Below are 141,972 nucleotides of genomic sequence, written 5' to 3'. Positions count from 1 at the left end.
AGTCAACGCTGAGCGTTGACCGGGTCAACATTGACATCAGCCGACACGTGGCACCCTCCCGTGCTGCCACATGGTGCGACCAGAAGCTGACACATGTCACCCTAATTAATGAATTTCTGAAATTAATTAAATAATTAAATACATCTTTTAATCTTTAAAAATTTATAACAAATTCATTTGAACTTATAAAAATATGAAACAAGTTGCATTACATTGTAAAATCGAGCCCATGCTGTTGGTAGCTAGTTTGATGTTATTTGGATCTTCTAAATTTGGCTTTCTTGGAGTTTTTGGTCTAGATGTAATGCCGATTAATTTATATTGCGCCATATCTCGTTCTGTTTAGGCCCGAGCTACGACCCAGAAGACTCTCAAGACCCCGACTACGCCGAGGAGGATCCCAACATCTATGCACAATGTGTCATATCACTCCCAATCATATAGATCCTATGCATGCTTAGTTGCTAGTGCTTTATTTATGGTGGTTGGATGATGATTGATTGTATAGCCTATGTTTCTAGCCATGCCTTCATAATTATTTATCCTGTTTTCCTTGTTCCCTATTTGTGGACTAGCTACAGAACCCTAGCTAGTTCACCTTACCTATATCCATATATATGCTTTTGAGTTATGGATACGCATATGCTATGGTTTTGGTGATGGGATTCATTGTACACTCTCGCATGTGTTTTGGGTGAGTGTGATTCCTTGACGTGTTTTGGCAGGAGCAAGCCACGGTTGGTACTGAGGAGTGCCTTGCTAGGGGAGAGCATTCTGGACTCTCTCCACATCCTGTACCTGTGGCGGGTACCTTGTTTGACACTGAGGAGTAGGTGGTGTACTTCTACTTTGTAGGTGCTTCGGCACATACTTGTGGACTTGAGTGCGGTCCTCAACTGGTGACACACATGCATCACATACACAAGGGGCCATACCGATCACAAAATCATAGCATCCTGCAAAACAGAGTTAGGCGTTCTAATGTTCCAAACTTCAGAGGCCCGAAACTCCCTCTTCCAAGCCAAATTTGTGAAATCTAATTTCACCAAAACCGACGAATTTCATGTGTAACTTTTTCTTTTTATCAATTTTCACATAAAATTCTCCTCGATCCGAGATTGTACCGAAAAGTTACGGCTGTTTTACTGAAACATACACATACGGCAAAAATTCCGACCCGATAGTAGATCTAATCTACTATTGCACATCACATGCGCCTGGCGTATGAACTTGGGTTTCGATTCGATCAATCACATTAATCTTCGCTCGCTGCAACTGGCATTACGTTTATCACTTAACTTTGATGGCGAAAATCCGACCAGTAGGAGTATGTCGTTACACGACCATTGCAGGAAGAACATGAAACCAGGTCATAGATCAATCTGAAAACTCGCATATCTCCATAAGCACACATCCCGAATCCATAACAAAAGTTCTACGACTCTGATACTACTGTTGGGATACGAGGAAGGCTACGCTAGCGCAAAACAAAAATTTTCTACTGCGTAAACTAGGAAAACTGCTGTATATGGATCACGGGATTACCACTCGACGCACAGGTGTGGAAGTTGTAGAATCGCGTCAGGGCAGTGAAGTCGATCAATGTAGTCGAACACGTCGACGTCGAGCAGCTCCTCAGCAGCTCGTCCATGTACAGCAAGGTTCTCCTCGTGCCGCGGCTCGTCGTCGGCTCATCGTGGCTCGTCCAAGTGTTGTAGGTGCAACAGCTCCAAGGTATCCACACGTGCAGGGAGGAAGCATCGCAAGTCGGACTGCTAGGTCCGTGAGTTGCAACAGGGCGAGAGCGTGGGAGGTGCGGCGGCTATGCTTCGGCAAAAAGGTGTCAACCCTAGAGCGCCCCCACCCCTCTATTTATAGAGGTTCCTGACGGGCCTCTGGGTCCGAGGTCCATTAGTACTCCTAAACCTGATCCAATTCGGATCACATCTGAATTGGGCTTCCAACCCCTTAAGTGTGTGACCCTATAGGTTCGGATACGTATAGACATGACATGAGTCCTCCTACTCAGCCCAATAGTCGGTAGCGGCCTCTAGCAAGACGTGCCAACTCCTATACGCACACGAAGATCATATCAGACGAACCGTCATCACGTACATGCTATTCCCTTTGCCTCACGATATTTGGTCTAGCTCCAAGCCGATCGCTCTTTCTCGATCCTGTGATTCGGAATCCCTTTGTAAGTTAACTCTTAACCTTACGTAGCATGGCCATGCATTTTCGGATCCGATCACTCGAGGGGCCCAGAGATATCTCTCTCAATTAGAGAGGGGCAAATCACATCTTGATTGACCATGCCTCACAGCATGCTTCTTGACAAATCCGAAAGCTACCTTTTTAACTACCTTGTTACGGTGTAGCGTTTGATAGCCCCTAAGTAAGTCGATCCACATCTTGAGTACATGCGACAATCTCAGGTCTAAGGACAAAGCGTACATGTTGTGTAAAGAGAGAACTACTTCTCGTGTTGGGTCAGTCCTAGCACATGTCTCTACATGTGCCCACATTATTAGTTTGACATCTCCATGTCCATGCTTGTGAAACATAGTCATCGACTAATATATGTGCTAGTCTAATATTCATGTGTGTCCTCACATGAACTCCGACTAGGGACAACTTTAGAATAATCATACAAGTAAAGAGTTCCACATACAATTCACATAATTGCAAATCAATTGAAGTAGACTTTAATGGATATTCAATGAACACAATATACAAATCATGGATACAATCAGATATCATCATCTCTATGATTGCCACTAGGGCATATCTCCAACACCATCCGTGCGGGTACAGTTGTACAACCTCTGGAGAATGTATAAACCTGTTGGCGCTGAAAAATCGACCGATGATCTTCAGCGTCGGACACACGACCTGGGAGAATCTGCTTAACTCCTGTTTGGGTTATTGTCCTGGTGCGGTTCGCGCGGCGTGCCAGTCAATCTGACCTGTTGATTGATAAGGAAACAAAAGTATTAAATTCCAAGGGCTTCGATCCGCTAAAGTTCCGATCTGTCTTAAAAAGTGTATCGGCGAGTCGGCCGATTCACTGTAGAGGTGACCAGCTATAAAACAGTCGATACCGTGTAGCGATTGTAAAGAAAACTACTAGAGCAAGCTAAACAACGCTAGAGAAGCAACACTTGGGATAGATCTAATCGGCTATGTGATAACAAAGAATAAAAGTGATAAAAGCCGACAGTTCGTATCTCAAGCTGGATAACTGGTGATAGAAACTAAAATAACAGGTAGAACCTACGATTCTAATTGATATCGATAGCTGGTGAATAAATCTAAATGAAACAACAGCGATGCGCCCGAAGTTAAAGCTTAGATATTACTCGGTAAGCGGAACTTACAGAATCGACTGGAGATCGTGTCGATGCAGCCCTGCCAACCCGTACGAACTCGTGAAAGAAAAAGTATTTTGGCGAAGTCGCCAACTTGAAAGTAAAGTACGAGGAAAATTTAGATTTGTTGTATTGATTGATGTGTTATTTTACAAACCTCTAGAGGTGGCTATTTATGGCCTGTTTACAACTGATTTCCTAACCGACTAGGATCTATCTTTAATTTTAAATGAGAACAAATATTTATAAACACAACTCGTATCAGAGTTGGTTATTATCTCCCCACGGGCCAATCTCCTTCTTCAACTGATCTTTTTCCTAGCCTACCTTAGGCCCATACTGGCAAAGCCGCTCCAGCTCCCAATTGGCCAACCTTCACCGATCCCTTTTGCCAGTCGGTCAAAACACTGTAGCTTCAATCGGCCGATTCCTAACTGTAGCTTTTAGCCCGCCGCATCGGCCCGCCTTTCTGCTTCTTTGACGTCAATTCAAAACACGTGTCAAAATCCAACGTCAACAAAACCTATAGCTATAGTCTGTGTCCACTAGTTATGGATAGTACTGTTGACTACCGCTACTTCTAACTAGATTTATATTATACTTCTACCTTCCCTTTTTGAGATAGGCTGGCGTTTGCCGTTGAGATGTGAGGGAAGGGAGCTCTCACATCGCCTAGTGTGTTTGGGTGTTAGATTCTTGGGTGAAGGATCTAATGATTTCTTATGACTTCCTTGATGGGAGATGTTGACCTCAAAGATGGTATTGCTTTGATGCATCCTTGATTGCTGCTGCAGCTCTGCGTATGCCTCTACAGCCATATATAGGTTGGTCCATGCATATAGTACTATTCCCCCGTTATATAGTACTATTCCCCCGTTTCCTTGGCTTGCTGCTTTTGGGAGTTGACATGGCCTACCCGCTTCTCGGGTAGATGGTGGATTTTCAGGGTCGGAGCCCGACTACGACTTCGACAGCGATGGATGGGAAGACTAGGGATGATCCCTCGCTCAAGTCGCCTCTAGAGATGTTGTTCACCACTCTACATGTTTCCGCTATGTAGATGTTTTACCTTTAATAATTTAGTCATGATAGACTTGTATCGGCATGAGCCGAAGTGTTGTACTTGATATTTATGATATTATTACTCTGTTGCTACTCTATTTTTCTATGTTGGTATGGATTTGTACTATCTGAGATAGGGATTCGCACGTGATTGCCTTCGTGGGGCTATCATGGAGGTGCGTAGGCTTGAATTCTCAGAAATGGGGATTCGGTCCGTTTCACCCATCACCCAGGTTCGGGCCTCCAACTCAGTATAGGTTTTTGTATTTTTATTTAGCTAGTTATCTCTTCAGTGGTACGCAATATAGCCATCGACAGTAGAATGCCTATGATGACTTTGTTAATCTAAATATATGCTGCCCAGCCTCTCAAACGTGATCATAAGGATAAGGATAGAGTATGTGCATAGTATTCGTAGAGGTTATTACTGCGCATACGTGTATGTGAGCATATGGTTTTGCAATGTTAAAGAAACTAGATACATTTGTGCGTACTTCGCTTTAAGTACATGCAATTTTCTATTTTACCTTGTAAATAACATAATTTTTCTATATTTTGTATGAAACATTTTTGAACCATATTATTTGTGCTATAAACTCAGCCATGCAATTTGGCTGTTATTGACTATATTTGAGTCAAGAAAAAGGCCTTAACCATGGTCTTTATCTTTTCATGGCAATTTTATTTTAATATCTTTATCGCTTTGAAAAAAATACAAACACAACAGAAATTATAGGTGTTTGTTTAAATAATGGACTGGATGCCAATTTTTAACATTCATTACAAATTTGAGTTAAGCGACCTCATAAGAATTGGTTAAGGAGTCCACTATGTACAAATATGTTTGAGGTTCTTCCTTATTCCACTTGGTACAGCCACGTTTCACCATTGACTCTGGCGCATAAGAGATAAGGCAGTAGTTCCTTTCGTACAGATCTACAAAAATGACCTGTGTTTCCACAAGTAAATTGTGCATGGTTGGACCTAATCCTATGGTCACTCTCACTTGTTTTTTTACCTCTGCAAGTATCTTTGATTGAAGGTCTAATCTTGAGTTGAAGATATAAACAGGAAGATAACATACAACTATGAATTGACGCATAAAGAAATTCATTTTTTCCCGTTCATATACACAGTTTTTTTCCAGTAAGAGGCTGTATTATGATTGCATAAAGAGAAGTTGTATTTCAGTCACATAGGTTTATATTTGTCTTAGAAAATAACCAAATGCAAAGAAGTCAACAAATCATGACGAAATGTTATTTAGGTGTATGCAACTCTTTTGTTGGCCGGCCACTCACCACCAGCCCAAGTGGGAAAAGACAGGCCAAACACAAACTCATGCATGAACTGGACTGTCGGGACAGTCAGGGCACAGCAAAAGCCCAATAACAAAACCACAACAGGAACAAGAAATTAGTTTCTCTGTACTCTTTGAATTTCACTATTTGTGCCGAATTTTGACGACGTCATAAGTTTGCATGGTACAAAATAGAAGAGAACTACTCACAAATATATACACACACAATGTATTCAAAAAAAATAGATATGCGACATTAAAATAATATGCACATTTCTAGAGCACACGAATGCTAGCCACACGTCAGCCAAATTTGTCCATGTGCAGCATCATAGCATCCTGTTGACTCTTGATCTACACGTTACATTATCGTACAATTATCTTACAGATCAACCCTGCATGCAGAAGTATACCCAGATCCTAGCTTTGCTTCTTTCAGTTCCCAACGTTTTGACAGTTTGGCATACGAATAAACCATCAAATTTCGTATGAGATTCCAACTTTCAGTAGCTTGCCATGGGGAATTGATAGCATCTTCTCTCCTTGCATGAAGTTCTTCCTTAGGAAGGAGTATATGTAGTTGACAACAATCTTCTTAAGGAGCGAGGACTGAGGCCTTGCCACCACCTCAGTCTCTCCAAGTATGTACACCACACCTCTCTCTGTTTCTCTTTGGATGAACTTCTGTTCCTCCTCGATCTTCGCTAACTCCGCAATATTCATCTTTGATACCTGTTAATTAATTAAACACCATCAATTTTACAAAACTATACTAAAACACACAAAAAAACTCAGCTAATTTAACTATTATGTTACCTGAAACTGTGGTAGACGATTGCTCACACCATTTGACAGTGTTGTGAGCTCAGAAAAGGATTGGATTGGTGTGATCATCTCCTCAGCATAGATGGCATGCCGTCCAGAAGGCTTCTCCCGAGATAAGCTCTGATCGCGAGAAATCGGATAGCTAATATTCTGAATCTCATCTGCAGAGTAGAGATTGACATCTCTTATGTAATACTGGAGAGACTCAACAAGCGCGAGGACGAAGCCTTCAGCCTCCTGATCAAGGGAGTCCCGGTACCCATACCGTGCCACACATCGAAATACCTTGAACTCCTTCGGCTCCACTTGCCGGAAGAGGAAGCGCTCAGAAGCATCGACATGGGGAACATGCAAATGCTTGATGGAGACAAAGATAAGGACCGAGTGAATGGTCGGGATCTTCTCGATGAGGTGAGGGAATATGGGTGGGATGCCTTGCACTAGCTCAGTGTAGAATAGCCCAACTCCGGGGACCCTCTTCAGATCATGGTGCTCAAGCAGTTCTCTAGCCTTGTTAGGGGACAAGGTGTGCTTCAGCTCATACTTGTACCTTTTGGCATGTACATAGTGCCAAACGATCATCACCACCATCAAGACTGCCGACATAGCAACTGGCACATATGGTCCATGGGTAAACTTGTATAACACCGATGATAGGTAAACAGACTCTATTGGAATGAATATGACGAAGAAGAGTGCAATCCACCAAATACTGATTTTCCAGACCAAGAGCATCACGATTGTCATCAGCAGTGTTGTGATGATCATCACGAGGATCACACAGATTTCTGCATGCATTTATCATGGCATGGTTAGAGAGATGTTTTTACAGTTTAATTTTTTTTTCTCAGTGCGCTGCTTTATTTGTTCATATTTGTGATTGTTCCATATGAATGCATAAATGTGCGTAAATTGTTAAACACTGTTCTTACCATGGGCTTTTCCGATAATGGTGGTTGTCTTGAAACTGACAGTCACGAGACAAGCAGCTACGCACAGCAGTAAGTTGACTACAGGAACATACAGTTGTCCGTAAAATCGCTTTGATGTGTGCAGTATCCTAACCCTCGGAAAGCAACTGAGTGTTTGTAAATGTGAAACAGTTGCAAAAGCACATGAGATCATTGCTTGGCTTCCGATGATGGACGCCGCGATCGCCAAGATAAACGTAGGCCAAAACAGAGTGCCTGAATTTATTACAATAACGAAGTGCACGTTCATTAATTTTGAGAATACTTCTTCATAATGAAACGAAAAATGTATTGTTCAAATATATGCTTACTTGGAACTGATCTATAGAAAGTATCAGCAAAGTGTTCTGGATGCTTCCTTAAGTATGCTGCTTGCCCGATGTAAGTGAGCAATATAGATGGCAGTAACCCAAAGCTAAAGCTTAACTGAAAAGTTCCAAAAACAATATTGTTTAGTACGAAGATAATGTGCCTACTACACATAACGAGGACATCTTGCTTATGCATCAAAGTTTGAAACGTTCTTGTGTTGGTATTTGCACACATCATACCTGAATGGATCTAATGCTGAAGTAACCCAAATTAGCAAAAAGAGCTTCCGTTCCTGCGGAGAGTAAATGGTACCATATATGTTAGTGATTCATATATTTGGAGCATATGTTTATCTGAGTGACTTAATCTTCCCTAGATAATAGCTAACCAGATTTGCAAAATATTTTTGCGTAAGCTGGCTTGCTTGGTTAATTATGTCAAAGCTATTTGTGCCAACCTGTGAAAACAAGGAGGATGTCACCAAGCGAGACCCATCCTTCCTTCTTGTTTCTCCTGAAATAGTCAATGATGTATTTTGGGTTGAACGACCTCAAGACGCCAACATCATATTTGATCAGGTTATGGAGCCCGACTCCTCCGATCAGAAGCAACCACAGCAGTATGATTGGTGCGAACGAGTAGCCAACTTTGTCGGTTCCAAAGCGCTGGATAGCGAACAGAACTATCAAAATTGCGACGGTGATCCATACAATTTGATCTGTGTGAAATTATAAACAAGTTTTGCATTAGCTGATGTTGTAACTCATTGACCCAGTCAGTCTTTTCTTAACTGATTAGCTACAGTTAACGTCTTCTAAGCTTAAGTCATGATCTTCAGGCATATACATGCACCATATTTTTTTTTTGAAAAAGGCCATTTTACTCCCCTCATCTATCCACTCACTTTACTCAAATTATTTCATTTGGTCCAATCGATCCCCTAATTAAATTTCTCTTTTTTTCCCGTGTACGAGTTGAATTTTGAGTTCAAATTTTGTAAGCAGATACAAAACATGATGCCTTATGTTAAAAAATTATACTAAGAATTTTTCATAGTTATTTTCATAGGTCAGGAATACTTAATACGAAATTGATCTTAGATATACAAAACTGTAAAAAAGTTATCATGAAAAAATAATAATGTATTTTTATATCGTAGAGCATCATGTTATAAGTCAACTGGTAAAATTTGAACTCAAAACTCAACTTGTACGCAAAAAAACAAAAAGAGAAATTTAATTAGGGGGTAGATTGGACCAAATGAAATAGTTCGAGGGAGTAAAGTGAGCCTAAATTTTGCTTAGAGGGTTAAGTGGACAAAGTAAATAAGTGAGGGGAGTACAATGAACTTTGAGTACAATAGACTTTTTCCTTTTTTTTCTTCTTACCTGTTGTCAAATCAGGCACCTTTTCCTTCAACCCACTTACAGCTGACAGTACTGAAATATTTTGTGAGCACAAACAAGAATCAGTTCAGACTGTTCAAACCTCCACAGATGTTGATAGTGATCTCAGAAAAAAAAACGTATTTTCGGTGTAGTACGTACCCGAAATAGGAGGAGTTAGAACAGCGTCGCTGATGACCATCGCGATCGCAAGGATGGTAAGGAGGAAGAGCGAAATCTTGGCTGACTTGCTTGTCTCAAGCAAATGCCTCAGCCAGTTAGCTCTCCTCAGCGTCGCCGACGGCTTCCCGTGTCTGCTGTAACTCGAGACCAGCTCATCTTCGACCTGATGGTTAGGGATCAGGCTGACCTTGGCGTGCCTCGAAATCAAAGAGTAGAGTGCAAATGTTCCTCCTGTGGATCGGAATAACCAATCTTGTTATATTTGCTATATATCCTCTTTTGTTATCAAACTTATATGTAGTTGCCTGTGCAAGAATGGGTGTGGAAATAAACTAGCACTATAATGATTAATGAACTAACCATCCCCGTCATCGTTGGCGTGGAGGGCGACGAAGACGATCTTGATGACGGTGAAGAGCATGAAGCTGTAGATGATGAGGGAGAGCACCCCCAGGATGTCGTCGGGGTGCCCGACGCCGTGGTCGAAGGCGGTCGAGTACACGTACAGCGGCGACGTCCCGACGTCGCCGTACAGGATGCCGACGCACTGGAACGCCAGCCGCAGCGTCCTCCACCAGCTATCCTGCATATTCAGGCAGGGTACAGTCGATGGGTAACAGAAAACAAGGTGCGAAGCTGCCTCTCTATAGTCTCTACCATTGCATCCAAGAGACGAACCTGTTCAGAGTGACCTTCACCAGCACGGTGGTGATGACCCCTCACCGCCTCCCGGAACAGCGAGTCCTGCCGGTCGACGATGGAGAACGCTCCATCGAGGCCGCTCTCGATGTCGATGACCTCAAACTGGCCATCTCTCTCGGCAGCTAGAACCATTGCAATCTCCTTCTTCCTTAATTCTGCACCACTCTTGCTTGTTGTTGTCTACATGTAGTAGGCTGTGTAGTCCTGTGTTCAAGCTCACCATGCTACCCGATGCCGCCTTTTATAAGCTCAGTGTGGCGGCTGCTCCATCGATCGGTGCCGCCTCCACGTGATTTCCGAGTTTAAAATTAAACTGCAGCTTGCGCGATTACTTAACGCCAAGTTACGAAGAACTCGATCGATTAGTCTACATCATAGGGAGTTTCTTGGAGAGTCAAATCATATCAGGTTTGACCAAAATTATATAATAAACTACGAATATTTATGATATCAACTAAGCACCATTAGATTTTTCATTAAATATATTTTCATAGTGTATCTATTCGGTGCTATAAATCTTCGTAATTTTCTTTATAATTTCGATCAAACATAAACTGGTTTGACCAAACCCTCAAAAAAGTTTGAATGATCTGAGACGGAGAGAGTATTTGATTTGGCAGCGAATGAGTTGCTTGCGCTGCGATCGTTTACTTGGGCGAGCCGGCGCAACTGGTTGCGATGGAGATTTGACTATGGCATAACAATGCGCTCACGCGACGCCAAACGAAGAGCCAAGGAATTTTTAAGGACGCATCGCCCTATATAGCGCAGTCTCGGCAGCGCTACGTACGTCGGGCTTGGCAGCGACAGGCTGTAATAGGATATGGGCCGACAAGGTCAGAACTACTGAACGTCTAATGATCATGGGTTACGTATCAATGCAAGATATATGATTATAGCCTGACACTCGGCACATTCAGTTTTATATACTGCCATTCCTAGCTAACAGTAGCTCCCAATTCCTCCTCTTCTTCTCTCCTCGAGAGACGTCCTTAATTAGCTCGAGAAGATTCCCTCTCTTCTGACTTTAGGATGAGTAGTCACATCTTGGGGATCGAGCTAGTACCTTCGTTTTAGCAGCTACGCGCTTTGCTCCCACGTTGCTACGCCTAGGGAATAGGGGCATCAAATTTTAATTCACTATTTTCACATTAAATTTAAATTAAATCATGCTATTAAGATGTGCATTCTATATAGTTGATCTAGTGTGGAACCCTCGTCTCAAAATAAGTTTTGCAAACCTAGAGCAAATCCTAGCAAAATACTACATAAAAAAAAGTAAAGGCACACAAGTTACAAGTATGAAATGCGGAAACATAAAGGAGGGGATGAGGGGAAGCAAACTCTTGACACGATGATTTATCCCGTGGTATCGGTAGTCACTAAGCCGCCACTAGTCCACATTGTTGAAGCACTCACACAAGAGTATTGCTTCTCGGTCACCAAGTCTCTTCCGGGACACTCCTTGACTTGCCACAAAAGCTTGGTCACTAAGGCTCACACCAAGTTCCCCGGTCACCTTGATGTCATCTTCACTAACGAGTTTCTCCACGAAGGAAGGGGGTCTCCACATCCCCCGCACATGGTCATCAACGCCGCTCCACACCAAGCCGGAGGATCGAAGACTTGCCGGCGAGCCACCAAGGCTCCAGGAGCCGGCACACCTTGTACAACAGTAGCTCACTCCTAGAACCGATCACAAGGTAGGCACACATTGCACTCTCTCTTCTCTAGACCTATCCTAACACTAATCACTCTTCTAAGCTTGTGCTAAGTCTTTGATAAATCACTTAGGTACTTTTGGTGGCTTGAATGTGTTCTTGATGAGTCTTAGATCTCCAATGGAGGGAGTATAAATAGCCCAAGGCACCAAAGAGTTGTTGTTTCAACGACTAGTTAAATTATACCATCGAATGTTCCGATGGTCTGTTTTGGCATGCATCGGAACATCCGGTGCAACTAGCCGTTGGCCTCCCCACGCCCAAGTTCTTCACTGACACATCCAAAATTCATCCGACGCTTCATCCAATGGTACCATCGGATCATCCGATACTGAAGAGATTCTGACCAAAACCTCTTTGGAACTTCGCAAAGTAAATATGCTTTGTCTGATGCTCCCCTTGGCCTACCATCGGATCATCCGGTGCTATAGGGTTTTCCTGATCTTCCAAGCCTTCTCCTTAGAATTCATCCGACGCTACTAGAAAATAGGGCATCGGAATATCCGGTGGTCTTGACTGAAACAGCCGTCTGTAGTTGTACCAATTCGTCCGATGATTGCTCCGACGCTTCTCAGGTGGACCATCGGAACATCCGATGGTTCCTTTTTCTCTTCAACTCGTCCAATGCAAGCACCGAGATACCGTCATTTGGATGCTTGAATATCATAAAATAATCCTATACAACGGCTTGGTCACTTGAATACCATGATTTGGACCTTCCCATGGTTTGGTTTGCATACTTAGGACCTAGAAAACCTACAAGGCACATGCTTGATAAACCATTAGTCCCAATGACTATGTTGTCACTTAATCACCAAAATCACAAACTATGACTTAATGGGGCCATGTTCGCTACAGGTAGGTCTCGTCAGTTGATTTTGCCTCCACATACATTGCGTACGAAAGAAGACACTTCTTTTCCCCAAGTGTGCAACATTATATTCCCTCATGTGTGTGTATTATCGGGGAAAAAGGAAAACACAATAAAGATTCCATCCGCAGCCTCATCTACCAAAAGGGTTGTTGTTTTGCAGGAACCAAGTTATAGATGCCAACACTTTGGAGAATACTCTCGAAGTTCAGACTTCAGAATTCAGAAGCTAAACGACGAATGAAGAATCGCTATCGCCACCAAGGCAAACTTATGGGAAGATCCGACTTTCCAATGTACTACACGTAATAACCTGCAGATGACTCCAAAGCATGATACGTATTGTCACTAGCCACCTGCTCCCAGCAGGAGAAAGAAAAACATGCATGATGATGACAGGAAAAATCAGCAAGATTATGAAACAAAATAAATAAAATTGACTACCCCAGCCACACCACAGAACGAAACAAAGTCATAGATCCTGGCAAGAAAACTAGAAAAGTAAAGGAAAGACGATAGTACATCGACGGCTCCAGATTGGTCCGTGGTATGATGCACCTGGACATCTGACCAACATCTCTCGGGGATGTATGGGTAGTTAGTACGGTCAGTACGGACGTGGTTGTAGGATAAAATAACATGGAGGCACGCTGTTGTCCGTACGCATTCTGCTCGAGACGGAATATGCGATCACACTACTTACGTATATATCTTTCATAACAGATGAGGATGCATGCTTGCAGTTCAAAATCCAAAAGATTACATCGATCATAGGTCACACCATCTGCCATTCATGTACCTTCATGGTTCTCAAAATGTCACTTCCATGAGTTAGGTAAAATTAAAGCACCGTTCAAAATGAAAATCTTTCTTTCGTACCTACGTAAGGGTGTAGTTTTAACAAAAGATAATCTAACTAAGTCCAACTGGCACAGTAGTAAAGTAGTGTTGCTCATACATGCTGGTCGCTTCAGTTATGCAAAAATAAGCTAGTCTTTGAAAAGAAAACTATTTGTTCATCCTTTTTGCAGGCTATATACTTAGTTATCCAGTGGCTTCGTAAATGGGTTATCCTACAAAAGCCTACTTTTTAGGATTTGATTGTAATGGCATCTCAATGTTTAGTGTATATGGCGGAGTTTCTTACCGGAACATGGGTAACACTCTAGTCAACGCATTGAGTATCATAATTAGTATGTCATTCTATCAGTGTTTATTTTGTAAGGCTGTGTATTCTGATTATGTAGAGGTTAGGAGTATTTCAAGTTCTTTATGTTAACTTAATGTAAGAATTTTGAAATTAATAAAAAATCCTTTATCGAAAAATATGTTAGGTAAAAAAACCTCGTGCTGGAAGTCTTCTTCCCAAGTTACTATTCCCATTTCAATTTTTTTAGAGAAAGAATTATTTTAGTTTGACATAACTAAAAGTGAACTGCATCATCACCCAGTGAAATTTTAATTATTGGTGTTTGGTCATTCTTTGTCATATAGTGATTTAAGAGTTCAGAAACCTTATGTATAATATAATATATCCTCACCAAAAAATGTATGATATAATATATATAAAAAAAAATATTTGAAGATATATAATTTTCTTCCATTACCTATATTTGCCACCTTTCTCTCTACAGCATCAGCAGTTCCCAATCCCCATAGCTCTTGATTGTGCCTCTAAAGAATCTTTAGTTTCTTTTGCACAATCTGAAACCGAATATGGGACCAGCAGAGTTTCCAAACGACATGTAGCTGTACTTGTTTCCTTTTTTTAATCTTGCATTGCCGGCTGATAATATGTCAGCACAATAGCCCATCTGTCCTATCAGTGTCGTGATCGCGGATGTTATCTATCCTTGAGATAAGGCCATAGTTGTTCATAAGGGGAAAAAGAAAAAGAAATCAGGACATGGACCTGTCCGTACATGCGAGATACCAAAGTCAAATACATGAGCAGGAAGATGGATGCAATTGCTGCACTTTTAACAATTCAACACTAATAGAGTATTTAAAAATCAACATGTATTGCGCTTTGACAATGGAAGGAAGAAAAAGCAAGATATGGACTCACATGGACGCCAGCTCATCCGCCTAGATCTCAAGTCCAACTCTCTCATCAGCCAGAAATTTTAAAAGAAGGGATGTGCCATGCCATGCCCACATGTGAGTGTAGAAATGAAGTCAAAACACGAAACTATGCAAGACAGCTAGCTCGGTTGCCCTTGACTATTCGAATTTTTTCTGCGAAAGCTTGAGGTCGTCGGTTCGAAACCACGCACCGCGCGCATGCATATTTCGCATGAAAAATCGTGTGAATTGTGATTTTAGTCCTGAATGATTAGTTCCGATTGGGAAAACCGAGATCTATGAGGTTTCCTAACCCGGACTACTACTCGTTTCTCTACCAGTGACAGTTTCTACCGAGCTGGCTTTTAAAATTGTTGATGAAGATCATTCCAGAACAAGCATGTGATTATTTTGTAATCCAATAATAATACATATGTTATCTTTTGTGCAAGATTGTCAACTTTTCTTGCTACTCTATTATGTAATAACCATGGTTGCTGAACCAAACTCGAACCGGAATGTACTGGAAATAAGTTGGGAACATAATGGAGATTGGTGGTTCGGTCCTTGACAATGAAGATCTTCAGCAGTTTTGCAAAACAGGCACAGCTTTGGTCCTCAAGATACCATGAAAGGAACAAAATCGTCTAAGGCCCTGTTTGTACCCACCCAACTGATCCTGTTTGTATCCACCCAACTAAAATTTAGCTAGCTAAACTTTTAAAAAAAATTAGCTACCTAAACTTTAGCTAGGGGTGTTTGGACCACTTGCTAAATGATAGTTGAAGAGATATTTGTCTATTCTACCCCTCCCTCCCACTTTAGATGGAGGGAAATTTTGATCTTTAGCAGTTTAGCTGAGTTTAGCTGGCTAAAGGAATCTTTACCTAGCTAAAGTAATTTTTACCAACTAAATTTTAGTGGGGTTCTGTTTGGATCCATATTAGCCAGTTGGACCTATACATGTCATGAGAGAGAGGGAGAGAGGGGAATATGTGAAGATTTGCTTGACAATTGCACCTATGTTGACATGTGCGTTCACTTGACACCTTAGCTTGAGCTATGGCAGCTGCACATCTGTGACTCCATAATTTCATATTTTGGCTTCTCGTTGATCCTACCTGCTGTGATTCGTAAGGAAGTTTATTTCTTCTTTCGTAACTATTGCTTAAAGGCCATATATTTTCTAATGTCCTATAGTTTCTACGAATCTTCCAACATTGACTCAAATTCTTATCCCACAACTATACGGATATCAATTGCCTAAAAGCAACCATAATTTTCGAAATAACCCTGAAAATAGATCAAATGTCTATTGTTTGTCATAAACATTGATTGGGTCTACAAAATCAGTAGTCGGATGTTTTCTTTTGGTATTTTTATGATTTCTTTCTTTTTCTATCATGAAGGTTTAAAATGGAGCATCCAATAATTAACAATAGTACAATTGAATTATATAGACCCCTTTTTGTATAAAGGTCTTTAGAGTACTCTATGGCGTCACATTTGACATTTTTCAATCCACATCTGCCAAGAAAAATCCAGGCATCTCCATAGAAATCCATAGTTAACTAAAATGGCGTGATTTTAAACTTGTTGATTGATTTTCTTCTAATAAATTTTCACGACAAAGCTCTTGCACTACCGGAAACAGAAAGTTGGGGCACTCGGCGACGGCCCAAAAACACTCGGCGAAACGTTTGCCGAGTGTAACACTCGGCAAACGACACACGGCAAACTTTGAGTCAGCAAAGTTAACTTTGCCGACTATTTTTTGTCGGGCACTCGGCGAAGCTTTCGCCGAGTGACAAAAAAACACTCGGCAAACATATTTTTCGAAAAAAATAAAAAAAAAACAAAAAACGCCGGCCGCCACCACCACCGGCACCACTGCCGGCCACCACCACCAGCCTCCACCGCCGCCACCTCGCCACAGCCGCCGCCCACCACATCGCCTCGCCACGGTCGCCGCCCACCGGCCTCCACCACCGCCACAACTGCCACCCGCCACCACGTCGCCTCGCCACGGCGGCCGCCCACCACGCCGCCTCTTCACGGCCGCCGCCCACCACGCCGCCACATCCGCCAGGGAGAAGGGGAGGGGCGGGCCGCGCGTCGCCGGGGAGAAGGGGAGGGGACGCTCGGCCACCCACCGCCACCCGCCAAGGAGAAGGGGAGGGGGCCACCCGCTGCCACGCCACCTGCCACCGAGTTGAAGGGGAGGGGGCAACCGGCCGCCGCCGGATCCGGCCGCAAGGGGAGGGGATCCAGCCGGGAGGGGAGGAGCCGCCGAGGGGAGAGGTGCCAGGGGAGAGGCGCCGGAGAGAAGGGGAGGGAGTGGCCGCCGGGGGAGGGAGCGGCCGCCGGGGGAGGGAGGGCCACCGCCGGATCCGGCCGCGAGGGGAGGGGATCCGGTCGGGAGGGGAGGAGCCACCGCCGGATCTAGAGGGGAGAAGTGCCGGGGGAGAGGCGCCGGAGAGAAGGGGAGGGAGTGGCCGCCGGGGGAGGGAGCGGCCGCCGAGGGAGGGAGGGCCGCCGGGGGAGGGAGCGGCCGCCGAGGGAGGGAGGGCCGCCGGGGGACGGAGCTAGGGGAGGAGGAGGGGGGCGGCGTGAGGGGAGGCCAGGGGGAGGAGGGGGCGGCGTGAGGGAGGCACGGGGGGTTGTTGTGGGCCGGGCCCCGAGGGTGTCTTGAGGGGGGCGGTGAGAGGAGGCGGGCCCCGGCCGGTACGGGAAAAAAAAGTCACCGAGTGTCCTAGGTGGACACTCGGTAAAGGGTTTCTTTGCCGAGTGTCTACCTAGGACAGTCGGCAAAGTTTTTTTAAAAAAAATTAAAAAATATCCAACAGTTTCAAAAAAATACAAAATTTTCACACAAAACAAGATATGTTCTCTACTGACTATACAAAAAGTTTTGTAGTCAAACCGAACTCGACCGTCACTTCGACTCTAAATTTTATCGAATCCTTCTCAAAGTTACTATTCTTCTTCTGAGATGCTTCGGTTTGTAATCATCGTACATGATGAAATGTGCAAAACCTTCTCAAATTTTTTCCACAGCCTCCACGTATTATATCATCACATCATTACAAATCTCATGATTTTCAGACTTTGCTTGTTTTTTTTACAATTTAAAAATACTACTGCCACACGTTCATGGTCGTGTTTCCTGAACAAGATGTTCGAAATTTCTTTTTTATTTCATGGGTCAGGTCTCAAATTGGGCCAAATAACATGAATATCATTTTTCTACTCATTTTGTTCCATAATTTGAATCACTTGCAGTTCAAATTTGACTTATACCAAAAATTTCCTTAAAATGCAATTAATTAAATAAATATAGCAAATAAATCCAAAAATATACCAAATTTTAACATGGAGTACCACATGTTGTATGTGGGGAGTAGAAAAAATTTCAAGATGAAAAGAGGGGGAAAATTATTTTTTTGCCGAGTGTCAAAAAAAACACTCGGCAAAGAGGAGGCTTTGCCGAGTGTCAAACACTCGGCAAAGAGGAGGCTTTGCCGAGTGTCAAAAAAGACACTCGGCAAAGATGAGGTTTGCCGAGTGTATTTTTTGTGACACTCGGCAAAGCCTCCATTTGCCGAGTGTTTTTTCTTTACCGAGTGTTTTTAGCTTGGCACTCGGCAAAGAGCCTGTTTGCCGAGTGTTTGAAAGAAAACACTCGGCAAAGAAAAAACACTCGGCAATTTTTATCTTTCCCGTGTAGTGACGGGAGAAAAACTTCAACAGCTACGGCGTAGACACATATGTTCTTGTGCGCTACTGGCTCACGGAAACAGCCGGTCTCGATCGGATTGGACAAACACGCGTACATGCGTCCGTCATCGACTATACACCCCTATGAGAATGTGGACACACACTAGAGTCAAATATTACCCGTCTCCCGGCTGCTTTGCACATCTGGGCCGATCGCCGCGACACGTCACGCACGACTTTGGTGATCTATCGGTGTGGCTCGTGCTCTTAGTTTAACATATCTTGACCCTCCTAATGCGAGCGTACACACGTATGCATGGCACCTATGACAAGTCTGCTTACATGCATGCACACATAGTACAGCGATCAATCTCCGACTTGGTCCGCCACCCGGCCGGGCAAGGGCAACTGTGCATGCACCATGCACACATATAGTACATGCAAGACGATGAAGCCGTATGTCAGGCTACTTGAACTAGTTGGCTAGCATCTTACCATTACTAGTTTTGAAACCTCCAGGTGAAGCCACCTACGATTCTAGGTGGACACTCTAGAAAAAAAAGGAGAAATCCTAGAAATTTAAAAAAAAGCAAATTCTGGTCATTAATCGGTGACTTAAATTATCATAGCCATTAGATCTATTATGTTTTCTAAAAAATTACCCACCTATGTCATTATGAAAATAGCCTAAAGTAACCCTCTAAATCTATATCTAAATTACCCACCTCTTATAAAATAAAATCTATATCTAAATTACCCACCTCTTATAAAATAAACTAAAGTGACCCCTAATCTTCATCAAAATTACCCACTTATGCCATTATAAACAATATTTAAAATAACCTCCTATATTTGCAACTAAATTACCCACAGCTAAATAATTAAAAATAACTTAAAGTAACCCCTTAATTTTGCATCTATATTACACACATAAGCCATTATTAAAAATAACATGAGGTCACCTTATATTTAAATCCAAAACAACCTTAATTAAAAATATACACCAATACTTAATTATAAATCGTCTATTGCTTACACTATTCATATATGATAATTAAGGTATATATGCATGATGTGTGCCTCCATTTATAAAGATATAGATGAAGTAATGAGAATATAGATTTCTATGTTAAAATTATAGCTCAAACTCAAGGTCCATTAAACAGATTCAAGCACATACCTGCGATGCAAAGTGAAAAGTTAAAGATTATAAATGTGGATAAAAATATTATAGAGTAATTACTAACTAAAATCTATCACAATCGGACGAAGATAATAACTATATATTTTTATAAGTATTGTGTTCGTTTTACAAATGAGAGGTAGCTTAAGGTAATACTTTTGTAGCAATATGGTCTCTTTTTTCATTGGAGACTTTGCATTAGTTCTCATGAGACATGCTAGAAAAAAAAAGACAAATCCTAAAAATTCTCACAAAATTAGAAACATTAAACATCAATCATATAAAATCTATAAAAAGTTACCCACCACTATCATTATGAAAATATTCTAAAATAAACCCTAAACCTATATCTAAATTACCGATCTCAGTCATTATAGAAAGGTAGTCTAAAATAAGCCCATAATCTTCATTCAGTTTACTCATGCATATCATTATTAAACATAACTTAAAATATCATTCTAAATTTGTATCTAAATTACCCATGTTGTTATTAAAAATAACTTAAAGTAAACACCTAGATCTTAATCTAATTATCTTCATATGCATCATACAGAAATGTTCAAAAATAAACTAATATATGGTTCTAAATTACCTATTTATGTTATTGTTAAAATAGAAATACTAAGTTAAGGTATATACGCATGATGAGTGTCACCATGTATGTGATGAAGTGATGAAAAATATTGATTTTAATGCCAAACCTAATGTATATAGGTGCGATACAAAATGAAAAAAAAGTGAACGTGGATTGAAAAGTGTATGGAGTAATTACTAATTAAAAAAGCAATCACAGCTGAATATAGATAAGTACAGATCTATATGAGTATTATGTTGAAGTATTAAAAAATAAGAGAGTAGTAGGTAAAAAATTTTGATTATTAGCTAGGAATTTAATTTTTAAATGATTTTCAAATACAGTAGTTTTTATAATCCCACACGAGCTGATGGACTAGTTACAATATACTCAAGCAAGCTACTCTCTCCGTTCCAAATCGTAAGTTATTTTGGTATTTCTAAGTTTATAGTTTTGCTATGCACCTAAATATACACTTATATCTAGATCCATCCACTGCTGGGAATCGGCCTTTAGTACTGGTCCCAAACCCCCATTAGTACCGGTTGTTCAACCAGTACCGCTATGTCGATACTAAAGGGGGTCCCCGCACACGCACCGCCACAAGTCACAAGTCACGCGATTTTCATGTGTAATATGCGCGTGCACGGTTAGTGGGATTCGAACCCACGACCTCAAGCCTCGCGCGAACCTTTCTTACCATCCCACCTACACAGCACATGTGATGGAGGTAGGTATGCTTTCCTTTTGAAGTAACCCATGGAGAGACCTTTATTACCGGGTCATAACACCACCCGGTACTAAAAGGTCACCTTTCGTACCGAGTGGTGTTATGATCTAGTACTAAAAGTTCTAGGCCTATTAGTACCGGGTGGTGTTTGTTGACGGCAGTTAGCATGCCAATTTGTGAAGCGTAAGAGCACGGATCAGTTGTAGCTTTTCCCTTAGAGTATTCCCCCAAGGTTTATCAATCCATGGAACAAGTGGATTGCTGGCTCTCACTTTATACTAATCTTACTAATGAAATTAGGCAATATGGGTTGTGTAGAGAGACAAACCAATCTAAACTAAATAAGGGACAAGAAGCAAAGGGTGATACAAGATAGATAACAGAGATAAATATGTGTTCCCTTCCCAAGAGCTAGGTTCACATGAATATGCATCTACTACACACATAGGTGCTGCCTTCACTAGCTATCGTGGAGATTATGTGCTCGCTCGGCTCTTTCCCTCCTGCATACTGTCACTACACAGGAATACTCAACAACTCCACTCACACATATATATCAAAGTATCCGCAGAGTTAAGCTAATCACCACGATTACCACAAACTCTACTAAGGACATATCAAGCGCTCACATATGTAAATAAAGCATTGCTATGACTATTGGTGTAGAGCTCTTCACCAAACACTCAAAGAAAGTACACATAAATAGGAAACAAAACTCTTTTAGGGCTTGTATTTCTCCAAAAATGTGAATCCTTGTATAGTAGGGATGCCTCCCCTGTTATAGGAAGGCCAACCGACTTTTACATACCGAATTTACCCTTACTCAACCACTACAGTCTAGGAATATGTTGTACATTTTAGTAAAGAAAGAGTCCTAATCCAACTTGTACAACCCAATTCACTCTATTCACACTACCAGGGTCACGTTCGCAACGTGACCCCAATCCTCCACACCTTCACTTGAGCAACTTGGGTTGGCCGCTGGATTCTTCATTGAGGAAGTTCATGGGAACTTCGCGCTTCCCAACTTGGTCTTCCATAGCGGAGGTGCCTGGGACCTCCGCGCCTATCTGCAAAAGTGCCCTGGACCTTCGCGCCTTCTTCCTTGATCTTACGAAGTGAAGGTGTCCCAGACCTTCACACCTTCCTTTGCTCCGTCCAAACATCATTTCCTGCAAACATGCAAGTAAATGCTGCTTACCTTCGCTGGCGGTTTAGTGAGGGTGACATTTGATATCCCCAATCCAGATCCCCAATAGTAGCCCCTCATGGGCGAGGTCCTACTCTAGCGGGCCGAACCCTCGAACAATCATTTGATCTTGATCAAGGATAAAAAAAACATCTCCCTCGCGCGCGGGAGCAGAGATCACCATGAAGGTTGTTGAATTGACGCTTTTGCCCCTGCTTTTTTACCGTTGAGCGCGGTTATCGAAACAGCTCCTTTTCATGCTTATAAATAGAGAGTGGGGTTGCGGCAACTTTTTCATATTCTCATTTGTTTGGAGACCTTTGCTGCTTACATTTGCAGGGCTTTGAGATTCGTGTTTTCCATGCCACTGCTTGTTCAGTTGTTGCGAAGGTGCCTGTGCTGCTTCTTTTTTTTTCTCCCGTAAATTTCGTTGAGTCTCTTTTTATTAAGATTTTTCCTCTCTTTTCTTCGTTCTAGGAATTCATCATGGCTCGCATGAAACAAACCGCTACTCATGAGCTCCAAGGAGTTAGCCGCTGTTGAGCTGGGAGATGTTGTGCATGATGTGAATATGTCTGATGACGATTTGGGTGGTTCTCGATAAATTCGCGAGGGTGATGATGCGACTAGCATAGAATCCTTTAAGAGCAAATATGGAAATACCGGTGATGAAGAAGAAGACGTGGAGGGGGAAGAGGAGGATCTTGAGAATGTTGAAGCTAATGTTGATGAGCTTGTCCCCGAAAGTCCCAAGATCTGTTTCATTGGTCGCTCGTTAGTGACCCAACAAGATATTGACTTTTATGTGGAGAAATGTTATTTTGCTGATGGTGATTGCAGACCTCCAAACAGAGAAGAAATTCTTGTCCCAAAAAACAATGAGATCGTGCTATTTCGTGACTTATTTGTTGCTGGACTAAGATTTCCTCTTGAAAAGGTCGTTGTTGATAATCTCAATGCCTTCAAGGTTCAGCTGCACCAACTAACACCTAATTCCATTCCTCATCTTCTGAAGTATATTTGGAGCTTTCGTTCGTTTGGGGGTGAAGTCGAGGCTGACTCTTTTTGCCGCCATTTTGAATTGCATCATTAGAAGAAGCGCATTTTGGTTGGTGAGGAGGAAATAGAAACTCAACATGGATGTTGTACTTTTCAAACTCGTCGAATTAGTGCTAGTTTGATTCATGTTGCCTTAAATCCTGCTCAGAAAAACAGATGGGATGACAAGTGGGATTCGTATTGGTTCTATGCGACAATTCCCGTTGTCACCGGTCACCGGCCATGATGATGAAGGCAAACCGGTTGTAGAGCACCCACTTGCGAGCAAGATTGAGGACATGGATGCAAATTATTGTTCCCCATTCTCGAAAAAGAGTAGCAATTCGAAAAAGAGTCGCAATTTTTCCAGTAGCAATTCCGCCAGCACAAAGATCAAAATATTTTCATGAACAAAGAGCGGGCGGTGAAAAAGGTGGCGCGCTCAAGCAGTCGTGCCTCTCCTTTATCTCCTCCTCCTCTCTCTCTCTCTCTCTCTCTCTCTCTCTCTCTGTCTCTCCCTTATCTCTTTTACTACTACCTCCCATCTCACTTATGCTCTCCCATCTCACTTCTCTCTCCCTTATCTCTCCAGGTGAGAGCGGCGCGTGCGGGATGACGGACGGTGGGAGCAGCAGTCGGCGCGGAGATAGCGGTGCCCGGCAGGCGGGGGCAGGCAAAGGCAGCGGTGGAAGCTCGGAGCCGATGCGGGTGGCGTGGAGGGCTGACCAGGGCATGGCCCGTCAGGGCAACCACGAGCGGCACTGGCGGCGTGACCGGCCAGCGGGCTGCGGGGCAGCCACGTGCGGTGCAGACGCCGCTTCGAGGATGGCGTCCATGCTACCGCGGGGCTCGACGGCATCATCTTCATCCGTATCTTCGTCTTCAGGTCAGCCCGCCCCCCAAAATGCCCCTACTCCTCCCCTTTCGATGCTCTTTTTCTCCAATTGGATTTGTTTGCTCAATGGAGTGTGTGCTCAGGATTGAGGTTCTGCTTCCGGAGGGGTAGCTAGTGGCGGCTGGCGCTGGTGGGGGCAGGGCCCTGCAGGGCGGCCGTCTTTAAAGAACATGTAAAATAATAGTAATATTGTAATATATACCTTCTTTTATTTTGCATGCTAGCACGTCCTATGAGAATCACCATGTGGAGCATTTAGAGTAATTAGTAATAGTACGATTGAACAGTTCGTTTTCTTTAAACTAAAAGGTGAACCTATGTCTTGGACTAAACATTTCTTTTCTTGTCCTTTCCTACAAAGTTTTGCTTCGCACGAAATCATAAACCTAATGTCGCGTCGACAACCAGATCGAAAGGTTCCAAACGGCATGTAGGCCGTAGGCGTGTGCATTATTTGTTTGGATTGTTTATCTTGTTGTGCCTGCTGATCAATGTGTCAGCACAATAATCCATGTGTCTTATCAGCGTTGCAAACGCGGTTGTTATGTCCATCCATGCGATAAGACCGTAGGACTGAATAACAAAAACAAATTAAGATATCCATGCGTATACATAGTACCTGTGAAGTGCCAAAGTCAAATGCATGATGCAGTTGCTACAATGGGAGTAAGAGTAGATTGTCGGCATATGGAGTCACATGGATCCAGCTCATCCGACTAGATTTGAAGTCAAACTCTCTGATCAGCAGCCAGAGTTTAAAAGGTGGACTGTGACATACCACATGTGGGCTGCACAGAAATGAAGTCAAACATGAAGTTAAGCAAGCAAGGTTAGCCAAGTCTGAAATATTTCTAAAATTTCCTGCCAAAGCTAGGTCTCTAATCAAACGATTTAATTTAGTTTTAATAAATCTGGCTTATTAGTCCAGCAAAGGCTCTGGCAATAGTTGACTTAACAACTTGATGACCGTGTCAACCGAGATGAAATTTCAAACAGTATCCAGGATCCTTCCAAGAAGAGGTGTCTGACTATCTTTGTGCAAAATCGGTATGTAGCTGAACCCACCGAACTGGAATATGTACGGCTTTGTCCGTGACTGAATGAAGGGTCAAGAGGTTCAAGAGTGTCACAGATCGAGGACGGTTAATTAGGATCCTTGTCACGGATCCTACCCCGGCCCTTCTTTTCTGTTTCACATTACACTTTTTTCCGCGTCAACCAAAAACTTGTGCATTCATATCTCCTCCAACTACATATATCCAACTTTGAACGGCATCATCATCATGTAGATAAATGAAAACCAAGAAATTTCAACAGCGTCCCGACATACACAACCATGTTTGTTTGGAACAACGAGGGAGCAAGTCGATATCCGATTCGTACACATACACCAACACAAAAATCTTCTATGAGTCAACATATATATCGCGCATGCTGAGAATGCAGACATTTTACATGTTCTTTAAAGAGTCAAAGATTACACGTACGTGATGATCGATATATGCACTTGTACGGTTCGACGACCACCCCGGCTGCTTGCACGGATTATGTGTGCATTTCATTGCACATTTATACATGCATGGGCCGATCAGCGTCACGCCCATGACTTCCGTACGGTGTGGTGCGGTTGTCGTCGGCTGTCAGGTGGTGTTTAGATACCAGAGGTGGTGTTTAGATACCAGGTGCTAAACTTTAGCAGTGTCATATCGGATATTCGGATGCTAATTAGAAGGATTAAACATGAGCTAATTATAAAACTAATTGTAGAACTCCTGGGCTAATTCACGAGACAAATCTATTAAACCTAATTAATCCATCATTAGCAAATGGTTACTGTAGCACCACATTATCAAATCATGAACTAATTAGCTTTAATAGATTCGTCTCGCGAATTAGACTCCATCTGTGCAATTAGTTTTGTAATTAGCCTATATTTAATACTCTTAGTATCAAACATCCAGATACTAAATTTTAGCGGGTAGTATCCAAACACCCACTTTAGCCTATCCCGACCGTACGCATCATCTCTCATCTACCTAGACTGACGTATCGAGCGAAAGTAGAGGCGTATCTACTTGCATGAGTAGCGACGTCGACGTGCGGCGGCGCTGCGGGGAGCGGAACGCAACGCCGGTGGCCGGCGGCGGTGACCGATCCCTCCTCCGTGGGTAATTTAGAAGCATACGTCATGTACACGTACAGGTACTTTGTGATAATTTTTTATAAGGGCAGATATGGCCTTAATGCTGATTTAGATGTGTTACTTACTTTAATTAATGGTGGAAGAAGTGCTAATTTAGTTATATATTTATAGGGTAACATTATATTATTTTTTTCAAATGGAATAGGTATAAAGATCAAGAAGGTTAGTTAGACTATTTTGTAATGATAAACTGATAAAAGAAAAACACCACCAACGAGGCAACGAGGCTACGAAGCTTTCAACTTCCTGGGCTGTAAATGAACCCAGGTAGGAGATAGAGAAGCCACTTTCCTGGGCCAAAACTCATCATATGGTCCATGAAACAAACAGCATAGGCCCATGCATGAAGAAGAAGAGGAAAAGAAATCGAGTGAAGGCCCAAAACGAGTATCCTATTGAAAACGAGCAGAGAGCCCAATTCGACCATGAACAACGAAACGGATTTATAGGCCCAGTTGACATAGTTGCATATGGTATGATGGCGTCGAATATGCATAGTGCTTTGCTTGTCTTTGTTTCTTCATCGCTGCAAGCCCAAAGTTGCAACTTCAACAGCGTCAAATATGCTACCTAATGCCATCATGTATGGCTACCCTAAAAAAAATGCCGGTTCTTTTGAAAATCATGTGCTAGAGTTCTATAAAAGTTATCTTAAAATCAAAATCGTGGTATTTGAGGAATAGACTTGCCTACCTCACAACGAAAATACCAAATTAACTGATAATCCAATTTGCACCAAAAAAATTAGGAGTGCATTATAGTTTTTTTATATATAGTATAGATGTTCACAAATTACAAACACACACGCACATCTTACATGTCTGAACAGCTCTGAAAAACCAAACTCGTAGATCTTGAGATTGATAAAATCACTATAAGTGTTTCGCTACGACTAAAACATAATTGGACGAAAATACAAACACCTGTGGTAAGTTGGAGAACTCGAAACCAAGTGAATAGATTGCACCACAAGGACCCAACCAATCCATGAGAACACATATGTGATGGATGAGTTATAACTTACTGAAGTAAAAGAAAACACTAAAGTAAATTGGAGAAGAAGTTTTATTACGTTATTTGAAAGAAAACAGTAACAGCGATGAGGATCTTTCCAAGAATGGTGGGGGGAGAAGCCATGTCTCCCTCTCCTTTCACTCTCTTCCCCATCCTCCTCTCCTCTCCTCTCCTACCTTCTCTTTATGAGTAAACCCGGGATCTTTTCGAGCACCAAAACAGAAAAGTTCCCTTACAATAATCCAATTCCTAAGCCAAAACACCCAAAAAAGGAAAATAAAAGAAATACCCCTCCTGCCCACCATAATGGATGCACACTTGAGTGTACATTCTTCTCTGAATCTCAAGCTCTCTTCATACTGGCTGTCAACATGCAAAACAGAGATCCCTTGGTCACCATCTTCGGTGTCACACTCTGTTCAGCCATGGGTTTCTATATGTCTGTATATGTGCATTCCTTGTAAAAACAGTGTAGTTTCTTTGGACGATCTTGGGTTTAGAACTTTGCATTCCATATCGCATTCTCACTCTCACCGCAGCGCTGATGGACTTCCTTGATCCGGTCGGCAGATTTGCAGATGCCGCTGCAGCTCCAGTCGAATGACGCAACGCATACGTTGCCTGCCTGCGCCTTCCACTCGCAATCTGCACAAGTTTACCGAGCACAATCAGCTCAAATATACCCCATATTTGATATCAAATTACCCTGATTCCTCAGATACTAGATGCAGAGAAATTCTCTGCTCTTAATTATTCTACAGTTCAACAATGGCATCTTTTCCTCCACCAAAATATTTTCTGATAGCCATCTAACACCTAACGAATCCATCATACAGAAATTCATATTCCCATAGTACTCGAGGGTACTACATGAATATGCATGATGTATCATAATGTTCGCTGCAGTACCCTGATGGAACTGCATCTAAGGTAAAATGTTTCTTCATTTCGATGGGCAATTGCCACCTTCAATCATAGCTTAAGTGTGACCTTCATAAGGAAAGGTCAGATGTCTCATGTCATGACAGACTAATAAGATGGCTAACACAAACAATGTTGACAAGCACATGCCTCCGACAGCTAAGGCACACCTACTCGCTGAAGTTGACCATCAACTACTCCAAGCAACCTGTTCCCCCAAATAACCCCATACAGATCCGAGATCACGTATGCTGTATGCAAAAGACCAACTACCGACACAGTTGGGAGTCTGACTGACATCACATGTTGACACCAACCGATTCTGGTAGAGGAAAAGAGTATGCTAAACAGAGGGGAAAGCATCAGCCGTACCCGGTGGCGTGCCGCAGCAAAGACGGCGATCGTCGACGTGTTCAACGTCGAGGCCGATGAACCAGGCTCCCAGCGATACGTCCTCATTGGCATATTTGTGCAGAACGTGCCTGAAATGTCACCATCCATTCATATGGTCAATGACTGGTCCATCTTATGCATAAAAGAATAACTCAAAGGAAGAACAGGGGAAATAACATTTGAGTATAATTGCTTACTGGTTGAGAGCTATGTAGGAGGCCAGATCCTTGGAGATGGCGTAGAGCTGACCGGTCGCGTGTCGGAAGTACTTGTTTCCCCATTCGCCAAATTTCCAGTATTCAGGCTCATGGTATCTAACACCCCTGAAACAAGAACATAGCACATTTTTAGTTTGCTGTTACAGGAACATGCTCAGAGTTGATGACAGCATTGAAACTTACTTCTGAGCCAGCACTGGGCCAGATTTCATGCAGCCGACGTAGACTCTAGGCTTCGAACGATGCCTTGACAACGTGTTTCCAAGAGTTGCTGCAGTAAAGCAAAATCTTTGTTAGTTCACTATTGTCATAAAAAACTGAACATGGAACCACACTGCTGTTCTTTTTAGGTTCAGAAGACCCGTCTCTTCAGACGGTAAACCGTGAGATCAGAGGGTAATAATTTGCACACCTATATTTACATGTACGTCGTCGTCGACCTTGATGTAGTACTCTGCATCCCACATGGATACGGCTGCGACGAAGTACGCTTTGGTCTTCGCTGCAAGCTCCAGGTACCCTTCGACATGATCCTAAATGATTGGAAACCATTCCCAGGATACTTCAGTTCAGCACATGCGAATAGACAGAGAGCAAATACCGTACTGCATCCAACTGAAATTTACCAGCCTCATGAAGTCCCCATGTTTCCTGTCCTCGGCGTCAATTGCTCGATCAAGTATACCGCCAGAAGTTGCACTACAACATGGCAAAGCAGAAATTTCTGATTTAGTAACTGTAACTCTGCAAGTTACTGTCTGTCCTGACAATGCATAATGTCAGCTCTTGCAGTGACTACCAAGTAGGAGTACATTTCAAGAAAAGGTCATATTGCTCTTATTGGCATGAAGAAATGTAAAGTACATTTTTGTCCCCCACGAACTAACCTATGACCGATGACAAACCGAATGATGATGCCCTTCTCTTCCTCCATCTTTCTTCTTTTCTCACCTGTTGGAAAAAAGAGGTCAGAAGAATTTTACTAGAAAGCAAGGGGACTCTTGGAAGCACAAGATCATGAGCTGCGAACCTTGAGGCATCCATGTAGCACGGACTGAATCTCTTCGTTTCCGACTGCTGAACGCGGTGTTTATGCCAATGACCATGAAGTATTTCCGTTTCCCTGTCGACTCGGGTGTTGGGGCGACATTGAGCATGGATTCCTGCGTCGCCTTTGCAGATGCCAGCTCCATTTCTAGGTTTGATATTGTTTTGTCCAGTGTCCTGCAGATCACAGAGAGTTTCTTTCCTAAGTCTCAAGAGAAACATGTGTAGCTTGGTGTCAAGAATGAACCGGCTGAAGCACCATGGCTACTCACTGTATAACATCTTGGGTTCTTGGAACCTCTCCAGGAACATGTTTTGCATCGCCGATCTGTATCACGAGCAGAAAGCTTTTACAGACTTGTTCATGATTCAGAGCAGGAGGAGTAAAACTGCGGTCTACTTACACTATTCGGAGCACAGTCACCGGCGACAAGATTCATCTTCTCCACTTCGAGTGTCGACCTCCTGATGATCTCTTTCGGCTCCGGCATTGTCCACATCCTGCATCAATCAGTTCTTTTAGCACTTGTGTGCTTAAAACTCAGCACCGTTTCACTTTCAGGAACCTGAACATCTACTACTCATAGCAGATTTTTTATGGATAAAATGCAGTCAGTCAAATCACATCGTAATCCTTGTTTCCCATTAATACATTACAAATTTCTGGGAACAGTTAATGCGTACGGCATAGATTTCAGTGCCAATCGCAGTGTATTGTTTGAAGGGGCTCCTCTGACAGAGCCGCGATGCGTAAAAACCAATTGTAGGATCGACTGAAAGACCGCGTCAGCAAAAAGCAAAAAACGCTCAACAACATTGACTCTCCTTTGGATCCGAGACGCCAATTCTTTTCACTCCCATGAACCAGAAACAAAAGCAGGTGAAAAAAGAAAAGATTTTACCGCCCGCTGGTCGTGGGCCCGTGTCAGGAGCAACCTAGGTGAAAGTGAAACTGTGAAAGAACAGGGCTCCTGCCTGCCACTATGTTGTCGGCGACGGGTAGCGCTCTTCTTTCAGAGAGGCGGGCACGGGCCGCACGAGATAAATGATCCTCCTCCCGCTTTTACCTGCCGGCGATGCAACCGCGCTGCCGAATCTTCTTCTTCCCCAGGAAAGTAAAGGCGAGCCAGCCACGGCCCGTCAGCGTTTCGGCCAAGTACAGTCGCCCGAATTTCCACATCCATCACGAGGACGATCGGGATTTTCCTGCTTCTTCAGGGTACGATACGGCAACAGAAAGTACAGGCAGCGGCAATAGCTGCTGGGAGGTACTCCATTGACCAGTGAGGCAAAGAAGGGTGGGCACTGGGCAAGGGAAGGAGAAGGCGAGCTCGGAGATTCTGGGGCGAAGCTAGAATGGAGTGGTCGGCGGTCGCAAGGAATTTGGAACCATGGGAGAGCCAGGCAGGATCGGAGTCGGTGGCGAGAAACTTGTGCTGTCTTTCTTTCTTTCTTTCTTTCTTTTCAGAAATACTCGACTGCTAAATGGATGTGTAGACCAAGAACCACGAATTTGTGGTCGAGTTTGTCAGGAAAGGAAGGACGTGAAGAATTTGCAGGTGATCAGATTGTAAGAATTATCGAAACGAATTTACTGAACACCAAACCACCAAGAGTCACAGGCACGAGGGTTGAGAGGAGTAGACAGAGAGAGATCAAGAAGAAGCGTGGCGCGCACCTGTTGGTGAAGAGGAGGCCGATGCAGAAGCTGCCGAGGCAGAGGAGGAAGGTCCACTTCTTGGAGATGGAGCCTCTCAGCACCAGCTCGTCTCCTCCGCCGCCGCCGTTCCCACCTCCCCTGCTCTTGTTGAAGCTCATCTTCCCTCTCCCTGTCTCTCCCCTTCCCAATCACTCTCTGATTCTCTCCCTACGACCGAGGGCTATCTCTCTCTACCTCTCACCTCAGCCGGCTCAGGGCCCTACTGCTCCTCCCTCTCTGGAACCTCATGATCGCTGCCCAAGAACTCCAAGCGCCAACAAATGGTCCCTCCTCCTCCTGCAAGCAGTTGCTCTCACTTTTGTCAAGAGCAAGGCTCCACCTTTCTTCTCCCTCTCCAGTCCAGATTCCCTGGCTCCTGACGCCCAGCTCCTCCTCCTCCTGACACTGGTTGGTGTCTTTGGGGTGAAGGGGAAGCCAGAGCTAGGTGGAGGAAGGAGGACGCAGGAGGAGTGGAGTCCGGGGGAGGGAAGGGATCTCTCGCTCTCGCGCGCGTGCTCGATCCTTCCGTGTGGAGCGCGCCAGCTACTGCGGCCTCGGCTCGGAGATTTATTCGGGCACAGTGCGTGGCCCGGCCACTTGATCCGGCCTGGTCGTTTCCGGCCGGCCGGCTGGGTGGTTAAGGGCAGCTTAAACTCTGTTCCTGCTGGGGCATTTTGTGTACTGTATTCCTCAAGTGGCTACCATTAATGGGGGTGTGGTGTAGTCTTCTAGTAGGAGTAGTGCAGTTAGAGGAGTTTGAACTGCCAGGGGGGGATGACGGTCCTGCCCCTCTTACTATCTCTGTGGTCAAGTCAATGGCGCCTTCCTCTCTCTCTCTCTCTCTCTCTTTTTCTGCACCTGTTTGCAAGGAAGCCCTTCCATCCCATGTGTCCCCAGGGGTTGGGCACTGTGCAAGTGATTAGTGTGATGGCAATGAGGATTCCTTGGTTAGGATATGTCTGCAAGTCAATTCTGTTGCAGTTTGAAAGTGCCCCATAGATGAGGAAACATTTCTAGAAGAGCTTTAAGGTTTTTCACTCAGATTTCCCGGGTTTTCTTTTCCTCATATCTCTGGGAAATTGGGAATATATGCCTTACAAGAGCTATGCATGTAATGATATGAAATTTAAAGGAACTAATCCCGAGTGCGAAAAGTCTGCTCCTTGCCTCTTACCATCCTTTGTGGAGAGGCAAAGGATCTAGTTCCCTTCTCCACTACTACTGATGATAGTGCCCTTTACTTTACCCCTTTCCAGGAGAACAAAATCGGAAGCAGCTAGATCAAGCTTGCTGATCTCCCCCACCCCCAAAGCAAGAAACAAAACATGACCAATCGCCCAAATTTCCCACAAAAAAAAAAAGCTGCAAATCCACCTCCACACACATACATGGTCCATGTCTCCATCTGCAACCACACACAATGTCATCATGATCATGTTCTTGAACCCAGAACATGTGGGATCTCATGCCCTACTACATGGATACAGTACGTCCTGCCAGATGCTATACCGTGCAGGAAAGGGAGTACTGCAGTAGCACAGTGTACATATAAACTGTATTCATCTACAAGATCACCGGACCGGCCGGACGGAGCTAGCGATGCTCCGCTGGGGGGCGGCAGGGGGATTGCGGCCATGCGTGGCGCATGTGAGCAAAGAGCGGGTACAGGGTGGGCTGAGCCCAAAATCCTCGGCACGCCTCATGCAGCTCATGTGCGCTCTGCGTTCAATCATTGTGTGGATCATTGTCTAGCCGTCTCTAGATCCAGTTTTACTACCAGCTAGCAGTAGCAGGACCTCCTCCTTGCCTTTCTGTAGCTGCAGATCCATATGATGTGTGCTCGATTGCAGAAAAAGGTAAGGGCGTATCTGCATAAAGACGGTGCATGCCTGACAAGAAGCTTCGGATTGGAGGGCGGGTAATAATGCTTTCCATCTCCATTGCTCAGTTGCTGGAGTACATATTTTTTTCTTAGGTAATGAAAGTAATTCACCTTTTGCATTACAACCTCAGTTCATTATATTTAAACAATCTTATTATAGAAGAAATATGATTATGAATACACACCTCCAATTATATTTTGAAACCAACTTGGGCATCCCTCCATTTTTTCCCACGTTTAGAATAAGATAGTCATTTTAAAACTCAACTAATTAGCTTTTTTTCTTCAACATCATATATATTTGAAAACGGAGCGTATTAAATATTGGAAAAGGATTCAGCTGACTTTGCTTAAAGGCAAAATACCTACATAAATATTAATAGAGAAATGAAAAAGAAACAATAAAGTGGCCTCAAGTGGCATAACCATACATACATGAGCATGTGCACAACACAATTTGTCATTGTGCAAAATGCCCGGACGATGATGTTGAGGAGGGAAAAAGGAGAGCTTGGATCTAAGCAGAATTTGGTAGATACAGCCTGCATCTTGACATGTCTCCTTTTCTTCACTAGTACGTATGTCCGTACTTGTTTTTTTTTTTGGTGAGGAAGAATCGCGTACTTTGTATTTATTCCGATCGTTGAGAATTCGCAGTGTACTTATCGAACCAGTAAACTGACAAGTTGACATTCCTGAAACTTTCAAAATACGAAGGTATTAAAGGTACAGGTCTATCAAGACTAGAGCTAGCTGCAACAAAAGTTAAAAATAAAGTCCAAGAAGATATATATTGTAAAAAAAAATTCATATGCCTATCACGCTATATACACTTTTTTTTGCGAAATGCAGTATAAATATACATGCCCACTTACATCCACGCAAGCTCAGTATATCTATATTTTTATTCTTACTTAATTCAGTTGTTTTGAAATGGAGTTTTATCATTTTCTACATCTTACATATTTTTTACGTATTAGTATTTTTTTTATTTGCAAGTGCTCTTAATTCAGCTATTTGGAGGGGCGGATTCCAGACTCGGCTGCAGCTCGAATCCAGCCCAGGCATCCTTACACAACCATGTTGGTCACGAAAGTAGCTGATGAGAGTTCGTGTGATCTCTACTCAAGAAAAAATGATATCATGTCAGTTTGCAAACCATCTGTCTACTAGCTTGTTGTCTTTGTGACATAACCCTTTTTCATGGACACTAACCGGAGCATATACTGGCTCAGGCCGAGCCCAAGCCAATTTCTGGATCGGCCCCTGACTATTTGTAGTTATTATGTATCACTATGAATCTTGCTCGTGTTTGTTGTTCATGCATACTCATCCATTTGAAGATAGTCGATTGCTGGTATCAGGATAATTGAGCCAGTCCACCAAACACAATGCTAAATGTCTTTATCTTGTGTTATTGTGTTTGTTTTGCCAATTTCTCTTTAAAAAAAATGAAATGCTGAAGAGAGAAAGGGGCTTGGGGCTATATACCTGCCGCCGCCACGTGCAGGCTCACATGCGTGGAGATCAGCTGATGAGCTGAAGCTCCAGCCCCGACGTGCACTGAACCGTACGTAAGCAGTGGGCACAATTCCTTTTTCGTACCATGCCGGCATCAACAACCTCCTGGGCTGAGCTCAGAAGATGGTATGGAACTTTGCGCTGTTCTTGAAGAACTGTACAACGGATAAGATATCGGCAGACGCTTCTAGTTTACCAAAATTAATGTGCATTGGAGCCGGTGAAAAACAAAAGTTAAATCATCTCGAAACAAGGTGGATCTAATTTGGTGGTTATATCCAAAATTGAACTTTGACTGTCCATGATCTTTCAAAAAAAACTTTGACTGTCCATTACATACACACGATATTCTCAGTAAGTCGAAATAATTGATGTGTGCAAACATTTTTCAAATGTAGATATCATGGCACTATACTTTTATGTCAACATTGCATTGTTCAACTAGCTGTTGGTAAAAAAAAAGGTGGATGTTGTTTTTTACATCCAAAGTTTGAAATGCTGGGTGCGCATTCCGCACACCATGCAACCAGCACAGGAGCTACTTCATCGTGCTCCCAGTGTGCCTTCATGGGGCAAAAAAAAAAAGTGGATATGATGAATTGGAGAATTTAAGGGTACCACATAGCAGTACCTTCTAAGGCTAATGCATGCAAATATGCAAACAAGAACTTAAAAAGACTCTTAATTTTGCCTTCATAAAAGCTTACACCACATCTTGCTACTAATTGGAGGCTCATAAAGCCTGCACATTAATCCTCGTAAGATGCGTTAGAAAAAACATGATAAATCATAGAAATTCTCATGAAAAAACATAGAAACATCCCGCATCAATTTGGATGTAGCTAATTTAGGTCAAGATTTAGGAGTTACTTTGGTTTATTTTTAATAATAGGATATGTGGGTAATTTCTATGCAAATTTAGAATGTTAATTTAGATTCTGTTTTATAATGGCATAAGTGGTGAAGATTAAGGGGTTACTTTAGGTCATTTTCATAGTAGCAAAGGTGTGTAATTTAGATATAGATTTAGGGGATTACTTTATAATATTTTTATAACGGCAGAGTGTGAATAACTTTTTAAAAACATAGTAGGTCTAATGACTATTATTGTCACTGATAAATAAAGATTATCGGATTGATGGACGGAGACTTTTGTGAGAATTTCTAGGATATCCGGGTACTTTTTCTTTTGTAAGAATTTCTAGAATTTATCTTTTTGTTCTATGCATCTCGTGAAAGGCTCCAAAATGAGTCTCTAATCAGTAATAATAATATTTTATTTTTGACCAAATTTTACCTAAAAGCAAAGAGTAGAACCCGATTGAAAAAAAATAACAATTGGTTAATTACTCTGGCGAACTGTCATCAGGATTCAAGAGGGATAGAAATTTTCTTGGGGTCACATAAGAAAGCCTTCTCCCAAGGTAGTAGAATCCAATAACAGATTTCCATTCCACCACCTGTCAAGTTTTCTTCACTTATAAAGATGTTCACGTATAGATGCAGGCGCTTACATACACGCACACTCATCTCTATTCAGGCGTAGTTTTACTTCTCAATATCTAGACAATAGAGAGAGAAGGAGGGACATGAGATTTGGATTCAGAGCTTCAGTGATCCGAAATAGAGCACGAGTTCACTGTATATTTCTGTCAAATGGTACAACCACCATCTGCTGGTTGGTGAACGAAACAGTTGAGGCGTACATGTTGGTACATGCGCTGGGTTTTCGTCACGTTGTTGCTTTTTGAGTGTTTTATATTGGTTATAGTAGTTGTAGTGGAGGAAGCATCTCACAGTACTCTGGACCTCAACCCTGAACAAAAGTGGGATAAAGTTCTCTCCTCCCTGCGAATCTAGTTCCGGCTGTCCCGTGAGTTGGCGGCAGGACTTGTGATATTTGAGCGGGTGAACCTATAGTAGTGCACTCGCTGGGGAAATGACCATTTTGCAAATTTCTATAGGATTTCCTTAGTTTGTTCGAGCACCTGCTCCAGTTTTTCAGTCTCGCCGTTGTGCAAAATCGGCATCGTAGTGCTCCAATTATTAGTTGGCTCCTGATAATAAGGGTAGTACTGAAGATGCAAATCTGTGTGTATCTAGTTTCAATATGCTTGGAAAGGCTCAGGGCATTGTTTAGATGTTGTAGTGTCCAAAAATCCATACAGTATCAAGTTTAAGAAGCCAAAGCCAAGCATATCATTGTCTAAAAAAAGACGTCGGGTACGGTCAAGATGATTTTTTCCCCAGAACACCAAAAATACTTTGTATCTGAACAAATTCCGCTTAATCACGTACGCATTAGCTTCTCCGTAGAAGCTTGGGAACTAGGTGAAGCTTGTTTAATTGGCACCCCACATGAGTATTGGCAAAGTTATTGGCATTAGTTGCTTTCAACACAGTTTAGCAGCAGCGGAAATAACCTAATTAAGTAAGCCACCCGTTGTATGCACGCAGCAGCTTGGAGAATTCTCCATCATTGGACTAAAAAAAATTCCAGGTGGAAAAGTCGGTGTTGAATAAACATGAATTACGATCAAGTATTGAATGCCTTGTCAGGATATAAATCCAACAGAAATCATGTAATATATAACCTAAACAAAGTATACCCAACCATTTTTGTATTGTACTGAAACATGTATATAGGTACTTGTTCAAAGCTTGAGATGTCAAGTACGTATGAGTAAACGTCAGAAACGTCTCGCCTAACAATTGACACGCGTCAATATAAACAAGTACTCGAGTATGATGCAGTCATGCAGGTAGATCAAGCTCACATGCATTATTTGTTGCACCAACCAAGCGTGTGAGAAGCTAATAACAGTGGGCCAAAGCTTGTATTATAAGGCAATTATGCCGAGGGCCTCGTGCTTGTTGGACCTGCTTATTGTCACCCGTAAGTTATGGTGTCATCACACGCACATATGGATGGAGTAGCCAGGAGTATTTGCGATAGGATTATGCGTAGCCACAAGTGTTTTTTTTTTCTGCTAGCTAGCTAGCGGCAGCGAGCTAGATATTATAAGACATGTTCCTCTGTTACTAGGAGTCTTAGGACCCCACCCCAATTCGGATGTACCAACCATGCTGGTTGCTGGATGTAGCACATGGTGAGGCCCCAGGAAAGCAACCCAACGTATTCTGCCACTCTACGTGATCAACGAGCATGCAGCTCTTGCTCTTGGATCTCTTCTTGCAAGGATATGATCAAGTATTCCGCAGTCGTTGGATGTGCCTAGATCATATCCATCAAGGATGGACGTAAAAGATCCACGACGTCCTGCTCGATCATTTCCCTCCTCGTCAGTGTACAGACATGGTGATCGATTGTCTACAGAGCGCCAACACCCGTACGGTAAGACACCCATGCGCGCGGCCATGCCGTGAGCCCATGCATGCGTACTCCTATATGATTCGTGTGTGCGTGCCGGCCATGGCGGCCACATGCCGTGCCCGTGCTGCGCACACGCACATGCATTATGTGGCCGGCCGGTGTGGCCAACCACGCGACACAGCTACACACCACGCCGTCCTCTCCATATCCAACAACAACAAAGCTTGGGTCCGGTCCGGCCTCGTACTTGTATTCTTTTAATCCTTTTCTTTTTCTTTTTTGGTGGCAGTACGCTTATTGCTGAAAATTCCCCTGCTAGAAAGATCCTAAAGAGGGATCTAGGTTTTAGGAGCCCCATTATAAAGGCCCCACAGGTCTCTCTGCCATGCCATGCAGCCATCATCACCCATATGGAAGAAAATCCTATGAGACATGGTCCTACATATGCAATTGGGTGCTTAAACTTTTGTTGGCTCCGGCATCACTACTGACGTGGTGAGTGACCTCTTGGGACAAGGCGCATAGAAATGTGGAACTAAACCTCCGATGGATACATGTACTCCGAAGTATTGCAGATGGTAGCACCGAAGGAGAATTATGTCAAAGTAAATGACCATGCGAGAAATTACAGATTTATCATGAAGGCAACACATATGATCTCTAGTAAGCAATTTGCAATGTTAAGTTTTCAATGTGATCTTGATAAAATGAGTGTTAAATAATTTGTTTAAAAACAATTTTTATACATATATATTAGCACACTCAACGTTGAGGAAGTTTCATTTATCCAACTTGAATTTGAAACTATGCATTTGTGGAAAAATGGTTAGGTTTTCCTTTCTGTGTGCGCGCGCGTGCGCATGGGTGCATGCATGGAACTACCCAACAACATGTAAGCTAGTTTGGGAAATGGATTATAGTAATCAAACAAATAAGTACAGCAGGACAGTTGATTAAGTTCAGATTTGAACATTATCCAATGGTCTTAAACCATTTCTTTAGTACATCTCTTGGCAACGTCCAAGGGGAATTTCTCACTGGATTACTTTTTACCGTTATCAAAACTACGTACACATGGTACACAAATCCACCCACACATCCCTCTGACTCTGAGAGTCCCATCATCAATCACTAATAACCATAGTATATCCTAGTAGGTAGTAGCATCTCATCGCCAAGAACGATGACTCTGTCTGTCAACTCATCCAGATTCCCCTTTCATCTCGAAGAACGAAGAAACATTAACCAATCAATCACCCAGAGCGTCGTTCCAGCCACACTAACCTCACATCTGACGGATCCGGCCTATCCCATACGAAGCAGTGGCAGTATTTTCGCTCACCGCCCAAGGCCAACGTCACGGAAACTCTTACAAAAACGGATAGCGACAGATCTTATCTGATCGGCGACGCAAAAGTTTTATGCCTCCGAGATGGCATCCCCCTCCGCCAATCCATCGCTGCCGCGAGAGCTCGGAAAGGGCGGCGGCATCTGCATCTGCATCTCCGCATATGGGGCGCCGGGCCGGCGGCACATGGCGACGCCGGGAGACGCTAGCTTGCCGACTTGCCGACTTGGCGTCTGTCCCCGGCACGGTGGCGTTCTGCCTGCGCCGGCAAAGCGCGACCGGCCCGTGTGCTTTTCTGCCGCGGCTGCGTGCCTCTGCTGGCTGCCTGGCTCCAAAAGCTCCGGCTGGCTGGCGGCCTCGTGCATGCCATCGTGCAGGCCAGAGTTGCAGGCCGTGCTGCCTGCGTACGTGTAAAATGGTGGTTGGTGTCTTTGTTTTTGTTTCTGGTTTTTGTGCGTCTGCGCCTTTTGGGATCTCGATGACGTATTTGGGCAAATAGAAAACTGTTGTGCTCTGTTACGTTGGCAGATCGCGACAGGGCGGGATTTTATAAGTTTATGATGGTTCAGGAAATCAAAACGATGGGAGTGGCATACTGGCAGTGTGGCATGTATATCCTTCTTGTTTGTTTATGCACTTTCAGGGACTTTTGTTGTAGGTCCCAGTCGATCGGCGCTAGGGATGTAAAGAGCTCTCTTTAGGTACATATACATTTGACATTTCATTTGCCATTGTGCACTTTGCGCAAATGCTGCTTTTTTCTTTTTGAGCAAATGCTGCTTTTGTTGTTGGGTCACCAGGAAAGAGGATTTGGGCTCGCTGCTGTCCTACGTCGAGGCAACAATCCTCATGGGCGGGCCTTCTTAGCTGCTTCTGTGACCCTCTGGCCTTCTTAGCTGCTTCTGTGACCCTTGGAGAGGGAACTTTTTTTATTTTTTTTATTTTTTATTTTAGCATTTTGCAAAAATATATAGTCGGATGGAAAAATTGCAAAACTAGGCTATTGTCACTGGCTGGGCCGGCGGAAGGGCCATACCGCCGGCCCAGGCGGCGGTTGGATCGGCGGAAGGACCTTACCACCAGCCTAGCCGGCGAAAGCGGTACACCCCTCCACATCACACTTTCAAAAAATCATAACTACTTCATATAAACTTGGATGGTGATAAACTTTATATGGAACTTTTAGATCTCAATGAGATCTACAACTTTGTAGTTAAAAACATTTTTTATTTGATATCATATTGGTGCTCAAATAATCAATACAAGTTTTAGATCTAAAATTCAATTTTAGATCTGAAACTTGTGTTGATTATTTCAGAAATTAAATGGCTCCAAATGAAAACAGTTTCAATTACAAAGTTATAAATCTCGTAGAGGGCTACAATTTTTATATAAAGCTTATTTCTATCTAAGCTTGTATGAATTAGTTATCATTTTTTGAAAGTGTGCTGCCCAATTTTAGATCTAAAAATTGAATTTTAGATATGAAACTTGTGTTGATTATTTGAGCACCAATATGATATCAAATGAAAAAAGTTTAACTACAAAGTTGTAGATCTCATCGATATTTACAAGTTTCATATAAAGTTTATCTCCATCCGAGTTGATATGAATTAGTTATAATTTTTTGAAAGTGTGGTGTGGAGGGTGTATCCCTTTCGCCGGCTGGGCCGTCGGTAAGGGCGGCCAACCGCCACCTGGGCCAGCAATAAGGCCCTATCGCCGGCGTTTCATCCGACTATATATTTTTACAAAATATTAAAATAAAAAATAAAAAAATAAAAAAAGTTCCTCGGAGGGATTTGGCCGAGCCCACCAAATAGGGATGCTTTCGAGCACAAAGGCTAAAGATGAAGCCCAAGCCCATCAGGATAAAGGCTAGTTTTCAAACATGCTGCAAAAAGGCCGCGGACCACTAGCGTGAGGTAGTTTGTTTCTTCTCCTTTTTCTTTTTTATTTTCGAATTATTATAGTACTATAGTTAGGCGTGTTTGTTGACTTATCATTTTCTGACTTTATATGCACTTGACATTTAAAGAGTTGATTCAAATTTACGAGTGGTTTCAACATTTACATGCATTTATTATTTTCACATTAATATTTGAACTAGTAGATTTGAAATGTTGATCTACTCTATTCAATGTATTGAAATACTAAATTCAACACTTCCGGCGAGTTAACTGAGTACTTCATGTGGAAAATTTTCAAATAGTATATTTAAAATTTAAATCAGTATATTCAAATGATTATTAAAAACAAAAATAAGAAAAATATGCGTCTCATTTTTGTTGCATTTATTTTAGAGAACATGTTGGTTCAAACATATTAAAAAATAGATGTGATTTTAAGGAAAAAGGTGCAGATTCATGAAATTTAATTAACTATCCATCATCCTCCTGCTTATGGATCCCCCCACCCCACCCCGCCCACACATCATCTCAACCATCCATCTCTGGTAGCGCTAATCTCAAACAACATGAGGTGTTTTTTTCCACCCGCGAACCATAAGAATACATTTTTGTATGAATCATGAGAGAGGTTGGAAGAAGATTTTTTAGTGACATGGGCCTCTACTTATATACAAAATCACCCGTATCTTTCACGATTTAGGTGAGATTCAAAGAGGAAAAAAAATAGACTGATAGAAATTTTGTAAGGTGAGCTTAGGATTAGTTTGAGCTATATCTTGTGAATGAGCTTTGTGCCATCCCTTTACTAGCATGATCATGCATTGTGCCACTAGGTTTGTATGGGCCTTTGTCGAGAAATGCTTGTGTAATATAAGATTGTGTCATGTTTTATTAAAACAAAATGTTTATAAACAAACCTTAATAGAGAGCATATAAGATATTAGGTGGATAGGTACGCTACACGGCGCCACTTGTAGTTGTCTTGTTTATGGATTATGAGAAAAGAGTTGCTGAAGTTCAGTTTGTTTAAGTAAAATTGGTAGTATCTAATAGAGATTCTTTTGCAAAATTTGTCCTAATTCGGGCTACATTGGGCCATCAGAATCATCACTAAGACGGTCCTAAAACAATGTCGCCGGGTTAGGCTTAGCTCGTCAGGCTCGGGCTGGGACATCGGGGCAGGCCTACTTTTGTCAAAGTTAGTATCACTATTATACCATCTCCGTTTCAAATTGTACATCATTTTGACTTTTCTAAATATATAGATTTTGCTATGTATGTAACCGTACGTAGAGTTTGTCCGGTGGTACGGCAGCAAAAGACAACCCTACGGAAAACGTTTGGACGGGACGGAGCACGTCGAGACAGTTAGGGCTACCTGCAAGCGGTGGGCTTCATCATGCGTGGTGAATCCCGCCCCCAGTATAGAAAAGCAATAACAAGGAAGGAGCGAGGTGGACGCGCGCGCGGGGACCATTGTCGGAACGTAGCTATACCCCTCTCCTCCTCTCGAGTCGACAGCCATGATCGATGGAGGCGCCTACACCTAGCTAGAGAGAGTAATACTCTCCCGTCCCGACCTGACCTGCTCATCGTCAGAGATAGCGTCAGAGATGGCGAGATGGATGAATGATGGCATCTATCGACGTTGTGCCGCGGCAGGTGCGCATGCATGCGCCGGGCGCTGCCGCTGCGCATGCCCTGCCGGCTGCCGCCGACCGGCCGGACCGGGCCATAGGAGCGAGATGAGGCCGGCCGGGCAGCAGCAGGCAGTTATTGCGGCACCCCCCACCGACGCATGATAATGGCGGCAGCTCGCACTCACGCATGGGAAAGCATGAAGAGACGGGTGGGCATTAAGCTACCTGCTAGCTGCCCGGCCTGCCCCTGCCGCCGCAGGCCCGTCTCTCTCTCTCTCTCTCTCTCTCTCTCTCTGATCAAGTTCGAGGGCTCTCTCCCACCCACACCCACTGACCCACCAGCCAGGACGAGGAGGAGGACGAAGCAGCCATTAACCCAACCACCCTCCTCCCTGCACCATTCATGCCGGATCATCATCACCAGGCTTTTGCATGCACGGCGGCAGCAAGCAGCAGCCAATTCAATTCCCCGCCAGCCTTACCCTGCACCTGCTGGCCTCCCTCCCGGCCGCTTCAATTCAATTCAATTCCCCCGTGCTTCCTCCTTTCGGTTCTCGTCCCGCGGATGGATGGATCTCAACGACCGACCGACCGACGGTACAGACGTACAGTACACACAGGGAAACGAATTCACGATTTGCTTGCAAACACCCCAATTCTGTAGCCTGTAGGCAACCAGAAAGCCAAGTATTTGTTTGGTTCGCGGCGGCTATGTGTTGCAATATAATGCTTTGCGACGTCCAAAGTTGGTCAGATTTGGCTCGCTAAACGCCTGTTTGCTTCACATCTACACACGGTAATGGCTCTGAAAAATATGGCTTTGTAACCTCAATTTGACCGACGACAAAGTATGTACTCCGTCACCAGTCATTTGTGCATTGCGGTGCAGTTCCATTTTCACCGGTGCAACCTCCCAAAACCGTCACAGTACGTCAACGTCTACCAGGAAACACTCATCGCTGTTCGCAAATAACAACACAACACTACTCTGGCCATAAAGATACTTTAGAACTCAATAATATAATACTGTAGTCATATCACTGTTCGTCACATGAAAAAAAATTCTGGTACCACAAGTGAGCCCGCACGCACGAAATAAAAAAGAATAATGCATGATACAACTAAGGCCCCGTTTGGTTCCCAGGATTAAAGTTTAGTCCCTGTCATATCGAATGTTTAGATACTAATTAGAAGTATTAAACATAGACTAATTACAAAACCAATTGCACAGATGGAGGCTAATTCGCGAGACGAATCTATTAAGCCTAATTAGTCCATGATTTGGCAATGTGGTGCTACAGTAACCATTTGCTAATGATAGATTAATTAGGCTTAATAGATTCATCTCGCGAATTAGCCTCCATCTGTGTAATTAGTTTTATAATTAACTCATGTTTAGTCTTCCTAATTAGCCTCCGAAGATTCGATGTAATACGAACTAAACTTTAGCTAAGGATCCAAACACCGACACCGATCCCTCTTTCTCAAAATTTAAGAGGCTGCTTGATCGACCCAGTGCGATCTACACACTTTGAGTATATTAAAGTGTTTTATTGCCAGACGATCTTGTCTGCTGATGAACAATCTAGCTGGGGTAGTTGAGTGCACAAATCAATGTTCAATAAAAGATGCAAACAACTATGTGTGTAAATGCTAGATAATGTTATAATAATAATGTCGAATTGAAAAGGTGAAGCACTACTAGTACTTGTCTCTTCATCTGAAGCTAAAGGAAGGGTGTTCACATCTTTTTTCTTTTGCGAGTGGTGTTCACATCTTTCGTACTTCCTCCGTCCTGAAATACAAGGCACATTTTGATTTTGCTTGACCTGGTCTAGTAAAAAGCTAGATGGAGGTAGTTGATCAATTGTAGCATTGTTCAATAAAACATGTATGGAAATTATTGCGTATATTTTAGATTATACCCATTTGTTGTAGCTGTACACAAATATATTAATATTGTATGGATAATGAATTTTATATCACAGCTTTTTGTGTGTACAAATGCATACGAATAATACTCAAATAAAGGTGTTAAGTAGTATGGTTGTTCGTTGTCCTTTCATCTACCTCAAGGGAAACAATATTAAGAAATACATGTGTTCATTTACACACACACACACACATATATACATATATATATATATATATATATATATTCTCTATATATGCAAGTACTTGGGGTAGTTTTTATATTTTACTAAATGATGTCCATATACATATAATTATATATTATAGGTATTATGGACCATGATCATAATTGGAATATGTAAAATATGAAGTAAAAATATACATCGCAATTCTATGAGTTTTTCATCGAGTGAAAATTCATGATTTAAGTAAGCATGGGGCAAAACCTTTTTTTATTTTTAATTCAAAAATGAATGCTTGCATGATTTTGATATTTGTAAGCGCTTTATCGCTTGGCCTTGTCTGGTGAATACTGATCTGGAGGTAGTTGAGCACATAAATTATTGTTCAATAAAAAGATGGAAACAACTATAAATAACAGATGGCAGTTCTACTATAAGAGTACTAACAATCCCCTGATAATATATTTTAATATACCATAGCTTTTGTCTTCTTTTCATCTCTCAAAAGAAAAGTTGTATATGTTTAAATGAAATTTTGCATTCCACATTAGCTACTTTGACCACCAAGTAGCAGTATCTAATTATGCTCATTCTGGAACTTGGCGAAGTGTTATACCCGTTGGGAACAAAATCATGAATCTCCGGCAAGAATAAACGAACGCATCAAGAAACCCAACCAGAATTGGTGTGCGTCCTGAAACATTTCTCTCGATTGTATCCTGTCACTCACTTTCTGCCGCCTTTTAGGAGCCAGGAGATAAAAAGTTGCATCATGAGAAAGAGAAGCTCCTACAGTAGAAGGCACTCACCTACTGGCTATATAATCCCCAGATATCGCTTTCTCTTGGAGAAGGCACCATTAGGTATCCGTCCACACACCACGCCATTCCATTTGTCTTCAACAACACCCTCTCTCTCTCTCTCTCTCTCTCTCTCTCTCTCTCTCTCTCTCTCTCTCTCTCTCTCTCTCTCTCTCTCTCTGCCTGCATCTGCTACTGTTTCCTTTTTGTCTACTTTCTCATTTGTTTTTTTTTTCAACCCGAAGTAATTTTCTAGAGACTAGAGTCACTAGATTTCTAGAGTAATCTTGCAGAAATGGCTTGTGTTTTGGTTGGCATGAAAGGAAAAGAAGGGAAGGCATGCTTCGGCTAGCTTGTTGCTAGGATAAGGAGGTATTGGCGCGCCTCAATCCGAAGGCTTGGCTGATTGGCACGGCAGCCATGTTCTTGGATTGAGCCGCGTCAATATCTCCCCTTGCTCATCTCCTATACCTGGCTGGCGCTTGCCTTCTGATGTTCCTCATGTTGAAGCTAACTAATCGCAAGCAAGAATCGTCAGATGCATGCTAGCAGGATCTACAGGATCTATGGAAGTATGGAGAACGCTAGCGTCGAGATATCATCTTCAGGAGAACATGAACGGAATTGGTTTCCAAGCAAACTAGGTATGTACTTCATGCTTCATCTCTTCATTAAGAGTTTTATTTCCAGTTTATTTACCTTTTATTTACCTACCACACTAGAGAGAGAGAGAGAGAGAGAACCTATGCCATATAGCCTTTCAAATTTTGTCTATTCCATGCCACTGCCATGAACTCAGTGTTTATTTTTCAAAATCCTCCATTAGGGCGTCGTCAGTTATGCTTAAAATGGTTAAAGTTCCCTAATTGGTTGCAAATATGCAAATCCGCTTCTCATCTTTTTAGATACAAGATTTTCTACATTTGATGTTTGAATCAAGCTAGGATTGATATTATATATCTTCAAGTAGAAACTAGGAGCAGGACATATTTTTTGGATAACGTGGAAAAGGTACCACCAAAGAGTTAGGTTACATTGGATTTTGTGTAAATCATTTTTTTATGAACATAAACTGCGAAGATGAACTGGCCATTAAAAATAGGAGATGAATTGATGAAGTTTTTAACAAAGAAAAGCAATGTTGATCAATGTTGTTTCCTGATAGATCCCCCTCCCCTACTATGGTCATGTGTTATTAGGGGAAGTTAATGTGTCTATACTGGGAGATGCAAATAGTCAAATGGTATCATTTAGCTCGAGATGTGGCATTTCATAAAACAATTTACTTACACATAAAACCAGTAACCACTGGGGGAGCCTGCCAAAACATTTCACTGGCCCCATTAGTAAAAATATACTCTTATACTGTCGTATAATCTACTGCTTCTTACCTATTTAATATCCAAGCAAGAGAATGCCAGGTTTGTACAATATATAGCTTTTCATCCTTTGTGCTTCTGATTAACACCTTGCAGAAAAGGTATATGGTGTGTCAAAATTAACAAACTTCACAACTAAATCTTTTGAAGTACCTTAAAAAATTAATAGATGAATTGGTTTCAATTATGTTACTTTTTAATCAACGTAAATTCATTGTTGGAATGCAAACTCGCCAGTAGAAAGTAATTAAGTCCTTGCTTTTGAATTGTTTTTCTAATTATGATATGTTGGCTTATGTATGCTTGTGCATTATCCAAGCACACTATTTACAAGAGGGTTCTTTCTTTATTTTAATGATATCTAATATACAATACTAGTTCTCTTTTAATAGAAGGCATAAAGTAAAAATAATAATTTTAAGTCGACTAAGGTACTACACGCATGTGTAGATTACTGCAAACTCTCCCCTATCTGTTTTCATTTGCATACTATGGTTTCTGTCCTTCCAAGCATTCAAAACCTCCAATGCACCCTCTTCAGCCTCCAGTGTGAGTAGAGGTAGGGTAACGCTAAATTTTCTCTTTACCAAAAAGGGTACATCGTATTTTTTTTGTTATCCATGATTAGAAGGTTAACAAAATAGAATTTACAAATGGCAATGGAAGATGGCCATATATGGGTTATCATTTCTGTGATATATATAAGGATGTATAAGTTAAGGTTGTATATGCAAGTAATTACTAAAACTTATAAATTAATAGGATATGCATGCCCATCTTAAATTTTGCAACTAGGTGGTGAAAACTGTAAGTCTATTCCTAGGTATTGATGTATAGAATAATTAAAAAAAATACAAGTTCCCACTTTAGAAAACAAAATCATATCACATTATCACTCAAAAAACATGAGGCCGCTCGTAATGCCATGGTGGCAAGGGCAACAACCTTATTCAGACAATCAGACTCAGTAATCTTACCCTACAATGGGTAAACATTTGTAGAAGGTATCTGGCAATAATTATATTATTTATTAATTGTGTGCTCCTGTCGTGTACGTAGTGCAGCTAGCACCAAATAACCAAATGGAGTATCATCATCCCAGGATTTGTAGGTAAAAAGATAGTGATGTTAAGTTTAGCTGCCACTATCCTTGCAGAAGAGGCCAAAGAAAAGTTTGGCGAGCTGCTCCTAGTGGAGAAAAGATCACACACCACTTCATGGTAATGGCTTTTTTTATGGACTCGAGCTTATTTTTGAACGCCAGCTCAGTCACCTCACTTTTGGAAAGCATCTGCTGTGCCCCTATATATCAAGAACACAATGAAATTATGGTGGGCACTGGTACACTGAAATTTATTTCCATGTATATATTGGCCGAACTAGCATGTGTATTTGTTTCGGTGTTTATTCCCTAAGAGAAAGAACAAGATCACTGGGGGTGCAAGGATCTAGTTATTCCTTGTCGGCAGAAAACTGTTAGGGAGCCAAAAACACTGAAGCGACAGATATAAATCCCCTCCCCTCAATTCCATATCCAAATAAAAGTGGTCAGAAAAAAGTTACAAAATGCAGATGCTACTACCTGGGTTCCTGAACACGGATTTGAAGGAAGGTGCCCTAAAAGTTTTCTCATTTCATTTTTACTCTCCTCTAAAAATCTAAATTTTGGAGTGTTAAACTTGAGTTTGGAAGTAAATATCCTGAACTAAATTTTACATACAACTTGTACTCACTCGTCTATCCTTTTTGATAAAAAAAATACTGGCTTGATCTAAAGGGTCAAGTTTGATATAGTGCTCCAAATTTCTCGCAACACGTATCATGAAGGGCTCAGAATGTGCAGCCCACATGTTCTAGTGATGAAGCGACTGCAACAACTCAATTGCAAACCATAACTTTGAATGTACAATTGAGTTGTTGCAATCGCTTCATGCGGCAGCTGCGTACTCTCAGTCCACTTGCTCTACGTATTGGTCTGACTCATCTTTCCTGAAGCGGATTGATTGTTAAAAAAAAAATTCGAGCTGTATTCTCGGTTCATAACGGATTGCTTTATCAGTATATAGGATGTAAATGTAACGAAGATTGAAACCGAAAGACCCTATTGCCCGCAGCGGTTCATTCTTCACGGTTGTCTCAACAAGTCAAGGTTTCAGATTGTTGAGGAAGGAGTGACATCGCCGTATGATGTTTTTCCCAAAAAAGCGTAGAACTTGGTCTGTTTGATACGAGATTGGTATTGGCTTCTCATTTTCCGAAAACAGGATTGCAGTAACATAAGACAAGATCACGCAACTGAAGAGCAAGACAGAATGGCACCAGAAATAAAACTTTGTTCCATTACTTTCAACAACTCAATTACATGTAGTTGGCAAACGCGAACAAGTAAACACCACAAAAGTGTGAATCTTTCTACAAGAATCTGACTCAACAAGTCTAAAAAGTAAGGAATCAGTCAGTCAAATTATAGCTAGAACCGATATACTACATTAGTTCAGACAAGAACACTACGCCACGCCCTAAGTGACTAGAGGACGGCGAGGCAGAAGAACTCCACCGGATCAATAATCACCGGCAGCTTCACCACTGCTGCTCCTGCCCCGATTGAATGGGCACCAGGCGTGGAGGCCTCTTCGCTGTGGCAGCCCCGCTCTTCCCCGGCGGCGGGGACCAAGCCATCGCAGCGGCGGGAGCAGGACGCGGTGGTGGAGCCTCCTCGATGGCGCAGGGTGAGGTCGCGCTCCAGGACCGCGGACGGACCCACGCGTCGGGTCGTCTGCAATTGCCCTGCGGTTTGCCGCGACGCGGCCGCGCCGGCGCGTGAGCGCCTCGACGCGGTTTTCGTTGTCCGCTGCCACGAAAGTGATGGCGTCGTCGATCGAGGCGGCGAAGGCGCCCGCGGGCAGGAGCAGTGCCCCGTAACCGACCATCTTCTTCTTTGGCGCGGCACGGATGGGGATCGGAGAGATCGGCGATCGCAGAGCGCGCGGGCGGGAGGCACGAGCGGCTGAGCGGCAGGGGTTCTCGAGTTGGCGGGAGGCAGCGAGGTTGGGGGCATCCGAGTATGTCGTGGGTTCGCTCGATTCCGACTCGGACCTCTCCACTCGGGCGTTCGAGTCGGACAGCAAGGAAGGCGCATGCCATTCAGCTAGTTAACGCAGTGGGGAGACGTATTCCTTCAAGTCCGCCTTTCGTGAGGGGCTCGGCAAGCGTGTTTAGCATTCCGATTTCCAAAGTCCTGTTTTGATTCCGAGACAGGCTGGAAAAATGCAAGCTGGAATAGCATAGTACCGAACACAAACAGCTTCGCAAGAAATAACTAAAAATTGGATTTTTGACACGTTTTCCCTTCGAGGTAGAATCAAATGCATTTTAAAAGATCGTTTCAATCAATCCCATGTAATTCTTGATCTAAAAGAGCGCTTCAACCAATCACATTTCTACTAGTAAATTACAACGTGCTGTTAGGCTGTGTATAGCCAGAGCTGATGCTGATCGGATCAAATCAATCCATTTAGATCACATTTGGAAATCGATCTACTAGGGTGCGTTTACGGAGTAGTCCTGTTTTCAAAGTCTCATGGTTGGCCATCGATCTACTAGTCCTGTTTTGATTCCGATAAATAGCTCTGTTTTGATTGTTGTCAACACGGTCTATGCTGCCAGCGCTATTTAGAGAGCTCCCATAGCTGATTCTCTCCTGAATTCAGCAGGAACTCTACCAAATAATTTTTCAGAGAGAAGTGATTCTCTGCTAATTCTGTGAAGTGATTCTCTGAAATGAATTAAGAGGCTGGGAGCTGAAAAAAGTAGTTTCTTCTGATTCTGTGAAGTGATTCTCCATCTTGATTTTAAGAGTTCATGTTAGAGAATCAAAGAGAATCACTTTCAGCCACAGAATCACTTCTCTCAGAGAATCAGCTCCCATAGAGAATCAGAATCGGATAGAGCTCTACCAAACAGACCCTTAAATACCCTCAAATTGTCCTCTATCGTAGTGCCATAGCACTTCAATCTCAAACTCACAAAATCCATCTTTCCCAGGAATTACTACACGGCCAACCATGAGAGCTACCTTCCTTCTCGTTGTCGTCACCATTGTGGCCATCTACATCTTTGCAATGCCCGCTACCGCGATCTCCCAGCCGCAGCAAGGATGGTACCCATTACCAGTTATTGATGCTCCAGTGTCCAAGAGCTTGGCAAGTGGGCGATGGTGGAGTACAACAAGAAGGCAAGATGAACTTCCATTGGGTGGTGGGTGGTGACGAGGGGGAGGATCCGCGGCTAGGCCAGAGTTACCATTTCATCATTGATGCGTCGAACGGTAATGGCAAGGACAGAAAGTACGATGCGGTGTTGGTCGAGCAAGTTTGGTTGGACAAGCGCATTCTCATCTCCTTTAAACCCAAGAATTTGAGTGTTTTTTGTTTGCACAGTTGTATGGCTGCAGATTATTTGGATGTAATAATTCAAGCCTATGGATTTACATCTAGTTTGTTTCTGTATCAATCAATCATCGTATCTGTTATCTCTAGATAGTCATGAATTTCAGGTACAACTCTATTTCACATCTACATTAGACAAGTTTGGTTAGACAAGCGACTCTAAGGAATTGAATTTGCCCACTCTTAACGGATTGAGTGGCTTGGGGTAAGCTATTTTGATGGGCCAAGAAGGAAAGCCCGTAGAAGTGCTGGAAATATGACGGGCCAACTGATTTGATATTTGAATTTGAAGTCCCTGCAGTTGACTAGCCAATAGAAATTCCACTGGTACGTGACAAATATTTCCCTAACTTCTAGATTCTACGACACAGTGCAAATACAGCTTCGAAACAGACCCTCTGTCTGAGTGCCCATGCCCTGCGTCTTCGTTTTAAATCTGTGCATGAAGGCGTAAATATATGAGGTTAACTAGTATTCGTTGTGGGCAGCTGACGTGCAAATGACTCCGTGGCCCAATGGATAAGGCGCTGGTCTACGGAACCAGAGATTCTGGGTTCGATCCCCAGCGGAGTCGTATTCTTTTTGCCATTTAAGCGATTCTCCAATTCCATAGTAGGCAGGCGAGCACTAGCTGCATGCCCTGCATGAGGCATTCGTCTTCAGGTCCCTCTACTGCATTTGGACCATGCTATCTTCATGGTAATCAATCATTATCTTGGTATGGCACATTTGGACGGCAAGAAACAATTTTATTTTAAATCTAATATCTGCAGGGCAAATATTTAGGCATAAATTCGTTTTAGCTTATACTTAGGGCGACAATAGGCAATTCTCACCTATCATTAACTGCTAGAAACCCCTTGTCATGCATGCTAAACGTGGATTGATGGTCACCTAAATTTTAGCTTGTCATCATGCGCAGTGGTGGAACTGGAGATAAAATTAAAGGGGTCAGATAAACATTTGTCGGTTCAAGAATTTTGACAATTTATCCTAATTTTTCGTTGTCCCCACAAGCATACAATAGGTAGAGTAAGAACAAAGCTTTGGCCTAATTTCATAAAAAAATCCTATGATATTATGAGATAAGAAATAAAATTGAAAACAATTTATGGGATATACCGATATGGCTTAGGGAAATAAGACTTGCTTTGAGTTGGAGGAATACCAGAAGTAAGAGGGTCAGCCGTGATGTTGCCCTCCATTGCAGCCACGCCGCCATAGCCACTGGCTTGCTCGTCGTCGATGGTGTAATGGTAGTGCAAGATTCCGACATCCCGCAGATTGCAGGTGGCAGGCGAGGTTTTGGCGGCGGCGGCGCGTCGCGAGATTGGAATGGAAGGTCACGTGATTAGGTACGTGAACAGGCGCCTAACCACCTGTGTGCATACGTGCGTTGTTGAACGCTAGGTAACAGCTGACAGAATGCCAATTGGGCTTGGCCCTTGAGGTGTTGGCCTGCTGAGTCCTGATGTAGTCTATAAGCTGACAATTGACGAGGGGTAGTAGAAATCTTTTTTCTTTGTTGGGGGAGGTCATGGCTCCGGCTCCGCCACTGATCATGCGTTCTATTCCTGTAATGTTAGAAGGTTTATATACATTCTGAGTACTCTCTTTCCATATGCTCTTCCTGCTGATGAAGAACTATCCTTTGATCATCCTTTTCAAGGTCTCAATTCAGCCTGGCGAGGCAGAGTTTTGTGAAGATGGCTGATCAAAGTCTAGGTCATCTCTGCTCGACTACGACCTCAGCTCCAGTACAATCAAGATGAGAATGCCATTGATATGGGGCCATCGTTCAGATAGCAGTCAACCTGAGACTGACATTGATTTGGGAGCCGGATGGTGTGAGGTGTGTATTATAGTACAGCAATGAAATGAAGAGACATTCCCCCACGAGGCGAGCGCGCTGGGCCTGATGTCGCCCTGCCTTCGGCCTAATCGCTGAAATTAAGCCTGAATCTTCCAGCCCATGATGCCTCGCCTCTGTGAACATACATAATCGTTGAAATTAAGCAGACTACATTGTTGCTAGGAGCCGGACATGATATTTCCTATATTTTTTCCAATAATTAACAATAATATACTTTGCTACTGTATTTTTTATCCCATTTCTAAGGTCTTCTATGTTTCGGTGGTTCATTCCTCCGTTCCAAACAAATCCTCAGTAATTGATGACTAAGCCACTAATATATTTAAGTTGCATATATCGACAAGGATTCCTCTAGTGACGCCTAAAAATGTATCTTGAGTAAGTGCCTTCTAATTATCTGGAATAATAAAAAAGAACTGTCAGGACTACATGCAAGGATTGTTTTAATTGTTTGCTCAAGTGGGCAATGTAATATTAGCCCTCATTATATGTGTGTGTATACATACATACATACATACATATATATATGTATGTATGTATGTATGCATGCATGCATGTATGCATCCGGTGGATCCACTAAAATCACACATAAGATAGCTATTTATAAATGTTGACCGTTTTGTTTTCTACATTCAGAATAACAAACAACCGAGGATTAGCCTCTCTAGCTGTGTGTGTCTATATATGGCTAAAATGTACCAAGGTGCATTTTTATTACGGGTGCACGGATCCATTCAAGCTCCAATTCCACTACCGCATGCCAAGAAACAATAAAACCAACCAATCATGTGAAGCCACCTTATCCAGAAATCCACCCACCACAAGCTTTGCATGCGGAGGGAATCTTTCGTTGATTTGAATCTAAAAAATGCGATATCTCCTAAACCGTAGGTCCGATTTCAAATCCGTTTAAAGCATGTTGATGGAAAAAAATGTGCCAAATAAAATGAGATCCATGAAGGATATATTCTAATGATTTTTTTCAAAAATATGTAATTGCAGCTATGTTGTAGTGTGAATTGCAATCATAGCTACAACATAATTGCACCTTAGTTTTTAACCTAGGTATCGTTGGTCTCAACTAGTTAAAATCTAGTTATTATCATGTTGCTACTAGTTGCAACAGGTTACTGCCTAGTTGCAACCAAGTTACTACTGGTAGTAATGTTACTACCCAGTTACTATCAACCATTTACTCCTCAATTGCACCTAAGTTATACTAGTTGCAACTAGTTACTGCACATTTGCAACCTAGTTGCTACTCTGGTTGCAATCAGATATGATAGCAACTCTGAATTGCAACTGAATCTGATTATAAAGATGAGATGAAAAAGTACATAGAGTTATAACTAGTTGCAACTCGGTAGTATACAGAGTTGCAATCAGTAATACACAGAGATGCAACTCGTGTAAAAATAATAAAATATATCCATATTGGATCTAGTTTTGTTAAGCATATTTTTTGAGTAAGATGCAGCAAACGATTTGTTAATCGGGGTTACGGTTTAGGAGAAAGTTTGTTTCAAAGAATTGAACATACAAAAGATTCCATCCATGCATGCATGCAATCTGGTGAGATTTGTATGCAACTTGGTTGTGCATGGTAGATGGATGATACAAATTAACTAGGATGCACGCACGACATGTTTGGTTGAGCGTGCAGGTAGATCCAGCCCACCATCGACCTGGGTGCATTCTATGTACTGGATGCACCCAGGTGCATTATAGCAAAACAGTATATATAAATATACATATTTATAAGACAAGGCTAAAATGCACCTAGGTGCATTCTGTACAGCAAATGCACGGACCGTCCCCACCCTAAGTTCCACGTGCCAGCTAATTCACGCATCAAGGAAAACCCATGCTCATGCACGCAAAACTAAATGGATACAATCAACAACGTTACGCCACCTCACAGCTTAACCCACCCACCAGGAAGCATGCATGCAGGAAATCTTTTCTTGATTTAAAAAAAAAAACGACATCTCCTAAACCGCAGATCCAATTTTAGATCCGTTTGCAGTAGGTTGTTGGAAAAAATGTGCTTAACATAATGAGATCCATGAATGCTATATTTGATGAAGTTTTTTTAAGCATGTAATTACAACTAAGTTGTACTATGAGTTGCAAGAATGTCTGCAACCCAATTGCAACTTGATTGTAGCCTATTTAGCACTCGTTACTTATGGTTGCAATTATTTAATATTCAATTGCAACCCAGTTGCTACTCTAATTGCACCCAGATATGCTTCCTACTAAATAGAATTGCAACCAATTACTACTGATTGTAACTAGTTATTACTCGGTTGCTACTATGGTTGCAACAAGTTATAATTGCAACTCAGAATTGCAACATGATATGATTATTTTGATCGGATGCAAACAATACACAGGTTATAACTAGTTGCAACTCTGTAGTAGTCCGAGTTGCAATCAATATACATAGATATGCAACTCACTTAAACGATAAAAAAATATATCCATATTGGATCTAGTTTTGTTAAGAATATTTTTTGAGACAGATGGAACAAACAGTTTATCATTCGGGGTTACAGTTTAGGAGAACATTTGTTTTAAAGATTCGAACCAACAAAAGATTTCATCTATGCATGCACGCAGTCTGGTGGAATTTGTATGCTAGGTGGCTTTACACGGTAGGTGGAAAATATAATTAACTTAGGAAATACTCACCGCATGTTTGGTTGTGTGTGCTGGTTGCTCACCGGCCCTATGTACAGGATGCACCATATGTATTATAGCAAAACGGTATGTGTAGACACACACACATATATATATATATATACATACATACATGGATAGATAGACAGTAATATACTGCACCCTGGGTACTGAACAACTCCGTACCCGAGCCGCTCGCCCGATCGTCGCTTCCCCGCACGGCATTGGCCAACCGGCTCGCAACACAGCTATTCCCTGGTTTTTTCTACCGATTTTTTGCCGCCTTTTTACTCCGGTCGATCCAACATTACGAACTAATTCACATCGTGGGTCCACATCCCGTGCAGTTCCTGTCTTTGCCCGACTCTTTCCCTGCTGGCCACGACTCTCTCCTTCCCGGCCACCGCCCGCCAGCCGCCGGCCCGCCGTTCCGTCCCCGCGCAGCCGCGCCCTCCCCATCCTTCCGTCACCGCAGTTCCTCACCTTGTCGACGCAGTGTTGTACACCGCAGGAGCCCACCGGAGCTAGGTCTCCACCGGCGCTAGGTGTTGGTGTTGCTCTTTCCATCAGCCACTCGAATCCTCGCGCTCCGACGCCGCCGGTGAGGAACTCCACCGCGGTGAGTTCTACTCAGCTCGTACACAAGTTATCGTCATCAATCTGCCGTGGAAGGACCCATCGCATGAACCTCGGTTCTCGGCACCGGTTCCTCCCCCGCCGCTAGATCCCGTTTCTCGGCACCGCACGTCTCCCCGAAACCGCCGCCACTAGCACACAAGTGTGAGGGGCTGAGGTCCAAACTCGTCGGCAGTTTGTACCCTATCAACCAGCTGACCTGGATTGGAGACGCATTTGCGGCATTGAAGCTCGGCGGCGGCAGGTTCCTACCCATCCCTTGCGGCAGCCTCCAATTTCTTTCCTCACCAGCTCCCCCTTCCAATCCCGCTCGCCAGGACATGAATCGCATTTGAGGCGTTGCTCCTCGATGGCAGCAGCTTCCTATCCCTCCCCTTCGGCGTGGATTTATTCGGATTAATGAGCTATTCTCCCCCATTGCAAGGTTCCTTTCATTCTCCTCCCGTATGATTTCAGTTGATTTTGATTGATTTCCCGCAGAAGTACCGTTGATTTGTGCAGGTTATAGAACAATGTTGGCCTCTTAGATTTGCAACTGATGGGAGATTGAGTATTAGATTCGGAATGGTCTCCAAGTAGGATATTACATCAACCATATGTACCCCTAAAATGTAGAATTCTCCATTCAGATCGATGCCAGGATCATTCAGTGAAATTTTGCCACTTGGTGTAATGCACATCCACGCTCCTGTCATTTTTAGAGACGATGGATCATTTTTCTCTAATTTTTAATGTGAGGTGCTAATCAGAAAATATGCTAATAGAAGCAGACAAAGCTTTATTTTGAACTAGAAGCACTAATGTTTTCTTTCCAGGGAGGACAGTATGCATTTTTTATCTGGTGTTCTTGATGCTCTGTTTTGTGTTTCCGATCAGTTGAAGTGCAAAATGGACAATGGATAATATAAAGTAGGACTGATTTTTTTACTTACTCCATTTTCAGCTGCAAGATTCATATGTGGAAATGCATATCTGCTCCATTTTTAGTTTAGGTTAGCTAGTTGTCAGTTGTCACTATATGTCACAGTGATTCATAAACCTTTCTGATATCTAAAACTTTTCTAATTTCGTTATGTCAAATGGACCAGCTTATATGTCTTATATGCAGTCGTACATATATCTTTCTGCTAAGCATTATGCTTTAAAATAATCCTTATTGTTACAGTTTAAATGGTCTGCTTAGGCACCTTGCAGTGAGATGGCATCCAGTAATCTCTGTTGCTTTGTTCAAATTTGATGGCACTACTCTTAATACTGAGTCCCTCAATAGTGTCAGCATGATTGCATAGATGGAATGGTGGCTAAATTGAAATGGCTTAAGGAATCTAAGAATAAATTAAATAAGTGATCTAGAAAAATAGAAACATAGACCGGTAATATATTGGATCAGAGATCACAGTATTGTTTTGGTGCCTGGACCTGTACCTGTCGGAGTATGCTCGTAATGGGTGCGCTACCATTTTGCTGAATCGATAGCTAGCAATTATATGTTGCTCTGAACTATTGACATCTGCCTGCAGCGGCAAGATAACTTTAAGAGGAGATTGGTAGGAACAAACAAGCTTGACTTTTGTTTCCATCACAGAAGATATCCAAACAACCTGTCAGATGATGGCGGAGACTGAAATATCTTGGGGGAGTGTAGAAAATTCTTGTTAGCGTAATGGTTAATGTCTTTCCGAGACATTTATTTGTATGCCTGTAATATGATCCTTCATTACACAAGATACGTAGAATTTACCATTCAGGTTATCGCTAAGTTTATTCAAGGAAAGAAATGTGCCACCTGGTGTATTGATATTCCTATTTTTCTTTATGAAAGATTTTCTGTGGCGTGAAAATGAGACACATCGCATATGATTGATATGCCAGATTGATTTATCACAAATACTCGCTTACGATGAATATTTGAAACGAGAATTTTTTAAACGAAATATGATGAATATTTACTCTATTGGCTGCCATTTCAGTTCGTAAAGAACGATAAGTCGGACCTGAAAGGCCCTTTGATATGATTAACATTTTGCTTAAAGAAACGTGAGAATACAGTTCAATCTAAAGCTCGGTCAGTTTGGATCATACAAACTGAATTCTTCTCTTTTATTATTAGTACAAATGTGTAAAAAATTTCGTACTGGACCCACAAGGTGGGCAACAGAAAATATCTCCAGTTTGGACTAAAATACTGAGTTCAATCTACTCCGTTCCGGTTGTTTTATACATTGATGTGTCATTAAATTACTACCAAAGAACAGATGATAAACCATTTGTCAGAAAAAAAATCATTTTTCTCAAATACCAAACTGGTGTCTTAAGACCACGACTGAGATAAAATGGCAGATATAAAATCACTGTGTTCAACTAGCACTAGATGACGTAGCACTGTTGAAACAACAAATGAAAATATTCAGTAGTTGGATCATAAACACTGAGATTTTGGTTGACGCAACAATTGCCTGCATGTGAACGTGAATGCTTATGTTGTACTGTATTTTGAGGAAAAGAAATAAAATTAAATGGACCTCAGGTCACGTACTAGTTCCGACTAAAATTGTAAATTATAAGTCACCGATATGATGCACGAGGCTACGAGCGGTGGATGTTGAAAAATGAAGATCGGCAGTCCATGTTCCATGCACCATGCAGCACTGTCCACATGCGCGAATAAAAAATGAATATGGACGAATGATGCGGTTGGTGGAATTCGAACCGTGCGCGCCTGCGAAAAAAAGGAGCATAGACAGCCGAGGGACAGGGCGCTCGGTCACGCGGGGGAGGAGGGCGCCAGGCCGCGCGTCGGAGGTGGCTCGGTCCGGTACCTAGGTATGAGAGAGAGTGGCAGTGTTGGTCTCACGTACATGATCACCATATTGTTTCTTGTGGTTTTTGGATGTCTTGCATTGCCTGCACAATGTGAGTCTACATAAACTCTTTTTTCTCATCTGGCTAACCTAAGCTTGTCAAGACATATTTTATTTCTGATGACATGATATGCATTTTTTTCATGATATGCAATTGATAGGTCGTTCTCGGATACTCGATGCTACAGCTGCAAGGAGGAGCTACCCGAACAGTTTTACCAACATGAGTGGTACTAATGCTACTGCAGCCAACTCCAGCTCATTAGATGAGAGCAAGTTAACAATGCAATTTTGCACCGAGCGGAAATTGCATTGTTTGCCTGGTGAATTTGAGCTCTGCTATTGTTGCGAGAACCAACTGCCAGATCGGCAAAGATGTTTCCTCAGACCGGAAGAATGCAAAGCCAACTGCCCTTACTGCACTCCGAAGTGCGCCTGAAACCTCGATAGCACCAGCACCAAACGCAAAATCATAGAATATATACTTCATGATATAGGATATTCAAATCCTCAGGATCTAAACAATAATGTTATTGCTTTGATGTACAAGATACAATTTTAATGATGATCTGCATCAGTCTTGGTTCCTTAATGCTGTGATGAAACAAGAGTTCCAAACTTTTAAATTTTTTTGAGTAATAACAAGGTTTAGGTCCTCTCTGCTCGACTACTACCTCAGCTCCAATAAAATCAAGATGAGAATGACATTGATATGGAGCCATTGGATGGTGTATGCTAGGACGGCAGCCAAACAGACATTCCAACCTCCTTTGATTCAGATAGCAGTCAACCTGAGACTGACATTGATTTGGGTGCCGGATGATGTGTATTATAGTACAGCAGTCAACAGACGAATCCACGAGGCGAGCACGCTGGGTCTGATGTCGCTCTGCTTTCGGCCTAATCGCTCAAATTAAGCCTGAATCTTCCTTTAGTGACACCTAAACATGTATCTTGAGTAAAAGGTTTCCAGGTACCTGGAATATAATATAAAATGAACTGTTAGGAGTACATACAAGGATTGTTTTAATTGTTTACTCAAGTGAGAAATGTGTAATATTAGCCCTCAATCAATCCTGTATAATACTGATATGTGGTGAAAAAAATTCCTTTTTTTTGGCACCAAGCAAAGTGATCCTAAAAATCATGTCAGCAATGAATCAAATTAATTTTGCTAAATCATGAGGGACTGTATATAGTAGATCTTATTGGATATGTATCCAGTGAATCCACTAATAAATCACATAAGATAGCTATTTATAAATGTTGACCGTTTTGTTTTCTACAATCAGAATAACAAACACCTCAATTTCATAGTTGCAGATCCCATTTGCCCCCATGGACTTACCTCAAGCTCAACTATGAGGACCAGCCTCTCTGTATAAATATCAAATTCGAGGCATTGCTGACAATCATATACAATTCAGATATTGTGACCAGTAAGCAAAATAAGTTCCAAGATGAGAGAGCGGTGGTGTTGGTCTCACGTACATGATTACCATATTGTTTCTTGTGGTTTTGGGATGTCTTGCATTGCCTGCAGAATGTGAGTCTACATAAACTTTTTTTTCTCACCTGGCTAACCTAAGCTTGTCAAGACATATCTACTGACATGATATGCAATTGATAGGTCATCCTCCTCGGCTACTCGATGCTACAGCTGCAAGGAGCTACACGAACAGTTTTACCAGCATGACTACTAATGCTACTGCAGCCAACTCCAGCTCATTAGATGAGAGCAAGTTAACAATGCAGTTTTGCACTGACCGGAAATTGCATTGTTTGCCTGGCTTGTTTGAGCTCTGCTATTGTTGCGAGAACCAACTGCCAGATCGGCAAAGATGTTTCCTCACACCGGAAGAATGCAAAGCCAACTGCCCTTACTGCACTCCGAAGTGCCCCTCATGCACCTGAAACCTCCATAGCACCAGCACCAAACACAAAATAAGAGAATAACTTTATGATCTTCAAATCGTCAGGGTCTAAACAATAATGTTATTTCTTTGATGTACAAGATATAACATTAACGATGATCTGCATCAGTCTTGGTTCCTTATTGCTGTGATGAAACAAGAGTTCCAAACTTTCAAATTTTTTTTGAGAGTAACAAGCAAGAGAGTTCCAACTGCGTAGACACTTCCCTACACAAATTAGAACAAAACACTATTGGAGAATCGACCTTTAGTACTTGTCAGTAACCCCCTTTAGTACCAGGCGCCTGACCGGTATCGCTTGTTTGGTACTAAATGCTATGCCATTTAATACCAGGTCAAAATGTCCGGTACTAAATGCACCATTAGTACCGGTCGGTAAATTGACGAACAGCCGGAGGTCACGCAAATTTCACACATAATATGCGCGTGCGCGGTTCGTGGGATTCAAACCCACGACCTCAAGGCTCACACGAACCTTCCTTACCATCTCACCATCTCACCTACATAGCACATGTGACTGAGTAAAATATACTTTCCTTTTGAAGTAAACCGTGGAGAGGCCTTTAGTACTGGGCAATAACACCACCCGATTTAGTACCAGTTGGTGTTATTGACCGGTACTAAATGGTACTCCACGGGGTACTGGTGTTATCGCCCGATACTAAATAGTCCAGGCCTTTTAGTACCGGGTCATAACACCTAGCATCGGTTGGTGTTATCGCCCGGTACTAAAAGGCCTCTGAGGACCGAAAATTTCTACCCGGTACTACTTTTGCGCGTTAGTACCAGACGAAAAGCCGTCCGGTACTAACATCAAGGACGAATGCTCATATTTCTAGTAGTGAAAGTTTGCGTGCAAGTATACCTTCCTTGCCAGTTTCCACAAACTGATGGCTTTCTTGCCTCGTCCAATTCTTGAGCATGAAACATGCCAGACTAGCAAGCGGCTTCCCCGTGTCTTCATGTGTTGCTGACTGCCACCTCATCTGTTTCTCGGAGGTCAGCAATGCTTGGCCCGATGTCTCTCTGCCTTCGGCCTATTAGCTAATAAAAGCCTGAAACCCTAACTTCCAGCCCATTGCCTCGCCTCTGTTAGTCAAGCAGATTACTGGGGAACATGAATTCACAGAACAATTCTTTTACTTTTGGATAATGGAATAAAAGCATCCAGCCTCTACACCGTGAGAGGTTTATGGCCGTGCGGAACAAATCCAAAGTCATTGTTAAATGATGATCGATGGACACTTAGCGATACATACCTAAATGTTTAGCTGGTTGTCATGCATGCTAATCCTACAATGTTAGAAGGTTTATATACATTTTTCTAGACCGGTCTATATACATTCTGAGTACCGGCTTTCCTGCTGATCAAGAACTACCCTTTTTTGTCACCCTTTTCAAGATCTCATTCAGCCTGGTGAGCCAGAGTTGTGGAGCAGATGGCTGACCAAGGTCTAGGTGCTCTCTGCTCAACTACGTACCTCCAGCTCCACTCCAGTAAAATCAAGATGAGAATGGCATTGATATGGGGCCATAGGATGGTGTATGCTAGGACGGCAGTCTACAAGACAATCCAATCTTCTCTGGTTTAGATAGCAGTCAACCTGAGAATGACATTGATATGGGAGCCATTGGATGTTGTATGCTAGGATGGTAGTGAAGTGAACATCAGTGAGCAGAGGCATTCAAATCTCATTTGGTTCAGATAGCAGTCAACCAGATTTTCTTTTATCCTAGCAGTCAAGCAGAGTTGGGCCACAGACTAGGGGAGATATATGTGTGAGCCTCCAGGAGGCGGATACAGCAATTAAACTAAGCAGGGTGGCCAGCGTGAATTGAACTGAAGTAGAGCTATTTGGGCTGATTTGAGGTGGGTACTACTACCATGGGTACTACTTTAGATGGCCTGAACTCAAGCAACACGATCACGCTAACGAACATCGGCTGCACCACAATGGCAGTCATAGAGGACAATATCCCAGGTGTGAGTAAATACTTGAATAAAACCATAAATGGATCACTAATTCACACACTAGAACACCTAGAAACTAAGGATCGGAGTTGATCATCACCATTGGCTAGAGTCGGAGTAGAACACCTAGAAACTAAGGAGCGAAGACCCGTGCCTGCTCAGTGCAGTGGCTTGTGTGGTGTTGATGGTGGCAGTCTTCCTATGGGCTTCAGGGCATGTGAGAGATCGGAACACAGGAGTGTGGGGTGGAGCATTAGCCCTCGCGAGAATGTTGGCCTCATGAGGGAGCCGACTCCCCCTCTTTATCATGTATGCTGCATGATGGGGGTTCGAAATCGATCAATGGTTTGGCAGGATACTTCCGTGGTGATTGGTGTGTGCAACCGGTGGTGATTCACGAGCAAGGAGTGTTGTGTCAGTCACGGAATGCTTGCTAGCATAGCAAATCCTGTGAGATCAAGTTGTATGAATTCTTAGGCTGTAAACAGAAAGGTTATTGATTATTTCCTTAGGTATTGGCTACATAGTATACTTTGTAGTATAGATATGTACACGGAATGCCAGCTAGCATTATGAGTTGTCCTCCACTGACTTACCTTAGAGGCTCGCAAAACACGTGGTATCTCGCTACCTTCCTATTTTACATTGCATGTATTAACAGAGTAAATTACACTTCAAATTGTATCTGCAACATTAAATGAGTTAGATATTATGCTATATGTCAGATTTGAAAAAAGAATCTTTGAGCTGTTCATTATCAAACAATCACACAATTTCCAACTGTGGTCGAAGACAGCTAGTACCCACTGTTACCTTAATCAATATAAATACCCCATCCTTCGCCAGATCTGAATCAGGGGCACGCATAGGTAGGAAGAGTTTGGCCAAAGCCTAAAAAGCATGGGTGACGAGGATAAGGCAAAGCATCAGATTGCTTTGATTGAGGAGGAAAAGAATATTGAAGCTTTATCGAAGCCCCCAGATTGGCTCCCTGATGGATGGATCATGGAAGTCTACCGTGGGGAAGATGGTACCATTAATCGGGTAAGTCTTATCTCAAAATTTAGGTCATGTTAGATCAGCGACTCAACAAATAATTATGCTTTATGGATTGTTCTATACTCAACCGCATCTTTTTTGCTACGGAGATCTTGTTGGGGGCCGGGAGGGGGGTGGGGGGGGTGGGGGGGGGGGGTCAAGCTTTTCAACTATTCCTTACGGAGATCTGTGGATTTTTTTTCATGCTTTTCAACTAATTCTTATGCAGTATTACACTTCTCCAATATCGGGTTACACATTCAACATGAAGTCAGAGGTGTTGGACTACCTTTTTTCTCAAACAGATGAGCGTATACTGGAATCAAAGGAAAGTGGTGCAGAAAACACCTTTCAGGTGCATAGCTACATCTTTGATGCGTCAAGTTTTTATTTTAGACATGTTTCTATATTTGTTTATGTAAGTTTGTTATGTTCGCATCCCAGAAAGAACACAAATGGCTTCCAAAGGGGTGGGTGATGGAGATCAGAGCCGGTGGGGAGAAGATGGACAAGATGTACAAGGTAAACGCGATGAATTTGGTTATTACTTGGTACCTTTGCATGTCAATTAATATTATCTATGTGTATTATTGGAATGGTCTAGTGCATTAATTAATTTCAACAAGAGAAATATGTGTATTATTGGAATGGTCTAGTGTATTAATTAATTGCAACAGGAGAAATATGTGTATTATTTGAATGTTCCTTTATTTGGATCTGAGTTGCTACATTTGAAAAGGTTACTTCCAAGCTCTAAGATGTGGAATTTACCAGTTAATAGGAAAATGAACTTCTCTTAATTGATCTATGAAATAGGCATTTGGATTAGCTAAATTATGAGTAATTGGACCCAGAGTTGGAGCATATGTTATGAATCTGTCATTAAAAATCCTTTTGATCTTGTATGAGTTATTGCTACTAAATAGGCAATTTTCTTAAGGTCATGATATCAATTGTATGATGGACACAAAGATTGCCATTGTATGAACGCATTTTAGTGTCATACTTTTGAACTTCAATATATTTTTTATTTAGAAAAGAATAATCTAAGACCTTTTATATACTGCATGTTAGGGGTGGGGATGGTATTTATTCAATTTGCCGAATACACTATGGTACTTAAAGTAAACTTGTCTACTGTATATTCCTACCCATTATTTCAGCTTTAAACCAATTAACTTGCTATAAAGAAAGCTATATGTTGCCTTTAGGACTCATAACTAATAATGGAAATATGAACATCAAGTGCAAAGAGCTTTGCATGCTAGTAATGATTTAAGTACAGGTTGACACCTATTATTGACCTTTAATATGATTCCTTTGCAGTTTTATGTTTACCCAAAGACTGGAGTGCGACTGCTATCAAAACAAGATGTTCTTCTGTATATCAATGAGGCAACGGTCTCAAAGTGTGATACAAATGGACAATGTAACACCAGTTCTGAAGCTAATGTGTGCCTCTTGCTTGAACTTCTTACTCGAAGAACACATCACATCCTTGAATGATTGATTTTCTTTCCTATGTACTCTTTTGGCACATTTGCAGCTACTTGCAATAGTGGACTTTCACCCAAGTGGATTGCCAGAAGGATGGGTAAAAGAGCTAGTATTTAGAAAGACAAAGGAAGGACTCATCAGGAGAGATCCGGTAATAAATAATATGGTTCATGAATTTTCATCATTGGTTAAAAGGGTATAGTTTGATTTCAAAATCACTATTTTCCTTATCATGCAGTATTACACGGATCCTGCTAGCTCCTACACATTCCGTACGCTGAAATCTGCACTATGCTTCGTAGAAACCGGAAAAATTTCCAAGCGTGCTTTTATTCAAAGGATAAGTGTTCATGACCTGTACTCTTTTGACAAGTCTGCAGATTTGGTAATTGTTCTCTTGATGTTTTGTTATCTGGATAAATGTTCACTATTCCCTAGTTACTTGCATTCTTCACATCATCATGGAAAAACACTAAACATAGTGAGAATTTATTTTTTGCCACCTGATTTAGAACTACTTATTTGCTTTATTTTCTACCTTCAAATAGGAATCATATTTGTTTCATAAGTTTTTCCAATGTATTATGGATGGATTAAAACTGAATTGGAATCAATTTTATTAACTAGATATCATTAATTTTATGGTCATGTTGCGTGGCAATTCCTTGCTAGATTGCTATATACTCTCTCTAGTCATGAACACTTTCTGTTTCAAATAAGGTTTCATCTAACAATTCCAAGCTTTGAATAAAAATCTTATACAATATTTAGTTTTGAAAATATTCTACTATATCATAATCTTTTAGTTTTATTAGAATATTACAGTAGAAATTAGAGTGGTCAAAGCTATACATTGGAGACAGGTCTTGGTCCTCAACATCAAGTATTTGAGTCTGGACTTGAGGGAGTAGCAGCTTTATGACATTCCAGAGGTCCCTCAAAATAATTGATTAATTTTTTTTGGCAGCACGAAAGTTTGCGTAGTAGACTGATAATAAATGAGACACCTTATGCGAAGGCCACAAGATCATCCCGACCTAGAGGGACACCACAAATAGAGTATGATCAAATTATAAACAACCGTAAGTTCCTGCACTTGTCGTTATTCTCATAATTTTATACATGTGTGCACTCCTCTTGGTTTTATACTACTTTCTTTTTGTTCTACAAATTTGCAAACATGCATAGGCTTAGCTATGTATGTATAATTCTATACCAACGTACTCCAAAAATGAAATATAATAATAGCTGCTTGACATCGAATAGAGTATGCTATTGTTACATGATTTCCTTTTGGTTCTATGAATTTTCCACCAGTCTTCGGAACTATAAATTCTTTTACATATTATTGATATACATAGCAATAAATAACACACTAAGTGAATTAGACTATGCATGCATATATATTTACTGTAACTCTTAGGATTGTTTCTTTATTAAGGTAGCTAATTTCCATCAATAGGGGTTAAGGGATTCCCACTTTTCACTCATCTACTAAGTGGCCTAGAAGTCAAATAATGTTTAAGAATTGATGCATACATATGTACTCTATTCAATCATCATGGTGTCATTTTTAAGCCACTTACCTTGTGTTAGTATATAGCTTTATGGTTTAAATGGACCAATTTTCACATTTTAGGCTTCGTTGTTCCATGTTTTCTTTTCTTTAATGATTAGCTATGACCTCAAAGTACATATTATACTAGTATAGTTGATTAGATGCATCCAACACAAGCTTGACTAACCTGAGAAAGAGTATGGAGCAACAATCCATTTACGTATATGTAAATAGCTAGGCAACATGCACGTGAGATCATTTAATATATTATGCAACTAACAAATAGAGATATAATGTTAATCAACAGCATGCATGTTTCCATCCAAACAAATAGAGATCAATGCATCATGTGTTGTATTTTCCGCTTACTTGCTCTGACAACTAATTTGTTTGTGCTTTATGCTAGCACAAGATGGTGACACCTCTGGCTCAGATTCGCCATATGAGCCGGAAGAAGAAAACATCAGAAGCAGGAAGGCTAAAGGCAAAGAAGCAACCAACTCAAGGACTATCAACCGTTCAACAGGAAGGCCCCCACAATTGAGGATTAAAGAGGAGCCAACAGATGATCAGGATGTGGACTAAAGAAACAAATTGCAGAAGATATCAAAATAAAATTTCACCAACACTTATGGTGTTGTTTTGTTCTATTTCTTAGTGTGCTGTTACTACCAGCAAAAATAATTATCTGTAATAGTTAAATAGTTAAACTAGTATTAAGTCATTGCTGCTTCACATTTGATGGTTGATGTTTCAATTTAAACTAGTATTAAGCCATGTCTGTTGCTACATATTGATGGTTAATATGCTTCTATTGAACTCAGTATGAATCTGAATCATTCATAATTCTGTGTTCACCATGTTTGATAAACAGTGCAATTATCATGCATTTGCAGTTGTGGTCTGGATGTGTTTGATCTAGTTAGTTAAAAAATTGATGACCTGTGTAGTCTTTACATTTTATTGGTGTTCCCCCATTCTGATGTAAGAATAAAGCCTGTGTGCAATGGATGATACAATAGCCAGATGAAAAAAAAATTATCTAAAATTTCTGAGATTTTAAGTCAAAAAATAAAAAATGAACCCAATGAAACCGACAAGATGCCTTTTTCATTTGGTATTAGAAATTATTTGATAATAGAACTTGTTTGTGGATTGTTTCTACAGAGTTCTAGTGCTTATGTCTCCTAAAATTTCTAATTTGTGTGAGAGCACAAATTGATGCATTAGTGATGGGTAATTAAGAACTATAATCCACTAATTGTTACTACCTCCATCCCCAAAAAAGTGAAATAATTCTAATTTCGTCCTAACAAACAATAAGTATCACAAGATTTGTTATGAAATGTACTTTCATAACCTATTTTGTATCATAAAAGTTGGTACCCTTCCTTATAAACTTTATCGAACTTGTGATAGTTTAACTTAGAATAAAACTAGAATTGCATTATATTTGGGATGGAGAGAGTAGATTATACGTCACTGACGGTCTACTCTGTTTCTTCCTATATAGCAAGACCTTAGGTTGAGATGTTGTACCTCATAATGAAATAAAAGGATGCTTACAGAAAACCTTTAAATGTGTATTGCAAAAGCTAAATCAAGAGGACTCTTGATTTTTAGTATATCACGTGAGCCCTCCCAATTTGTAACATACGAGGAAGAGAAAGGGGCATTGGAAGACAAAAAAGGAAAAAAAAAAGAGAGAAGTAAACGAGGAAGTAACAAATCGAGCACCTTCAACTCCGGCGACCTCCTCTACTCCAGCGATCTTCTATCTCCGGCGTGCACCTCGTCTTCTCATGCGAGCTCCGAATTGGGTTAGGATTTGGGTTCATATTAGGGTTTGGGGGTTTCGGGTTGGGTAGGGGATTGGTGGCTGTCGGGCTTAAAGGGATGGTCGTGGAGGCTGCCGAAGTGACAGTGGTGGACGGGACAGCGAGCCACCACCCACCGCAATGTTAGAGGAGGCAGGTTGGGGAGGCTCGGTGTGTTGGTGGCGGTCGCGTGGGTGGCGGATCCGGCAATGATGGCCCCCCAAGGCCGGGAGGGACGGCGGGAGATTGGAGGCAGGGAAGCTCGGGTCTGACTGCAGGGGGGCGTGGTCTAGCTGGTGGTCAGGGATAGATGCACTATCATGCCTCGCACGGATGGAGAAGATGAGAGGAGCGGGGGGTCAGGAAGAAGAAGACGAGAGGCTTTTATCTTTTTTGTTTTCTTTTTTTCGTGCAGCTGTGGACACCTTATAAAGATAAAGCACGGGAGAGCCGGCGGCGGGGCTCTGCACCAATCGTTATCAGGACAGCCCACTCTCCCTAGTTGCCTACAATGTGTATAGATTATTGAACAATAGTGAGGACATAAAGTAAGCCTCGGATTCTTTCATGCATAGCAAAATTTAATCTAAGTTTATATGGTTATATTTGAATTAGCTATGCAGTCATTTGCTTCACCTAAAGCTCCATTACTCTCTCAGGAATTGCAAGAGACATAGTTGATAGTCAAATGCATATTAAAAAAACACTTTCTTCTTAATAGTAGCTCACCCTTAAGACTTACTCGTACATGTTACTAAGAAGAAATTGCACTACAATGGCATACTACAAAGCATCCCTTTTGTTTCAGCGGAGTTGCAATGCTTATTTTAGGACATTATCCTCCATGGATGTTGCATAACATGTTTCACTTCAATCAACTGTTTGGATGCATGAACACAAACACCACTGGTATATTCGGAACCATTTTATTATAAATTTACTATCACAATTTGTGCATACCATCTTTCGCCCACTCCTCAACTCCCGCACTTCATTCTCCCCCTCTATCTCCTAGAGTCCTAGTATAGTAGTATGGCAAGCAGGCACTACCATGAACCGTTCAACCCCTAATCATTCTTTTCCGATCCCCACACCATATCTGTTTCAACACTGCCCACTCTCCTCCATCTCCCAGTCCAATCATCACCCACATACACCTTATATTGTATCTCATGATAAAATAAATTATAATTTTTCATGCTTAAAGAAAACCTTTAAACGTGTATCACAAAATCTAAATTGAGAGGGTTCTCGATTTTAGCTTATCCGAGAGCCCTACCGATTTGCAACATACAAGGAACAGAAAGGAGTGTTGGAAGACAAAAAAACACATGAAAAAAGAGAGCAGTAACAAATTAAACCCAGATGAGGAAGTAACAAATCACACACCTTCAATTGCAGCGACCCCCTCCTCTGTTGTGCACCTCGTCTTATCTAGTGAGCTCCAGTTTGGGATAGGATTTTGGGTTCAGGTTAGGGTTTGGGGGGGTTTGGGGTTGGAAGGGGATTGGTGCCTGCCGGGTTTAAAGGGATTGCTGGGGAGTCTGCAGGACTGGTGGTGGTGGCAGTGTGTCGATGGAACGGCGAGGCGCTACCCGGCACGGTGGTGGAGGCCGGTCGGGGAGGGCCAATGGTAGGGGTATCGTGACCACAATTGTTTACGGCGATGGCGATCGCGTGGGTGGCTCCAGTAGCGTTGGGGCCGCCGGATCCGGGAGAGACGGCGGGGGATCGGAGCCAGCTCAGATCCGACTACAGTGGGGGCGTGGAAGGAGAGGGTAGAGGGGAAGGGAAGGATAAGAGCGGTCCTCGCCGCTGTTGGGGGCGACGCCGGTGAGGGGAAGCTGGCGGCGGGGCGGGGCAGTGGTCGGTGCTAGATGTGTCATCGTCCCTAGATGAGAGGTGGGAGGGGGTCGGGTAGAGGAAGACAGAGGAAGATAAAGCACGTGAGTATAGATGTTCGTGCAGCCCGACAGCCCATCACGAAGTACCCTTTCTTTGCTCCGTCCCCAGCCCAGCCCGGCCCGCCCGGCCCGTAACTCTTCAGGCTCGGGCTGGCCCGGCCTGATGGCTCGTGCCGGGCGTGAGCCGGTGCCTCGGTCCGACAGGCGGCACAGCCTGGCACGAAACTTACCAACAGCACGATGGCGGCCCGGTAGCCATCCGGTCCTCCTTCTCCCTTAGTTCCCCAGACCCCCACCGTCACCTTCCTCTCGGCTCTCGCATCTGGCGCCCTGCCGCCCCCTACCCCCACCGCACTCCGCACGGCGCCTCCCCCTCCCTGCGGCCTCGTCACCTCTTGCCAGCTGTCGTCGCCACTTCCTCCCTGGGCTCCGGTCTCCTCTGGGACCCAGGCTTCGGTCTCCGGCTCCCCCCACGAGATCTAGGCGGTAAGACTGAGAGCGGCGGGCAGCGGAGTGGGGCTAGCCGGGGAGCAGCGACGGTAGTGCGGAGAGCCGCAGCGGGGAGCGGGAGCAGCGGTGTGGTCCGGCCGTGGGCAGTAGTGGTGGCGGCGACAGGATCGGTTGTGGGGAGCGGCGGCAGTGGCGGCGCAAGGGGCCGACTGCATGGAGCCAAAGTAGTAGTACGAGGAGCTAGCCACGGCGGCGCATGGCCGATCGGTGGCGGCGCGAAGCTCGAGCGGCAGCGCAGGAAGCTCGAGGGGCTGCGTAGGGAGCACGACGCCTCCATCGAGCAAGGCCGGCTGCGGGAAGCGGCGGTGGCGGTGCGGGGGATGGGGGCGGCGAGGGGCCCGGCAGCGGCAGCGGCGCGGGGGCGCGACGGTGGCAGCGCGTAGGAGGAGACCGCGGCTCAACTGGAGCCTGCAGTGGCGCACAGGCACAACACAGGGAGCAGGCAGTGAGGGCCCACCGTGCCTCGTGATGGCTCGAAGCGGCCGTGGGCTGGCCCGGCACAACAAAGATCTTGCGGGCACGTGCTTGGCTGCCGGTGCGGCCCATGGGCTGGCATGGCACGGCACGACATGACCGTCGTGATGGGCCAGGCTCGGCATGAAAAATAACGAGCCTTGCGGATGGCCCGAATGGACAACTATACACGTGAGGGGATTGGCAGGGCTCTCCAGTTGTTTAGTTGCCTCTAATGTGTAATGATTATTGAACAATAGTGCAGACATAAAGTGATAGTCTTGGATTCTCGCATGCTTAGCAAAATTTAATCTTAGCTTATTTGGTTACAGTAGAATTAGCTATATGCACTCATTTGTTTCACCTACAGTGAAATGACCCGAATTCTCATTTATGAGATTTCAAGCCTACGCACCTCCGTGATAGTCCTAGGAAGGCTATCACGTGCGAATCCCTGTCTTAGGTAGTACAAATCCATACCACGCCGAAATATAGAATAACAACAGAGTACAAATATCATAAATATCATAAGTATCGAGTACATCTCTTCGGCTCATGCCGGTATAGGTCCATCAGGACTGAATCAAGAAAGGTAAAACATCTACGCAGTGGAAATATAGGCTATGGCAAACACCATCTCTAGAAGCGACTTGAGTGAAGGACCATCCCTAGTCTTCCCATCCATCGTTGTCGAAGTCGTAGTCGGACTCTGATCCTGAAAAGCCACCATCTACCCGAGAAATAGGTAGGCAATATCAACTCCTAAAAGCAACAAGCCAAGAAAATGGGAGAATTATACTATATGCATGAGTAAACCTATATATGACCGTAGGGGTTTATGCAGTAGCAGTAGCAGCAATCAAGGAAGTAGCAAAGTATCACCATCTCGGAGGTCAACACCTCAATCAAGGAAGTTGGTACAAAACACCAGATCCTTCACCCAAGGATCCAGTACTCGACACACTAGGCGATGTGAGAGCTCACTTCCCTCACATCTGAACGACAAATGCCGGCCTATCTCAAAAGGGGGAGGTAGAAGAATAAGCACAGTCTAGTCAGAAGTAGCGGTAGTCAACAGCATTGTCCATAACCAATGGATACGGACTATAGCTATAGCTTTATACACTCTGCAGAGGTTGTACAACTGTACCCGCACGGATGGAGCCTGAACAGTAGCGATCCGTCCCAACCCCACCTAATAGCCGGAGCCCTAGTAGGTGGATAGGTCTCTCCTGTTTTCTCGAGTCTGGAACCGTCCTCAGCTGTAGGGCATGCCGTCACCAGTGAGGACTTCGAAGCTGTGAAACCTACCCACGCCGGAGTGCAGTCTGGTCAGAGTAGGTCAACGACTTGAACTCCTTACGCTGATCCTCCAATCCGCCTACAGGCTGAGCACTATCCACCACTAGTTGCGGACCGAAACCCCGCCCATAAAGTAAGCGAGCGTTATGTACGAAAATAGATGTTGTGACTGGTGGTAAACTGACTTGGTCCTTAAGGGGCTGAGAGCGAGCACTCTACTCCACAAGTATGTGCCGAAGCAAGTATGCCACCTGCTCCTCAGTAACAAACAAGGTACCCGCCACAAGTACAAGGGGTAGAGAGAGTCCACAACGTCCTCTCTTGGCAAGGCACTCCTCAGTACCAACCATGGCTCGCTCCCGCCAAAACACATTAAGGAGTCACACTCACCCAAAACACACGAGAGAGTGTTCAAGAAATTCCATCACCAAAACCATGGCATATGTCCATCCATAACTCAAAAGTATGTATATGGATATATGAATGGTGGACTAGCTAGGGGTCTGTAGCTAGTCCAAAAATAGGTAGCAAGGGAAACATGGTAAACAATTATCAAGGCATGGCTTAAAACATTGGCTATGCAATCCACCATCATCAAGCATCATAAATAAAGTGCTAGCAGCTAAGCATGCATAGGATCTATATGATTGGGAGTGATATGACACCTTGTCCGTAGTTGTTGGGATCTTCCTCGGCGTAGTCGAGGTCTTGAGGGTCTTCTGAGTCGTAGCTCGGGTCTGAACAGAACGAGATACAACATAAAGTAAATTAAACGGCATTACATCTAGGTAAAAACTCCAAGAAACCTAAATTTATAAGATCCAAATAACACCAAACTAGCTACAAACAGTACGGGCTTGATTTTACGAATTTAATGCAACTAGTTAAAAAATCATATTTTTCAGAGTTAAAATGAATTAGTTATGAAATTTTAAGGATTAAAGAATTTATTTAATTATTTAATTCATTTTAGAAAATATTTTATTAAGGTGACACGTGTCAACTCCTGGTTGTGCCCCACGTGTCTGCTGACGTCAACATTGACCCGGTCAACGGTCAACTGGATCCCACCAGTCAGCAGGTGGACCCCACGGGTCAGTGGGCCCCATTGTTAGTCAGTGGGCCCCACGAGTGGGCCTAGCCCATGCCTTGTCGTGCCACGTGCCTTTCCTGTCTTACGTGTATAGATGGCCAAACGGGCGGCCCGGCCCAGCCTGGCATGAGCCCAATTAGGCCCAGCCTGTTTAGGCCCGCACAATAATCGTGCCAGGCAGGGCCGACCCACGTGCCGAAGGAGCGGCCCAGGCCCAGCCTGCTGCCTTCTTAGGCAGGTCGTGCCGGCCCTGGCCCGGCGGGCCATAGCGGCCTGGCCATGCTTGTGCCCGCCCGCGGCACGGCTCCGGCTCCTCCTTTTCCTCAATCCCCATCGCACTACCGCAGCTTGCATTTTCCCCAAATTTTCCCCAAATCCACCACCAAAGCATGCCAAAATCACTACCAAAATCACCACCAAACCCCAAATCGGCGAGGCCACCACCAGATTCATCCTCTGCCTCACGAGACGGCGGAGGGGCGTGGTTCCCAGCGACCGAGAAGGCGGCGGAGGAGGGCCACGGGAGGAGGAGGCGGAGGGGCGCGGTTCCCGGCGGTCGGGAAGGATGCGGCGGAGGGCCACGGGAGGAGGAGGCGGAGGGGCGCGGTTCCCGGCGGCCGGGGAGGCGGCGACAGAGGGCCACGCAAGGAGGCGGCGGAAGGCCACGTGAGGAGGCGGCGGAGGGGCGAGGGTTCCAGCGGTTGGGAAGGCGGCGGAGAAGAGCCACAGGAGAAGGCGGCGAAGGGGCGTGGGGAGGCGGCCGGGGAGGCCGCAGGAAGAGGCGGCGGAGGGGCACAGGGGAAGCGGCCGAGACCGACGGTGGAGGGGCGCGGTTGCGTGGGAGGAGGCGGAGGCTGAAGGGGCTAGGAAGTGGAGGGGGAGGAAGCGAGGGAGCCGAGGAGGCCGAAGGCGGCTGGGAAGTGGAGGAGCCGAGGAGGGAGCTCAGGGAGGCGGCTGGGAGCCTAGGGAGCGAAGGAAGCGGGGGAGGCTGTAGGTTTTATTGCTGGCCTCTTAGCTAGGCCGAAATAGGCCTAACAGGCCTAAACAGGCCGTGCCGGCACATTACTGGTTCACGGGCCAAATGGGCCAGGCTGTGCCGGGCCAGCCCACGGGCTGAGGCAGCAGCCCAGGCCCGGCCTGCAAGGCCACCATGCCGGGCCGGGCTTGGACCGGGCCAAAATGGCATGCCGTGGGCCGGCCCAGGGGCCATGGGCCAAATGGCCAACTATACTTACGTGGCACCCACATGGTGCACACGTGGCCGCTCGGGTCCGCCCCAGGATCCGGTGTGCCAGCTGGATCCCGTGCATCACGCGCGTGTGGCTGCGCATGCAGTGCGTGGTGACTGGTTGCGGCGGGGCGCATGGCGTCGTGGTGGCGGGCTCACGGTGACGGGCTGCGGCGCGAGCGACCGTGCCCACGACGCCACGACACGGCGCAACGTCGCAGCGCGTCATGGTCTGGCGCGTGGCGGGAGGCCGCGCGGTTCGGCGTGAAGCAGCGCCGAGCGGCGGGGCTGCGACGTGAGGCAGCAGGCGAGGCAGCGAGTGCAGGCGCGTGTGCACGACACTGTCATGGGGTTAACCCCGGCCGCAGCACAGCCAGCTACGCGTGCGGCATCTTGGAATTCCAGGGCCGCGGCGCGCGCACGGTTGCATCGGATGGCGGCGGCGGCAACCACAGCAGCACGAAGGCCAAACAAGCAGCAAGAGTAGTGGCTCGACGACCGGACAGGCAGGGTCAAGGTGGTGGTGACAAGGCTCACCGAGGGACGGAGAAGTAGATACGCCGGCGTGGGGTGGACTTGCGGCGCGGAGGCGGCCTCCCCTACTTCGGCTTCTGGTGACGGCAGCGGCAGCAGCGGCTTCGACTCCTCGGCGATGGCGGCGACAAAGGCTACTCGAGCTCCTTAGCGACGGCCTGCTCCTCCTCTCCTCTCCTCCTTCTCTTCTCCTCTTTCCCTTTCTCCTCTTCCCCCTTCTCCCTTCTCCTCCTCTCTACTTTCCTTCCTTCCCTCTCTGGCGGCAGCGATAGGGAGAAGGACTGAGCTTGGGATGAGCGGACGAGGGCGCCGAGCGGGTCTATTTATAAGCGGCGGTCAGGCTAGGGTTTCGTGCGGCGCGCACCATTGTCGAGCGCCGTCAATTCTCGGCAGGCGCGCCCAGCATGGCGTGGCGGCCATCGAACGGCTCCGTGCTAGGGTTTAGGGTGCGCTGGGGGTAGCTTGGTCCTTTCCCCGCGGTGGAAGGCTCCGAAAGTGCGTGCAGGCGCGATAGTGCGCTCCAGCGCGGCTGGCGAGCGCTCACTCGCCAAGCGCGTGCCGCGGGGGTTGACAAAGGCGGCACAGTGCCAGCCGGGCATGCAGGGTTGGCTGGCAGTGAGAGAAAGAGAGGAAGGGAGGTGACGGCGAGCGGGCGGGCTGGCTGAGCTAGCTGGGCCGGATCGGTTGCTGGGCCGCAAGCGGGTGAGGGCGAGGAAATTAGTGGGCTAGGCCGGTGGGCTGCGGCCGGCCTGGTAGGTTAGTTTAGGTTAGTTTGTTTTCTGTTTTTATTTGTATTTAGTTTGAATTTTGAATTTGATTCAAAATTCAAAACACACTCGAATTTGAGATCCAAATAAAATCCAAGAAGAACCAAATTCAATCCACACAAGTTGAATTTAAATTGGAATTTAATTAATAGCATTTGCTTTCTATTTTTCAAATAAGCACACAATTCAAACAAAGTTTTAAATTTTTAAAAATTTCACTCAATATAATATTTCAAAATTTTGGAATATTACATACAGCTCCGTTACTCTCACTAGGATTGCAAGAAACATGCTCCATTACTCTCACTGGGATTGCAAAGACATAGTTGATAGTCAAAAGCATATAGAAAAACACTTTCTTCTTGATTGCAGCTCACCCTTACGCCTTACTCGAACATATTACTAACAGGACACTGCACTAAAGTGGTGTAGTGCAAAGCATCCCCTTTCTTCCAGCAGAGTTGCAATGCTAATTTTCGGTCATTGTCCTCCATGGATGTTGCATAACAAATTTCTTCCTCCATGGATGTTGCGTAACAAATTTCACTCGAATCAACAGTTCAGATGCAGGAACAACACAAAGGCGATTGGTGTATTTGGAACCATTTTATTACAAATTTACTGTCAAGATTTTTGCCCACCATCTTTCGCCCTCTCATCGCCTCCCACACCTCGTTCTCCCCGTCTCTCCTAGAGCCCCAGTATGCAGGCACTACCATGCACCATTCAACCCCTAATCATTCTCCTCCGATCCCCACACCATATCTGTTTCGGCGCTCCCGGTCCAATCCTCGCCCACATACACCAAAAACGTAAGCATTGCACCAAAAACCCCAGGCATCAGATGCTCCAATCTATGCAGCCCATATATAGCCCCTTTTGGAGAGCCAAAAGGTGAAAGTGCCAACAAATATGAAAACGCCACCGTAGCCCCTCACTGAACTCGCCTGCAAAAACCACTTGCAAACCACACAAACCGAAAACGCCAGCTCGTCGGCCTCCATTTTTAGCAACTTTTCCCTTAAATCTCCGCTTGCACACCTTCTTCCCCCCAGGCCCCCCACACAGGCACACAGCCGTGCCTCTGTCTCCCCTCCCTCCTCGACCCTTCCCCGGCGCCGCCGAGGCCTCGCCCATGGAGAGGAGCCCCGGCGCGGCGTTGACATCATCACCCGAGGAGGAGGAGGAGAAGACGGCGGATGGCCATGCTGGCGAGGAGGCGGCGGCGGAACAGGAGCAGGAGGAGGAGGCGGCGGCGCCGGTGGTGCTGAAGAAGGGGCCCTGGACCACGGCGGAGGACGCCATGCTCGTGGACCACGTCCGGCGCCACGGCGAGGGGAACTGGAACGCCGTGCAGCGGCTGACCGGCCTCCTCCGCTGCGGCAAGAGCTGCCGCCTCCGCTGGACCAACCACCTCCGCCCCAACCTCAAGAAGGGCTCCTTCTCCCCCGACGAGGAGCTCCTCATCGCCCAGCTCCACGCGCAGCTCGGCAACAAGTGGGCGCGCATGGCCGCGCATGTAAGCAGAGCACACTATCCTCCTCTTCGCCGTGATGATTTATTTATTGCGACTTCTTGATGTGACACTGATGGTGCTGCGTGTGCCTCTTCTCTGGTCGGTGCAGCTGCCGGGGAGGACGGACAACGAGATCAAGAACTACTGGAACACGAGGACCAAGCGCCGCCAGCGAGCCGGCCTGCCCGTGTACCCGCCGGAGGTGCAGCTCCAGCTCGCGCTCGCCAAGCGCCGCCGTTACGACGAGCTCTCGCCGCTGTCGGGGACGGCGGTCAATGTCCAGGGCGCGCTGGACGCCGCCGCCGCCGCGGCCGGGTACACCAGCTCCCGGCCGGCGCCGCTCGACCTGGCTCGCCAGCTCGCCGCGACGAGCCAGACGGTGCAGTTCCTCTCCCCGACGCCGTTCTCTGCGCCTTCGTCCCCGTGGGCGAAGCCGTTCGCGCGGAACGCCCAGTACTTCCAGCTCGCGCACTCGTCGCCCGTGTCGCCGTCGACGCCGACCGGGCCGCTGCACCCCGTCACGCCGGACCTGTCCCTCGGCTACGGCGTGCGCGGCGCCGACCAGCAGAGCAGGCTAGCGCCGCTCTCGCCGTCCCCTGGCCCCAGAGTGGAGCTCCCTTCAAACCAATTCGGCCAGGCGATGCCGCCGACCTCGGCCGCCGCCGCCGGCTTAGGCGGCGGTGCGGCGCTGCCGGATCAGCACCAGAACGCGGCGAGCCTGGAGAAGATGCTGCAGGAGCTGCACGACGCCATCAAGGTCGACCCGCCGGCGCTGGCCCCGGCGAACGGAGACGCCGCGCGCCCCGGCGGCGGCAGCGGCGCTGTCCTGGAGCGGCATGGTGGCAGAGGTGAGTAGTGCATGCCGTGTGTGAAGCATCTCCCACGCCTTGCCTTTTTTGGATGCACTCGGAGTTCGATTTGTTGCTTTGCTGTATAAGAGAACAAATGCTCATGATTATGATGTGAATTGGCAGATTAGCGTGAACCTTTTTCGTTCGTGCTTCCAAAATCCCCATTTGTTTTCTCTAGCGAAGTGCCACCAACTTCTTGAAAAAGCTAAAGGAGACAAATTCTTAGCATAGTGTCACCATCTGGTTAATCAGATTTCACTTACTTTGGCAGTGATAGGGATGAATGTGCCTTGGTGAAAGTAATTCTGATGGAATAAACTATTTTAGGATCTGGGCAAAATCAGAATCATGGACAGCACACTGTTTGGAATCTTGCTCGTTTTTTTTTCCTTTTTGATAGTTTTAAGGTTAGAGAAGCTTCTGCGGGTACAGTCTACAGAGGGCTTTCTTTTTGTCCTTGCAAGACAGTGACTGCCTTTGATCTTGTGCCATGATTACTTTGCCTTATCTTGCCAAGTGCTTTAACACCTTTATTTCCCTTTTCTTCTTTTTCTCACTCCATCTACCACTTTATCTGTCATTTACCTAATCAAATGCAATATGCTTCCTTTTTCGTGCTTCTATGATTGCTTGCTAGCTTCCATAACAGCACGTCACATTGCTGTGTCATATTCTGCACAAGTTTAACATAATCAGGATGATCATATCTAAGAATATTTTCTGGACATTAACTAGAGATATAGGTTCTCATGTTCAGTGAAACATTAACTAGAGATGTAGGTTCTCATGTTCAGTGAAGAATAGAATCAAATCAGAACTAATCTATCCTCTCTGTGTATGAATGTGCGTACTTTGGTGCAGATATAAACTTTCATGAAGCAAATTGAGCTTTGATAATTTGTGCTACACAACTCTGTCACTCTGTTCTGCATTCTGCGTCATGAATTTTTATCTAAAAAGACTCTATCATTAATTTCATTTCAATTGCAGAGAACAAATCGGGCGGCCAGCATAGGGTTGACGACATGGAGACGCTGTTCGACCTGATGATCCCGACGCTCAACGCGCCGGAGACCGTGCAGGTGCCGCCGGCAGCTGCGCCCAACCACTCCAGCTCGACCTCGCAGCACAGCAGCGACGACCAGGACCCGTCCACCGTCGACCTCGGCGTGGACCTGCCGGTCGCCGGTGGCGGCGGCTCGTCGGACCAGGACTGGGGCCTCGACGGCGTCTGCCAGTGGAGCAACATGTCCAGGATCTGCTGATGATTGCAGCAACTGCAGGAGCAGGATCCATCGACGCGGCCATGTCAGACCATCGATCGAGTGGCTGTGCTTAAGACATCCGATGATTCTAAGAACTCGTTAAGGAGAGAGTCCCATTCTGAACCTTTGTTGATGTTGATGCTGTCAGATGCCAAGCATCATGGTCTCATGGACAAATCTGTTTGTGTTCTGTTTTCTTGAAGACTATGTTGGTTGGTCACCAACTCAATCTCAGCTGCGCAATCCAAATCGAACTTGCGTCAGCGTCTAGTAATGTTTGTTTCCCATTTATTTGTCATCATGAATGGTAGATTTTGAAGATAGATTCCCTTGATGTTTTACTGGAATTCGTGATCTATCGTTGCTCGCATGCTCTGTCGAAAGAGTATGGTCCCATTGGGTGTAGGCACTAGGCAGTGGCTACATCAGGTGACTTGCCCAGAAATGGGAGCCTGACAAGGGAATATTATGTGCAGGTTGTGATCCATGTGTTTTGGAGACAGGGGGTCCCCTACTGCCACCTGAAACTTTCAGAGATTGTGACTAGTTGCTTCTCCAGCTAGGGAAATCTGATCCCAAGAAATCAAAATTGCCCTAGTATCAAATTTTCAAGATATCGAGATGCATTAATCTGAAATTCCTGCGTCCTGAACTAGGCCTGAAGGTTTGTAGGTGCTGCCTCGTAGGCAATGCAGGAATTGAGAGTTGAAACTACGTATACAGGATCAGATACAAGGAAATAGGGCCATCCCAGTAGGACCTACCTTCCTTACGATAGGAGAATGGGGACACTAATCATGATCCTTATCGACTTGGGACATTGCACATCCGTGTGGAGAAAGCCTTTTCCAAGACAGTTTGTGCTTATTCTGCTGTGGTCTGCTGCAATTATATATGCTTAAATTGTTTACAAACATACTCACACACTAGTTTGTCTGCAAATTCAAAGAAACTATATGTTCTAGAACTGCACTTTTCTCTAATGCTGGTGTGCTTTAATTTGAAACACATCAACTATTTGTAGTAGCATAGATTGAAAAGCAGTTATTCTAGAATTACTAGAAGTAATTGCACCAAACAAAATCGTAGCAGTCCCGGGCAATGGCCATAAGTCCATCTTGAAATTAACACGAGCCATGCCAAAGGTGTTTTGGTTGTCCCAGGTCTCCCACGAAGCACAAATCGATCGAAGAATATGGAGCGGTTGGATTGCATGAACAGGCTCCGGCCTATCCATGCTAAATACGTGTTGCCCACTCTTTGCTCCTTGCTTTGTGCCATAAGTTGCTCCCCAGGAGTGGCACCTCTTGTCGTGACTCCTTGCTCCTCTGTTCCGGGCATGATCTTGTTCTTTGTTTCCTCGCTTTTTCTTTACCGTACGTGCGTGCCTTTGGGTAAAAGAAGCTTCTTAACGGTTGTACCCTGAAAGAGAACCGGAGCAGGAAATGGGCCTCGCCCTCAGCTTTTAACTTGGGTTTTTGAAGAATGTGATCGGTTGAATGCGTATTTTTTTTCTCAGTCCTTGCATCATTTTAGGCGTTTTTTTTAAAAAAGAGGTATTCTAAAAGGCAAGCGATGTAATCATTCTAGCTTGTCCGTTATTGACTGAATGACTGTTAGAAGCAAACGTAAAGTTGAATATGATTTCGATGAGATTGATAAACGGATCCGACACGCTACAGGTGTGTTTTTTTGTGAAAGTAAAAAAAAGGTAAAAAGTGTTTAGTTGTCGACAAAAATGCGTGCTTCTAATAACAACATCAACGGCAACAGACGTGTAGATTTTTGCGATCTTTCTGAGGGGAGACAACCGGTCCATGTTGGAATTCGAGGATCACGTCTGATGCTCCGAATAAGAGACTAGAGAGGATGCCAGCCCGGCGCGTGAACGATCGGAGCGTCCGGGGGGGGTCACCGCTGGAAAGGGACAAAAACAGCTCTGCTATCGTTTAATTCGTGCACGCCCTGGCCTGGCGCACGGCTGCTGACGGCCGACGAGGCTGGGCTGGTGCCGGCGGTGACGCAGCGGCCGCGGGTGGCTCCCCTCCGATCGGTTAGGGTGACAGGACATGCGTGACGTGCGCGCGCGACCCCAGCCCAAACGACCTCCCGCCCTTTTCGCGCCAGCAGCCTCGTTGCACGGGCGACACGTTTGGGCGTGTGATGACGACGTGAGGTGGTGCGTCAGCGCCGCCGCCGCGCGCAGCATACACATCATCTAGTAGGCAACGAGACGTGCGCCGCCGGGCGGGGGGACGCGCGGTCGGCTCGGGGGCTGGGGCTCCGAGCTAGCCGAGCGATTGGGTGGTGGCCACGCCCTTGGCCGCGCCACCACCATGCGCGGATAGGCCGCGCAGCTTCTCTATTCCGCTACTAGTATTGCACTGATGATGGGCGCTAGCAAAGTAGGAGGCTCCTAGCTAGTCTACGCTCTACGGGTCCTACATCTTTAGTTTTTCCTTTTTTATGAGTCGTATTCCCCCCTTTTTTTTCTGAGAGTATACTCTATCTTTGTACATAGGAGTATAAGGGAATTAATGCCCTGTATGTAGTGGTACTAGCTCTAGTATGGAGGAAGCGAAATTCCACCGGTATGAAGAGCAGCAGCGACGAGAGTCATGGGGCAGTCCTGGTTGGCAGGCAGCCTCCGCCATCGTCCTTCTTCCTGAACCTTCTTGTGGCCATCGCCCATCGAGATGCTCTGCTTGAGTAATTGTGCACAAGCCCAAGAAAAAGATCGATTAGGCCCGGTCACGCACGCCAAATACCTTGGCGCGACCGGCCATCCACCCCAGCCAGCGGGAGCATGACACGACCAAAAAAAACTACTACTTAAAATTTTAATTTAGTATGAACTATTTTTAATATTTTTATTTTTTATTAGATTAAAAACGATTAAAATAAAAAAATTCCATCCGACGAGACTATGCAATACGAGTCTACTTGTACAGACCGCAGGCTCCCCCAATCCAAGCTGTCTACGCGAGGTGGGACTCGAAAGAAGTGCGTTACTGCGCCTGGGACATGTTGCTTCCTGCAGCCGTTGCTCACTGAGTTACTGGGCCGCAATGGGCCGTTAGCAAGGCAGCAGAGTGAGGCCATGTATGCAGATTTTTTTTTATTCTTTCTCTTTCCTCATTTTTGGCTGTGCCTACATAATATAACTTAAGTGACTTATGTTTTTGCTGTTTTTTACGAAGCATTTTTTTTAAATGTTGAGTCGTTCAAATTAATTATCGCATTATCATGTATATATTTTTGGAATCGTGGTGCTGTCTACATGGCTATGATACTATTTTGCCTATGTATTATTTATGATTGTAACCGTTGCATGGGATTGAACGTTTGAGGTGGTTACGTACGTCAGTGTTCCCGAGTTGAATTAATGATTAAAATTGTTTCGTTTCCGGTATCCTGATTTCGCTTCCCCAATCGAAATCCATTTTCGATTCAAAAAATACGGAAACGAAAAGTAGTTAAGAGAGTTTTACCGATCGTGTTCATCCCCTGTGCCATCCTCTACAAGAGTCCCAGAGTCGACTTCAACGATCAAGCGAGTCGCCAGCCACACCAACCTCCCAGAGTAGACAGGCAGGCCGTGCTCGCTCGCTCTCGAGTCTCGGACTCCGGGCAGCGCCAAGCCGCCGACCCCTTCGGCCTTTTGCCAGAGTCCACATTCAGGTTTCAATTTTCACCCAATCCAGCAGCCTGTGCCCGTCGCCGGCTCTCCTGATCCTGGACGGCTGCTACCCGTGCAGCGAAAAGCGCTTCGCTGCACGCCCAGTGTGAGAACTGAGGTGGTGCAAAACCGCAAACGCACCACTCCTCCAAGTCGAAGAGCATGGCCCCCCTCCTTCCCCATCAGGCATGCAGTGATTACTGCAACGAGAGGTTTAAGATCAAGCCATCTTACCTGGTGTATTTTCTTCTGACCTTTTCACCGTCAATGGCAGAAACATATCGTTGTCGGTGTAGACGTACAGTGAACCATGTACTCTGATCTTACATGCCACAAAGGAACTCTTGTCCTAGCCAACTATGCCTGGGCCTTAAGCTTATGCGCTGTAATTATTGCATCTAGTTGTGTTTGAGTACAAAATTCATCAGGATGGTGATGCCATCATGGTGAACAGAAGCCGGCGCTGATGGTGTTATTAAATATGTACTGTATAAATGCATAATGGTTACCAACGTTGGGCAGAACCTCTCTTTATAAACAGAGCACAACAGGTAACCTTGTTCAGACATACTCTTGTGCTCCGATAAGAAAAAAAAATCTTGTGCTAGTTGTCGCATACGAGTACCTTAACTTAAAACATGCGAAACGGTGTAACTGTTGCAACAATACAGGAAAAAAATTCAGCATTTCAGATGAATCAATACTCATTACTCAATAAAGAATGGTAATTTCAAGCCCATAAACAGTACTCAGTAAAATGCATCCCATACTACTGCATTTCTTGGCAAGAATACAAGACATTGATAACATTTTCTTGAGCCTCTCTGCTTTGTGTTTCTTGATTCAATTTTATAACTATTAAAGCTATGCTCCGATGATACCAATAGCCTAGATAATTCATGGCTTTTTGGTGATATTGCCCCTACTTTAAAGTGCAATTGTGTTTTTACCCTCGCTTTTTTAACTTTGTGATTTTGCCCTCAACTATTCACAAGTCAATGTGATTTTACCCTTAGTCTTTGCGTATTTGCCCCTGTTTGATCGTTGACTAGGGGCAAAGTCGCATTGACTTGTAAATAGTTGAGGGCAAAATCACAAAGTTGAGAAAACGAAGGCAAAATCACAATTGCACATCAAAGTAGGGGCAAGAACACAAATGAAAAATGACTTAGATCCACGGAATGGAAAAAGGAAAACACCTTTACCTCTCCTTTGAACTTCATAAAAATAAATAAACATATTCATGCACCAGGATGTACTACAAGTAACAAATTCATGTCCTAAAATACATGCTTTGAAACTTTAGAACTTAGAATGCACTTAGATCATTATTATGCATCGGATAAATATTTTTCTTAAGGAACCATGTTGACAGAGTCCCCATGGAAAGTACATTTTATCATATTTTATTATTGACATATACTGAGAAACAACTTAAAAGATGTGCATTACTAGATGATGCCTGCATTTTAAAGAACAAGTTCATCAGGCTAAATTAGTGTACCACTGGAGAAGGAGCCACTCAAACAACTTTCAAGAAGGAAACTAGCTACAAGGAAATTTCATCTTATCTTATCTATGTCCTGAACTGCATAGCCAAATTGATATTCTGATTACTATATTCAGCAAAATTGATGTTCCAATGACCAGATTCATAGTCTTCCACCATCAGTGAAAGCATTTTAAGATAGGAGACTAGATATCATGATTATCACCCCTGAAGCACATAATCTATGAAAATTATACTGACAGCACTGATGTTATGATCTGATTATAATACAGCGATTGCAAGATGATTCTAAAACACCATGCTAACAAAACCTATTTGAGCCTTGCAAGCACGAATTTACATATCAGCAATAAAGCATTCCTTTTTACTTGAACTGCGAGTAACTGTAACTTCACAAGCTTCATTCAGATAAGCAGCAATACAATGACCTATGATCAGTATAGCAAGCTAGAGTGCTAAATCCATCCCATCCAAGGGTAAAAGAATAACTACTAACCTTTTCATGCCAACAAAAGTTTAACGATGACGATTTCACTACAACTGTGATCAATTTTGGGCTTTCATCATGAGTATCACAAAATCTCCTTGATGAAGTCAAGATTGAGCGTGTCGCGCACAATGAGGAACATGCCAATCATCAGCACCACCAATATTCCTGAAGACATGATCCCCTGCTCAACTTCACGGGGAATCTTGCGACCGCCACGGGCCGCCTCAAGAAGGATCAACGCTAACGTCCCACCATCTAATGCTGGCAACGGCAACAAGTTTATTGCTGCAAGGTTGAGGTTGATCACTGCTGCAAACTGAAAAAGCCCGTCTGCGCTTGACCTGGCCACCTCTGCTCCGACTGCAATGATGGCCACAGGGCCAGACACCTTCTCCGCTGACTGCGAGAAGTTGAGCAATGTCTGCCTGAGCCCGTCGAACACCGTCCCGGTCAAGAGCGTGAACTCTCGCACGGCGAGGACGGTAGCGTCGGCCAGGTTCTGGGGGCGCACGCGCGTGACCCGGAAGTTGGGCGCCAGCTGCACGCCGATGCGCCCGGTGCCATCGGCGCTGGTGTCCGGCACGACTGTGAGCTCAACGGATTGCCTGTCGACCGCCCCGGGCGCGGTTCTTGAGACGGTGATGGGCACCTTCTTGCTGGGGCTGGCCTTGATGAGGTCGACGAGGACGGGCACGGACGGGTCCGGCGCGGCGCCGGGGACGGCGAGGATGATGTCCCCGGGGAGGAGGCCCGCGCGCGCGGCCGAAGAGCCAGGGAGGACCTCGGGGACCAGCACCCCGGGGAGCTGCGCCTGGACGGGGACGCCGACGGTGAGCGCCTGCGCGTAGACGATGAGGAAGGCGAAGGCGAGGTTGGCGGCGACGCCGGCGGACACGACGAGGAGGCGGTCGGGGACGGGGCGGTTGCGGAGGAGGTCGGGGTCGTCGGGCGCGAAGCCAGACTCCGGGTCGTCGTCGGGGAAGCCAACGTAGCCGCCGAGCGGGATGGCGCGGAGCGCGTACTCGACGGGGCCGAGGCGGAAGCGGGCGAGCGCCGGGCCGAAGCCGATGGAGAACTGGGAGACGTGGATGCCCCGCGACGCCGCAGCGAGGAAGTGGCCCGACTCGTGGACCAGCACGATGGCGGCAAGGACGGAGGCCGCGGAGGCCACGGACTCGACGCTGGCAAGAAGGTCCGGCGCGGCGGCGGCGGTGGAGGCGGGCTTGGCGAGGTGGCGGTGGCGGCGGCCCGGGAGCGGGAAGTGCACGGAGAGGTGGTGATGGGAGTAAGAATGGAGGGGGGACGGGCAGCGGAGCTTGGGGGTTGGGGAGAGATGGGTGGTAATCATGGTGGGAGGGGAGGAGGAGGAGGAGGAGGAGGAGGAAGAGGAGGCCGCAGTGGATAATCTGGCATTCTTGGGAGGGAGGGAGTTTGAGGTGTGGGGTTGACAGTGAGTGAGGTTGGACGGCTGTGTGGTGTGGACGACAAGCGGATGGCGGAGCAGGGCACACCTAAGCTCTCGGCGGCCCCCAGTTCTCTAATCCCTGTCTTGAGTTCCAATCTGACCTGATGCACAACTGCTAACTGCACATATGCAATCAAGCATTTTACATCGAAAGAGATGTTTTTTGGATCGGTAGCATCAAACTAAATTGCATAACTTGGTCATAGAAGTATTTCATGACAGCGCCATAACAGGTCATTCTAGTCCTTGCCATAAGCATCTGTTTGGTTTAGTTTAAAAAAAAGCATCTGTTTGGTTAAGTTTCAAAAAAAAAAGCATCTGTTTGGTTTGAAATGATACGGGATAGGATGTTCTTATTTTTATTTGAGTAAAATACATCAAGGTCCATGTTTGGTTTGAAATGATATGGGATAGAATGGTCTTATTTTTATTTGAGTAAAATACACCGAGGTCCATTAAACTGGGAGGAGGTGTCATCTGGGTCCACAAACTCTGAAAGTGTATTTCTAGATCCATAAACTTTCTACATCGTGTCGTATAGGTCCACGTGAACACATATTGGTGACATGGCACGTTGATTGGACATCTCTTCTCTCTTCTTCCTCGATCATCTTCCACTCTGTATTTCTCTCTCCTCCCTCTTCTCCTTTCCCCGCTACTCTCTCTTTCTGCTTTACTCTCCAATCCAGCAATCCATTCCAGCGTTTCCCTTCCTCCTTCTCGAAATCTAGCCCATGGAGTGGCTAGTCAGGGGTGCTCATGGACACATAGCTCCTTACAGACGCTGGACTTCTCGGCACCTGCAAAATCCACCAGGACCCAGGCGGTGGGATCAAGAACAACCTGAGGCATGCTGTAGCTCCGCCCGCACTGCACGCGAGCGAACACTCTATGGGTCACGGTGGTCGGTTGATTTAGTACTATTGGTTGGCTACTATTGTAGGGAGAGAGATCCACAAGGGATTTGGCCATTTGAATTGCCATCACTTGGCTACAACACGTGTAGAACCGATGGCTTGCTAGAACACATCCATGCAGCAGATTTCCAACTACTAGAACACATCCGTGCTAGAACACAAGGGGAATATGGCAGAATCAGGTAGCACTAGGGCAATAAGGCCATAGGGGTAATTCAATTTCCAACTTTTAGTAAGAGGAAGTGGGCAGTGATCACTGAGCCGGAGGGTGCATCATGGTTGGCATGCCTAATGTCATCCATGACAGGTGTCCATTGTGCATGAGAGCATCTGCGTTGAGGCTGTACCTGCCATTTATAGAGCTTTCATGACCGCACCTAACTTGAGCAAGGAGCCCTAATGGTAGCTCTTGGATACGTGATGGCTAACAAGGCCATCAGCCTTATCTTCCTAGACATGACCCCAAGAACTATGACTTGCGGCTCAGGACCCACCTGACCAAGCACTACTTCATCTAGATTGCAGCTAATTAACATGTCCGTCTTACCACTTAACTATTTATGTAATTTCTTCATGCTTGCATGATACTTGAACACCAGTAGCATTTGTAGGGCCCTAATGGTGGTGCTTGGAAACCATATATTATTTTGTACATATTTTGATGACATGGGTGGTTGCATACTTGGGAGTATGCATTAGGTGGTACTTGATGGATAGTTGGTAGATTTGTAAATAGGATGATGAACATCTCTATAATATTTCCATTTGATGTTTTCTAGATGTGTTATCTTCATGCTACTTTTCATGTGTTGTTTCCTTCATATATGATTATGTGCCATCACTAATACTTTATTTTGTAGGGTAGATGGTCTACCTTGTGGTCTTCAACAGTCAACAACTTAGGTTAATGCTACTTGGCAATCATGCCAAGAGCAGGTAGTGGAATTCCCTAACAAATGCTCAAAAGTTACACCGGTAGAGAAAGAGCCATAGCTGAATTGAACGCCTTCTTTGGATACAACACCAAAGGATTAAAAGAAAACTAAGATGATACCCCAACCAAGGTCCTCATGTAATGGCTAATTAATGGTTTAATCAGTATAGAGATGCAGTTATCTTTGTTCAGCTTTTCATCAACCTTATTTTACTATTCATGCTAGTATTAGTACATTGGTGCAATTTATATCCTTCAACACTAAAAGTGATGCATTTAGTTCATATTCAAATGTATAAGACTTATTCATCCATCATGCACACTGCCTCTAGGACATAGCAAAATCTCCGCTCCCCTCCCCGACCTCAACATGTGTTCTCACCATCCTCAGCCATGGTGACCAAACAAAGGACTCATGCAACCAACCAAATACAAGCTCCATGTGCCCGACATGCAAGCTGTCCATCCAATTGAACACCGGCACCACCTAACATGTCCCTCGCTGGTAGGAATCCAAACACCGCACCAACTCAACATTATACATTGTCCCAACCAGGCGCGTGCTGGCCTAGGTACTCTCTTGGGCTAGGCTAGGGTGCAGCTACTGAAGCAATCACGTAGTTTCAAATTCAGCTACTACAAAAATCCCTTAAACTACACCAGATCATTAAAGATTGTGCACACTAATAGACAAATTAATGAATACAAATTTTTTTGAAGAAATCATACGTAAATAAGTTATTTGTAAGTTATCCTTATTCTTAATATGTTTGTTACATAGTATACTCTATGATACAACTATGTACATGGAATTCCAGCTAACAATATGAGGCCATGTACATGGAATTCCATCTAGTAATATGAGGTATCTTCAACTTACCAACCTGGAAGGCTCACACCACACTCGTTGTGTCACCCTCCTTCATATTTTTACATTCCATGTATTGATAGGCTACCTCCAAAAGTACACGTCAGTTAGCTTTATTTATCATTGGTGTGGAGGTGCCACGTAAACATATTAGAGCTAGTGCTGAAAACTGTTGGAGGTGAGTAACTATACTTCAAATTGGGATAATCTATAACATTAAAGGAATTAGACGTTACACTATCTTTTGACCGAGATAGTACACTATATTTTAGATCTTCAAAGGAATCTTTGAGCTATTCCTTATGAAATAGCTATGCAGTTTCCAGTTGTGGTGGATGCCAGCTAGCACTAGATGTTATCTTGATTAATTTAAATAGCCCATCGATCAATTCACCCTTTGCTTTGAGAGCTCCAAACAAGCAGTACCCATAGGAAGGAATATCGTAGCCAAACCCTCCTTGACAAATGGATGACAAGTCTGTGACTATGGTGTCAGATGAGGAGGAGGCAAAGTAGCCGATTGCTACGAATGAGGAAGATGAAGAGGATATTGAGGCATTAGCAGAGCCACCAAATTGGCTCCTTGATGGTTGGATCATGGAAGTCTACCGTGCTGAAGATGGCACCATCAATCGAGTATGAATTTTCTCATGTACATAATTTGCATCTGACTATTACTTTTCTGGTACGAGGTTCGTGATTTTTCATTAAACTTTTCAACTGATTATAATGTAGTATTATACTTCTCCTATATCAGATCGCACATTCTCCAAGAAGTCAGAGGTGTTGGAGTACCTTTTTTCTCAGACATATGAGCGTATACTAGAAATAAAGGAATGTGGTGTGGAAAGCACGCTTTAGGTGCACGGATACAATCTTTGATGTTTTGAATTTTTATTTTAGACATGATGTTATATCTGTTATGTTGGCATCTCGCGGAAAGAACGAGAATGGCTTCCAAAGGGGTGGGTGATGGAGATCAGAGTTGGTGGTGAGAAGATGGACAAGATGTATAAGGTATAAAGCCATGACTTGGTCAGTTTTTACCTTGCTTGATATTTAATATATGTTCTATGTTCTATTTGTTTTTCTTTACTTGGATGCTCTAATGTCAATGATGATTTTAAGATAACTTGTGCATTATTGGAATGTTCTTTTATTTGCATATGAGTTGTTACATGAAAACTAGAAAAATCCCAAGCTCTAAGATGTGGAATTTATTAATAGTAGATAAGAAAAATACATTGCTTATAATTGCCAATAAAATATTTTTTTGAATTAACAAGATTATGAGTAATTGGCTCTTGGATAATATTGTCAACATGCATAAAACAATATGATGTATGTTGTTATGCCGGGAATTTATATCATTTGAATATTATGTGTATGTGTGGATCACATTGGTGATATTTTATTAGTTATAATGTGTAAAGAAAATATCTACACAAAATTAATAAGGATATACTTCATGCAAGAAGTTTCTTCCTTTCAGAACTATCATGAATACACATGATACACATACATTTTTGTTTGTAATACAATTATCAAGTACAAACATTCAATGGTATGCACCATTTCGTTTGATATGAGTTTATGCCAATAATGAATAGGAATTTTTCAAGGCATTGAGTACAACCCTATACACATATAGGTGGGGTAGGCAATACCTGTTTATGAAAGAATTATTGCCATATTTTGAAGTTCAGTATAATATCTTGTATTCTTTGCTTTCTATGTATTGCATATTCAGTGAGGGGGTATTTGTTTAATGTTTCTTTAGTCAATTGTCGCCTTCGAGTAACTTATTATAAAGAAAGCTATATGCTGCCTTGTGGACTCATAACTCATGGAATAAACATAGGTACCAAGTGCAAATTGTTTGGTGTGTCAGTAAAAAATATTAATACATATTTTGATAACTATTATTGACTGTCAATATGATTTTCTTTGCATTTTTATGTTTGCCAAAAGACTGGAGTGCGACTGCTATCAAAACAAGATGTTATACTCTATATTAATGGGCGAATCATCTCCCGATATGATATAAATGGACAATGTGATATCAGTTCTAAAGATAACATGTGGCTCTTGCTATAACTTCTTACCTAAAGAACACATCATATCTTTGAATGATTTTTTTCTTATTTTCTCCTTTTTTGTATTTGCAGCTACTTGCAATAGTGGACTTTCACCCAAGTGGATTGCCTGAAGGATGGGTAAAAGAGCTAGCATTTAGAAAGACAAAGGAAGGATTAACAAGGAAAGATCCGGTAAATAATATGATTCATGATTTTGCATCATAGGATAAAAAGAGTATAGCTTGATTTTGTAATTATTATTTATCTTATCATGCAGTATTACACAGATCCTACTAGTTCCTACACAATGCGTACACTGAAATATGCACTTTACCTTGTTGAAACTGGAAATGTACCCAAGCATGGCTTTATTCAAAGGATAAGTGTTCATGACTTGTACTCTTTTGACAAGTCTGCAGACTTGGTAATTGTTCTCTTGAGGTTTTCTTTACCTAAAGAAAATCACCATTACATTATTTTTTCCCAGTTACTTGCATTTTGCAAATCATCATAAAAATAAAGAAAGTGATTTTTTTCTAGATATCTAATATAGCATTATTTATTTACTTTTCTAGCCTCCAAAATTTGTGTCTTTGTTTTCCTTGCCACTTATCTGCTACCATAATTAAGCTAATCATTTACCATTGTTAAGAGCATGAAAAGTCCATGCCTCCTAACCAATAACTTTAGTTGCATTACAGGTAACACATGTATATATAGGTACCCAGAATTAATTTGACCCATTTCATCATCCCAGTTCCAGAATTTATTAATCATGAGCTTACTGCTATTGTGCAATGTAACATTTACCATACTTGTTAAGAAAGGCGGTGGTTGTCTTATTAGTTTTTCCCATATCATGGAATTTGAGAATTGAATTTATCATTATATTGTAATTGTGCATGCTTAAAGAACATGAAATATTTAGTACATATTGTGGTGCAAATTCAGTTTATTTTAGTCCCTCCCATAGTAAGGAAACATTTGATATTTCAAATATATTATAAGTGTTTCTAATGTATTAAAATAATTGATTAATTTTTTTCTCCTGGAAGCATGAAAGTTTGCGTAGTAGAGGGATAATAAATGAGACGCCTTATCAAAAGGCCACAAGATCATCTCAAGGAAAATTACAAATAGAGTATGATTAAAATAAAAAGAATGGTAAGTTCCTACATTTGTTGCTATTGTCATAAATTTTATACATGTGTGCACTTCCTCTTATCTTTTATACTTCTTTCCTTATGTTATGCAAGTTTGTAAACATGAGTAGGCTTAGGTATCTTATAACCAACTTAGGTACCCCAATAATGAAACATTAGAATACTTACTTGACATAAAAAGAGCACGTGTTTCTTAAAGTATTTCATTTATGTTCTATATGCTCTATTCAGTCATCAAGTCACATTATATTGTTCCAACCACTTACCTTGTGTTAGTATAAAGCCATATGGTATAAGTCAACTGATTTCACACATCCTAGCCTTCTTAGTTCCATGTTTTCCTTTCTTTAATGATTATATACAACCTCAATTGCATATATACTACTCCCTCCATTCCAAATTGCAAGTCGTTTTGACTTTTCTAGGTTCATAGATATTATTATGCATCTAGATGTACACTATATTTAGATGCATAATAATATCTATGAATCTAAAAAAGCTAAAACGACCTACAACTTGGAACCAAGGGAGTAGTACAATTGATCTGATTAGATGCATGCAACACCAACTAGATTAAAAGTGAGAAAAGGCATGCCTCATCTGATAATCCATTTACATATGTGTAACTAGATAGCGTGTATGTGAGATCATTGAATATATTTTCCTACTAACAAATTACATGTATGTTTGCATAAAAATAAAATGGTAGTCAACAACGTTCATGTTTCCATTGAAAAAAAGATCAACGCATGTAATGTGTGCTGTTGTGTTTTCTGCTTCCATTCTCTGACAATTAATTTATGTCTGCTTTACCCTTGCGCAAGATGGTGACACCTCAAGTGGCTCAGATTCTCCATATGAGCTGGAAGAAGAAAACATCATAAGGAAGAAGGCTACGGGCAAAGAAGCAACCAGTTCAAGGACTATCAACCATCCAACAACAAGGCCCCCAAAAAACCAGGATTGAAAAGGAGGTGCATGCACAATCAGGATGCAGACTAAAGAAACTGCTCGCACAAGATATCACAATTAAATTTCACCAACACTTATGGTGTTGTATTTTGTTCTATTTCTTAGTGTCCTGTTCTTACAGGAAGAAATAAAAATTGTAATAGTTAAGCTAGATTAAGCCATGTGACATGTGTTGCTGCATATTAATGGTTAATGCTTCTATTAAACTCAATACGAACCTGATATTTTAAATATAATTCATAACTCCATGTTCACCATGCATGTTTAATAAAACAATGTGATTACCGTGCTTATCACCATGCATGTTTAATAAAACAATGTGATTACCGTGCTTAGGCAGTTCTCGATATGTTTGTTTGATCCTGCTATCTAAACTTTGATGATGCAAGCAGTGGTTATATTTTATTTGTTTTCCCCATTTGCATTTAGATGAAACAAAGGATAATTTTCATGCTTAAATAAAACCTTTGAATGCATTTTGAAAAATGGTATGCACATTTATAGCGGTGAGCGTGCGTGCGTGAATGTGAGCGGCCATGTGACCGTGTTTGTATTGTTTCGCATAGAAAATATAAAGTGTCATCTTGGATTCTTCTTGCATGCTTAGAATTTTTTTAATGTAGATTTATTTGGTTGTAGTTGAATCACGTATACACTCACTTGATGTCCAACTAGTTAAAAGTCGTCCAAAAAAAACTAGTTAAAAGTCGTCCTAAAAAAACTAGTTAAAAGTCCATCAATAGTAGTCCGTATCTCCATGACACGCCGGAAGCGGCTGAGTGGCGAGTGTGCCGTGCGATCCTATGACAGAACCTCTCTCCTGCAGCCTGACCAGCGGCAACAAACATGCTATGAGTGATCGTTGATCTCCATCCCAGACAACGCCGAGCAGACTCTGAGCTCTGACGAGCGCTTGGACATGCATGACTTCCTCTCCCGCTCGCATGGTTGGTGACCGGGAGTCCAGGACCGAGCTCGAAACCACCGAATCTTGGTCCTCGTGGTGTGTGTAGTTTGTTGGTAGTTTGTTCAAAGATCAAATTTTTGTTTGTTGTGTCGATTAATTTACCGAAAAACCAAAGTACGCCAAAGCTCCAAACTATGTTTTTAGGCTTTGTTTGTTCTGTTGATGACTGTAAATGCAATATCAAAATATATTTCATGATGGATTTAATAAAATAATTAGACGTTATAGTTTGTGGTACTTTCTTCCTATAAATTTGATCAAAATTAAAAATCGATTGGCCTAGAATAAAGTCAAATTAACCTATAATTTGGAAGAAGGAGAATATAACATCAATTTCGGAAGACCAAAATTTAAAAGAACCAAAATGACCGGACCAATTTTACCAAAATACCGGGTCCCTCGAGGTGGGCCAGACTGGCCGCTTGAAAGGAAGAAGGGTGGGATCACCATCATTCGGTAGATATTTTCCTATTCATCCTCCGATGTTTAAGATTAGTGCATGAATCCTCTCGTCCGTTGGATGCGCCCATCTCCCTAACCATAATCTTAGCCTGCTTGTGCCAACGCCACCGCCATCCGCTTGCCCCGTGGCAGCCCGGTTGACGTTGACCGGCGCCACTGCCCTACCGCAGCCCCCTCATGCCGCCCCTTGTCATGCTGTCCAACGCCACCGCACCGTGGCCTCCCGCATTGCTATTGCCGGTGTGCACTGTCGCCGGAGAAGAAGAAGAAACCAGAACATTTTAAAAATGTTAACCTTTGTTTGTAAAAATGTTGAATCTATTTTTTAAAATGTTGAAATAGGTTTGAATTTTTTTTGAATGTAGTATTTCTTTAAAAAATATTGATATATGTTTTATAAAATGTTGAATGTAGTATTTTTAAATGCTATTCTAACTTTTAAAAAATGTTGAATTCAATATGTTGAAATGTTGATGTGGACTTTAAATTTCGGTGTAATGGAGTCTATACTTTTAGGGCCACTTTGGGAACTCAAATCCCTGCTGATCCCACGCGACCCTCCAGCCATGGGTCAATCTAACCTGCCTTTTGGAAGCCCATTTGCCAGGGGAGCTCTACCCTATCCCTTTCCTTTTCCGCGGGCTAGCTCCTTCCCACCTCTAGGGTCTGGGTGGCTATTCCCGAGCGCTCGCGACCGCATCGCGTCCCCGTCGCCCTGCCTTCATCCCTGCGCCGCCCAGGCGCCGCCACCCTACCTCCGTCCAGGCACTGCCGTCCCTCCGCCGTCCAAGTGCCACCCCTCCACCGTCCAAGTGCCGCCTCCTCCGCCTTCCCGTCGATACTCCACTACTACTCCGTCTCCCTGTCCAGGCGCCGCCTCTCCGTCTCCGATCTGCGATGACGCCTGCCCCTTGGCCACCACCTCCGCATCCACCGTGGTGGCGCTGGTGCGTCTTCCTCCTCAGCACGTGAGTTCCCCTCCTCTCCTATTACCTAGGGCTTGTACTCCTCTTGCTAATTCGATTTCTTTTAGATCTTGGTGACTTCAAAGCTGCCAGACCCAAGATCCACCCTTCTTCGTCTTTTCATCGGACATTCTTGACCTAGGTAAGCCTCTCCAGTGGTGCTCGTGTTTTGAGCCATTTGTTTCCTTTGACAGTTCAATTTAGATCACATCTCAATCTGACCATGCTCCTAGATGAGAGAATGAGATGCATCTTTTACTTTGCCTGCCATATGTCACTTGCTTTGCTGTGTAATGTACTACTCCATAGCTTGTAGTACATGTGCAGGCTTGATGTTCCTGGTGTGCCATATTTTAGGCCTTGTTTAGGTTTGGGTTATGATGACCTGTTTCTATAATATAGTCGTTGCATGCATCTTATAAATTTCTTGCACCCTAGTCTATGCTCTTGTTTTGAGTTATTATTAATTAGCTGGTAATATGTTCATTTGTTGACTAGTACTGAATATATGTCTTTGAAACTGATTTGATTCAAAACCAAGAATGAAAAATTGTTTGAGTAGAGGTTACGAAGTTGATTATGGATTAGGGTACAGAGCCAGCAGGAGATGTCCTTTCTAGTAGGAGAATAAGAAGTTGTTTGATTAGAGGTTCTACTGTATGCCTGCTTCTGCTTGTATGTAAGCTACATTTGTGGATGTGCTTGTCATTACTGAGCTGGGATAAGTTCATCTGTTGAGTAGTACTGAATATGTCTTCAGAACTGAATTTGATTAGATCAAGAATGGAAACCTGCAGTAGAGGTTCTGAACTTGAAGATAGATTTGGGTATATAGCCTGCAGGAGATGTGCTTTCCACTATATTTTTGAAATTTTCCCATAAAAGAGGATTCTAATTCCTGGAATACATATTATTTCTTCCCTCCGAGCAGTAACCTGGTAGCACAATTTATGCCTGCTTCTGCTTGTATGTAAGCTAAGCTATATATGCTGATGTATATATGGCTATTTAATTTTCCAGCTTCATTGTTTGTTTTCAAGCTGTTGACTTTGTGAATGTATTTGCCAATTATCTCATGACTTCCAGTATAGTCTGCCATGAAAGTAAGTCATAATCAATTTGACTTATAGATGTACTGATGCTTTTTCCTGCCTACTTATAGAGGATACCCACTTGCCGACAGTTCTGACAGTTCTGAATTCTTACAACTATAGGGCATGTATACTAGTCATATCAACTCATGTTATTTAAGCATTCTCATATTAATATTTTTACAATCTATATACTATCTAATAAATAATTAATAATATTATATCTATATGTTAGTGCAGCCTGAGTAGCTATGTATAGCAGTTCTTAGTGCAGATATCTTTATGTGGAAATGTTGAAATGGGATATATTAGTGAAAATAATCTCATATCACATCTCTAGTCTGCAACATATCTTATGACTTGTTTTTATAAGTGAATTTGACAATACGAAAAAAGAAAAAGAGTTTAGTTGGATAATTAGAAAATTCCTCAAAACCCATCTATACAGTGTTGTTTTTGTTGTTGTGGTGCAGCTGCCTGCTAGCATGCCAAAAAGATCAGATGTAATGCAATAGGTCATAGTTTGAGCTTAGTAAGTTATGATTTGTGCTAGCAGATGTGAAACATAACCTATTTGTTTTCTGCTGTGGAAATGGACTGTTGGATGGTATCTGGGTTTCATTTTTTACCTTTCCTTCCATTTGCTGTGTGCTGTGAGTTTCTGAAGGTGGTTTTGCACACTGGATTTTGCACTGCATTGAACAAAAATATGCTCTGGATAGGTGTTTTTCATTTTACTCATGTACCTTGTTTGCATATTATGGCCCTGTTTGTATACGCTTCTTCTAGCCACGTTTGGATTATAATCTAAGCGAAGATTTTCTCGCTTCTCGCTTCTCGTAGTTCAAATTTCTGAAGCGGCTTACCACAGAAGCGAGAATCGGTGGAAATAAGCAAAGCGTTTGGCAGGATTCTCACTTATTTCCACCGATAAGCCGCTTATAAGCGGAAACAAACAGGGCCTATACCATCCTGAATGATTTGTTGAGCACCAAGTGGTAATCATATGCCCTTGGCTCCTTTCTTTTTCTTTGATCAACTTTCGGTGCATGCTAGAAACCTGAATAATTGGGCATGTCTATTGCTGTTCTGATGAAAGAAAATACATACCCAATTATTCAGGTAATTGATAGCTCTATGTGTTCTTGTGCAACACATAGGCTCTGTTTGTATACGCTTTTTCTAGCCACGCTTAGATTATAATCTAAGCGAAGATTTTCTCGCTTCTCGCTTCTCGCTTCTCGTAGTTCAAATCGTTGAAGCGGCTTACCACATAAGCGAGAATCGGTGGAAATAAGCAAAGCGTTTGGCGGGATTCTCGCTTATTTCCACCGATAAGCTGCTTATAAGCGGATACAAACGGGGCCATAATTGAGGCAGGGATGTATTGTTTCATGCCTTGAATCAATCTTGCCTCTACCTAACAACAAATCATATGCAGAAAGATCAGATGGCCATACTCCATATAGATCGACATGGTGATGTTTCATATTTGCATTGTGTTTCCTAATATACCAACATAGAGATTCCAACTAGGCCTTTCTGCTACCTTCCCTTTGCACCTTTTGTTTATTACTGTTTGTAATAAGAAATCGATTAATCTTGCTGCTATACGAAGGCAATGAAATAAGCTTGAATAAATCAATTTTACTTGTGAAGTGTTGTTGTTGCTATTACGTGATCAACACTGATCTTAATTTTTATTTTATTGTTTATTTGCCACGAACACGTGCTTCCAAAGTAGCCCTTGGTGCTTATTCATCGGAAGGGAGATAGGGCCCCCGGGTGGGATGGGAAGAGAGAGACGTCAAGATGCAAGCAAGTTGTAAATGGATTAACGCGCGCGCTGATGACGGATGCGCCGCTCAGTCAACCTGACTGACGGTTCGTTCCACTGGACTGGACGTCACCGCTTTCGCCACCGTCCAATCATCCATCCAATCCAGAGGCGTGGTGCGACCCAGGCCCACCCGCGTCTTCGTCCTCCCCTGTAGGCTCCTCGCACGCAGTCGGGTCCTCTCCGCACCCCGCCGACGGCCGACCGGCCGCCATTGCATCCAGGGAAGTCGGGGGACCGGCCGGTGCGGAAGGAATCGACCCGGAGCCAGGTGAGGGTTCCTCTCGATTCTTGTCTCTCTTTGCCCAGGCTTGCTTGGATCGTTGCTTATTTATTTACCATGTGCGATCTGAAATTTACCCTCTCTCTGCTTCTGTTAGAGCCGAGTCTTTCTCTGCTCACTGACCTGGCTCCTATTGATTCTGGAGTTCGGTTCGCATGGCTTCTGAATCAGGGGACGGCAACTGCAATGCTTGGGCAGCGAGAGATCCTTCTGGAGTTCTCTCGCCATACAAGTTCGACCGCAGGTGGCTTCCACCTCCTGATCTGGTGAAAAAAAATCAGTTTTCATTTTTATTACTATCTCCTTGCTGCGTTAGGCTTCATGGATGGAATGGAATACCTATCTATGGTCCGAATTGTTCCCATGCCTTTATGTGTACATTATGTGTTTGGTTTTCAGTGTGTTTCTTTCATGCCTATTTCTAAGTGAGCATATATCAAGTGGGGGAACAAGTATTGCAGGTATTTCTGCTTGTCGTGTGTATCAAACTAAGCCATGAAACTGATGCTTCAATGAATGGACATTTTAGGTCTGCTGACATTGCAGAAATTTGGGTGCAGATAGGAACAAGCTCGTCTTTTGTGCAGTTAGCTCAGTGGTTTTGTTTTCATGACATCTTCTTATGTTTTCAGAGCAGTGCAAAGCGGCGATGTTTCATTGAAGATCACACACTGTGGAGTCTGTTATGCCGACGTTGTTTGGACACAGAATAGGCACAATGATTCTAAATATCCTTTGGTTCCTGGGTAAGCCTTTTCAGACCAGTATATCTAAAAATGATGTTTGTGAATATATTTGTCATTAATATTAATTTGTGCAGGCACGAGATAGCTGGAGTTGTAACTGAGGTTGGTTCAGATGTCAAAGGCTTTAAAGTGGGTGACCATATAGGCATCGGAACCTACGTGACCTCATGCTGAGATTGTGAGAACTGCAATAGCTCTCTAAAGACTCGATCAAGGGGAGAGACGTCCCCTTGACTTTCGCCTTAAGATAGGGGCCCACCAAACCCGGAAAGCAGGCAGGGATCTCACGCGCGCTCGCTTCATTGGCGGCCGCGGAGTCCGCTGCTCTGTTACAGTCCAGGAGGTGGGTGTACGACCCTGCAGCACCAGGATTCAAACCCTGGTGGGGAGCGCCACACCTGGGCGCTCTACATCGCGCTATCAGCGCGTCTGCACTGCAATAGCTCTCTAGAGAACTATTGCCCAAAATCAGTTTATACATTCAATGGCATTGATAAAGATGGCACTGTCACAAAGGGGGGTTACTCCACTCACATTGTAATCCATGAAAGGTATGACAGTACCATTTTATTTGGATGCTCAAACAGGATTTCTTGAATTTGATAAAAACTAGGTTTAGAGATGAAAACAGGCAGTATATATAGGTCACACTGACAAGTTCTTTTGTTCCTCTGTAATTTCATTCACTGATTTGATCATACGGTGTCATATTCATGATGCTATCTAGTTTCTTATGAGAGGTGACTAAAATTTGTGTGTCATTGCTGCGGAAACATTTTCAGCAAAATCAATGCATGATTAAAGAATAATATATAGGTCCATATAAGAATATTGTTGGCATCTTGATGCTGGTCAACACTACTTGTCTGACAAGGAAATCACATCTTCTGTTGATTCATTGATGTTTCAGGTACTGCTTCAAAATACCAGATGGCTACCCTTTGGCAAAGGCAGCACCTCTTCTATGTGCTGGAATCACTATGTATACTCCAATGATGCGACACAATATGAACCAACCTGGAAAATCACTAGGGGTCATTGGACTTGGTGGACTGGGTCACATGGCAGTGAAATTTGGTAAAGCCTTTGGCCTTAAGGTCACAGTTTTCAGTACGAGTGAATCGAAGAGAGATGAAGCCATCAACATCCTTGGAGCAGATCATTTTGTTATATCATCAAACACACAGCAGATGGAGGTACTGCACATATAATGTACCTGATATGCCACGTTTTTCTTCACATACTTTTTTATTAATAGCAAAATGATGAGAAAGTTGGTATTTCTTTTTAGTGGGAAAAGCTTTTTTTGTTTCTTCATTTATTCTAGAGATACAAGCAAATCACGTGACTTTTGCAGCAGATCAGTAGATTGCTATCTTTCTCATTGTTTTGCTACTTGGTTCCGATCTGGGCGCCCAGTTCTGCATATGGCCATGAATAGTTCTCCTATGCTGAGAATGAAGTTATGTTGCTAAATATTGCTTGTTCCATTTAATCAACAGCTGATTGTGACTATATGATCTGCTTTTGCAGTCCCTGAAATACTCTCTGCACTTCATAGTTGACGCTGCTTTGGGTGACCATCCTTTTGATCCATATCTCTCACTTCTTAAGGTTGGTGGTGTGATGGCAGTAGTGTGCTTTCCAAGTGAGATCAAAGTGCATCCTGCAAGCCTTAATCTTGGTAATTCTCTGTTCTGATACTCATGTGGTGAAAAGAAATGTGGTAACAGAAGCTAAGTCATTCAGATTTAACCTGAGTTTCTTTTTTAAGTGCGCGGACCTTGTCTGGTAGTATTGTTGGAGGTACAAAAGACATCCAGGAAATGGTTAACTTCTATGCAGCGAACAAAATCTATCCGCAGATTGAGATCATCAAGATAGATTATATCAATGAGGCTCTCAAAAGGCTTGTTAATCGAGATGTGAAATACCGCTTTGTAATCGACATTGAGAACTCGTTCAAGTAGCATGTCTCATTCTCATGCTCTTGTCTTTTTGTCGATGTATGAGCAAGCACACATGTGGCATAGCATTTGAATTATTCCTAGTGCGTGCTGTGACGCTACCTGCATCTCTCCTATGTACGGTTAGCGTTGTCAACTTTGCATAGTATAACAAATTGGCAGCAACGCTGCAGTTGGTGTGACATCGTTGCAAGTTTTATAGCAATATCAATAAACATAATTATCAACGCATATGGGTGCATGGGAATACGGCCAAGAACCATATATGGTAGAGATGTTAAGATGTACACAAAACTTCACGTTCTGTGCCAAATTATTGCAAAATGTTCTGAAAACTTTAGATGCACTTATTGTAACTATTCTTCATAAATGTAAAATCTTATCTTCAATTTTCTCTCGTTGACTAACAAAATACGAGAATCTTAATTGATGATAAATCAAGACAAGAAGTCAATTCAGGCTCGGAGCAGAATTCCTCTCTGCTTTATTTTCAAGTTTTGATTTGGCATAGAGCCTACCATAACATATATTACTATGAGTCCGGCGGCTGAAAACCAGTTTACAAAAACTAGCCTTGGGCCACTAAAAGAACAGACAAATTTGGTCAATACAAGTACAAGCCTCCATGTGCAATGGTACAAAAACAATTAAGGTGCCTTGAACGCATTGCTCTATCATACAGCAAAGTCAACACTCTCCAGACTCCAGACCTAACTTTGTACTAACTTTTAAGTGTGATTTGTGGTTGCAAGCCCCATCCTATAGCCTGGTCAACTCAAATTCTTGCAGCTAGCAGGAAGGAGCAGAAGTGGAGAGATGGCTGGTCTGATTGCATCTGGAATCATCAAGTGGACAGCAAGCAAGCTTGCTTCCTTGGTTTCTGCACCGATTGGGCCATCATCTTCATCTGATGAGCAACAGACTTCTGCAATCAGAGATGTGCAGATGCTGCAGAGGAGGATGGCATCAGTCCAGCGCACACTGGAGGCAATAGATGAGGATAGCATCAGAGATGAGTCTGGAAGGCTTCGATTGAGGGAGCTCCAGGAGTTTGCCTATGATGCGCAGGATGCTATCGATGAGTACAAGTTTGAGCTGCTGCGTCGTAGGATGGATGATCCAGACAGTCTCTATGAAGACAGAAGTACACGTAAACGCAAGCGCAAGGGCGACAAGAAGGTACTTGCAGTTGCTTCCCTGACACTTGAATTTTAATTTGTTGATCACAAGAATGTTGATTACCTAGTATTCTGTTCAAACTGTTTTGGTTTAGATGATTGGTCTAATCATAGTACAATACAAAACAGTAGCCAAAAAATTTCCTACAGTACAACCCAAAACACCAAACTTATGGATAGAAACTGCAGTGATAGCCATCAAGCCATGTTGTATTGTAATGGGAGGAGGACAAGATAAAAGAGATTAGGGCCAGTGCAGCTTCTATTGGTGCTGGTTAAAATTAATTAAAGGTACGAATACAAATATAGATATTAGATTCCATTTTGACTAAAGTATTTCACTCCAGGAACCAGAAACAAACCCTGTGATGATTCCAGTTCCAGATGAATTGGCTGTCAGGGTAAAAAGAATTCTGGAAAGATTTAAGGAGATCACAAAGGCATGGAATGATCTTCATCTGGATGAGGCAGACGCGCCATTCAGGGAGGAGGAGGAAGACTTTGTGCCTAGGCTAACTACTCCACATGTTGATGAACCCACTGTAATTGGCAGAGATGATGATAAGGAAAACATAGTCAAGTTGTTGCTCTCACTGAATGGAGCTTGTGGAGAAAATAATGCATCAGTTCTTCCTATAATTGGAATGGGGGGAGTAGGAAAGACAACACTTGCTCAAGTAGTTTACAATGATCAAAGGATCAAAAAGCAGTTTGACCTGATGGGATGGGTCCATGTATCAGAGAACTTTGATCTTAAAAGCATCATGAGCAAAATTATCATGTCATTTACAAGGAAACCTTGTCAGATAACAGAATTGGACCAGTTAGAGTATATGCTGATGGAACAAGTTGTTGGCAGAAAGTTCTTACTTGTTCTTGATGATGTATGGAGCGAAAGGAAGGACCTTTGGGATGCCTTGCTATCGGTGATGTCAACTGCACAATTAGGGGCAATACTTGTAACTACCCGCAATGTAAATGTGTCATCAATTATCCAGACAATGCCTCCCTACAATGTGGGCTGCTTACCTTTTGATGAATCTTGGCAACTATTTAAGCAGATGGCCTTTTGTGACCTGGATCAAAATATAGAGAAACCTTTTGAAGAAATTGGCAGAAAAATTGTTCAGAAATGTGGAGGCTTGCCTTTGGCAGTCAGAGCAATTGGAAGCGCACTTCGCTTTGAGGAAAATGAGGAGACGTGGTGTGATATATTGGACTCTGAATACTGGGACTTACCAACGAGGGAGGATACTGTGTTGCCAGCCTTAAAGTTGAGCTATGTCCGTATGCCAATTCACCTGAAACGGTGCTTTGTTTTCTTCACGCTGTTCCCCAAGGGGCATATTTTCGTGAAGGAGAATGTCATATATCTCTGGATATCTTTGGGCATCCTTAAGCAGACTAGGCATCGGCACCTTGAGAACATTGGCAATCGATACTTTAATGACTTGTTGCAGAGAACTATGGTTCAGAGAGTACTACTTGATGGAGGACACAATTGCTTCACCATACACGACCTTTTCCTTGATCTGACCAAATTTGTCTCAGGTGAAGATATTTTGAAATTGGACACTCAATATATGCCGTTCTTAAATGACGCATCACAAAATCTTAGATATTTATCCTTGGCTGTGAGTTCTTCAGATCATACAATATTAGACCTGCGTACCTTGCCAATTACTAGAGGTCTTAGGATACTTCAAGTTATAAATGCTTTGGATGATAACAAAAGGTATTACTCTTCTCTTTTCAAAAATAACAGAAGATGCTTCTCCAAGTTGTTCTCTCATCATATCAATGTTATGCTTCCTGAGGATCTAAGGGGTCTCCGACATCTGAGAGCCTTAGATTTAAGTCGGAGTGCATTGACGTCATTGCCAGAGTCAATAGGAGAACTGAAGCTGCTGAGATACCTCTGTATTTTCCAAACACGAATTGCCAAGCTACCTGAATCTATCTGCAGCCTACACTACCTGAAGGTTTTAGATGCGAGAACCAACATGCTTGGAGAGCTTCCACAAGACATTCAGAAATTGGTCAGCCTTCAGCACCTCCTTTTAGATTTCTGGTCTCCCCTATGCATGCCAAGTGGAATTGGGAAGTTAAGAAGGCTAAAAACATTGACGAGGTATAGTGTTGGAACAGGCAATTGGCACTGCAACATTGCTGAACTACATCATTTGGTGAATATTCATGGAGAACTTTGCATTACAGGTCTAGGTCGAGTGACCAGCATTGATGATGCTCAGACGGCAAACCTGATCAGTAAAAAGCACTTGCAAATTCTGAGATTAGATTGGTCTGCTGGATTCTACGCTACTGAATGTGAGCACATTGTTAATCAGAATAATGCAACATCAACACCAGAACTGGATGAGGGTGTATTTGAGAGCTTAAAGCCGCAGAGGAACCTCGAGGAGCTAGAGGTAATTAACTATAGTGGCTACAAATTTCCAAGCTGGTTGGGGGATCCTGCCTTTTCACGTTTAGCCAAGGTGACTCTATGGAAGCAAAAATGCCAGTTTCTTCCAGCTCTTGGCCAACTGCCTCAACTCCGTGAACTTGTGATCATTCATATGGAATGTGTAGAGCGAATTGGGCAAGAGTTCTATGGCCAGGACTCCATGGAGCGATTCCCAGCTTTGGAGAAACTAGAGTTTGAGGACATGCCAAAATGGGTGGAGTGGTATGAAGTTTCTGAAACTGATTTCCCTTCCCTTCGTGAGCTGAAAATCAAAGACAGTAATAAATTGAGGGTCCTTCCACAGAAATTGCCATCCCATCTGAAGAAGTTGGTTATCATAAACTGTGAGAAGGTGATTAGACTACCGGCTGTTCCATGCCTCACTCACTTAGTCTTGAAGGGCAACATTGATGAAGAGACCTTAAGTTGTCTCCATTTTCCACTCCTCAGGACATTAAAAGTTTGTTTCTTGAGAAAAGCAGAGGAGGTCAAACTTGAAAACTTGCCAAAGCTTGAGGGACTAGCTATCACTGGATGCAAACGGCTGTTCTCTATAGATGGATTGTGTAGCGTTGAATCCCTCGGTATTCTGAAGATAAAAGATTGCCCAAACTTGCAACTTCCTTTAAAACCACTCCCACAGAAGGTTCAACAATCTACTGTCACAAATTGTCCTCAATTGCAGGAATGGGCTGAGTGGCAGCAAGCTCAAATGTCAGAACCTCAATATCAGGTATAGGCACACGTAGCTTCTTGCTGATGTCTTCAAATTAATATTCGTTTGTAAAATTGTTGGTTGCTGCTCTAATATAACTGATCGAGATCTTTCAAACGCAGTTCAAAGAACCTGATGGTGCAAGCTATGATCAAGAGGTACTCGAAGCACTAAGGGATGACAGTGAGGATGATTTCGAAGTTTCCAGTGAAGACGAAGATGATGATTTCTTTGATAGAATGTTAGAAGTCGGGCAATCAAGTGGAATGGCCATCGATTACAATGCTGACAGTGATGATGCTTGCTGAACATAAAAGAGAAGCGTAAACCCTCAACATACAAGAGCCAGATCAACACCATCCAAATGTCACAATGTCCTATATTGTAACCAATCTATGACTGTCGTTCTAGGAACGATAAGGAGGCTTTTTTTAACACTTTTTATAAAAGCAGTAACGTCAGAGTTAAATTGATGTGCTGCTGTTGTTGCAAGCAATACTGTGACGAGCAGACTGTGTGACATGGGTGGATGGTTGGCTATTCTGGAGCTCTTGGCAGACATGACCAAGAAAGGCATCATCCCAAACGTTACGTTCAACATTTTGATTCATAGTCGTTGCATCAGGGGAAGCTTTCTGTGGCAAAAAATCTGGTTTTTAATCATGGGATTCCTGCAAATGTTGTGACATACAATATGCTCATCCATTGGTCTTACTACCATGAGAGTGCTAGTGATGAGGAAAACATGTTTGAGTACATGACAAAAGTAGCGAATATTGCTCCAGATGAAATCACCTATACGATAATTGTTGATGGATTATGCCGACAAGGAAAATTTGATAGGGCTACTGATTGTTTTAAAGAACCCCTCAAGGATGGACTGTCAAAGGATCTTCTTACTGCCCTTATAAATAGGCTTGGTCACAGGGAGAGAATCTGGAACAACCCCTTATCATATTTGAGGAAATTGGAAGACAAGGTTTTGTCCGTAATCACATTATATTTGAGGGTACAATTAGATCATTTTGTAGGTTTGGTTTTTGTTAGCGCGCAAAGATTATTAGTCTGGAATTCCTTCAGGATGGAATATTGGGATCTGGCAAGGAAGTATACCCTGCTCATAAGGGTTGAGGAAAAAGATAAATGCTCACATGCAACAATGCCTCTTTCAAGTTTGTTGTCAAATACATATGATTAGTGCTAAGTGGTAAGTGCTTCTATATGTATTACAACATTATGTGTCATATGCTAAACTACAGTTCTTTTTCTGAGAGACATTTCTGTGAACTTTAAAAAAAATAGGCAAGTCTTAAAGAAGGACCATTAGAGCGGAACAGTGACTAGTGTTTGGTCCCGATTTAGCCCTCAATGTGCTTCAAAATTTTCGTCAATATTCCATATACTGTTGAGCTAAGACAGATGTTATTGAATTTCAGTTACATTCTGAGGAATAAACCTTGTTTTCAGAATATGTCGTGGAGGAATTTGGAGGCCCTGCTAATGAAGAGAGCTGATCTGGCACAGAATTGGCTAATTCTGTGTCCAGAAAAGGTGGGAAGCCATCTGTCTGGTGGTATAGAAAAGCTAAAGCAGAGTTTTGCAAAGTTACATTCTTGTTTGGAAAGTTAAACACTGTTATTTCGCATATTAGCATTGAAACTTCTTCCATGTCGCTGTTGGAGTTGATACTTTTGGTCGATGGGATTTTTCCTCCTTTGTGAGCAGATCCATCTATGAAGCAACTAACATATTACTGCCATGAGGGTAGATCACAAATCGAATCTGGCCATTCATATTTGAGTTTCGCTCTAATATCTGTGGTGGCTACATTGCATCTCAATTGAAATAGGATTTTGAAACACAAATACTTAACTGGGATTGTAATAGAGTAATCAGCATCTTAACCTACAGTGACGGTACTTGTCAAATAACTGTAGTGTATATAGTTGATTGTAAATCTTACCTTTCTTTTTTCTTTGATGGGGAAGGGGAACTATATGCTTTAGCTAAAATCTACATGTAGTATAAACTTTTCTTTTTTCTTCTGACTGCAGGTGGCCTATAGAGCACTGAGTTGCCTAATGTTCATGGGGAAGATGAGCGGCACCGACCCGTCGAACGCCATGCTGGTGAGCTTCTGGGCGGTGGCCTCCGTGGGGTGGTACAAGTCCCAGAAGACATGGGTCATCCTGTTGGCGCAGTAGGAGCTCAGCGGTGTGCACCCGATCTTGGCGTTCATGTCGCCGAGCCCGCAGCACGCGACCCTGGCCTCGGCGAAGCCGTACGCCGTGGGCGTGTTGATGAACGGGAGCAGCGCGGCGGAGGAGTCGAAGAGCGCGTAGTGCATGTCCGGGTGGCGTGCCGCCATGCCGCCCAGGAGCGACGCCGCGGCGGCGTTGTACCGGACGGAGGCGTCATTGGCCACGGCGCTGCAGTCCCTGGCGGCGCTCAGCTTCCGCAGTCTAGGGCAGCAGCCGACGGGGGCCGTGCCCAGGAACACCAGCTTGCGCGCGCCCAGGTCGTAGAGCCGCTGGAGCTGTGCCGTGAGCGTCTGGATCAGGGCGTCCACGAACGGCTGCGGCGGCAGGTTGCCGGCGGCGGAGCTGGACTTGGCGTAGTGGATGATGTCGTTGCTGCCGATGGTGATGACGAAAAGGGATTTCGACAGGTGCGCCGCGGCCTGCGCCTGGCCCAGGCTCTGCGCCAGGGACGCGTACACCGACGAGTAGTAGTCGATCTGCTTGTCAAAGCTGATGCATAAGCCCTGCACAACAACATCGTATCATCTCTTTTGTTCTGTATTCTTAGAACTATTCTTCTTCGACTGATCGATGATCTTTTCATGAAATGTAATGGCAATGTTTGGAGATTGGCGCACCTTGTTGGTGGCCTTGGAGACTCCGGCGCCACCGGAAGCGAAGTTGACGCCGTTTGCGTAGTTGGCGTTGCTTCTCGACAGGGCGAGGTATGGCGGTGGGGACGCCAGCCCAAGGTTGTCAGCTGCATGAACATCAAACGTAGTAACTTTTAATTTCTGATCAATGGAGCCTTAAGACGATGTCTCTTTGTTCATACTATGCAAGCCTCTGATTAACAAACGCATATGCAACACGCACGTTTGAGAGACTCTTGTATTCAACATTTCAGGGTATCATATAATTGAAAATTAAAATGCTTGAGAGATAAAAAAACATGAAAGACGTGTAAAATTAACCCATGTGCCTATATTAACAGAATGTGTAATACCTTGTTCCAAAACTGGAAAAAATCTTAATTTTCGAAATATTGGTCAACTATGACAGCTGAGTTCAGTCATAGATAAAAAAAACCAATGTTAATAAATTCTGCTAAGAAATTCAGCTGTTGACATCAAGCTCGGAGCACAAGTCATTCCAGCAAAGATTTTGATAACGTACACCGCATGGTGGTCTATTCATTTCTGAATTTATTTGACCCGTGAAAGTGAAATGCAGAATGATGCCAAATTGGGCTTATCTGACTGACTTGTCATCAAGCGATAGTTTTTCTTGTTAACTTGAATACCATTGAATACCATAAAATAATCTTAGATACCTTAGTTTAGTCATTTAAATACTATAATTTGGATTACTTGAATACCATGATTTGGATCACTTGAATACCATGATTTGGTTTGCATTCTTGGGACCTATAAAACCTACAAATGCTTGATAAACCATTAGTCCCAATGACTATGCTGTCACTCAATCACGAAAATCACAAACTATGATCTAATGGGCTATATTTCTTACAGACTGACTTGTCATCAAGCGCCATATTTTTCTTTTGTTTATTTTAGAGAAAAAAAAATCATGGCAAGCGAAAAAAAGGAAAGGAAACAACATATGGAATAATAATATTAGAATTCCTCTCGGGTCCAGACATATCATATATTGGCCACCTAAGCTATTTCTTTATGATGTTTAACTTAGAATTGTCACGATAAAGCATTAAAGGAATTTTTCAATATTTCTCTAAATTCAGAATATTCTTATGCAGGTACAGCAGTGTGTCTTCTCGACACTAATTTTGGCAACAATGTTGATAAGTTACATTTAGATTTGCTTTTAGTTACTCAACACATCTGGTTAATGAACTTCTTTTTCGAAAGACTTCATGCATCTATCCCACACTAAACTTTTTTCTAGAAAATTATTTGTAACTGAAATAAGAAAAGGAATAACGTGTACGACTTCTTTCATTCGTAATGGAAATCAAGATTCCCGGAACCCTTCTTTGTGATTTAGAATTTAGGAATTGCAATAAATATTTAAAACAAAATGTATCTTCTTTTTCACCGAGAGTGCTAGCTCTATCAGTTTGGTCAATGTCCAGAAAAACGAAAGAAAAATATTTCTTCCAAAAAAGGTAAAAGAATGATACATCACACGCCTAAACTAAAGTAGAAAGTAGTTATGGTGCGAGACTACTCTAGTTCAGCAAAACGTGCACTACTAATTCCATTCAAAACGAGGGCCTCGGAAAACACTGCAGAAGATATTTTCTTCCTATAACAAATTAAGTAGAGGTTATCTTTTTTTCACGTGCACGACGAACTGTGCTCAAATAGAACGGGTACGGTGCAGTTTGACAGGGTTTTAACGGTTTAGTTTAAATTGACTCAACAACCTGTTTGTGCTGTACTAGCTTCAAATATTTACTGCACTATAGCTGGGGAGACCTTCCATCCAACGTCTTTTTTTTCCCGATTATCTTCGAACTTAGAACTAAAGGGCCTTTAGTCCCGGGTTAAAAAATGAACCACCGACAAGGGAAGCTTTAGTTTAGTCCTGGTTGGTAATTCCAACCGGGACTAAGGGGGCTTTAGTCCCTGTTGGTGGCTCCAACCGGGACAAAACACCCTTTTCACGCGGCCCCCCTCTCTCTCCACCTTATCTTCTCCTCACCCCTCCTACCTTATCCTCGCGCAGGCAGTACTCTCCTCCTCCTCTCCCCGCTTTCTTCCAGACACTTCCTCTCTTCCTCCACCGGCGCCTCCTCTCCTCCCTCTCCTCCTCTCTCCTCTCTGCGCCGCCGCCGCCGCCCCCTTCTCTCCCTCTCTTCTCTGCCTTCCTCTCCCGCCCCCTCCCCCTTTGCTGCCCCTCCCCTTCCCCCTCTGCTTGACCCTCACTAGCAGCGAGTAGCAGCATCGAGGTGAGGGCAGGGCAGTGGCGCGCGGGGGAGCGGCGCCGGCCAGCCGGAGGCGGCGGGGCGAGCTGGTGCAGCCGGGCAGCTGAGCGGCGACGAGCACGGGCGGGCGGGCGCGAGCGGAGGCGGGTGGTGGCGGGCGAGGGTGGAGCGGAGGCAGGCAGAGGTAGACGGAGGCGGAGTAGAGGCAGGTGGAGGCGGGCGGAGCGGCGCCGCTGTGCCGACGGCCCACTTTTTTTTATTTTTTTTAACCTACCGGTTGGTAATACTCCCGGGTGAATGACCCGGGACTAAAGAGGGGGCCTTTTATCCCGAATGATTAGTTCCGGTTGGTCCTTCGGGAGCTATGTGGCTTACCAACACTAGCAGAGAACTGACCTTCCATCTAACCTCTTTAGTCCCGATTAACATTGATGAACCCGTGACTAAAGTGGCTTTAGTCCCGGATCAAAAATGTACCACCGAAGGGCCACCGCGAGGGGGGGGAGAGGTTTAGTCCCGCTTGTAAATACCAACCAGGACTAAAGTCCCCCTTTAGTCCTGTTGTAACGGCTCCAAAAAAATCCCACCGACGCTCCCCTTTTGTCCCGGTTGAAATTTCCAACCAGGACAGAAGACCCCCCTTTTGTCCTGGTTGGTAATTCTAACCAGGACAACCTTTAGTCCCGGTTGGAAACACCAACCGGGACAAAACGCCGCTTGTCCCACACTTCGGGCATGCAAGCGCCTCCCACCCTTATCCTCTCGCGCGCTGCCTCCCACCCGAAGCTTTTTCTCCTCCTCTCTCCTTTCCATCCGAAGTAGAGCTGCCCCTCCCCTTCTGCTGCCCCTTCCCTTCCCCCTCTGCTCGTCCCTCACTGGCGTGAGGAGCGGCAGCGGGGCAAGGGCGGGCGCGGCACGGGTGAAACGGAGGCGGAGCGGTGGTGGGGTGGCGGAGCGGAGGTGGGTGGACGCGGGCGGAGCGGAGGCGGGGCGGAGGCGGGCCGGCGGGCGCGGGTGGAGGTGGAGCGGCGGCGGGCGGCCTGTGTGGGTGGGCTTTTTTTATTTTTTTGAAAATTTTGTAGTCCCGGTTGGTAACACCAATCAGGACTAAAGGGAGTCTTTAGTCCCGGGTCATCCACCCGTAACTAAATGACTCCTCTTTCGTCTTGAAAATTTAGTTTCAGATGGATTTTTGGATCTTTGATCCTTACCAACCGGGACTAATACCGCGTTTTCCACCAGTACAACTGGAACTGAGTTTTCCACCCACGATAGAAAATACGAGTCAGTAGAATAGTACCCCGTATATACTAGATGGAGTACTAACAGTGACCCACCGATGAAGTCGACGGAGTTGTTGCCATTGCTGAATCTGCCGGTGGCCTTCCTCCCCGGGTAGTCGATGCCGTTGTGCGGGAAGTCCGCCCTGAGGAACGTCGGCAGGTGGTTGTTGTTCCCGACGTCCGCGATGGAGTCGCCGAGCACGTAGATCGCCGGCACGGGCGACGCCGCCGCCGCCGTGGCCGCTGCCAACAAGAACGTTGTAGCTGCCGCAGAGAAGGCAACAACAGCAACAGCCATGGACCGATGCGAGGAGGTCACGGTAGCAGCGCCCATTGCACCGTCGTCAACGACGTTCGCTTGCTAGCTGACCTTCTCACTAGATCACTTGGTAGCGAGAGGCCTATTATATATATAAGCTCGAGCGCCGTCGTCACTGCCGCAGGCCGCAGCCAAAGGAAGGAAGTGACACCGATAGCGATAGATAGAGTTGACAAACGGGAGGCGTCAAGCAAGCATCCAAAGCAACAAGATACCACATCCACTAGCCAGTACGGCAGTAAGTGATAGGATAGGAATCCACAGGATGGCAACGGCGGCACGACTACCCCATGGAGGTACTAGTAATATTGCAAAATAGATGTTTCCCCGAGTCAAAGCCTCTGCTGCTTCACGCTGCTCTCAGCTGCTTCGCGCATAGACTAGACTCGGCGGGGGGCATTTGTTTGACGATTATTTTTACTGAAATATAATGAGACATAAAGGGGCAAAAACATTGTATGTGACATTCATGTGTGGCGTTGAAGCCAAGGCCGCATGTTTATGCGAATTTGGTTCTGGTTGAGCTTATGACATGTGGGCCCCACTTTTCCAATGCTTCTAGAAGATTTAGATTAAATCCTCACGAGATCCTATCTGGTGAAGAGTTTAGTTCAAAGTCATTGATAGAAGATATGGCTTAGGAAAAAGGGAATAAAAAGTTCACGTCTCATTAATAGTACGTGTGTTTCACGTTTGATTGATGGCCGGCACATGTACGCGTGCATTGCAAATAAATCCGGTTACTACACAAGCTTGGCCCAGCTGTCATTTTCTACATAGGATTGTCAACGTGAACAGATAAATATGAGTACGCACATGTATGACCTGGAGGTAAGGCTAATCTCCCCCTATAGTAAAAGGAGGACCGTTGCTGTGGTAAAGTTGACTTTTGGTACGTCGAACCTGTCGCTGGGGTCAAAACCGAGTAGAACCCGTGCAAAACAGGGAGAACCGTCGGAATTAGATGCAAAACCGGAGAAAACCATAATCCTAATAGAAAAACAGGCCGCCGTTGCACGAGAACCGCGCGCCTGGACCCGTAGCGCTTCCTCCTCGTCCTGCATCTTCCGCGTGCCTGGGCCGTGGCAGCTTGGCCCTGCGCCAGCCTGCGGTCGACCATGGGCCGTGCTAGCTGGACGGGCTCGCATGTGCCTGGGCCAATAGTATCTGCGCGCCTACGGTTGATCGATGAAGTATGCAACAACAATACGCAGCGTGTTTGTGCATCTCAGCAGTAGTTACAGCAATTTGGCCAACAATCAGGGACTTATTATATCTGTCTAATTGCATTAAAATTAATTTCACTCAATTTATATCTTAAAAGTATACTTTTAGCACCTCTCTGCAAAAGTAGAAACATCAAAACTTATGAAAAGCAAGGATTACTGCTAAATAATAATGAGTTTAAAAATCCAATGCCCATCCACATAATAATAATGATCCGAGCAAAAGCTTCGGTTGATAATATGGAGGTAAGCTCATCATGACATCATCAACTAACTTAAATATTCGCATTAGGCATTTAACCTAGCTTGGCTTTTTGATGGATCAATCCACAAATATCTTCTTCCTTATAGGTATTTCTCCATTAGTCCTAAAAATTTAGTTTTGATTTGTGTTTAACCTCCTACCTCTATGGCATTTACATGCTCACTGCATATAACGTACAATATTATTATCATATAATAATATATACATATGACCCTCACCCGTAGCAACGCATGGCAAATTTGCTAGTTAGAGATAGAAACAAATCCTGTTTAAACGCGTGCACGTTTGCTTGGCCAAGGCTCCAAGTACCGGCCTCCCTTGCCCATATAAAGCAGCCGTGACCCCAGGCCAGAGGGGGTATAGGCCGGAGAGCTGAGGCCGAGACGCAGCAGAGACGCCCTATGCGCAGCAATGAAAGCCTAACCTCTACGTTCGTCGTGCCGTGTCAAGCAGCCACACCGACGTAAGCCAGAGGCATCTCGAGTACGTCCTGCCGGCGCAAAAAGAAACACCAGCTATCCCATCAACTCCGGCGAGCTCCTTCATCTTATTCATGTCAATGATGCTGAACCAGGCATACATTATAAGTTACGGTGAGCCCACAGCCCAGATACAATGTATCTGATCTTTCCCTTAATTTTTCTCCAAACTGAGCGGTAGCTCGATACATGACCTACGGCGGAAATTCTGAGCGGTAGCTCCATGATGCGGAAGATCCGAGCAATAGCTCGATGATCCAAAATCCCTGGTGAAAGCTATGAATGGCGAAAACTCCGAGCAATAGCTCGACGATCGATCTCCATGCGGCTTCTTTTTTTTTTCTTTCCTCGTTAACGACGAACGAATGTTCCTTGCCCTATTATACGGGAGCGAGAGAAGCAAAGTTCATCTAAGCTAGCGTTACAGCGTAGCAGTCGGGCAGCCGTGACTGCAACGAAGCCTTCAAAGAAGATTACACTGACAATGCCTTCGGCATCGGTTCCTAACCCCTTTTAAGTACCGATTGTGCAACCGGTATTGTTACTTCGCTACTATGGGACCTTTAGTACCGGATCAAATAACCGGTACTAAAGGGGGCCTTTAGCACCGGTTGTTTATACCAACCGGTACTAAATTAGCTGCCACATCGCGCGTGGCCGAGACCAATTTAGTGCCGGTTGGTATAAACAACCGGTACAAAATATGAGGATATGAGAGATCTGCTTAACTTCAGTGCAGGCTCCAAATCGGCTCGCGAGTAGTGCAAGGCATGCCAATATATTTGACCTGCAGTTGACAAGGGAAACGTAAAATTCATAAGCCGATAGGCGGCGAAGCCTTCGAGCTTATAGGTGGGAGTTCTTTGAATAAACATCATAAGATATATTCAATATAATCGTGCGGTGTAAGTAAATAGAAGCATTAATGGCATGTGCCATCGGCTGTATGAGCTGACAGGTTAAGATAAAGCATTGTGACACAAAAGCCATGAAGGGAGCCCTTGCTAACCATGCGCACACCAGATAGGTTAATAGATCTAGTCAATATCTTGATAAGTGTAATTGAACTTAGATAAGATAACACGAATGAGAGGGCATTGATATCAACCTATTGACATAAAAGATTAGAGCACAGCAACAAGAACTCTTGCCTACCGCTTACAAGCTAATTAAGCTAACGAAACCTAATAAATGTCATGACCGTGTAATTGAACTTAGATAAGGTAACACGGCGAGAGGGTATTAACTTCAGCTCATTAACCCAACTAGACAAGCTCGAAGCAGCAAGACCTCGTACGTGCCCCTATCGGTTCAATGACGTCATCATGCTTCCATGAGATACGGAAAAGACCCGACCGAAGCATTGGCTCTCAACAGTAGCGTGCTGACGTCAAAGACTCGACGGTTGACAATATGAGAGGCAGGAATAAAGATCTATCGGACCTAGCACACATAAAGCAATAAAAGTATGCAAGATCTACCAGCCGATATGATCTGATAACTATGAACATTTAAACAAGGCAAGGGAGCCGATGAAGATAACCTAAGCAGATCTAAACCGTTCGATAATTGTGAGCGCTTGGAAACAACCAAGGAGCCGATAAAGACAACCTAGATAGATCTAAGCAAACTCGATAACTGTGAACAATGTCGAAGACAAGTAGAATATTGGACAAAATCTAGAAAGTTCTACTTGCAATCTAAGTTAACTCGATAACTAGCCACACGACCGAATATCAGAATATAAGACTTAACTTAGAAAGTTCCAATAGAGATCGTAATAACCAGGTGACGATACTTACAAGCTCGCCTGAGATCGAAGCCGATGCAGCCCTGCGCGCTAGAAGGAACTCGTCGAGAAGCTATGTTACTCTTGCTCCTAAGGGTTGGCGGTGGGGCGCCAAAAGATTGTATTGGTTGATCGAGAGATTACCCTTTACAAGCTCTACAGGTACATATTTATACTCTGAAACTAACAAAGTCCGAACCAAACTTGACTAGCTAACTATAGAAATCTTAACTAAACAAAAGGAAATATTAAGATACATATACTCTAATTCCCTTTACGTAGAATCCCTCTCGATGAAGCTTCTGTCTTGTATCGTTATCAGGTTCTTGTTTCCCTTTCCTTTCTTACGTGAGCTATTAACACGCACGCAACCTTGCTTCCTCCGTATGAGCTGAACGTGCAGCATTTAGACTCTCTGGGAATCTCACAGTATGTTTTCTTTCCTTTTAAGAAAAAAATATTTCTTTTCTTATTTATCGGCCAAAATTCAGTGTCAACAAGACTAGCGCTGAGGAATCGTAGCATAAGTTTTATCCTCGTAAATGACGAGCGACGCCGAAATGCTGATACTTGCCTCGTTACACGGGAGCAAGAGGTGTCATTTAGCATTAGCGTACATGACAGCCACGGCAACACAACTGGGCTGTTTTGCTGTTTTCATTGAGATGCGTTGCATTGAGAAGAAAAATGAAAGAGTTAAACACGTCATTAGTACATAAATTTGACGAGAAGGTGTGTTTAGGTACATCATCTCTCAAATTATTCATTTAGTAACAACAACTTGATACGTGGGTGCGGATAGATCACCGGGACGACACATGGGCAAAAAAATACCACGTGGGCAGCTTATGTATACAATTGGTGCTTAGATGTAAATAAAACGTGAGCAGCACTATTGCAAATTAGCCTTTATTTATTTATTACTCCTTTTTTAATTGGAATTATTTATTACTCCTTTTTTAATTGGAATTGCACGTAGGTAGCTTATATTGATGAAGAAGTTTTGATGGAGAAACAGAAACGAAAATCTAAGACTACAGATCAGGACACTTCTCCTCTCCTCTTGCTGCTCCCTTCCTTGAACAGGATGGCATATTAGCAGCCCATTCTTTTTGCAGCAGCAGCAGCAATATGCCAATAGTCACAACTGGGCGAGAGAGGAGGCGCAACTGCAGCTGGGGACACGGAGGGGCACCGGCAGCTAGGATGAGGGGCGGCAAGCAGCAACGGGTGTCGGCTGGAGTAGCACCAGGGACTGTTGGCCACCATTAGCAGCACTGGAGTGAGAAGAAAGATGCGTGTCATGGATAAACAGAAAATGGGAGAGCCGGAGAGGGTGGAATCATTCCCCTTCTAGTAGCTTCAGGAGAGAGGGATAAGATTTTGAATTATTTCTACCACTAAACTTCATGATTTTCAAAACTACAAGCGAGTAGTCAAACGGAATGGATTTGAGAAGCTCTACGCAACCACAATTTTTGACCGTCCATTTGAGCAACGAATCAAAAGGTCTATATTTTGCGCTTATACAATGCCCGTGGTTAGGAAAAACATATTCCTTATTCGTTTACAATATTTTATTTCACCTCGCAAAAATTGACTATTTTTAATGAAATATATGATTTTTTTAAAGATTTTACAATATTCCAAGACTAAAACAAATCATGGGAACAAAACCTGGAAATGAACGCAACTCTCAAATAAATATTAGGATTAGCAAAAAAAAACATTAGCTAACACATAAGCTGGCACTCGTTGCCTACATAAGCTGGAAAATGAAAAGTGAAGTCCATTATACGTCTACAGTGCATATACATGCACGCCGTTCGCAAGTGAAAGGAGCAATTGCTCTCCTATTTATTTTGGTTAAGGACTAAAATAGTCCGAGAGAAACCACGCTGCCGGAAGGCTGCTGAATTGATTTATCTTGCTAGCATCGTCCAAGCATTCGCTAACGACGCAATTGTGGCGGTTAGAATTCATTATGTCTAGTACCGACGAGGTTAGATGGAACTTTGGCCAAGTGCCGACGAGGCGAGGTCACTATTCGACCGACACGTTCCAAATAACGGGATTGGACCCTATTTTGCCGGGCACCGACGAGGCGAAGGCAATGCACACATGTCCATGTTTGATAAAGCTGGGCTATATGACTGAGCACCGACGAGGCGAAAGTCACCCCTTCATTAATGTATTTTTCCATTTACTACAACGTGGCGATGGCGCTATCGTGACCGGATCTCGGTGATACAAAGCTACCCGTATCAAATGCATTCCACCCGCAACACTTCTACGCTCCATGTCTCATGGACGACGAGTAGATGAACTTCGACAATGACATGAAGCGCAGCTTAATCGGAGGTTTTCCGCAGACTCGCTTTGCGGATGTAATTAACCGAACGTGCCCAATAGGCTCCGGGAATCGGCAAACTACGCAATCTCTACAAGTCAGACCTCCCCTTAAGCATCGACGCAGAAGACAAGAAGATAAAGATGTCGAGTCATGTATTTTGTAATTTTGTAAAAGATCAAGATTAATGAAATACGTATCCTCACAAATATGTCCACGTTTATTTTTATTTTATCTTCGTTTTTTTTCACGAACACCTCGATCGAGGCCGGCCGCCACCCACTGCAGCCTCCTATCCGCCTCAACGGAATCCGGTGGCGGGTGATGCGGCGGTGCTCTCTGGCGACGCGCCGAGCGATGACTACAACGACCGTCCCCCGAGGTTCTCCGGGGCAGATAGGCGGCAACCAAATTAAAGGAGGCCACGGAAAGCACGCGTTGTCAAATACATAAGTGCTAAGTGCTCCTATATTAGTCTTTTTTGGCCAATATTCCTTCTATGTTGAGCCAAGACAGATCTTACTGAATTCCAGTACAGTTACATTCTTGTTTGCAAAGCTAAACATCTGTTATTTCGCATATTAGCACTCTTCCATATTCCCGGTGGAGTTAATACTTCTGCTCGATCAGAATTTTTACTCCCGTGTGCTCAGCTCAGATCCTTCATCCATCTATGAAGCAACTAACATATTTCTGCCAAACGGTAGATCAAGAAATCGAATTTGGCCATTCATTTGAGTTTCGCGCTAACTACTGTTGCGGCTACAATGCATATCAGTTGAAAATTGGCCGGATTTGAAACGCAAATGCTTCATTTTTGGAATTGCAATAAGAGTAATATAATCAGCTGCTTAACATACGGCGACAGGGTTAGAGATCATCCACTGGTGGGCTGGTATAGCATGAGACCATCAGTTACTGGTCGAGCAACAGGCCTACAGCCCAATCAAGCCCAAGGCGACGACATACAGAGTACAAAGGAAACAAGGCATCAGGGTTGAAGCCATCGATTATTCATTCCTCTGGAATCCTCCTCTACTGTTCTTCTTCCTCCCCTATATTATCTTCCCTACTTATTGATGTGCCTCTGATCCTTCTTCGATCAAATGAGTTGTGAACGTCGCTAGATTAGGTGAAGTTTCTCCAGTATTTCAGTCGCTCGAAAAGTACAGTACAATTTATTTGCTAATGAAAAATAAAACCTTGTGCCCATGAAGGTACTTTGTCAAATAACTGTAGCGTATATAATTGACTGTAAATCAACTTTTCTTTTTTTCTTTTCTTTGATGGGCAATTACATTTCAGCTAAAATTTACATGTATCTAGTTTTCTTTTTTCTTCTAGCATGTCCAAGGCCACAATATAGTCTATACTCTATACACAACATATACGTGGACGACTCTGAATCTCTGACTACTGCAGGTGGACTATAAAGCACTGAGCTGCCTAATGTTCATGGGGAAGATGAGCGGCGCCGACCCGTCGAACGCCGTGCTGCTGAGCTTCCGCGCAGTGGCCTCCGTGGGGTGGTAGAAGTCCCAGAAGACGTGGCTCGTCCTGTTGGCGCAATAGAAGCTCAGCGGGGTGCACCCGATCTTGGCGTTCATGTCGCCGAGCCCGCAGCACGCCGCCTTGGCCTCGGCGAATCCGTACGCCGCGGGCGTGTTGATGAACGGGAGCAGCGCGGCGGAGGAGTCGAAGAGCGCGTAGCGCATGTCCGGGTGGCGCGCCACCATGCCGCCCAGGAGCGACGCCGCGGCGGCGTTGTACCGGACGGAGGCGTCGTTGGCCACGGCGCTGCAGTCCTTGGCGGCGCTCAGCTCCCGGAGCGACGGGCAACAGCCCACGGGGCCCGTGCCCAGGAATACCAGCTTGCGCGCACCCAGGTCGTAGAGCCGCTGCAGCTGCCCCGTGAGCGTCTGGATCAGGGCGTCCACGAACGGCTGGTTGTTGACGGCGGCGGCGGAGCTGGACTTGGCGTAGTGGATGATGTCGTTGCTGCCGATGGTGATGGCGAAGAGGGACTTGGCCAGGTGCGCCGTGGTCTGCGCCTGGCCAAGGCTCTGTGCCAGGGACGCGTTCACCGACGAGAAGTAGTCGATCTGCTTGTCAAAGCTGATGCATTGGCCCTGCACAACAAGGTACATCATTCATGCTCTTAGAACTGTTATTCTTTGACTGATCGATCGTCTTTTCAATCAAATGTAATGGCAATGTTTGGACTTTGGAGATTGGCGTACCTTGTTGGTGGCGTTTGAGACTCCTGCACCACCGGAAGCGAAGTTGACGCCATTTGCGTAGTTTGCGTTGCTTCTGGACAGGGCGAGGTATGGCGGTGGGGATGCCAGCCCAAGGCTGTCGGCTGCATGATCAAAGATAGCAACTTTCAATTTCTGACCAATGAAGCCTTATAATGCTGCCAAGTACAAGTTTTCCTTGTGTCTTTGTTCATAAGCCCACTTTACAGTTTATACACACTATATATGCAAGCATCTGATCAACCACGCATGCATATGCAACACATGACTTAACACAAATGCTTGAAAGACTCTTGTATTCAACATTGAGGGTGTCATATAATTGAAATGCGAGATATAAAAAAAAAACTGAAAGACTTGCAAGTTGTAAAATAACCAATGTGCTTATGGTTTTCTTTTTCGACGAACTCCATGTGCCTATGGTTTTCTTAGTTTTCCAACTATTGGTCAACTATGACAGCTAAGTTCAATCACGGATAAGAAAAACCAATGTCTATAAATTCTGCTGAGAAATTCAGTTGTCGACATCAAGCTCAGAGCACAAGTCAACCAAGCAAAAATTTTGATAACGTACACCGCATGGCAGTCTATTCATTTCTGAATTTATTTGATCCGTGAAAGTGAAATGCAGAATGATGCCAAATTGGGCTTATCTGACCGACTGGTCACCAAGCGACAGTTTTTGCCTTTGTTTATTTTCAGAGGAGAAAAAATGGCAACTGAAAAGAAATTAAAGGAAACATAGGAAGAATAGAATGAGGATTTTCTTGGTCCAAGATATATCATATGTATATTGGGCTACGTAAACTATATATTTGTTTGTGTTGTTGAACTTAAAAATTTTACGAAAACAATTAAGTGACTTTTGCAATATTTCTCTGAATTCAAAATATTCTTATGCACAGCAGTGTCTTCTTTTGGAAAATTTTGGTGAAAGTGGTACTACCGCAATACTTAGGTTTACTTTTATTGGTATTCTGGTTATTAATGAACTTTTTTTTTCTGAAAGACACTAAGAGTTTTGCTATGTCAATAATCACCTTTGCCACAGCCAGACAATCCCATCGTTTCATCCATCTATGCAACCATAAAATCTTTTTTTTTGGTAGGCAATTATTATTTCTCAAAGTAACAAGAAAGAAAGAGATAATGTCTATGACTATGGAAATGGAAGATTCCCGTCACCCTGCTTTGTGATCTACTAGAATTTAGCAAGTGGAATATGTTAAAACAAAATGCATCTTCTTTTTGACATAGACATTCACATATTTCACATATACTAGGTAATCAAGATAGGTTATTCGCCAAAAAAGGGGTAGTCAAGATAAGTTATATTAGTGAAAAGGCCTCATGCCCAGTGGTTAGAGCATGTGAGTAGCATCCAGCAGGTTCAGGTTCGACTCCATATACAATTGGTGCGTGACGAAGCATGCTGATACAACGGGTGCAGTTTGACAAGGTTTATCGGTTTATTTTAAATTGACTCAATAACCTGCTCGTGATGGCTTCAAATATATACTGCACTAGGGAAGCAGGAAATACAAGTCAGTAGAAATGTAGAATAGTACTAGATGCAGTAACAGACTAACAGTGAGCTCACACCTTACGAGTGATGAGCCTACAACTAGCACTAGTAACAATGATCGAAACAATATCATACTGTGGTGAGAAGACCATAAATCATACTCAACGGCATATGTGCAATAATGCAGTGAACACATCAATCGATGAGACGGCAGCAAGAGTAGTGGCGGCCGAGTGCGATGGAATGATGGAAGGATTCACGCACCGAGGAAGTCGACGGAGTTCTTGCCGTTGCTGAATCGGCCGGTGGCCTTCCTCCCCGGGTAGTCGATGCCGTTGTGCGGGAAGTCCGCCCTGAGGAGCGTCGGCAGGTGGTTGTTGTTGCCGACGTCCGCGAGGGAGTCGCCGAACACGTAGATCGCCGGCACGGGCGCCGCCGTGGCTGCTGCCAACAAGAACGTAGTAGCTGCCGCCAAGAAGGCAACAGCCGCCATGGACCGAGGCGAGGAGGTCACAGTAGCAGCACCCATTGTTCTCTCTTTCACTTTCTTTCACGCACACACAGTCGTCAACACGGTATGATCTTAGCTGTGCTAGCTAGCTAGCTGCTTGACCTTCTCATTCGATCGCTTAGCAGCTGGGAGCTCATGATGATGAAGGTGCGAGCTCGGGGGAAGCTAATTTATAGAGCGAGGAACTGAAGTACTCCTAGCTAGCAAGTGATGGAGCTGCTGGATAGGTGTGTACCGGGAGAGAGGGAGGTGGACGTACGTAGTTGTCAAGCGTGTGTATCAGTTGTGTGGCGTGTGGGGAAGACGGCTTTGGCATGGCGCGCGGGAGAGAAGACGATCGAGCGTGTGGGACGGGGCAACTGAATATGCATGAATATATTATGCGCCATGCATGGTCTTGCATTCACATCCATCGTAATGTTTAATTATCTCGTAATAGGCCGGCGCAGTACGTGTCCATCGAAATGAAAAACGGGGTATAATAAAGAAAATGCCAGATGGAACTGAAATTTTGTAAAAATTTCAGGTACCTATTGATCCTAGAGTGATATCTCAGGCTTCTCAGCCTCTCAGGGTTGACCATTGTTGCAAAAGCAGTAGTAGTACGTGAGCGCGTGCTCACGATTAGGAAGGTTTCGTTTTTATATAATAACGTGCGTGCCATCCGATCAAGAATGATTGTGACTTTGTTAATACTAGCATTCAACGAACGCATGCAGCTCGTGGAGGCGTGTATTGTCCAGGCGCAGGTTTTTTTTTTGTCATCCATCCCCTACGTACCTGCTTGGACTTGGAGCGTGCTCGCGGCAGATCATCGACGACCGTCACTACATGCCTACGTGGCTACATCCAAAAACATACCCGTACACGTTGCGTTGCATGCGGAGTGTAATGACAAAAGCCTTATGTCAGTTATGTAATAATGATTTTAGTGATTAATGATAACATAGTCATTTGGATTGATGTATTAGTAAGATGTACCTTTGTAGGTGTTTTATAAATCTCATGAAAGAAAAACTTAGAAGAATTCTATGGTATCCAAATGATAGTAAAAATTCAGAGGTAGTCTTTTTTCTAAGGCATCCAAATGATGGTAATGAAGCCGGGACAAAAATACGGGAAGACTTGAAGCGAATTCTGCTCACAATTCACCGATTCATATGGTGATGACGGGGGGTGTCACTGAATCACTCGGTGACCATGGATAGTAGTAGCAAGGCCAAGACAGTGTGCACTATGTGCACCGATTCATTCGATGTGAACAAGGGTCAGCAGCAAATCGGTCGGTAATCGGCTTGGCTCGCAATTGGCTTCTCGAACTTATTTGAGGCCTCACCGATTCATATGGTAAGAATAGGAACCAAGGCAGCGGATGAGTCGGTGAAGATTGGTAGAGGAAGGCAACGACTATGAGGCATCACCGATCAATATAGTGATGCTCAAGGAAGGGCATCAAATCAGTCAGTGTCCTTTGGTCCCGGGCGTCAGTGGCTAAACGGCTAGCTAGAGTTGGACCACCGATCTATTTGGTGGTGCACACTGAGGTGCACCGAATCAGTCGGTAACTGCAGTTTTGGTAACCGTTGGAGCAACGGCTAGTTTTTAAAGTTAAGGCTATTTATACTCGATTGCTTGGCCATTTGATGTGAGTTAGAGCTCGGGGAAGCTATATGCTTGGTTCTCACATATACAAAATGATCTATCCACCAAAGTGCTAAAGAGAAAATTAAAACAATTATCATAAGGCTTAGGTCATGATTAGTGCTAGTTTAGGTCTCTTAGCGCATTGCTTTATGGTTTAGCTTAGAGTTAGGCGAGGTTTGCACACCTCCTTATTATCGGTACTTGCGCGTACCAAGAGTTGTAAATCTGGGGCTTGTAAGTCTTGCGAGACCCTCCAACACCACGTTTGTGGAGTGGCGGCCGGTGCATGTGAAAGGGAGGAGAGGCCCTTGGCGTTTTGCAGAAGCTCTACCAAAAGTGAAGAGCGGCAAAAGAGCATGGGAGAGGCTAAGCAGGACCCACTTGCGTATGGGGAAGGCCCGTCGGCTATCCTACGAAGTTACTTGATCGGGAAGTTTATGCCATCACATTACCATTCCCTTGAGAGGGCTCCAACAATGAGGATTAGTGGAAAGTTTTGCTTTCTGATACCTCAGTATCTTCCGCATTTTTTATTGCACTTACCTTTCACGTTTACCTTTTCTAGAGTTGCCATGTTTAGTTTATATGATTGGAACATAGGTGCAAAACTCTTTTGCGATAGAGATAGCAATACATAAAAAATCTAGTGCACATCTAGATAGAAATTGGAATAAATTTTTATATATGTGCTTGGAGTGTTAGTGTTTAGAACATCCAATTCACCTGCACGGTCGAATGAAGCTGCTCCCACTAATTTCAGAACACAGGGACAGATCGATCGAGGAGGTCGCGCGCAGTCGATGGACAGGACTACAGATGGAAAGCAGCTAGCCACAGTGAGCATGCAACGCCACCGTTGTCGCTCAAGGCAGAAAACGAAGTGGAAAACGCGGAAGCGGGGCCGATCATGGCCCATACGTCGTCGGCCGGATTCGCTGGCGTAGCTTAGCCGGGCAACCAGACGAACCTGATGCGGCTTCGGTTCGGTACGTAGCGACGGGGGTATCTGTCTCATTCCATGATAGCTCTCGCTTGCTAGCTAGTGCACGGCTGGTGGTCACAGCAGGCTCACAGCTAATCCAGCGACGTGTGTGCTGTGCCGGTGTCACTGTACCCCTTTGACTAGGCTTCGGAGACCACGCAATGCAAGCAACAAGAGATTCTGCTTTCACATACTGATGTAGTAGTGGTGTGCACCGTACCTTTCGTTGCATCAGAAGCTTCTGTAAGCACTCTTCCTGAGCGGTGCCAATCTGTGCGTTGCGACGTGTCCACACACGGCAATCCGTGTTCGTTGACTGATGTTATAGGTATGGTACCCATTGCTAATAACGTACTACTCGCCCAAATGTTAGGACGTACGGTTGAGGTCGAACGGGAGTGCATGCGCATTATGGCGAGAGCCGAGAAGTCTATTTGTTTGGGGTATATATGCTTGCTTTTGAGTTTGGAGTTTGGAGCACATGCATGCATCGATCTCAGTCCACGACGACTGAGATATGGGCCATTGGTGGCCCATACGCTGCTCTTGCTAGCTTGCTGATTTCGTGCAGGTTCTTCGCTCGGTGCGGCCGGATTCGTTCGTGTAAGGTGTAACCCATCATCATATGCATGCATATCTGTGCATCGAGAGGAGCCAGCTGTTGACGTGACGACGTGTTGAGTTGAGCACCGACGAGAGTACGAGACTGCCCCTTATCTGCAGCGTCTCTGCGTACGTATGTGGTAGAGTGGACACCATCTGTCCTCTCAACTCTCTCGAGAGTGGCCTACCTCATTTAATTTCTGTTCACATTTTAGTTCTCAGTTGGAGAGATGGATCGGATCATCGGACAAGAGGCTTCTAGGCAGTGCATCTAGCTAGCTACGCACGAACGTCGCTTTGCATCCGCACTGCATGCACAGCCAGAAAACGACTCTGAAACAGACGACCTCCTGTAAGTTCCTGTTTGCATAGCATGGCGATTGGGATTCAAATCGTTACCATTCTAGACTGCAGAGATGCTAAAGGAATTATTGTATCCATGAATTTCCTTTTAGCTATGCAAGTGGAACTCGATCAACCTCGTTGAGAGGAAACCCATCTAGTACAACGCTCCGTTTGCACTATATAGCTGTCGACACTGCTTCCCAATGGTCACGAAGAAGCAAAACGGGAAGTGATAGGCCAACCACTCATGAAGGACTTCCAGTAATATAAGCAATTAAGCAGGGGATATGATGCTGCAATCTTTACTCAAGTGTATAGCTTCTGATGGGAGTTTAACTTCACCGCACTAGAATTTACTTCACTCGCTGTCGTTTTTGGTCGACCTGCGTAGAACTAAGCTCAAGCTAGGGGAAAAAAAAACAGAATGCTCGACCTAACTAACCTCCCTTAGTTCAGTTGGGCCCAATGTCCAACTAGCCTGGCCCAATAAGACTATACCAAGCCTATCTACTAGGCCATGTTTCTAACTTGGGTCTGCACTCGGTGGTCTAATTTGCATGTGTTTAGCGTTGATTAAGTCTCATGCTACCTCAATTACCCAGGCCCGCCTAACACATTCTATTCTCCAATAAAAAAAATCAAATTTTGATAAAACTTGAAAAACTTTGCATTGCCGGCCCTTCTATCATGAAAAAAATTTGACTTTCTAGCTTCATTCCTGTGAAAGCATTGACCGTTTGCGGCCTGCGGCCTGAACCCATGTGTGGGGGCACATTTTATTGTTATGCGTGCCTCACCAAGAGTCGGACATTAATTAAACTACGCAAATATCAACATCATTACTTTAGTTGAAACTTCTCTAAGATTTTTCATTATTTTTGTTTAAAATAATCTAAGATTTTTTATTATTTTGAAATGCTTGTTGCATATAAATACTAGTTTAACCATTAAACATTGAAAACTACATGCCGATAGAGCCTGATTAGTTGGGTAAAAACCAAATCCAAGTCGTGCATATAAAGTTTTGCTATCACTTAGTTCAATACCAAGAATTTGGCATGCCAATATTTTTAGCCAAATTCATGGCAAGTTACTAGAAACTTCTAGTAACTTCTAGTAACTTCTTAAAGGAAAAGGTGGAAAAGGTACAAGTGCACTAAATTGTATCCAAATTTCTTACTCTATCTTCGGCGTGCCTTGATTTTGGCAAATCCTGATTTTGACATACCCTTATTTTTGCTGGGCAAAAATTGGAAGCAAACTAAACATATATTAGTTAGGTACATAAGCAATCACATTATTCGCCATCATTCTCAGGATTGATTGAGTACGTATACATTAGGCACATCATAGTACCCTTATGATTATAGGGCGCTGAGCTGCTTCAAATTAACTGGTGAAACCAGCGGTACTGACCCGTAGAAGGTGACCCCCGCCAGCTTCTCCGTGGTGATCTCCGTGAGATGGCCACCATCCCAGAAGATGTGGTTCCTCCTGTTGGCGCAGAGCGTGTTCATCGGCATGCATATCAACTGGGCAGTGTTGTCCCCGAGACCACAGCACGCCGATTTCAGCAAAGCCTGTCACCAAAAGGTGACACCGAATTAGCAAACCAAGTCATTGTTAATCAGCTAGTTTGAAGCATCAGTGCTTCACATGTGTGGATCATCTAGACTTTACATGATTTGGATGATGTGACGGTGGTTGTATGCATCACAGTACAAAAAAGCTGGAACCTTTTCCTTTATCTGAAAAAAAAGATGGAATCTTGTACATCCTCTGGAATTCACACAGTTTTTTATTCTGAGTGAGGGAACTGCACACGGATTGGTACAGTACAAGTTTTCAAAGTTTAGCATATGCACCTGCAATTTGCGTTCCAGGGACTTTGCCAACGAGTTGATAAACTGCTGATCGGAACATACCAGGAGCTGATTGGTGGGGTCTGTTAATACACAAGTGGCTATGTCGTTGCCACTGGTTCCGACCGCGAAGATCGATCTCGCCAGGTGGATTGAGGCATGATTCTTGCCAAGCTTCTGCACCAGTCCTTCGTAAACACTGGAGTAATCGCGCTCGATTTGTTCATCCAAGCTGATAACCAGGCCTATTGCACCTCTTATTGTTCCAACGCTCCTGTTGGATATTTTAAAACCTACATGCTTGGCTCTATAATGGACTCTTAGTTACTACAATAGCATAAATAGTCATTGCAACCTGCGCCACAGTGCTCGGTTGGTCAGATTTACTCGGTCAAGAAACTGTGTGTAGTATGGGTGCTCACAGTTAAACTATTCAAGTTAGAGATGTTGTAGTGCTTCAGTTAATATATAGCCAATTTGTATAATTATAACATGGACAAATATTGTCATTGGTGTATAAATCCTTAAGTAAACACCTTTCATAATGGCAGAGGTAGATGATTTCTATGTTGATTTAGAAGTTACTTTGGGTTACTTTTTCTTACAGCTGAGGTGGATAATTTAGAAGCAAATTAGATGACTATTGTTGCCAATAATACCATTGAGTCTACATGATCGATGGTCAAATATTTTGCTTTGTATGAGAGTTTGTAGGATTTCTCTCTTTTTTAAGGACATGAAGTTAGTAATTCAAAAGTATATACATAAGGTAGTTTTGGTTAATTTTTGGTTATGGTTTCCAACAATGATTGAGTTTACAAGGTCAACAGTCGGATGTGTTACTTTTCTATGAGAATTTATATGTTCTGTCTCTTTTTTTGGCTCGTGAAGTGGGTAATTGGGAAGTACATATAACGGTAGTTTTGTTATTTTATTTTATTTATTTGGCTATTGTTTCCCATCATAAAGGACTCTATAGGATTGGTGGTTGGATGCTTTAGTCTTTCTTCATTGGAATTTTAGGTCTTCTCGCTTCATAGAGCATCTATTGTGTGAGAAATTAGTGGAGACTCTAAAAGGACCTCAATTTAGTAATAATTAAATTGACTTGTCATAAGACTCTAATTTCCAACCTGACCTTGTTTGTGATGTCTAGAACTCCTGCACCCCCAGAAGCAAAGTTAACACCATTCAGAAATATGGAGTAGTTTTCTGTGGTGTTGCTGATGGACCTGTACGCTGGAGGGGTGGCGAGACCGAGAGTGCCAGCTGCATGCGATGGTGGAACCACAAAGATTAACAAAATGTTATGAAAATAAAGGAGTGCCATCACGAGAATTGATACGATTGTTCTTCTCAAACTTTGTACCCATGAAGTCGGCTAAGTTGTGGCCATTGCTGAACCTGCCGGTAGCGAGGTGCCCCGGGTAGTCGACGCCGTTGTGGGGGAACGAAGTTTGCCCTGAACGGCGTCATCATCAGGTTGTTGTTGTTGCCGACGTCCAACTGCGAGTCACCAAACACGAACAGCGCTGTAACCGCGCCACCCTGCACCATGTCGCCCAAGAAAGCTAAGAAAATAAGAAGGCCACTGCAGATCGTGGTGCCCTTACAAGGACAAAGAGAACATACATATAGCTTCAGAGTTATAGCTTGAGAGATCCGACGCACGTATTGGTTCATGTAGAGGGGGCGAAGGAGACACGTTGGCAAATCAGAACATCTATATCACGTCTTCGCGCCTGGTTGTTGACTTAACATTTTCTTTTTGTCCTTATTCACGTACTCCAGCGCAAAACCTCAAAGCAGGCAAGCGCTTTGTCCTCCTATGAAAGTCCTCATTAATCCTACGAACTGCCGCGTACTTAGCGTGGTGGTGGAGGCGTTGGGATACACTTCTATTCCATCCACTGCGGTTCAAACCCTAATGTCCACGATTTACAGCGAGTTCTTTTAGCACTTTATTGTGGACGTGTGATAGGAGGCACACTTGTGGATATGGTATATGTGTAATTCTGTGTCATCTTTTTAACAAAAGATAAATTAACCGAGACGGAGGAACCGAACTGGACAGGAACCGAACCAAACTAACCGAAACCGAATATTTCGGTCACAAATTCTCAGTAACTGAATTAATTACGGTGAGGCCACGGTTAACCGATTTAACCGAATATATGACAGCACAAGAAAATTTTAGATCGGGTGCATTTGCATCCCAGTTTCTTGACAATGCGTGAAAAATAATGGCACAAAAATATGGTCGCGTGTCCGTTACAACGTAATGCCATAACTTTTGGCCCTGCACAACAATCTAGTCACAGAGCTGGCTCACGTTCACCGGCGAAACAAACGGCGCGGATCCGGCGAAGGCGACGCTCGTGAGCTTCCGCGAGGTGGTCTCCGTCGGGTGGACGAGGTCCCAGAAGATATGGTCCGTTCTGTTCGGGCACACGCAGCTCACGCGGCCGCAGCGATACATAGCTTTGTTGTCCCCAAGACCGCAGCACGCTGCCTTCACTTCAGCATAGCCTTCACCACGCAAGAATCAGAAGAAAACTTGTATTACTCATAGTGTTCATAAAATCGATTGAACAATGAAGCATATTGGCATCGATCATCGGTTGGCCATGGCCTGCATGCGTACCGTTTGCTTGCGGTTCGTCGATGTACTGCATCAGCGCGGTGTACCCGTCGAAGAAGGAGTACCGGAAATCCTGGTGCCGCGCGCTCATGCTCCGGAGGAGGGAGGCCACTTCGGCGTTGTACCGAACGGACAAGTCGTTTGCTCCTGGGTGGCATTCCTGGGTGAGGAGGTTCAGCTCCCGCATCAATGGCAAGCACCCGATCGGCGCCGCGCCGACGAAGAACAGCCTGCGCATCCCGAGCTCGTACAGCCTCTGAAAATCCAGAAAAAGTTCAGAGTTTTGGAGAAGCATCGTCGGTTTCTGACTGCATACAGAGGTTTATGTTGTATATGCTGGCTTGTCCTGTGTATGCAGGTTTAGTGTACACACCTGTAGCTGGCGTTCCAGGTTCTGCGCCAGCAGCTCGATGAACTGCTGAGGAGAGAATACTTGCAGTTCCACTGCTAGCAGCTCGACGGTGACGGTGGGGGGAAGGGCGCGGAAGATGATGTCGTTGCCGCCGATGGCCACGGTGAATATCGATTTGGCGAGATGGGCCATTGCCTGAGGCTCGCCGAGCTGCTGCACCAACCCTGAGTACACATTGAGGTAGTCGCGCTCGATTTGGTGGTCGAAGCTGAAACACTGACCCTGCGGATCCATGCACCTATCATTTGTCATTCTTTGATAGCATATATCGTAGAAACATTGGCGAGGTTCTGGTCGTAAGAATATATTTCTAGTTTAACCTTGTTCGTGAGGCCCAACACTCCTGCACCTCCGGAAGCGAAGTTGACGCCCGTCAGGAACGTGGAGTAACGTCCTGGAGTGGTGTTGCTGATGGAGTGGTATGGAGGAGGGCTGGCCAACCCGAGATTGCCAGCTGAAATGGACGATGTGCAGCAGAAGTTAATTCATTTTTCATACTTTTTTTAACAAGAGAAAAGCAGGTAATTAAGCTAGTCTAGTCATAGAGTGTAGACGTGTAGATCAGAGATAAAACATGCAATGTTTCAACTTGTCAAGTTTTAAGCTGTATGCCAAAGAACCAAAAGCAGTATGCCACCCAATAAATTATCTCGCATTTAGGCGCTTATTACTTGTCGAGATCAGTTTTAATTTGCTCAATTCAGGAACCTAATCAGTCAAAGCTCCAACCAGCTAAGCAACCCTACAAATTCAGCAGCACATGCACGCGCGCAAGAGGCGGATCTCTCCTCATCACCTGATTTTTCATCAAGCTGACTACTGATGCCATCAACGCAACACAGATGAGAGCTCACTAATTCTCCTTCGTGTAATCCGAACGGTAAGTACCATAAGTTAGGGCTCAAATATTCTACTCGAATGGCATGAATTCATCATAACATACTAACAATGCAATGCATATATGCCTGTGTACTCACCAAGGAAATCGACGAAGTTGCGGCCGTTGCTGAACCTCCCGGTGGCCTGTTGCTCCGGGTAGTCGATGCCGTTGCGCGGGAAGTTGGCCCTGAGCGGCGACAGCGCAAGGTGGTTGTTGTTGCCGACGTCCGCCTGCGAGTCGCCGAGCACGTACAGCGCCGGCACCAGGCCCCCACGGACAGGCTCGGCCAAGAAGCTAACCCAGAGAAGAAGAAGGCCACCGGCGGCGATGGTGGCGCTCTTGCAAGAGGGTCCCATCTCAGCAGGTTCAGAATTTCAGGCCCGGCGAGTCGGCGACCGCTTGAGTTCTTATACGAAATATATATGCAGAATATCTTGCCTGTCCGCGCGGCTAAGTTGACTTCACAGGTTTCTGTTCTTTTTTCGATCTTTCTGCACTTCTGTTCTGTATCCTGTCGGTTTCAGTTGTACCCCGTTGACAGATGGATCCATATATGGCTGTTGTAAAGATTATAACACTGGGCATCCGCTTCTAGTAGTTATATATGTATCTGCACTGAATTGAACAAAACTGCCATTTTAGAGGTGTTGTGCAATCCAAGTCTCTTCCAACGAGTCCCTGCCAATGTAGGAGGTAAAAGTAAAACCAGTGTTAAAATTTCAGACCTCCACCTTTTGTTTAATTCACTTTATATATAATCGCTCAATGTAAGTGAACCCGTGTGCGTGTGCTCGGCAGGCTCGCGTTGTAAAATAAACATTAATTTTGTTCATATTACAAATGATACGTAGCTTTCTCTTGCGTATTCTAAAAAAATCAGAAATTAAAGGATACGGCATACAGCTAGTTTCCAACTAGTATGAGTTAAGAGTGTTAGACTCACGCTAAACAGTCGTCCAACAGACTTCATGCAGGCCAATCCTCTCCAATTATGCAGGGAGTATGATGCGTTCTCATGCAACGTAACCCTGCGTGCTTGTCAACTGTGGAACATGTCGATCGATCGTATCTCTCGGGGGAAATAAAAAATAAATAATGAACCTGCAAATCACGCAGCTGTTGACTGAGAAATGTATTCCGGCTAAAAGTTCGGGTGAGCACATGGATTGCCTGCTCAACATTCAACATTGGATATATTCAAATGAGTACGTGCGTACACCATGTAGATATCGTAGTAGTACACATCCATCCTTGTTCCATTTTTCCACACACTTTCCTTCGAAATGCATGCTGACGCTGCTGAAAAGGATTAGAAGTTCTGCTCTCAGTTCGTCCCATACGTAAAAAAAAAAGGAATATGAGGTGATGAAAAATTGAAAATGGATATGTAATCGATGAAGCTGGACTGAATTGAACTGTTAACACATTTCAAATTATTTGGTTCTTTTAATTAATTGATGATCAATTATATATTTATTTGGATATGTAAATATATGCAGTTTCATTTTATCAACATAACACACATATCTTTTAGCGGTTTTTGACCAACATACGATGATTGCAGTTGTTATCAAATTTGTAGGTTGGATATCTTTGCAGATGTTCAGAAGAACAAATTAAAATGGGGTGGTGCGAGTTCCTGTTTGATGGGAGAACTATGCATAGATTATCTGGAGCCTCTGGAGGCAGACACCGGGGACAGCTAGGTTCCAATTGTTGATTGCAATTTAAATAGTCGTGCAACTTCCTGCATGCTGGCCATAGCCATCGCATACTCTTTATATAAACAATACTACGTTCTCATTGCGACTTTTGCGTCCACAATACATATGTCCAAGGTGGAACATATTGATCGTACCTCTCGATGAAAAAGAAAACAACAGCGTGCAAATCACAATTTAGAAATTAGCCTTCCGCGGTGAGCCGTCCGCCAATCTCCATCAGCGAAAGCATCGATTGAATTTGCCAATACGAACTTGCACGATCACAAAAGATCATGGAGACACGATCTTTGTTTATGAGGTTCCGCCGAAGCCTACATCCTCGGGGCATGATTACGGGCGCTCCTCCCCAATACCGCAACATCAGCCACTCCGGGGTCCCGGCATCGTGCTGCCTCCCCTGTGAGCTTGTCGTTATGTCGTCATGGTTACAACAGCAGCCCTCCTTTCATATTTATGAGGAGGTCCGGGTTAAAGAGTATGACATGAACTCTACCCTATACTGCTAAATCCAACTCACGTCCCATCGTAACTGGATTCGTACAAATATTTGACACAATATCTAATAAAATTAGCGAAATGTTCCGATGGGCACATGAATTTTAAAATACATTCTAAACACTAGTTACATTTTTGTGCACACCACACATCCACATCCACATGTTTCTTTAGCAGCATGTGGCCGGGTCACTGCTGGTGCTCGTATGGACGTAATCTCCCACCATCAAAACTCGCAGATGGCATGGCATGCCTCAATATTATATTAGTCATGGAAGATCTCCATTTGGAGTCGACTTAGACAGTCAGATTCGCAACATATGGCGAGAGCTTGGCTGAGCTCTAAAAAGATGTTTGAAAAGAATGTGAGGTATGGTGGAAAACGACGGCGACGCAGATGGAAGAGTCTAAATTTAACAGATGGTGATGCGGTTGTTTAGTTTTAATTCAAATCAAAAATACTTTTATGCAGGCCTGGTGGCTGCACATTGGGCGCCCCAAGTCTAGCTAGAAGTAGGTGAAAGCCGTTTCATGGACCTAGCTTTTAGCCGTAACATGTTTTCTGTGGGACTTGTTTTAGTTTTGTTTTTTTGGAAGAACATTTGAAATAGCATAGATAGAATTCCTACGATCTCATTTAGGATAAAGAATTGACTTAGAAAGATCAACTCAAAAACCCTGCAAACGGAATGGACCCATTTAAGATGGGCTCGTTTTATGGGCCGGTGGCCTTTTTACCAACGTTGAACGCCTTTGAACCTAGCCCATTTCCACATTGCATGCTGAACCAACAACAATGCAACCAGAGAAGATGGGTGAAACATATTTGAACGTCAGAAGAAAAGCACTTACAATAAGAAAACAAATGATTCGCCTTCAAATCCATGCTCTCTGGCATTTCTAGAAAATTAACCAAAAAGAATGAAGTGACAGTCAGTTGGCACTTTGTTCCTGACCAGTGGCGGAGGCAAGATTGGGAGTTGGGGGGCTTATTTCTTCTTCCAAGTCCATCTCCACTCTTTCTTTATCTTTTCCTCTCTTCTCCTCAACTTCCTCCTTTGATTTCAATGGTGTTCCCGGGGGGGGGGGGGGGGGGGGGGGGGGGCAAGTACTTAAGTTCTATGATTTCTCATAACAATGCAAAATAGACACCAAAATAATAGAATGACACAAATCAGCTTAATGTTAATGTCGTACCTGGTCAATGCAATTGCGAGGGTTGCGTTAGATAGCATGACACAAAATCTACAATGGATAACCATTTCAGTCACACGTACTGCACAAACATTAGATAGAGGAAAGTAAAGTGTTTTTCTTTGTGGCATTTGTTTAGGAAAAATACAATAAAATGACATTTTTTACACATACTACTAAAAATTTCAGGAGAAATTTATTGATTTACATTGTCATCACAAACAAAAGGAAATTAGTATTGGCTAAAATCTAACTTTTGATAAAATAACATTAGACTTTGCTCATAATATCTTAGAGCAACTCTAGCAATAGCTCTGCCTATCAAAGTGCTTTTTTTTACTTTACCGTCTAAATTTGGGGTAGGTGCTGTTTAGAGGGTCTGCTGAGGTCTGCTGAGGTTGAATTTAACTAATTATGAATGGTAGACTCTATGGCTGAACGTTCCTTTGGCAATATATCTAGTGTGCATCCCCTCGATATTTTTGAAACTAGGGTAAGAATTTTTCACAATACACATCAGCAACTTTTTTATAAAAAAAAACTGAACGATTTCTGAGTTCTACTTCAGCATTTTTTGGAAGCTTTGCAAGAATTTTTACCCTTTCTGTAATACCAATGAGAATTTTACACCGGAATTTTGGAGGGTTATAATAGGACCAAAACATCCCTAATATTCTACTTCGACTAAGAACTGGAGATATAATAGAGTTCCTGTTTAGCTTAAGCTAAGATTCGCACATATCATATTGTAGGTATCATATCTTAGCATGTTGAATGAACATGATTTGTTTCCTGTGTCCGTCAGATCTCGTGTTCACTTTCGTTGCTTCGATCCCCATTCGACACCTCCGTGCGCAGAGCTCCAAGCGTCGAGCCATAAACGTCGCCACTTCGAACTTCTTCGTGGATAGCACATAGAGATCGTTGCCTTGTACACCCCGGGCGCCGTCGCATACGCCACTGTATTTCCAGACTCCAGATCACGTCGAGGAAGCTCTTCCATTTGTCTCTCACGCGGCGTACGTCCGCTGTCCTGCACGGCGGAAAACGCAGCAGGTCTGACCCGTTCGCGTCGGACGCCGCCGGCCGGCCTCGCTCTCGGCCGCTAGCGGCCACGGCCCTCCGTCACCACGCCAAAGTGCTCATGACTACGTCCAACACGGACCATCGTATCTGTACCCTATCCAACGCATACCAGGCCGTGTTCCGTGGCTAGCTACTGGCCATCGCGCGCGGCCATGTCGTCGTCGAAGCGGTGGACGTCCGCCTCCGGCACGGAGCTCCCGGGCCGGTCGCCCCTCCCCGCCGCCGCACTCTCGCCAGGCCGCCAGAGCGCCCGCCGCTCCGTCTCTTTCCGATCGGACGCCGCCCCAGCCTCCGGCGGCGCAGCCTCCATCGCCCGAACGCTATGGCCTTCCTCCACCGGCGGCGGCAAGAACAATAAGGCCCCGCGCGCGCCTTCTCCCTTGTCGTCCGCGCCACCGTCGTCGTCCGTGGCCACCCTAGCGGACCATCTCGCCAAAGACGACGCGCCGCAGGTCCTCTCCCGGCAGCGCAGCTGCACCGAGCTCCCGCGTGCCGACGCCGACGCGGAGGCCCGGAAGATCGGGAAGTCCTCCGGCAAGGGCGGCGGCGGCGGCCACGCGTTCGGCCGGTCCATGCGGCTCCTCCCGTCCACGAGGCCCGCGGGCGTCACGCTCACGCCGGGCCGCGTCGCGCCGTCCGACCTCCGCAGGCTCACCGCCAACGGCCCGTCCCTGGACGCCGCCGCCGACGTCGCCAGCTCCGGGTCGGAGTGCAGCGACGCCGCCTCTAGGGGCTCCACCACGCCGAGAACGACGGCGGCCTCGAAGCCGCGCTCGCCGCTGCTCCCCCGCACGAGCTCCGTCCGCCTGCTCGGCTCGAGCAACACGCAGTGGGCGCTCTCGCCGGGGCGGCGCAGCGGCTCGCCGCTCAAGACGACGACCACGGCGCTGCCCACGGTGCCGGAAGCCAAGGGCAGTAAGAAGAGCCTGATCAGCCTCGGGTGGGGCCATATCTTCCACCGGAGGAAGCACGCCGCCGAGGACGCGTCCATAGCCGCCGCCACGGCCACCTTGCTGTCCTCCTCGCCGGTGTCGTCGTCACGGAGTAGCACCGGAGGCGGCGGTGCCGAGGCCGGGCACCAGATGAGGATGGCGCATTGCCGCCTCCTGCAGTGGCGCTTCGCGAACGCCGAGGCCGAAGCCGCCCGCAAGAGGAAGCAGGCCAGCGCCGAGCTGGACTTGATGGGTACATGGGCGAGCGTGTCGGAGATGAGAGGGAAGGTGGCGAGGAAGCGGATGCAGCTAGAGAAGGAGAAGCAGAAGATTAAGCTAAATACCGTGCTCTCTTGCCAGGTTCAAATACAAATTTGAAGTTTGCGATTTTATAGAACTTATAATAAGACTCTTCCTCAATAATTTTTTTTTCTGATGAGATGGTGGAAAACCCCGCAGATGAAAGATTTGGAGAGCTGGGGGCAGGTGGAAATCGAACATGCCGCTGCCCTGGCGTCAACTGTAAGCTGCACCCGGGCGGCCGTTTGCAGGCTTCCTCTCACCAGTGGTGCCAAGGTATTCGGTTTTCGGCTAACGGCTCACGCTTTCGATTTCTGTTGCATATGGAGATGCATTTCAAAAATGAGTTTCCTTTTGTCTTTAGTATAATATATTTTTTGTGTTTATATTAGTAAGAAAAATTATATAAAGGAACTATGTTCCAGCAAGTAAAAATATATAGTTCATATGGCCCTGAAGTGCATCAGGAATATGCTTACTACTCCTAATTAAATTGATTCCAACAGACAGCTACCTGAAACAATTCCACACACGATCGCAACATAGCTAATTGTTCATTCGTCTACAGGTATCTCTGCCACCGTTGGCGACCATTCTACCGCAAGCGCTTGAGCTCACATTGGCAACCAAGGCAATGACGAGATCATTCAGTCCCATGGTAACTGACTACATATGTGAAAATAAGCTCAATATGATGGCATTATTGCTCATTCAGTAGATCGTGGTGATCAATGGAGCTTCGTCTTTGCCCCTAGGCTCAGGACAGGGCGTTGGTGATCTCAGAGCTGGTGCGTGTTGCGAGTGAAGAGAAAGCTTTGTTGCAGGAGTTCCTCGAGCTGCTTAGCCGGGTCTCTGCACTGCAGGTACTAGCATTGTTACTTATTTCGCAGATCCTAATGCCTTGCACTCATTTTGGTAGCACCAATTATTACCAATGTTATTTTTTGCTTATGCTTTGCGCTTGTTTTGGTAGCATAGGTTCTTACCAATGTTTTCATTGTTGATCCTGCAGGTTGAAGAACAGAGCTTGCGCTGCCATCTAGTGCAGTCGTCATCACTTAGTGCTCCGACGGGGGAATGCGTGCAGGCACTGTGATTGTAGGACCAAATCCAGATGTGCTCTAAACTTTTCTAGTAAAACCAGATAGAATCATAGCCATATATGCTTTAGTGCGTAGAATGTTAAGATCAAACCAAAACGACAAAAGAAATACCATGTGAACATATTGCTGAAGGATGGCCTTGAACTACTAAAACCTTCCTAAATATACCGTGCATGTTTACGAGTTACTATGCCGAGTAGGACACAGTCTAGGAGTAAATAATTTTGACCATCAATATCTATAATAATATATAAATAAAAAAGGATACCTAAGTCTTGAAAGGTAGTTTTTTTTTATCGAACATGAAACATCTGATTTGATACTGATTCAAACCATCATCCTCCACATCATAATATCTTTCCAACATGGTCGATTATCTATATGATCTGATTTTGTTTTGGTTGAATTTATATTTTCTTCAAGTTTACAGCAGCATGTCCATGTTAGCATGTGCTGGATGTCATCTGGCATACCATGTTGTGTTCAACTCGCTTCTTAGTATATGTTGGATGCTCATTAAACAAAACAAGGTAGTCAAACAACAGTAACAACACACATTATCTTATAGGCTTCCATACGGATTCATGGATAAACTGTGAGAGCTTGTCCATCCCTCTCTATATCAGATCCC

General features: G+C 44.1%; 10 protein-coding genes, 3 long non-coding RNA genes, 1 other non-coding gene and 1 pseudogene across 17 annotated transcripts; 8 read left to right on the top strand and 7 right to left on the bottom strand.

The window, feature by feature from the left end:
* Positions 1 to 5,846: 5,846 nt before the first annotated feature.
* Positions 5,847 to 10,330, bottom strand: LOC117836930 (potassium transporter 21). The gene is made up of 10 exons (XM_034716458.2): positions 10,085 to 10,330; positions 9,767 to 9,989; positions 9,386 to 9,637; positions 9,227 to 9,277; positions 8,296 to 8,556; positions 8,078 to 8,130; positions 7,838 to 7,952; positions 7,488 to 7,742; positions 6,547 to 7,343; positions 5,847 to 6,462 (listed from the first exon to the last, which is right to left on the bottom strand). The coding sequence occupies exons 1-10, from the start codon at positions 10,238 to 10,240 to the stop codon at positions 6,208 to 6,210; spliced, it is 2,418 nt and encodes an 805-aa protein (XP_034572349.1). The 5' UTR covers positions 10,241 to 10,330; the 3' UTR covers positions 5,847 to 6,207.
* A 17,005-nt stretch (positions 10,331 to 27,335) lies between these two features.
* On the bottom strand, positions 27,336 to 32,253 carry LOC117840105 (probable beta-1,3-galactosyltransferase 2). The gene is made up of 11 exons (XM_034720561.2): positions 31,565 to 32,253; positions 30,291 to 30,387; positions 30,159 to 30,214; positions 29,870 to 30,063; positions 29,727 to 29,790; positions 29,466 to 29,538; positions 29,252 to 29,372; positions 29,023 to 29,110; positions 28,819 to 28,944; positions 28,601 to 28,710; positions 27,336 to 27,952 (listed from the first exon to the last, which is right to left on the bottom strand). Exons 1-11 carry the CDS (start codon positions 31,702 to 31,704, stop codon positions 27,804 to 27,806), a joined length of 1,218 nt encoding a protein of 405 aa, XP_034576452.1. The 5' UTR covers positions 31,705 to 32,253; the 3' UTR covers positions 27,336 to 27,803.
* Positions 32,254 to 46,070: 13,817 nt separating this feature from the next.
* On the top strand, positions 46,071 to 53,562 carry LOC117836084 (uncharacterized). The gene is made up of 2 exons (XR_004636015.2): positions 46,071 to 46,757; positions 51,537 to 53,562. It is a non-coding gene; the product is annotated as an uncharacterized lncRNA (long non-coding RNA).
* TRNAR-ACG (transfer RNA arginine (anticodon ACG)) lies at positions 52,442 to 52,514 on the top strand. The gene has a single exon. It is a non-coding gene; the product is annotated as a tRNA-Arg (tRNA).
* Positions 53,563 to 56,330: 2,768 nt separating the features above from the next.
* On the top strand, positions 56,331 to 58,984 carry LOC117835005 (uncharacterized). Its single transcript, XR_004635913.2, has 2 exons — positions 56,331 to 57,555; positions 58,652 to 58,984. It is a non-coding gene; the product is annotated as an uncharacterized lncRNA (long non-coding RNA).
* Positions 58,985 to 60,502: 1,518 nt separating this feature from the next.
* LOC117837096 (uncharacterized) lies at positions 60,503 to 71,968 on the bottom strand. 4 transcript variants are annotated; one of them, XR_004636231.2, is made up of 3 exons: positions 71,198 to 71,752; positions 69,729 to 70,314; positions 60,503 to 61,902 (listed from the first exon to the last, which is right to left on the bottom strand). It is a non-coding gene; the product is annotated as an uncharacterized lncRNA (long non-coding RNA). The 4 variants fall into 4 exon arrangements; XR_004636232.2 differs by lacking the exon at positions 69,729 to 70,314 and adding an exon at positions 62,792 to 63,015 and having other exon boundaries at positions 71,198 to 71,745; XR_011897289.1 differs by lacking the exon at positions 69,729 to 70,314 and having other exon boundaries at positions 60,503 to 61,909; positions 71,198 to 71,968.
* On the top strand, positions 64,789 to 68,535 carry LOC140221405 (uncharacterized). Its single transcript, XM_072290993.1, has 7 exons — positions 64,789 to 64,942; positions 65,166 to 65,291; positions 65,381 to 65,458; positions 66,263 to 66,388; positions 66,483 to 66,584; positions 66,672 to 66,818; positions 68,398 to 68,535. The coding sequence occupies exons 1-7, from the start codon at positions 64,799 to 64,801 to the stop codon at positions 68,533 to 68,535; spliced, it is 861 nt and encodes a 286-aa protein (XP_072147094.1). The 5' UTR covers positions 64,789 to 64,798.
* A 6,300-nt stretch (positions 71,969 to 78,268) lies between the features above and the next one.
* LOC117837184 (uncharacterized) lies at positions 78,269 to 81,565 on the top strand. The gene is made up of 3 exons (XM_034716772.2): positions 78,269 to 79,118; positions 79,225 to 79,963; positions 80,957 to 81,565. Exons 1-3 carry the CDS (start codon positions 78,735 to 78,737, stop codon positions 81,229 to 81,231), a joined length of 1,398 nt encoding a protein of 465 aa, XP_034572663.1. The 5' UTR covers positions 78,269 to 78,734; the 3' UTR covers positions 81,232 to 81,565.
* Positions 81,566 to 85,260: 3,695 nt separating this feature from the next.
* On the bottom strand, positions 85,261 to 88,390 carry LOC117841058 (probable membrane metalloprotease ARASP2, chloroplastic). The gene is made up of 2 exons (XM_034721627.2): positions 86,917 to 88,390; positions 85,261 to 85,564 (listed from the first exon to the last, which is right to left on the bottom strand). Exon 1 carries the CDS (start codon positions 88,256 to 88,258, stop codon positions 86,993 to 86,995), a length of 1,266 nt encoding a protein of 421 aa, XP_034577518.1. The 5' UTR covers positions 88,259 to 88,390; the 3' UTR covers positions 85,261 to 85,564; positions 86,917 to 86,992.
* LOC140221088 (uncharacterized) lies at positions 88,257 to 94,323 on the top strand (annotated as a pseudogene).
* A 6,326-nt stretch (positions 94,324 to 100,649) lies between these two features.
* LOC117835983 (probable cinnamyl alcohol dehydrogenase 1) lies at positions 100,650 to 103,807 on the top strand. Its single transcript, XM_034715325.2, is given in 8 exon segments — positions 100,650 to 100,900; positions 101,010 to 101,156; positions 101,545 to 101,658; positions 101,733 to 101,882; positions 102,102 to 102,209; positions 102,569 to 102,854; positions 103,192 to 103,352; positions 103,433 to 103,807. Coding segments are annotated over 7 exon segments (1,104 nt in total). The 5' UTR covers positions 100,650 to 100,900; positions 101,010 to 101,067; the 3' UTR covers positions 103,629 to 103,807.
* Positions 103,200 to 108,525, top strand: LOC117835982 (putative disease resistance RPP13-like protein 1). Its single transcript, XM_072291211.1, has 4 exons — positions 103,200 to 103,342; positions 104,415 to 104,804; positions 105,151 to 108,003; positions 108,108 to 108,525. Exons 2-4 carry the CDS (start codon positions 104,442 to 104,444, stop codon positions 108,291 to 108,293), a joined length of 3,402 nt encoding a protein of 1,133 aa, XP_072147312.1. The 5' UTR covers positions 103,200 to 103,342; positions 104,415 to 104,441; the 3' UTR covers positions 108,294 to 108,525.
* A 946-nt stretch (positions 108,526 to 109,471) lies between these two features.
* LOC117835281 (GDSL esterase/lipase At5g55050) lies at positions 109,472 to 115,055 on the bottom strand. Its single transcript, XM_072290416.1, has 3 exons — positions 114,273 to 115,055; positions 110,864 to 110,985; positions 109,472 to 110,764 (listed from the first exon to the last, which is right to left on the bottom strand). Exons 1-3 carry the CDS (start codon positions 114,748 to 114,750, stop codon positions 110,045 to 110,047), a joined length of 1,320 nt encoding a protein of 439 aa, XP_072146517.1. The 5' UTR covers positions 114,751 to 115,055; the 3' UTR covers positions 109,472 to 110,044.
* Positions 115,056 to 122,062: 7,007 nt separating this feature from the next.
* On the bottom strand, positions 122,063 to 125,396 carry LOC117836696 (GDSL esterase/lipase At5g55050). The gene is made up of 3 exons (XM_034716170.2): positions 124,892 to 125,396; positions 123,085 to 123,206; positions 122,063 to 122,973 (listed from the first exon to the last, which is right to left on the bottom strand). Exons 1-3 carry the CDS (start codon positions 125,154 to 125,156, stop codon positions 122,272 to 122,274), a joined length of 1,089 nt encoding a protein of 362 aa, XP_034572061.1. The 5' UTR covers positions 125,157 to 125,396; the 3' UTR covers positions 122,063 to 122,271.
* Positions 125,397 to 132,691: 7,295 nt separating this feature from the next.
* LOC117840139 (GDSL esterase/lipase At5g55050) lies at positions 132,692 to 134,984 on the bottom strand. Its single transcript, XM_034720597.2, has 5 exons — positions 134,605 to 134,984; positions 133,948 to 134,081; positions 133,589 to 133,849; positions 133,219 to 133,471; positions 132,692 to 133,103 (listed from the first exon to the last, which is right to left on the bottom strand). Exons 1-5 carry the CDS (start codon positions 134,861 to 134,863, stop codon positions 132,886 to 132,888), a joined length of 1,125 nt encoding a protein of 374 aa, XP_034576488.1. The 5' UTR covers positions 134,864 to 134,984; the 3' UTR covers positions 132,692 to 132,885.
* Between the last annotated feature and the right edge of the window lie 6,988 nt (positions 134,985 to 141,972).

Source organism: Setaria viridis, chromosome 9, assembly GCF_005286985.2.
Source record: "Setaria viridis chromosome 9, Setaria_viridis_v4.0, whole genome shotgun sequence".
Classification (NCBI taxonomy): domain Eukaryota; kingdom Viridiplantae; phylum Streptophyta; class Magnoliopsida; order Poales; family Poaceae; genus Setaria; species Setaria viridis.
This window is presented reverse-complemented; position numbering and strand designations above follow the sequence as displayed.

Coding starts and splice junctions, on each gene's coding strand:
- LOC117836930 (XM_034716458.2), bottom strand. CDS start 10,240: ATGGTTCTAGCTGCCGAGAGAGATGGCCAGTTTGAGGTCATCGACATC. Junction 7,953..8,077: donor TCAGCATTAGATCCATTCAG/GTATGATGTGTG, acceptor GGAACTTTTCAG/TTAAGCTTTAGCTTTGGGTT. Junction 6,463..6,546: donor ATCGTCTACCACAGTTTCAG/GTAACATAATAG, acceptor ATTAATTAACAG/GTATCAAAGATGAATATTGC.
- LOC117840105 (XM_034720561.2), bottom strand. CDS start 31,704: ATGAGCTTCAACAAGAGCAGGGGAGGTGGGAACGGCGGCGGCGGAGGA. Junction 29,791..29,869: donor TGCTACATGGATGCCTCAAG/GTTCGCAGCTCA, acceptor TTTTTCCAACAG/GTGAGAAAAGAAGAAAGATG. Junction 29,539..29,726: donor CGGTTTGTCATCGGTCATAG/GTTAGTTCGTGG, acceptor GCCATGTTGTAG/TGCAACTTCTGGCGGTATAC.
- LOC140221405 (XM_072290993.1), top strand. CDS start 64,799: ATGGGTGACGAGGATAAGGCAAAGCATCAGATTGCTTTGATTGAGGAG. Junction 65,292..65,380: donor GTGCAGAAAACACCTTTCAG/GTGCATAGCTAC, acceptor TTCGCATCCCAG/AAAGAACACAAATGGCTTCC. Junction 66,389..66,482: donor ACACCAGTTCTGAAGCTAAT/GTGTGCCTCTTG, acceptor GCACATTTGCAG/CTACTTGCAATAGTGGACTT.
- LOC117837184 (XM_034716772.2), top strand. CDS start 78,735: ATGGAGAGGAGCCCCGGCGCGGCGTTGACATCATCACCCGAGGAGGAG. Junction 79,119..79,224: donor GGGCGCGCATGGCCGCGCAT/GTAAGCAGAGCA, acceptor TGGTCGGTGCAG/CTGCCGGGGAGGACGGACAA. Junction 79,964..80,956: donor GGAGCGGCATGGTGGCAGAG/GTGAGTAGTGCA, acceptor TTTCAATTGCAG/AGAACAAATCGGGCGGCCAG.
- LOC117841058 (XM_034721627.2), bottom strand. CDS start 88,258: ATGATTACCACCCATCTCTCCCCAACCCCCAAGCTCCGCTGCCCGTCC.
- LOC117835982 (XM_072291211.1), top strand. CDS start 104,442: ATGGCTGGTCTGATTGCATCTGGAATCATCAAGTGGACAGCAAGCAAG. Junction 104,805..105,150: donor AGCGCAAGGGCGACAAGAAG/GTACTTGCAGTT, acceptor ATTTCACTCCAG/GAACCAGAAACAAACCCTGT. Junction 108,004..108,107: donor TGTCAGAACCTCAATATCAG/GTATAGGCACAC, acceptor TTTCAAACGCAG/TTCAAAGAACCTGATGGTGC.
- LOC117835281 (XM_072290416.1), bottom strand. CDS start 114,750: ATGGGCGCTGCTACCGTGACCTCCTCGCATCGGTCCATGGCTGTTGCT. Junction 110,986..114,272: donor GAGGAGTCATTTAGTTACGG/GTGGATGACCCG, acceptor ATGTTCATGCAG/CTGACAACCTTGGGCTGGCG. Junction 110,765..110,863: donor TCTCCAAGGCCACCAACAAG/GTGCGCCAATCT, acceptor AAGAGATGATAC/GATGTTGTTGTGCAGGGCTT.
- LOC117836696 (XM_034716170.2), bottom strand. CDS start 125,156: ATGGGTGCTGCTACTGTGACCTCCTCGCCTCGGTCCATGGCGGCTGTT. Junction 123,207..124,891: donor GAACTCCGTCGACTTCCTCG/GTGCGTGAATCC, acceptor TTGATCATGCAG/CCGACAGCCTTGGGCTGGCA. Junction 122,974..123,084: donor TCTCAAACGCCACCAACAAG/GTACGCCAATCT, acceptor CTTGTTGTGCAG/GGCCAATGCATCAGCTTTGA.
- LOC117840139 (XM_034720597.2), bottom strand. CDS start 134,863: ATGGGACCCTCTTGCAAGAGCGCCACCATCGCCGCCGGTGGCCTTCTT. Junction 133,850..133,947: donor TGTTGGGCCTCACGAACAAG/GTTAAACTAGAA, acceptor ATGGATCCGCAG/GGTCAGTGTTTCAGCTTCGA. Junction 133,472..133,588: donor ACCTGGAACGCCAGCTACAG/GTGTGTACACTA, acceptor CTGGATTTTCAG/AGGCTGTACGAGCTCGGGAT.